The sequence below is a fragment of the Anabas testudineus genome, chromosome 21 (genome assembly GCF_900324465.2).
Source record: "Anabas testudineus chromosome 21, fAnaTes1.2, whole genome shotgun sequence".
NCBI classification, from domain to species: Eukaryota; Metazoa; Chordata; class Actinopteri; order Anabantiformes; family Anabantidae; genus Anabas; species Anabas testudineus.
This window is the reverse complement of record NC_046629.1, coordinates 3,050,994-3,158,279: the sequence shown is the minus strand read 5'-3', so window position 1 is coordinate 3,158,279 and position 107,286 is coordinate 3,050,994. Positions and strand designations below refer to the sequence as shown.

The window sequence follows — 107,286 nt, the reverse complement described above, 5'->3', positions numbered from 1 at the left end:
TTTGAGTAGCACAATCTAATCAGTCCGTCCATGAGTCCAAGTGGACGTTACCTGTCACAGACATCACCTCATGGTGAACCTGAGATATCACATTCACAAGAATGGGACAGATGGACAGGTGAAAAACAAAATGCCTCAGACCATAGCTGTTTAATACTGTTCTTCCATTTTATCAAAGGAGCAAGAACATGTCATTTTCAGCTACCTCAGTCATTTTGTCTATAAAATGAGTGTAAAGAGTAAAAAATGCCTGTTAATAATATCTGAGTGTGTTTCTACATACAGAAGGCAAGTGACTGTCAGTCGACTGATTGTTGGAGGAACTATTCTGTTCACCGCTGTAAAAGTATCATCAGAGTACGGTCAGTGTTGATGATTCCTACGTCTGTAGCTCCAATATAATGCTGCTACATTACAAACTGGGGCTGATGGTTCCCAAGGGCAGCACAGGAGTCTGAGGTCGTACAAAACAACACTTCTTTATTGTTGTACAGTATGTAATCCTGGTTTTTATGTAACAGCAGAGTCTTTAATAAAATACATCTGAAACCCAACAGCCTCCACTAGGGCAGGCGGTTAGTCTACTGCCTCGGCCCTCGAGAGCTGAAAAGCAGGCACATTCCTCATGCAGTAAAAAGCTTTGACATGCATTTGATTTAAACCCTGCAGCCCCACCCAGCCCCACCCCACCCCAGAGTAACCAGCAGTTTCAGAGCTCCACAGACACTGATGGTAGTTCTAGTCTGTGAGTCCGTATATTTCAGTGTGTAGAGTCCTGACAGTGTCCCCAGGTTATAAAATAGAAACCAGAAATCTGACTGCCTATATTACAAGTAATACGGTGCACAAAGCACCACACCAAAACAAATCAAACGTAGAAGTCCTGAGACTTCCACAGTAACGCAGCCTGGGTTTTGTAGTTTCAGGATTAGCCTGTACCAGCATTCGGTGGCAGAGGGGCTGTAGATGATGAAATCTGTGTGTGCTACATAAGAAGTAGGAAGGTCTGGAGTGAATCCACTCATGTATTTAAACAGTTCACCTTCCTCCCCAGTAGGGCTGGATGCTAAAAAACACTCTTCAGATCAGTTGTAATTTTTATTTGAGTGATCCAGTATCGATTCTCAAAGTCCTGAGATCCTCTTTATGCACTGGTTTCTTGTTTAAAGTGGATTCTACTTGATTCATTCTGCCTCTGCCGGGGATATTAATGCTATCTAACAGCTGTCTGCAGATTATCAGGCTGTAGTCAACACAAACCGTGCAGATGAAGCGGTTTCTGATCATTAAGGTTGAGCATTTATTTTCTGAAATATGGATATTGATTAGGTCCTTTAATTGAACATTTAGACCTAAAATATGTAGATGAATCATGTTTTAGTCATTTTGCGTTTGCCCTGTTTTAACACAGGCTGATGTGTTTGCACTTTACGTACATTGCCCTTTATAATGTTTGAGACAAAGACCCATGTATGGAAATTAAATAGTCATGTTTAGTATTTTGGACACTGATTTTATAACGAATTAAAGAATTGTGAAAATGAGGTTCCCAGGATGAATTCTGTGAAGCAACACTGGTGTTTGAGTCCATTCTGGACTTCGGGAATCGATACTGAATTGAATCAGTGCTGATATCCAGCCCTACTCCTCAGCCTGTTTCTGTTACGCCTCCCGAACGTGCAATAAATCTCCCCAGTGCTTTCATCAACAAAAATAAATCCATACACAGCCTATAGAAAATAAATTAGTTACATTTCAGATAAAGGTGCAAGCATTCGCTGTAGGTGACATTAATGGCTTTCTATGTAAATTCGCATCCACGTTTGCCTGTAATAAACAGGTGAGGGACTTTAGGGAAGCCTATGTCTTACAATGGAGAAGGCACGCATGGCTGGATGGCTAAAGCTCAGGAGTGACGGTGGACTCTGCTATACAATCTGAAAGGCTGGTTGTAAACAGTGATACATGGGTTCTGTTTATGATATCAGTGTTTCCTGCACCTTCTCCCACAATTCTCGCTTTTCTCTTTGGCACACAACCCCCTCCAGCCCAGTGCAGTTTAGGACGTTTCTGTCAGAAGGTAAAACCAATACGAATGCGTGATGGCTGTGTGTATGACTGACGAGATTGTCGGCTGAGTGTTTTCCCTCCACTCGCCTAAAGGCAGATGAACACATGCCTTAAAAAAAGAATCCATAGATGAAGCGAACGGGTCCGAGTGGCCTGATGAGAGACTGGATGTTTACATTCCCGGTCCCACTGCAGTGGCTCAGATGATCTGGCTTGGGTTAAGACATATTTCCTGCTGAGATGTGTGTTTGTACCTGCCCTTAGAGAAGGAGGCGACATCCATACTGGGTTTAAAAAGCAGTGATTATACGTTCAGCTGCAAAGAGCTGAATTGAATTCCAGACATCAGTAGAGCTGGTTAAAAAGCTGAACTCTGTGTTCCAGCAGCTGTGGCGATCACTGATGCTACTGGACTGTTGATACTGTAAAACAGTTTGTGCCGTTGTAGTTCTGTGTTCTGTGTCAGTGGACAGTACTCCTTCACACTGATTCACTGACAGCTGGTGTCTTGGCCTCCCAGGTGTGTTTCTGTACCTGTCTGTCCGTTCAGCATGTCCCGGGATCAAACAGACCAGTTGTCTGTTTCCTGTTTCTGTCATTCTCTGCTACTCTGGTTTGCTAATTGTGTCGTGTTCATAATGCTGGCTCCTCTTCATCAATGAAGCTGATGTGCTCTGTGGAGGACTTCCCCTCCTCCACCTGTCGCCCCCGTTCCTGCATCTCCAGCTCCAGGGGGTGAACGACAGGCCGGGCCTCCCCGTGGTGCAGCTGTGACTTACACCAAGGTGGAGTCTGGGCGTCTCCCGGTCTTCTCATTGTGCTAACGAAGTCCAGAGACACAGGCAGGGAGACGGTGGAGGGATGGAGGGAGACGGTGGGGGAGATGAGATGGACGGGAGGCGAAGGCCTCAACCGATGGTTTCCAGGGGAGGATGAGAGCGATGGGGGAGCTGAGCAGTGTGAGGATGGGGAGGGAAGGGTGTCCTGGGAGGATGGCGGGGGGAGCAGACCTCTGGTGGTACAGCTGCCAGGTCGAGACGGGTGGGGGCCTTGACACGGGGAAAGGGATGGCGATGAGGAGAGAGACATGGAAAAGGAGAGGGAGGGTGAAGGTGTGTGAGAAACAAGGGGGGGGTGGTTCTGCTGAGAGGGGAAAAACATGCCGTTACTAGCGGAAGCATGGAGGCCGTGAGGAATTCCCTCCTCAGGGGAGAGGTGGTGGGAGTTGTCCTGGAGTTTGGGCGGGGGCTGTGGTGATGCTGACGGAGATGAATCAGGCCTTTTTGGTGAGTGAGGTGTCGGGAGAAGGCATCCAGGCAAATCTACGCCCTCGATGTCTCCCCCATCCAACAGGGACTGAGTGTCAGGTCTCTGGAGGGGGCACAGCGCGGCAGGGGGCGGCAGCACCAGGTAATTGCTGGCACTGCTAGGAGACAGGGTTAAATTTGGCATCATGGCGGCGAGGACCGGCTGCGGCAGCGGCGCTTGGAGGAGCGGCCTGAGCAGGTTTGTCATTTCCTGCAGCTCTTGACTGAGCTTGGACACTTGTTTGGAGAGACTGTTCATCTGTGTGGAGAAGAAAGACACAGAAGACAAATCAAGGTCAGTCCGGGAAATGTGGTGTCGAGTTTCTTATTGCTGAGGAGGACGATGGAGCTTAGAAAAATACCTGACTAAGTTAATCCTTATTTAAATGAAACATAATCTGATACACACGCTGCATACGTAGTGTTCAGTCAGATACAGTGATGTGATTTGTGGCCTGGTGGCTCCATGGATCGAGCATCGGCCCGGGCTGCAGAACGTTCCTGGTTCAAACCCTGTCAATGCTGTACAGTATGCCCTTGTTCATGTGATATATGACAAATAAAGGCTGCCTCCTCTTCTTCCTAAATCTTGTAAAGAGCTCTCTAACGCAGCACAACCCCTCTAAATTAGTTTGAATTTCCATGCTGAACCTTATGTGCAACAACACATACAAAGTGTTGACAGGCAGTCACGCTGGTTGGCTAAAGCTGCCCAGGATTTTGAATGGCTGCTGTAAATCCTGTGCAGGAGTATCAGAGTCTGTACCGGGATGCAAACGTCAGTCAGATTTATTATCATCAAATTATTGCTAATTAAGCCATCGTGGTTTCACTTCCAGTAGTGGAAGAAGTACTCTGATCTTTTCAAAGTAACTCTAATGGTGAAACGATGTAAAAATACAGCTGTGGCCAAACGTTTTAAGAACGACACAAATATTAATTTTCCTTTAAGTTTCCTTTAAATTTGCTGCCTCATTGTTTGGATCTTTTTGTCAGATGTTATACTGAAGTATAAGACTTTAATTGGATTTTTAAATATGCATATTCATGTCATTCTCAACACTTTTGTTCACGGCTGTACTCAGTCTTGTACTATTATTATTAGATTGTTAATAGTGTTGCACCATCATGCCAGTAGCATTTTGCTGTTGGGGCTGCTTGAGGTAGAAGCCCTATTTTAAAGACGGTCTATAAGTGTAGCACAGTGGTTCCTAACCTAGAGTTGAGGCAGATAAGTGTAAATGTGGCATCATCAAGTCAGCGCTCACCTCTTCAGTCAGTTTAGAGACACTCTGCTTGATCTCAGTCTGCTCCCTGATCCCTGCAAACAACCACACATGAACACAAATCCTCAGCAGAAAACACAATATTCTGTTTCATAAGCGAACCACTACTCTGTGTGCCATTGTATGTAGGTGTGCTACCTGGGTATGGGGAGGGCGGAGCTGCAGGTGACAGTCCGGGGCTGAACTCGAACTTCTGTGATGAGGTGGAATTGCTCTCAGTTTCAATGCCGTCGACGAATCTGTGCAGAGAAGAGGGATTAAAAGTAAGAGTGCACAGAAGAGGAATGTAAATGAGCAGAGGAGGAGTGAACTGAAAGCGCAGTAATTACAGTATGTAAGTGTGTTCGCACTGCAGACATTAAAAAGCCCCCTATCAGCGGCTTTTGTTCACACTCCACTGCACAGTGGATAGGGTGTTATTAGTCCCTGTGCACACATGGACGTGTCCATCCACACACATCATCCTCCAGTGTGAAAACCTATACAACATCCAGCAGCAGCCCCATGTGACCACCACCGGCACTATAATCTGCTGGTTGCCATGGCAGCCAGACACTTATGCTGCAGCGGTGTACTGTGCAGTGATTTCTCCAGTCTCTCTAATCTTTCTGATTGTTGGACAAGCTCACTGCTCCTTCTCTTTCTGTGTGTGTGTGTGTGTGTGTGTGTGTGTGTGTGTGTGTGTGTGTGTGTGTGTGTGTGTGTTACCTGGGGCTGAGCTCAGGTGGAGCGCTGCTGAAGCTGACCACTGGTATCTGCAGGGTTGTAGGGCGCGAGTGCTCAGAAGGAGCGCGAAAGGGTCTGGGTGGCAGGAGAGGGGAGCGCAGGGGCGAGCTGAGCCCCCTGCTGAGACGCAGCGGGGAGCGGGGGGCGCGGGACACTGAGTTCTGCTCCTCGTCGCCCTCCTCATCCTCACGGATGGATGGCAGCTTCTTCACCAAGCCGCCGTTGCTTTCCCAGTCCACCTGAGAGGAAGAGTGCACGTGCAAACCTTGAATACAGCCACATGCTGAGGCCTCACAGCAACAGAGAAGATAGAAACTGCTTTGTAATGTGTTAAGAACGAAGCACACACACACACACACACACTCTGGCACTGATACTGCTCGTAAATAGAGCGCAGGGGCATGGGGAACCAGTAGGTGGCGCATAGACACAAGTGTTTACTACCAGTGAACTACTAGATGTTTGATGCACTATAATCAAATCACTTCAGAAAACAACAGAAAGCGGTTAACGACACAATATCTTCCACCAGGCGAAGAATATTCCCTGATCAATATTCCTATTTCTTCTTTGTAGATCACCTTTAGTGGCTATATGCTAAATGTTTCAGTTCAAATCCTAACAGGACAATTGTTATTTTAATGCTATTCCTGCTAGTTTATAGACATTTGCATGGAAGATATGTGCTGTAGGTGTTGCTGTATGTCAGATGAACAAATGCTATGTCCCTGAAACGTCCAGAAACACCTCAGTGAACCAAACAGTCTGTGGTTGAACAAAGGTAAAAGTTCTGAGACCAACAAACAAACAACAGGAAAGTGTTTATGTTGCTGTGACTTCAGGGAACGGCCCATAAAAGTCTTGTTCTGCATGCAGCACTGAGTAATGAATGCATTTCTTATCTCATCATGCAGACAAGCCAACACCCCTCTGTTTCGCTCTTCTCCCTGCCCTCTCCCACTCTCTCTCATCTCCCTTTAATCAAGACTCTGCTCTTCACATCCCTGCCTGCTCAGCGCTCTCGCTTTTTCTTTCTTCCCCCTCCTCGTGCTCTACTCCTCTCAGCCTTCACCCTCCCCTTCATCCCCAGCCCCTCCCATGCCACCGTAAGGTATTTTTAGCTCTCTTGTTCTAAACTTAGCTCACAGTGCCGAAAGAAACCAAGGAGCGCTCTGCGATGCGGGGGTGTGATGAGTGTGCACTTGCAGTGTGTTGGCGTGTGCTTGGCTGTGTGTGAGCGTGTGGGAGGATGTGAAGTTCACATCATGTATGTGTGATCAAGTCAGGTTGTATGTAGAAGTCCGCAAGCAGGCACACGTCTCAGTGGTGGTGTGTACTCTGTGTGTACTCTGTGTGTGCTTGTACGTGTAAGTGCACATAGGTGTGTGTGTGTGTGTGTGTGTGTAGCACACACAACACATTCGTCTGCTGAACGTGATTCTGGTGCAGAGATTTAACAGCACAAGAACACAGGGTACGAAACACTAACGTCTCCCTCTCTCAGTGCTCTCAGTTCACTGGTTGCTCTTGCACGCGGCAGTTTTTCCTCACAAGACTCTGGGGTCATGACAGCCAGCCTGCAGTCTGTGAATCATCGGGGGGGACATGGAAAATACAGCCATCTCATCTCTTAGATCATGGATCTTTTGCTTTCATCTTCTTTCCTGATAAAAGCATCCTTACTTAGTAACTATTTCCACATTTTATACCACAGGCTTCAATTCTTACTTCTCCTCTAAATCATTATTTCTTTTAGTCTCCACCTGCTAACATCCCTTCTATGTTGTTGCTATGGACATTATCATTTATCAGTCATCCTTTCTATTTCCTCTTGTATTGAACAAGGAGGTGCTAGACATCTGCAGGTGTAATTGTTCTTTCTCACTACACACAGATATGCTAAAATAATCTCCCGGGCTGCAGGTACCACAAGAGCTTTGTATACATAACCAGGGTGGACATCTACAACCCAGACCTAACATATGGGCAGAAGCTTGTGCATCTGGAATCATACATCCTCTAGATACTGACATGAGCACACATCTGCACCCCCTCACATTATGCACTAAGTGTGCTGTGCCCTGGAGAAACAAACAGCACTGCAGTGGGAAAGCAGGGACATGAGGAAGAGCTGAACAGAAAACGAGACAGCCGAAGTTCCCCCTCCCCTTCCTCTCCTCCTCTCCTCCTCCTCCCCATCTCTCTTCTCCTCGGCTGGCTGAGTTATTTATATCGAGCAGGATCCAATCTTAGCAGCAGCTGCGGGGGACACAGCCAGTCAGGGAGAGCCCGTGCTTCCCCCTGCTTTATTTTTAGCAACAGGGCAGCTTCAAACAGCAGCACTAAGCTATTCTTATCCCTCTGCTGCTGCTGCACCAGCCAAAGACGCAGGATGTGTGTTTGATGGCAGTTGTTAAGAAAAAGCACTTCAAAGCTAACCTCCCAGCCACATTAGCCTCTCAATGCTTCTCCAAACAGCAGGAGCTTTCATAAAGGGACAGTCATTCATGAGACTACACTTATCAGTGTAGAAGATCATTCAGTGTCTGAATGGCAAATAGCAAACCCGGTCACAAGATGGCGTTGCCGTCTGTTACAAGTGGATTTCAAAACGCTTTGTCCATCCCCTGAAGGGTTATTAGGGGGACACAACAGTACCACAACTCCTGCATCTGTGACATGTTTCCTACATTACTGTGTGTATGTGTGTGTGTGTGTGTGTGTGCGTGTGTGTATGTGTGTACTCACATCAGCCCCGTGACCCTCCCGCAGGTTGTACGTGAGGTCGTGTTGTATCTCGCTGACAAACTTCTGGGCATACTCGGGGTAGAGTCGGAGGACCTCGCGGAGGCCTTTGAGACTGATATACTGCAGGTCGCAGTAGGTCAGGGCCTTGACGTTGGCGTTGGTCTTGATCACCTGCTCTTTCGTCAGGGAGTCGGAGCCAATCAGATCTCCTTTACCTGGGGAGGTTTAAGATAATATGAGGGTTAAAGTTCGCTTGCTGCATGTTCCAATCTTAAGCAGTGACTCTGTGCTAAAATCAAAAATCTAAATACAACTCATAAAAGTGCTGTAAAAACAGCAGATAAGGAGATCTAAATGTTATTTGGCTAAGATTGTCGATAGATGGTAGGAATTTGAACTAAGTGTGATGACAAAATGCACTTTCCGACACTTGTCTCCCTGCTTGTGCTAAAAGCTTCCACTGTGTGATAATTCATCTGGAAATGTCAACTGAAGTTTAGAACAAGCCGAAAAATTCCCTGTTACAGTAACAGAGTAGAAATCAGAGGAAGTGGAAGTTGTTCTGTCTGAATAATCAAACTTCAGCGAGTGTTTGTGCAGGAAATAAATCATGTTTCAAGCATGTAGGTGAAAATGCAGGTTCAGTTGTTACGTCTGAGCAAATCATACAGAAGATGTGTGATGTCATTAGTAAGAGTTTTTCATCAAGTTTCTCTATGATCACTATAATGTCAGATGCTTTTCTCTAACTTTTGACTTTCACACCCTCTTTACGCCACGATTTCCTTGTGAACGACCTAATGCAACACAAAAAATGTCCTCCAGGAGAGACAAGATCACCCCCCACCTCCCTACCACCACCTCAATGACAGCCAGCTTTTCACTCCTGCTCCCAGTGTGACTGTAGCTACTATACACACTTGAGATTTCCAGTATCGTCAGATGAAACATGTTATGAACTCGTTAATCTCGAGTCTGACGTTGCTCTTAAAGTCACAGCTCCTCAGCATCTTGATACTTGTTCATTAAATGAACGATCTGATTACTTTTACTTCATCCTTTTGGTAAGTGCAACACCAGGATTGCAGGATTGTTCCTTTAACACAGAGGGAAACTGGAAACGAGCAACAAGTCTCTTTTTTAAATTCACCATCACAGCGAGACACAGTTTTTCCTCCTGGCTTCTCCTCAGCTGGATCAGTGCACATTATTATTTTTTCAGGACACACTGTGGCCATCAAACACTGTTTCTTTTGAGGTGAACACACTAGAGTGGATTAGTGCTCTGACTAGCAGCACTGTTTTTCCTGCACATCCAGTGCAGTGAAGACGTCACTGCACAACTAAATGAGAGGGAGAAACCAAGTTAGCTGTGCTACTGAACAGTGCTGCAGGTTTGTCTCCAGCAGTATTTCAATGCAGTATTACCAGATTATTAACTGAGAATGCACTATGGTGAATTGTGTTACAGTCTATATTGAGCAACATTCATTTGGGAGGTTTTTGACAGACAAAGCCCCCCTGCAGTATTAGCATGAAAGGGAAAAAAAGTCAAACAATGACTGCTTCAGGGCTGCAGAGCCACAGCTGAGAACAGAGCAGAGAGAAAAAAAGAAAGGCAGGGGCACCGAGAAGAAATGAGCAGAGAGGGAACAGAGGCAAGATGGAGGAGGCGAGGCAGGGCAGGGCAGGGCAGAGGCGAGCTGGGACCTAAAATGGGTGATGGAGTGTGGAGGAAGATGGCAGGGAGGGAGTGTGAGGAGGAGACGGAGGAAAGTGAAAAGAAAAGTGAGGCAGAGGGACAGCGAGTGGGAGAGGCTGCAGGCTGGCACGGGTTGATTGAGGAGAAAAGGATGGGTGGATGGATGGGTGGGGGTGAGAGAGGGAGCGGTAGTGTGAGCAGAAGCTTGGATCATGCAGAGAGGAAAAGCTATTGGACACGGCCCTCCACCCCTCCTCCGAACCTCCAACCATCACCACATCCTGCTGTCGCTGCACTCAACCATCCAACGCTCCTCTGCACCCTCACACCCGCTGCCCCTCCCATCTGTGCCTCTACTTCATTTGGCTCGATGGGCTTTTCACATGCTCCGTCTGTCTCCCTATCTCTATCAGTCACATCGCTGCTCCTCCGCTGCCTCCCCATCCCGCCACAGTTCAACTCGAGCCGTCTTTGTCACAGAGATGATGGGTGGCAGCGGTGCGGCATCGGGGGGAGCGTTAAACGTTAAAACCAAGCAGATGAATACTTGATGGTGACATTTAAGAGAGTGTGTCTGTCTAATATTCAGTGTGTTTGTGCCTTTGATGGTGACAGAACAAAAGAAGCTCATCTAATGTGATTTCTAATCACTTTCTTTGTCATGGGTTTATATTTGGTCTGAACTCGGACAGTCAGTGAATATTTCATACACCTCTAATAGCTTTTTTTGCTCAACCAGCCACGCTAACAAATTAGGCAGCTTGACTTGGCAGCGGGTGTAATGAAAGAAAAGATCTTCTTTTACTGTGTCACACACCATTAAATTAGGTTTAAGTAATACATTCCTCCATATTTTACACTGATTTGATGTGATCGTCCAAGTAAAGGTCAATGTAACATTAAATTTATGAGCTGATGTAAGTGTTGTGTCACTGGTGCTGGTTCCTGCTTCAACATGTTTCCTGCGTGGAGCCAAATGGTTTATAGCTGTTACAAACGTGTCTTTGTGCGGAGACCTATTGTACAGCGAGTGTAGATGCTGCAAGTCCTTTTACTGTGAAGCACTTATGCAATACTAAGTCATCGTCTCGCAGGATGCTCCGATGCCTTCACCAGTAAATAAAGCAAAGATGAAGTACAGTGTACAAACCATGTTTGAAAGAAGAAACAAGGTAAAACAAGCAAGAAGCATAAAGGTGATGAATGCATTAGGCAAACAAGAGTTAAACTTATTAAGACATGAGAGGCTAAAAACAGTTGTGTTGATCGTAATAGGGCTGAACAATTAATTTAAATATCAACACACAGTTTTCAAGCTGCATGCGTTCTGCTTTTGAACGCTACAGATTCTGAACAACTGTGTTTCGACGGGCTCCACACGGAGCGGGAGTCAGTGAAAGTCACAGGAAAGGAAGCCAAGGACGTTCAAGAATCAAACAAGATGACATGAAGTACGTGACTATCACCACATGAGAAACCAGGAAATCGCTGTTTGACCCCAGCACAGCAAAGAAAGTCAGATTAAAGGTGACAATACACAGACTGCAGATTATTTACCTGTTAATCCAAATAGTCAACAATATAAGGTACAAGTAGTATCTTCCCCTCTCAATTATCCAGATCACATTTAATTAAATTAACGTTATGTACAAGCACCAACTTGACAACTCTGCACAGATCTAACTGCAACACAGCGATGAGTTACCACTGTCCATAAACCCAAATCTGCTCGTGTGCTGCAGCCATTTTAAATTTTGATGTGGAGGAGCACTGGAGCAGATGGCTCCAGCTACAGCCTGGACTGTATTAAAAGTCCTCTGCTGCTCGTGGATAGAATGAGTTACTCCACTGCTGAATTCACCAGTTTCTAATGACTGTAAATAATAATTCTCAGTTATTAAAATGTGACATTGCTATTCCTTGGTTACTGCATGTGGAAAAGTTCAGCTTTGATAAAATGAACTGTTTCAAACAATATTGGTCATAACTGGTGTGTGTGTGTGTGTGTGTGTGTGTGTGTGTGTGTGTGTGTGTGTGTGTGTGTGTGTGTGTGTGTGTGTGTGTGTGATTCTGTATACAGAAACATTACATGATGTGCAGTGCAGAGTTAAACATGTCTAATAATCTCATTGTTTGGTTGCACTTTGTGTTGGTTCAGGTGCAGGTGAGACTACAATAGCAGCCTGGTCACTGTGTAATTCCTGGCGGAGCCCTGTAGGCTACACTCAGGGTGTTGGTAAAAGCCATGAATGGCTGAACCATGTGCTGAGCTTCCTGGATGCTGCAGGGCTCTGCACGATCCACACTTCAGCATTAATAACCTTCAATAATGTAAAACATTCATTATTAACACAGTGCTGCACCACATTCCATCTACTGGTGTGTGTGATGATCAAGATCAAATATGGACTAGTGGATCGACATTTGGAGATGAACTGCATCAGAGCAGACACACAGACTATAAATTCAATACATTTGACCTTTTAAGAAGCTGACCCCCCACCCCCACACACATTCTACATCCTCTCTGCGTCTCGTCTCCCTCGTCTCTCTGTGTAATAGACAAAATGACAAACACACCTCAGAAAAACTTGCCCTGTTTGCAAAAGCAACAAAGCACATCCAAAGGAAATGAGGTTTCAGCCTGAGAGACGACAAACTGGGGAAATGATTCTGAAGTGTTATGACAAGTGAGACGATCGGACCACACAAGATCCAACTTGATGTTTTCCACTTTGCTGTGATTCAGCTTCTTCTTAAACTGGAGTGTTTGTGTCTAACTGGTCTCTGAGGCAGCACGGGGATTAGCTTCTGAAGTTAGCAGATGGAGTGATGTGTGAAGTAAATGACATTAAGAGCGAGTGGCAGCTGAGCTGCAGATGATGTTAGCGAAGCAGCGACGTCACACACCTTACATGCTAAATGTATCAGAAAGAAAACAGTAATTATCTTAAATTGGCATGTTTGTGATTACACATGTAGTCACCTGACAGAAGTCAGTCAGACTCTTTGAAGAGGATAGTGTGGTGGTAAGATCCATGTTGTACCTTCTAAGGTTCTCTGGATAAAAGCAAGTGGCCAATGATTAAATGTAAATGTAAAAGAGACAGGGATTAACCAGAGGGTGTGAGAGAGGGAGTGATGTGTAAACTCCCCTCACTAACCCTCCAACACCTGCAACACCTGCAACACCTGACTAACTTCTCCTGAAGAAATATCACCAGGGAAAACTGTTGACAGTGTGTTCTGAAAATAATCTCACACATCCTCTAAAGTCAGAGCGTCACCACAGAACAGATGCAGATTTAATTCACTGTTCATACAAGCTGATGCAGCTCAAATCTACTCTACAGATTGAACATTAAAAACATTTTTAAATGATGTTTTTACTGTTCATGCAGCAGACTGGACTGTTACAACGCTCTCCTACCTGGTCCACCCTAAAATATTACACATCAACTTCAGTCGATCAGGACTCTGCAGCAGGAGCTGCACACGGGGACAGAGAGAGGGGAGAGAACACATTACTCCTGTTGAAAGTTTTCACTTTGGCTTCCTGTCAGTTTCTGTATTGATTTTAAAATTCTTTAACTTGTTGTTAAAACACTTCATGATCCTGACACGTTTCCAGTGAATCCACCAGCACGGCCTCAGGTCCTCTGGTGCTCTGAGTCTTTGGATTGTTGCAAAGTGCAGAATGAAAACTTAAATGAAAACAGTGTGGAGGTGATCTGACACAGCTCACAGTGTTTTTAAATGTAGAACAGTCCTCCACATCATTCTTCTTTAATTTACTCCACCATCCTCCATAAACACGTGCTGCCTGCCAAACTGAAATGAATCAAGAGTCTACAAGTGCTGCTGTCACGTCGAGCAAGATGGAGAATAACAAGAAGAAGTAAAGAAAAGACCCACGTGCCGTATTACTTAATGAATATAATGGAATGAATGACGTGGGAACTGTATTAAGGTAGTGACATGATATTTGTGGTAAGAGCGTTATGACTCACCCGCCCAGTTACATCACGGAGCTATGGACTTAATTTACAAATCAGACCAGTTTTAAATGAAGCTTCACTAAAACACCTTCACATCCCCACAGACTGATAAGAGATCAACTAGTGGTCACACCGCTGGTCTTAAAGTCATTATCTTTCTGTGTGATTTCTCCTTTTAAAGACTGAATGACTACTAGATTACAGACGAGTGAGGTGCTACTGTAATTACTGTTACTACACTTTGAAATATCTTTATAATCCAATTATTTATAATTCTACAATTTTATCTGTTGTATTATTTTAAATATTCTACTGAAGTCAGATTTTTGTTGTATTTCAGTTTTTCCTTTTATTACTTTTGACAGTTTCAAGTTATTTTAAAGGAAGTTGTTCTTTTTGTCAAATTAGTCTCTGTGCTCACAACATTTCACAAATGAACACACACGAAGGATGTCCTCTTACAAATTCACTCTCTCCCTGTTTTTGGATCCTCACACTTGCTCATGACAGAAATCCAAACTCAGTCTCATAAAACGCTGCCAGAATCTCCCCATCTGTGAATATTAGGAGACGCGTCTCTCCTTCCAGCAGCTTGGACTGGAGCTTTATTGATGTTTTAAGGATTTTTTTTTATCCATCACTTCACCAGTCTGCCAAATCCTGTTTTTACCCAGTAGTTAAAATTACTAATCAACATGACCTCATTTGAATCTCTACTTGCAAAGTCTAATAATAACCAAGTCATTATTTTTAGTTTGTAAAGTGTAAATCTACTCAGCTGCTCTGTTTCCTGTCCATCTGTCCTGAAGGAGGCCTCTTTGCTCTGTTCAGTTGCACCTTCGCACCTTTTCCAAGACATGTTATCTGGGTAAAACATTTTGCTTTTAACAATTCTTTATGTGCTCCCCAAACCAGAGAAGGTAAATGCCTGTGTTTCTGTTATGTTAAGGTCTTTTTATGGACTCAGGAATGAGGCACAAATATACCATGATATTTTATTATGTTGGTTTCATATACCTTTACGTTCTGCCCTGTGCTGCCACAACACTTGGAAATGTCCTCTCCTCAAAAAATGAAAATGTATTTTAATCCAGTCAGACGTATTGATATTATCTAGCATCAGATTAATATCTCTACTGTTGACCGCTCTGCTCTGCAGCAACAGGAGAAACAATAAAAGTGTAGATTCGTGAATAGGAGCCGTCGTGCAGCACAAAGACCAAACTGCCTGCAAACATCCTAATTCGTCCATTCATCCTTTCTTCAGTGTTTATTCTCTGCAATATGTGACATCTGATAGGAAGGCGTGCTACATCTCTATTCACACTGAAATGAAGGATTACTCCGTATAGCTCGGAGGATCAACGCCGTGGGAAGCCTTGACTCTGTGTGTGTGTGTCAAGCATGGCGATAACTCCTTAAAGCAGCACACAGCAGCTCTTTATCAGCTCCCTCTCAGCCCCGTGTTCCCTGTTGTTTGACTCATACACACACATTTGTCTTTCTTTCCTTTCTTTTTGCTTAATTTCCACTCAAACCCTCTGATTGGATGAAACCAGCACTCCACTGATCTGGGAGATTATCTCTTTCTTGCTCATACTTTATTAACAGCATTTGATATCAAGCAGTCACAAATCCACCAGGCTCTTATCAGAGTGTTCTTCAAATGAAAGATTCCCACCTTCATTAACTATGCAACACGGTGCCCCGCAGATCACGATCATCTCACATCCTCTCATTAAGTCTCCGTTTGACAGGTAATTGTCTACCAAAACCATGGGGGTACTGTGGCGTTTTCATCCAATTCTCTCTCCCAAATTTATGCATAATTTCCTCCAAATAACAGACCACCCTTGTTGCATTTTAGTTTCATTAGGTAAGCAGCATGTAATTTTGCAATCCGACAGTCAACAAATCAAATCTCACACTTCACATTTTCTCCTAAAGCCATTTCATTAACGGATGATTTTCTTTCCAATTCTTCATTAATTTGAAAAAACTATGAAAAAATGATGTTGTCTCTTGAGGTAATTTGGAGAAACATTAATATAAAGGATGTTAGTAGTTATATTTGAGAATGTCTTTCAGCTTAAATGAACCCACCTCATAATCAATCCATAATGAACGGGTGTCCATATGGTTTTTCATGCACTCTGTATCCCAGTCTAATATAAGGATTATGTCTAACGGATGCCTGTGTCTCTATCAAAGAAGCAAGTTGCCCTTTTGGAGATGGACAAACTTTGACTTACCCAGAATGGCGAGCACTGTGTTGTCCTTCAGCACCTCCATGGACCCCGAGCAGACGAAGTAGATGGCCTGTAGGGCGTCTCCCTGCCGGATGAGGAACTCGCCCGGAGCGCAGAAGGAGGTCTTGATGATGAGGGAGAGGGATCGCAGGCAGCCCCTGCTGGCCGACTCAAACAGGGGCAGCTGGAGGAGCTCCTTGTTCAGGTGCATGGCGATATCAGCCCTCAGTTCATCTGGGAAGTCCTTCAGGAGCTGCAAAGGGAGAGTCGCGTCTTTGTTTAATCACCTGAAAGCAGTAATTCTCAAATATGTAGACTACAGGGAAAATGTCAAGCAGAGAAAATCTGAATGAACATGTTTTGCAGTAGATATTTTGTTCCGTTAAATATACATGTAAGTGCTTTAGTTTCACTGTATAAATAAAAATATTAACATGTTTGTGCCTCAGTATTTGGAAAAAAAAAGTTCCTTCCTGTAAAATGCTCAGTTGTTCCCCACAGTCTTCTTGTTTTCTTTCCCTGTACTTACATTCAAGCATCAGTTAGGACTAATAACTTTACTAATCACTGTGTGGCACTGTCTTCATTGATGGAACAAGCTATAATTAACGTTAATAGAAACACCTGTGCTTTTATTGAACAAAATGTCTGCCTTGAAAAACGAATGTGAATGTCATTCAACGACAGAAAAACACTCTGATGCTAGTTAGTTATAATAATAAAGGTTATTAAGATTTAGTCTAAAAGTGAAGTGAAGCTGCACTGAGAAGAAAAACAGCAGATCAACACGGTGGGCGTCAGTTCACCCAATGTGAAACTAAACCACAACTCACATGTTAAAACAATACGATCTGTGAAAAGTCCCTGGGTAATTAGCAACATCTTGTTTTCAATGCATAGACCATGACCACAATATCACATCTATTGTTTAGTGTTACAGCAGAAGTCTCTGATGCGACATCTCAAAGTCCACTCTCTCCTCACCTCACTAACGTCTATCCCGTTGTTGACCGACCAGGTGGTCTGGAAACACTCCAGCATGCGCTGCTCCAAGGTCTTGGGCAGTCGATGGACCCTGATGAAGTCCTTCAGGTCCTTGGTGCGGGTGTGGTAGAGCGAGCGGCGTGAGTACATCCTCTGGATGATGGCCGTCACGTTACCGAACACCACTGCGTGCATCAGAGCTGGAGACAGATTTTATTACAGAATGATGTGAATGACTTATTTAGAAGTTTTCGCCAAATCACAACAGAAGTCATCTCAAGGCACTTTACAGTGTTTAAGGTTTAAGACCTTACAAAGAAACTACAAAGAAAATTACAAAGAAAACCCAACAATCCCATTTAAGCTTTAGGCGACAGTGGAAAAACTCCCTTTAGAGGAAGAAACCTCTAGCAGAACCAGGCTCAGGGTGGGCGGCCATCTGCCACGACCGGTTGGGGTGAGTGGAAAGAGAAGAGAGAAAAGAACAGCAGGCAACAAAAACAACAACAAGCAGCAAAAACATTAAGAAGAATAAGAAGTATAAAAGCACGGGGCTTGAACTGAATTAGATTTTCTAAAACCACCGCGGAGCGCTGCCTCAGGTGGATTACTGCTTTCACAAACAGACACAACTAAAGAAATAGTTCCAGTGTTCAGTAAGTCCTTTATTCCCAGTGAACAGAATGTGTACAACAACAAGTAAGTCATTCTTCAGAACCTGAAAGAGCTCAGAGCCCAGGATGAACCATGATTCTGGGTGTGGCTGTGGTACAACGAGAACTGGAACTCTCTGTTTATGATGTACTTTCCTGAGTGCAGCACCGTTTCTGTCCCTACATTTCATTACTGCCCTAAGTAGAAAAGCCGCTGAAGCAGCGCTCAAACCACAGGACGCTTCCACGGTCCACTGACACCCAGACTAATGACATTATTTTAGGATGACTGCTCCTTCAGGCAGAGTGAGCCACCTCACCTTCAGGAAACCTCTGGTGTAGAAATGTATAAATATCTTTCAGTTACAGCTGAAGGGCGACACAGCTCGAGGGCAGCTCTCCACGAGTGAGCTCTCAACTCAGTGGGAGGAGGAAATTCAGAGAGATGAATGAAGCTGTGCTCTCCTCTCTTTCCATTTTGCTCAGAGGAACATCCACACATCAGTGCAGGTTCAAAGTTATCAGATACCAACACAAAAAAAACTGAACGGACTTTATTCTGTTTCCTTTTGATTATCAACAAACCCCATGAAAAGACCAAAAGCATCGAGGTGCCACTCGACCCCAAATCCAACCAAAAACAAATACACTTCGCTGCCTGTTTACAGGCTACAGAAGCAGCTGGGGACTGTGATATTTCACAAATATTACTGAAACAGTAGAAACTATTTCCAGATAAGTTTTCAAAATGCAACAAAATCTAATATTTTCATTTATCTACATCACCTTTCCTTCTAATTACTCTAAATTAACAACTAACTGAGCAAACTAATTGTTGCAGACTGGGCCATGATGCACCCCCCAGTCTTTGACACAGAGAACTCAACATCCATGTTTTCCAAAAACAAGCTAAATGTGGACTCGTCTGATGACAGAACACGTTTCCACTGTCTCCAGAACTCTGCTCAGATGATGTTTGGCTTCCTCCTGATGTAGTTAGACTTTCAGATTAAGACTGTGTTGAGTAACCTTTTCTCCCAAGTTCCCCTGAGAGTTTCCAGTAAATCACTGACAAATCACAGACTTTACTTTTTATTTTTGACATTTTAGAGACAAGTCCTTTTGGACAATAGGATTAGTAAATTTGATTTTAACTAAACTTCTGTCTGTGGAGTTAAATCAGTGCATGTAGATTAAAGGCTACTACATAATATCAGCACAGCCATCGTTAATGTTATAAGATTAAAATGTACAAATCTACTAAAATGTAATTAAAGAACAGGATTAATTCATCTTCAGTTCAGAAAATCAGGGGAATCGTAACAGACTGTGTTCAAACGTTCACTGAGGTCAAAGGCATCTCTGCACATGGTTGTGTCCTCCGTCTATAAACGCCTGCACTCAATAACCTTTGCAGTTCCTCCCTTTCTTCCTCATTTCTCATTAATTGCTTTGACTGAACTGAACATTCAGTTCTCTTCATTATTGCTGCGCTCCAGCGAGAGAAAACATCAGAATGTGCGTGTGCAATAAGCAATAATAGATTCTGTATCTGTCCAAGTTATTAGGTTCCATTTTAGGTTCAACCTACTGAAAAACACAACGTCTCTTTTCATTGTTACGCTGATGACACTTCATTATTCCTCCGTTCCAATCTGGGGGATGCTAATTCAATTAAGTTCATCCTTGATGAGGCCAGAGGACAGGGCAGCTTGTGTTTTTGCAGTAGCATTAATGTGTTTATCATGGTATTCTGCTCTCTTGTATATTTTACAGTTGTATAATGATATTACCATGGATTTGATCACTTTCCCTTCTGTCTTCATTTGTGCCTTATTTCCACCACTGTGCCTTTTATTGGGGAGGTTTGGTCAACTGTTGTTGTTGTTGTTTTTAACTGTGCTCTGTAAATAAGCTCGACTATTATTCCAGCAGTTGACAAAATATTACTTCAGTTCATTAAAAGTAAAACAAAAACAACCCTTTATAATAACCACCGAGTCATGGACATTTCAGGAGATGAATCTTAAACACATTTATTTAAGAAGAGTTTGCAGTGTTTTAAACACACGCTGTTATTATTCTATGTCTGTCGGTAATTTTTGGCTGTTCATAATCACAACGAGAGCTTAGAACAACAAGTCACCACCTGTGTTTGAACGTCCGTCGTGTTTTATTGTTATTTGAGAGTTTAGATAACAGACTTAGTGTATTGATTCTGTTGTTGTCCTTCATTATTCTAACTTTTACATTTTAATCATCAGTTGAAATCAGTGAACAGTGCTTATTAATTTGCCCCATTAGAAAGTTTATAGAGTGAAATATCTTTATACATTATTTTTTTTTTGATCTGTACTAATCTAATAGAAGAAATGTGTTTGTCTGATCCTGGGCTGATACAGAAAATAACAGATGTACATAAGTTATCAAATATTGGCTTCAAATGAAAAACATGGTTATTTCAAGAAGTGATTTTGTTTGTTTGTTTTCACTTTTATCAAACATTAGTCGAACTTTCTTGTTTTTCACTTTTTATATGTTTTAATGTAAGTTTTAAGGCCATTGTACCTATAAATGCATCAGAACGTACTTTAAGTTTAATAAATTACTGTCTTCGAATGGACTTATTGACTAGGATGAAGGTCTTAGTGAAGAGAAGGTATTAATTCAATTCTTCATTCAGTATTTTTCAAAATCAGAGCAACACACCACTTGTAAATTATAAAACAAGGCTGCATCATGTTCAAAGTAAAATTTTTCTATAATAAACAACATCTGAACTCACCTTAAATAAACCTGAAATAAATTCAGTTTTTATCAAAAACTCAGGATTTGTATATTGACTCGTGGACACAAAGCGAGAGACAAAGAACTAAATGTGCTGGGCTGTGTGCTGCGTTTTCTCTGGCACCAGATAAAGAGCTGATTACTTAAAACGGAGAAAAGAAGACGTGCTTCCCACCCTGAGAGGAAACACTAACATGCACATGACGAGGAGGAAACTTCACAAACAAGGAGCATTAACTGAAACACACACACACGTCTTACCGCCTATGAGCATGGTGCAGATGGAGAAGATCTTTTCTGAGTCGGTGTTTGCTGACACATTTCCAAACCCCACACTGGTCAGACTGCTCAGCGCAAAGTACAGTGACGTCACGTAGCTGCTACGCATCGACGGGCCGCCCCCCAGCACCCCGGACCCGGTGCCTGTTCCTGACGCAGCCTCGCCCCCCGACACATTTCTGTAATACTGGCTGGAGTTCCAAGAGGCCTGCCCTGCGACCTCTGACCCTGATGTGGTCCACTGGCTGCTGTTGGCCGGGTCACTGCTGACTGTGGAGGGGACCAATGTTGTCAGGGGGGACAGGAAGTAGGGGGTACCCAGACGCTTGGCCAGCTCATGGAGCCAACCTGAGAGAGAGGCAGAAAGACAGGACATTATTTACATTTATAACATTTTGACGTCTTAAAATTAAGGACATTGTACTAAAAGCAGCATGAACATAAAATTAAATTAACATTTACTAATTACTGAGCAGTTCTATAGTAAAATGCAAATTATATTGTGCATGATGTGAAATTTCTGTCTGTGAAGTTCAAACTTTTGATTCCCAGGCCACAAAAAATAAAGTGTTGTAGCTGTAGTTATTAGTTAATCTTAATTTACATTGAATTCAATCATAAATATGGTTTTATCACTATGCACAGAATCTACAACAGCTACAGTATATGTGCTTGACATTTCCTGATTTTTTAAAATTTCTACATTGTGATATTTTTACTTTTACTTATTAAATACCTCTTCCATCCCCCATGTGTCTATAACTCTAGGCCCCTGCAGGATCTGCACTGGACTGAAAAACTTACACCACAGACTTTTCTTGTTCTACATATCTGTATTTGGCTCTGGGACATCTGCATCCTTCTGTGTAACAGGGTATGTTAGACTCAAATCAAATGAAAGTATTCCCATCGACCCAGAGACCGTTACTCCAAAAGTACAAAGAGGTCGCTGAATCTGAACTGCAAGACAAAATGAATATGCCAGAGCTTCATTTTGTGACAGATAGATGGACACCCCAAAAAATAATTCTGTAAATAAGAAGTGCAGGAGAAAGGATGAATTATTGAGAAACAGTGCAGCAGAGACGCTGGCAGCAGAATCAGAAAGACTGCAAGAGAGAGAATATGAATAAAACAATATGGATGCATCCATTCATTGATCTCCAGCATCAGACGCTTCAGGCAGCGCTGACCTTGTGTTTGTTCGAGTTCTCAGACAGTGAGACCAGCCTTCCAGCTTAAATGAGCAGAAGTGTAACGTAGCTGTGAGCAGAGTCCCAGTCAAGCAGATAAATCAACAACATTAGATGATTTAACACCTGAGTAGTCTGCTAATTACTTTGTCATTAGCACAACTTAACCTCCTGAGATCTGCCAGGAGGAAACGTGGACCTATGACGTTATTTTGCACACACGTCTACTCCTGTAGATCAAAATGTAAAAGTACAAAGGTGTTTTTCTGTCTTGCATAATACGCAAAGAGACTTCCTGATGTTACTGTAGCACCACACTAAAGTCTCAGTGGACACACATCAATGAAGTACGGTGCCTGTCCATCTTCTGATTCAGCCTAATGGTATCAATGTAGTTTAGATTTAAATTAGTCGAGTCAGTGACGAGACAAAGGCTAAAAATCTGCGAATCAAATCAACACAACCAATCTGCAAAGTAACAGATTAACTATAAACTATAAACTACTAGGATTAAGAATATTCACATGTGTCTTATTACACCTCTAAGCAAAAGCGGATAAAGCAATTAAAAACATAAAAACAGCAAAAACAAAAAAACAAAAAACAAAAACATGTTATATTTTCCATTAGCAGGAGAATTGTGAATCTATATTTTCACAGTATCTTACTGTGAAGGATGCAGTAACATACTGTACTTTCAAAGTCACAAAAATGTCTTTAGTCATGCAGAAAAAGGCACCAGAGACTATGAACTCATACATCTATTGAAGTAGAACAGTAACTGTTGTCATAGGTGGATGCAAACTACACTGGTTTAACTAATGCAGTGATTCATATACATAAAAACAGCAGTTAGCTGTCATAAAACATGATATTGATGAAAACATTTGGTGTTATCATTGTTTACAGTAATTAGGTGAGATGTTATCTTAATAGTGAACAAATGTTAAAGTAATTCTAAATAATTGTTTTAAATGTAATAAAAAAATTGTGGTTAAATTTTTTAGGTAATTATGTCAAAAATCCTAAAGGATCAGTTTAAGTCTGTCAACAACAACAACAACTACTGTATGAGCACCTGAATGTTGTTTAAAGACAGACTTAAACCTATCCGTGACATCAGTGGTCCCCAATCCCGGTCCTCAAGACACTGTTCTGAACCAGCTTCAGGACCTGGAACCACTTTGGTGGAAGCGTTTCAGTGCCTCTGTCCACGGTGCTGATTTCTCCTCCGTGTATTAGAGCATGTGAGCTGTCTGTGGTGCTGAACGCCTGTTTCCATTGAGACTCAGGGTCCAGTCCCTCATTTACCTTTACAGCAGCCAACATATGGTCCAATGGAAACAGGTGTTAGGTTTATCTTTAGGTATGTCTGACCTGAATTTGTGTAGAATATGTAGTACTCCTGTGTATAGCTGAAATGTTTCTATTGTAATACCATGAGTAATGTGTATAAATATACAGAAGATGCGACAGATGCATGTGGTTTAAACTCTTGAATGTTTAATGGGCTACCTATTTGATTAGGTAATTCAACCTTCAGTTTGTTTCTCAGGACTGAACCTTGTAGGTCTCCAGTATTTACAGAAACACACATTGCTCATCTTATCTTATTTGTTACTCCCTTTTCCACATAATCTTGTTTTTTCCTGTGTGATTAGATTATATTATATATTATATCACGTAGCACCTGATTAATACAACCACACCCCAATTTGGATGAAGGTGTACCCAAAATAAAATTGAAAGGGTATCTCTTCACCCCAAAAAGTCAGAATAAGTCATCTAGAGACTAAAACATGATTTATAAGTTCTTTTATCCATATGTTTTTATTATATTAATGAAATATGAGACTCTTATTATTAACCACTGAGTTAAAAACACTGCTGAAGACTTTCAACATGTCGTGGTTGTGTTTAGATAAAGTCTGACAAACACCGTGCTAGTAAAACTTTCTTGTGCAGTTCAGTGTTATGTTATTATGACGAACAGCTGACCAGCTTCCCGGCCGTCGCTACGAAGCTTCCAGCTGCACCTGTTTGATGAGGATCAGTGTGTGAGCCGGCATGTACACTTACTGCCACACATTTTAGTCTCCCATCGCTTTTTACACAAAGAAAGATGGATGAGGGAAGTCACCACGGACAATCCTTAACAATTCTCCAGCCCGAGCGAGTGAGAGAGGTAAATTGCTTTCAGACGAAAGCATTTTGCCTTATCACAATCTGCTGTGTTCCCACCTGTCTGCTGACAGCTACGACAGAGGAAAGTACACATACTTGATGTTCAAAAAGCCAAGTTGGCTCCGCAGCTGATAACACTTACTGCTATTGTCACTGTGGTTTATCTCTGGAACAACAAAACCACAAGCTGGAGCGAGAGGGGGCTTCTCCTGACTATGAAATATCACAACTAACTGCAGGAGTCAGTGTGAGCTTCAAGTATAAACTGCTGCTATTCTGTATTTTTAAGGTCAACAAATGCCACGACAAACTATTTCTAAAGCCTACAAGAAGAACTGCCTGTATTACTGTGGTGCTCCCCAAACTTTTTGAAGGGTAGATTTTTTTTTCCTCATGTCCCTGTGGTAGGTTTCAAACAGTTAGTGTAATGTGTGGTTCTTTTTAGTTCCAGGTGTCTCGAGCATCACACTCAGCAGTGGACCTGCTCCTCTAAAGACGAGATCCTCCATCAACCCGGAGTGTGTGTGACGTGTTTTCCACCTGCATGTGTGTCCGTTACTTCATTCTGATTTCCAGTCCAGTTCAAGAAACTGTGGCAACGGCTGTGGCTCCACTGCCCCTGAATTATTGATAGTCCTGCAGACAGAAACTTTACTTCTCCCGAATACTAGACGACTGACTTACTGACAGAGTAGTTGAACCTGTGTGCATGCTGATTTGAGACCTGACCACTGTGAATCACAGTTGGTGTCACTGTAAGGTCAGACTGCAGAATGCTCTTTGTTGTCCTCTGTCCCCCGTCTAAACTGAGGGACCGCTGACGTGAATTAGCTGCAGTCTAACTGTCATGATGTGGTTTGTGGGAAGGATAATGACAGCGAGGTCTGAGTGAGGCAGAGGACGGATGAGGCAGCGAGTGGAGGAAAATGAGAAGGAGGAAAGTGAAAACAGAAAAGGCAGAGAGGTAACAGGAGGACACAGCTCAGTATGTGTGTCTGAACTGAGTCTGTAGAGTAGAAAACAGCCTCATTTTGAGTTGATTGTATGACTCAACAACATGCATGTGTGCGTGTTGTGTGATCTGAAGGTAGAATACAGTGACAGACAAAGACTGATGTCGATCCTCGCCCCAGTTCACAGTCAGAGCAGTTTGCTCCCTGGGAAGTCGCCTGTCTGTTTGTATGTCTGTACAAGTTGATCAGATAGCATGCCAGGGTTTTATGTCGCCCGCAGGATTTCAGATTGTCCTCTGAGAGATGCTTGTGCAATATCAACAAAGCTGTGTCTTATTAAAAGCATCAGTTGTGTTGCAAATTGGGACAAGTGTCGGCTGTCTTTCTGCATAACTGCTCCTGTGCTTTGAATGTGGATTCAAAATTACTCACATCACTCTGCTGAGGCTAAATGTGTGTGTGTGTATGTGTGTGTGTGTGTGTCTTACAGTAGGTCTTGTCTTTCTAGCAGGGAGGTGAATGTACAAATGGTTCCAGCTGAACAAGGCAAGATTTTGATGTAATAATCTACCACAGTAATCACACTAAACAACAAAGTGGGGCTGCAGTAAGATAATATCTCATTTCTTTTGCACTTGGGAGCCATAAAACGATTTCCTGAGGACAAAGCTTAAAGTACAACTGAGACGAGACAAATCTTTTCTAACCTTGATCCTGTAGAATTGTTCATTTAGGCCCAAATCAAATTCTACTTTCTGGTGCCGGCAGGATATTTACAGTCCGTTCATGGTGACAGCTAAAAGCTCTTCACACAGAGAAAATAGACCATAAAGTTGCTTCACCAATGATTTTCCCATCACGTCCAACCCACAGACACTAAATTTAGATCCGAGTTAATGCAGTTCACAGACTACTGTAAATACCTGACAGGAACATTTAATTTGGCCTTGATAACATGGCAACAAGTTTTTTTAAGCAGCTTCATCTACTGACGTCTCTGCAGAACGTCTGTGTTCAAATTATTTACTTAAAGGAACAGTTTGACATTTTGGGAAATCTATTTTCTCTCCTGAGAAGAGTTACATAAAGTGATTAATAGCATGTTATGTTAAATATGAAGTTACAGTCGGTTAGCTGTAAGGTGAGTTTATTTAAATATAATGTAACATAATATATTATATTATATTTACAAGTAAAAGTCTGGATAAAAATACACTAGGATTGAGCTGTCACAAACAAAACACACACTGCATGTTATTGAGTCATAACAATCAACTGCAAATGAGGCTGTTTTCTACGCTGCAGACCCAGTTCAGACACATACTGAGCTGTGTCCTCCTGTTACCTCTCTAAAATGGAAAGTATCATTTCAGTTTCGACACCGTATGTGGGCGAAAAGAAAAGAAAAAACCTGAACTAACCAATATCCCAGGAACCGGGACTTTCGATTTCTCTGCGACCGATGAAGTACCAGACACAGGCCATCCAGTGGGCGAGCAGGGCGAACATGGACATGAGCAGAGTCAGGACCACGGCGCTGTACTGGGAGTAGCGCTCGAGCTTCTGCAGCAGCCGCAGTAACCGGAGCAGCCGAACAGTCTTCAACAGATGGACCCCGAAGTACTGCACACACAGATACACAAACAAACAAACAAACAAACAAACAAACAAACAAACAAACAAACACACAAAGCATTTCAAGATCGATCCTTGACTTGTTCTCTATATGAAATCAAACTCCAAACTCTAAGACACAAACACTGAACTCTTTTAGCAGACGTGTAAAGTCATTTACTCCACAGTTCGTCCTCTTTCAGTGTTCTGACACCTGCAGTTTGTGCACTAACTCCAGATTGGATCTGCACCATTTGTTTCTACGATGATCAGGAGTTAAGATGAAATGTTGATGCACTAAATTCACACAGGAGCCTGTGACACTATACATTAACATTCTACACGTTTGGCTCGTTGCCATCAGTGTGTTCATGTAGGAAATGAGTACAGGAGACAGAGTGTGTGTCCACGTTTAAGTTTTCTATCTGGAAAATAAGAGGTGAGCTCCGTGGGCTGGTCGGTGACACACAAACAAACAAACGTCAACACACACACACACACAAAGAGGAGACTCACCACGCTGACGTTGAAAGCATAGAGCAGGTCAAAGGGCAGGGCGGCAATGAGATCGACAAAGAGCCAGGTGGTGACGTAGTGAACGCAGATGGAGCGGGCGTCGTACACGACCTGACCCGACGTGCTCACAAAAGTAGTTCGAAAGTTCAGCAAAATGTCTGCAGAGGACGACAACAACAGCAGAAGCTGACAGCAGGAAGTGGCAGGACAGAGCAGGTGTCACTGGTAGGTTACATGATCACGGCACAGCTATGGAAACAGGTAGAGTGATGGGAACTAGAAAAAAAACATTTGATTTTTAACCTGAATATTTGTTCTTTGGACAAAAAGCTCACATCAATACCCTGAATCATCAGATTCATTCATATTTATGAACAGTTTCTTTCTGTGTTACTGTTCAAGTATCTGACACTTTACAGTGAAACTGATTTTCTGACCACAGAGCTACAGAATTCATTTTTGTTCATTTCCGTTTCACAAACAAACGTTCTGGCTCGTGTTTATTTATTTATTTATTTTTAACAGAAAAATGAGGTGTCAGATCTTTTCATTGTGATCATCACAAACAGGTTTCAGGTCTAATATATTACTGTCCTGTCAATAAGAGAGTATGTGCACTGTTCAATGACTGAAAACACCTTTCAGATCTTAACAGGAGTCATTAGGATGTTTTTAATTCATCAAACAAGCTTATTAACACAATTAAACCAATAATCAGAGGCCTGATTCAGAGGCTTTTTAATTCACTACCATTCACTGAGTGAACGTATTGATACCCAGTCTGGCCCCATTAGTTCTAACAGATAGGATATCGACTGACAGGAATCAGCCTTTTAACTGAAAGTGGCTCGTACAATTTCATTGGACGAGTTTATTGATGTAGGTCGTGTGCTCACTCTTTTCCATCAAATCAAATCGTCCACTGAAGAACACTCGTACAAGTCAGAGGACAAAAGCCTGTTGTTTATTAGGAAATGAGTTGAGATGAGACGTAATGATCTATTGTGGACGGCTCGTATCCGTCCACCACGGATCATGAATCATTAAAACCTCAACTAAACTTTTATTATGACTGATGAGCCTCAAGATCCAGGCTGTGTTTCTGATTGGTTAATTCAACGAAAAGAGACGATGCTCACAGTCATCAGCTGTGAAATGTAACCGAGTACAATTACTTAAACTTGTACTTCACTACACTTGAGGAAATATTGAACTTTATCTTTCTCATCTTTTACTATTTAAGATGTTCTCCTCAGCTTGATGAACGTGTTCTCAGGTGTGTTTGTCACTGAAGTTAGTCCTAGCACTGAACATCTCTCACCTAAAATAAACAGGATCTCTACGAGGATGTCGCTGACGCTGGGCGGACTTCGAGGGGCACTGCTGCTGCCTTCGTCCCGGCCTCCCACCACCGTGAAGCACACGTTATAGGGCACGGTGACGGCCACGTAGAAGGTCGCCAGCAGAATCAGCCAGTCCCAGCCGGCCTTGAAGGTGCCATAGTGGAGGAGGATGAAGCGAGATTTCTGAATGGCTGCTACCTTGTACTCCGGGATCGGAGGCTTCTCCCCGAACATGTTCTGGATCAGACGACAGCGACAGAGATACTGTGTCAACAAAACTCTTCTATGTGCACTCAATGATTTATTTAATTTATTTATTTAACCAAGGTTTCTTCCACTTTTAATATAAAAAATTTCAGATAAATTCTTGGTTTTGCAAATTAAAAACAAAAATATTGATTAGTTAATCACAATACTTGAGACTGGACATGTCATAAATGTGCAGGTTTGTTCAGCAACATTTACAGTAGAAAGTCCTGATGACCTTCAGACCATCTGTCTGTACTGCAGCAGACCCACACGGTGCTGAACATGCAGATATGAGGCAGTGCTGCTGCAGTTACCTGATTACGACCACTGACGTCCTTGTGGTGTTGTAGCTTCTGATCATTTCATACAAGCCAGATTTTGAAAGATCCAACAGATATTTGATATCCCATATGTTTTTCTTTGTTCTTGCAACTTGGGAAACAATTAAACAAACTTCTTCTTATCATGATGCAGGAAATACTTTAAATTCCATCTGGATAAAAAGAGTCTTTGAAGAATCTGTTGTCAAACAACCTGTGGGGTTTTTAAAGTTTGTGCTATTTTTATCCTTCACAAACTCAGTTCCTTATTCTGTGACTTGTACATAATCATCAGTGCAAAATAAATTAGTTCTCAATGAGGCACAAATTGGAGCTAGTCTGCAAAACAACAGATCACCTGTCAAAAAAAACCTCTTGTCATTCCAGAAGTGAAGGTTTAAACACTGTCTAATGAACCTGTCCACTGACCACATCAGCTTCTGTCATTTAGAGGCAGAGGGAACTCACGTTGTTGATCTTGAGCTTGCTCTTGTCTTGTTTCTGCAGGTGTCCTGACAGGTGATAGAGAACGGCTCGGCTGCGGCGCCGGTTGGCGTTGAATCCCGGAGGGCGAGTTACCCGGTGCACCTCCAGACCCGTCTCCTCATCTGCGGAAGACACGGAAAGATGCTGAGCTGAAGTCTGATCCAGAACACCGGGTTCTTTCTCACCCTCACAGCTCAGGTGATGTTTTTTAGAGGTGATGGATGTGTTCGTGAATTCTCTACACTTTAGATCACAACTCATTCGTGTTTTTGTGTAAATATTTGACAGGATCTTCCGTGTTTTGTGGCTCTTTATTGATTTTCTCCCATCACTCTATTTATTTAACTGTTTTTGTCATTTATTGAATCTTGATAAGAAAGTTAAGTTGAGGCTCATGAAGGGAGTTATTACACCCTCGCCGAGGCAGAAAACCTTTCCTCTCTCTCTCCATTTCCACTTCACATTTCCTATTATGATTGTTCCTCTGTCTGTCCATAATATGATGTCATGCCTGGTGAATCCCCACCCCTGTAACCAAATCATTTTCATTTTCAGCCAGTAAATTTGATTTGTTCATAATATCTAGGAATAGAGTTCAAACCTTTTATGTATGTGTGGCTGCCTGAATCTCTGTGCAGGATTATTCCCAGAACATGAATTTACTTGCAGTTATGTTTAAAGTTGTTTTAACATGTTGTCAGTATCTTTGGTCCAGTCAGAGACCTTCACCAGTAGAGATGCTGTGGATTGAACCCCTCAGAGAACCATCTACACCACACATCCTAAGATTATCTCAGCGCTAAAGCAGCCAATGCAGCATGTTGAATGTGAGGGGGACCAGCTGGTGAGAGAGTGATTCACTGCAGAAAATAAGACCCCAGCACCTTTTACAGCTTCTTATCAGACATACTCTTGATTATAAGTAGCTATAAACTGTGAAAATAGTAAATAGCTAACACTGCTGTTTACAGTTTGTGTGTGTGCAGTGTTTGGTCTTGTCCCCTTTCAAGTGATGAATACAGACCACCACCACCTGCTAGTATAGAGAGTTATTTCTTAGTGGGACCAGACGAAAGCGAAGCAACAGCTGGTCGACGTAGGTCAGCTCCAGTTCTTAGATTTTATCCTGGTGACTTCAACCAAATGTGTATCTACTCACACTTCTCTCTTCCATTGCTCAACATGCATTTTTTACAATACATTGTAAGAAACTGCTAAGTGAATTTAAAAGTAAAAGTTCTATTGAGAACAATAGATCAGTCAAATCTCCACGTTCCCCGTCGCTCTGACTCTCCTTCCATCTCACTGTGTTTTTGAAAAGCAGCCAGCAGAGTGGAAGCAGGTAAATCTGATCCTTTGTTTCAACTGATGTTCCCTTTCCTTTATTTCCACTTTCCCTTCCTTCATTCATCCAAGTTGTGCTTCATTAACAGAAATCTGCATGTTCCATGAACGGTTACAGTCATGTCGCAGTGATGGATCAGAAAATAGAAACCATTTAAATCTTGTTTGTCGCTCTCGCCTTTGCTTTCTGCCTATTTTGTTGTTTGTCCTCTGTCCCCTGTGGTGTGCACTGCACTCTAGATTTGATAGGTTGAATTTAAAATCTAATAACTCATGCCGTGTGTAAAACACAGCCAGAGTGTATGAAAGCAGGCTTCAATCACTGCAGCGGCGAGGCTATGAGATATTCAGCCAAACGAGAGAGCCTGGGCAAGTGGGGGAAAATTGGGTAAGTGATTTCAAGCAGGTGCTCTGTCCCACCAGGAAGCACTAGAGACAGCAGCTCTAAAAGCTAATCTACAAAAACTAAAAATTTAAACACTCCACTTCATCTTAGGAGTCGTGATTACTCGTTCTCTCTTTAAAGCAAACTCGCAGCACGCGGTGGTGTGGACCTTCACGATGAGATGTGAACATCAGTAATACCTGTTTCTGCAGGACTAGTAAATATTCAGCAGAGATTTTGAACGCACCACACGGACATTTGAGACATTTCCTTCAGAGACAGATGTAACCCACAAAGATGTGCACACTGCAGCTGCAGCGTCTTTGCAAAGTGTTATTTGAAGGTTCAGCAAGTTAAAATCTGAAGAGTTTTTTTATTTCAGTGTTTTATTTTGAGGGCGTATGTCTTCAGGTACACACAGTTCACAGTTTTATGTTTTTAGACCACCAAAGATAAAACTCTTTCCTTAACTCTAATTGTCTGCAGTGTACTGATCAGTGTTCTATAGGCTCCTGCTATTTAATCTACGTGCTGTAGTTTGGTGGTGTCAGCAGGTGATATTTAATGTGAACCCACCTGTGTCAGGTCCTTGCTCTGGATCCTGGTCCTTCTTCTTGTCTGTGATGTCTTTGTGGGACACGAGGAACAGAACCACTTCACCCTTTTCATTTTTAATGGGAACAATGTCCAGAAGACACCAGAACTTTGTGCCTGGGGAGAGCACAAAGGCAAACAGTCAGTCCAGCTCATCGACCCACATGTAAAATATAATGTTGTAATATCATCAAGATAACTTGCTTAGGACAAACTCTTTGTTTCCTGTTCATCCAAAGATAAAGTGCAGTGTGTAGTGGTTCGTTAATAAAATATTTAGTCCCCTATCATCATCGATCCGACTCTGAACTTCTGCACGAGACCAAACATTCATGAGGTTCGGAGGCATCGTGTGCCTGCAGCCATAATGAGACTGTTTACCTAGTGCTCCTTCAGCCTGCATACAAACGCTGCTTTTGTTCCATCTATACCCTCATATTTCATACATTCCCAAGTGAGCAAGTGCAGTGTGGGAGACTGGAAGAAGTAGAGATTCATTTAAAAGCTGCACAAAGCCATTCTTCAACTGAGAACGAGAATACCACAGAAAACACACACGCAGCTTCGCTATATGAGAATCTTCGGATCAATTTGCCAAAGAAGCTTTTGGGCTCTGATCACGTGTGAACATACATGATTTAAACCATCTGTGTTTGTTGTGTTATCACTCTGAAGTGTCTAGAAGACGCTGAAGATGAACAGGATGAAGATTCAAACTGTAACTGCAGGATTCAGCAGAGATGTCACGTTGTCCTGGCAGCTCACCGCAGACGATCGACAGCTTCATCACTGAAGGTTAATGTTTGCATTTCTTGGAGGCTATTTTCAGCCACACATACATTTGATGCACTAGTGAATGTGGACAACGTAAGTGAGATGGATTCAACATAAACTGCAGTGTGTGTGTTTGATGAAACAGGAGCTGTCCCGTCCTCTGGCTGCTTCATAAATGGATGAAATCAGGCTAAAACAAGCTGTTGTGGTTTCTCGTTACTCACCTGTGATCTCAGATGAGCTGCACTCGGTACACTACATACTGTTTACTGTAACTAATTCCCAACATGGGATCATGCATGTAAATAATGCATTTAAACAAGTGGATGGATTGCCTCAATAAAAACATTAGACATATTGAGGCTGGATTTGTCCTTGTGTGACTAGAACACGACGGTAAACAAAAGCAGCTGAAACAGCTTGTTCCGTCTTCTGTTCTGCGGCTCCGAGCATGAGGATAAAGGTTGATTTATGATTTCTGTACTGCATTATCTCTGATGGTTATAACAGGTGTTTACTCTGGTGAAGTATCATTTATAGTACTTACACAGTTATTAAAGGAGTCTTCTGTAGAAAAGTTATTTCTAAATGTGATTTCTAAACAGATAAATTGATGTTTATTCTCAACAGACATTAGACAGAATGATATCAACCGATGTTCATGTCTGTGTGTTCAGATTTCACTGAGTTATGACTCTAAGATGGATTTTTACTCTTCTTCACCTCACACAGTATCTTTACCTCACGTCTCTGCCTGCGTCTCTGCCGTGTGTAAAACACAGCCAGAGTGTATGAAAGCAGGCTTCAATCACTGCAGCGGCGAGGCTATGAGATATTCAGCCAAACGAGAGAGCCTGGGCAAGTGCCTGCGTCTCTCTGGTGAGGCTTTAGAGTTTTACAGATCATCTACACCTCTGTTAGAGACAGATCTTGTATTTCTCCATGGTTAAAGTGTTATAATGAGGTACATTACCAAGGAGCACAGTGAACATTTCTTTTTAAGGAAGGAGATCCATACCTTTTTATTGAAATATGCTAAAGTGCTCTTTCTTTTAAATAATTACAAATGAAAACGTTTGATAACTAAGTATTTATTCTAATTATCTGAACATATTTATATCATAGTTATTTTTCCACTAGTTTTAGTTTTTCTTTGTTTCTTTCAACAACATCTTTAGTTTGTTAGCATTTGTACATGAGTTACTGCCAAATGTATTGTAAATTCTGTATCTATGAATACATTAAGAGTTTTTTCTCCGTGGATAAAATTTAATTTTAAAATTGTGCCCCAGGCTTGATCCGAGTGAGGTAACTGGATATAAATGTGTTTATTCTTTTTCTTGCTCCCCTGGAGAACTACTAAATTGCTAATGTGAGCTCATGGAGAGCAGATAAAAGCATGAAACACTTCTAATTTGTGATTTGTGTTTGCTTTATAACCCACTGTTGCTCTTTATTACAGGCTTATATCTCAGCAGAGCAGCTGTGTCCACGTCTGAGTCTCTCCTCCACCTATACGTGACTCTCACTCCTCTTATTTTTAATTTGTGGACGAAGCCTTCTCCTCTTTACCTCCTCACTCATCTCTCTCCCTTTTATCACACAGCTTTGGTTAATTAATAATTTACCAAACAGATGAATGGCAGGAGGATTTTCTCACATCTTTTCCTTCAGTTCACTATAAATCTCTCTCTTTTCTTTAAATACCTGCTCTGCTCACAGACTGCTGAAGCATTCAAGTGGACTGTGTTGTGGTAAATGTGAGGCGGCTCTCGTGAGATAAAAGATCGTTTGACATTGCACATAAAAGGTCGTGGTATCCTTTAAGATATGCACGACTAATTGAAGTATTTCATATATTTGATGGCTCACTCCACAGAGAGAGAGTACATATGGAAAACAGCCACTGTTTGAAATGTTGGACACAGAGCTGGTCGACCTGAACTGATGAGGGCAGAAAAACATAGAATAGAAAAACAAATTAAACAGCAGCAAAGCACAGACTCTTTATTTGAACTCTGTCTGTAACTAAACATCATGACATGCAAATCCTGTGCAGATAACATAACTTTTAGAGAGTTCCTTTCCATTTAAGACGTAGCCAGCTGGATGTTTTAACCAACACAAGGTCACCCTGAATGTCCCATAGTCAGGGTTGTTGTTGTTCAGAGACACTATGCCGACTATGTCTGATATCTAAGCATCCAGGCAAAAGAACACAGACGAGACTGAGCACTGAGACAGTTGTTGTTGTTCAGACTGTGACCTTCAACACATTCAGTCTGAAATTAAAAAAGGATACCACGAGGCCTTATCAAGTCTAAACTTGATTAGAGAAGCTTTAGGGCTGGTCAATAAGTCCCACTGGTCTCTGGTTTTATGTTTCGGTGAACTGAACACAATTTCCCACTCTGGTGGACAGTAACACATTTTATTCTATTACATTCTACAGTAAATTTGTTCCCCATTTTAAAATAATACAAAATACAGTGATTACTTATTAGAGTATCTGTACTTTATATTAGAGCACGTACAGTACTTCTACACGTGACTACTGAACACTGAATCTACTGTATCGTAATGATACACTTGCTTACAGCTGCTGTTTAACTTTTTAAATATGGTTTTTTTAACAAAACCTTTTTATAATGTTGTTTCATTTGTGATTAAAGGCTTCTGTGAGAACTGCAGAAATAATCCTAAAAGGTTTTTATGCCTCTGCTGGTGACAGCTGTGGTTTGGTTGGACTGTATGTGTGCGAGTTCTAGTTGAGCGAGGTTCACCTTTCTTGACCAACAGAAGGCCAATTATTTCTGCCTGACTGATGTTTTGTTTTGTAGCTTTAATATATTTTGAATGTACCTTAATGTGTTGTGAAACTTTAAACGTATTTCTCTGCAGTCTCACCTTCCTTCTTGTAGAAGACCAACTCGGTCTTGAACTCCCTCCTCTCATCCAGGGCTCCTTGTATTTGGGCCGTCAGCCGGTCGCTTGTTTCCGGGCCGTACAGGAAGTGACACGCGCAGCTCTTCTGCATGAGCTCGGCTCGGGCGTAACCTGTGAGTTCACAAAAACCGTCGGAGCAGTAGACGATGGGGTAGAGCGACTGCACCTGGGCGTTTCCCAGAACGAAGTTACTGTCTAAAAAGAGAAAAGCAAGACAGGAAAGAATGCATCAATACAACTGTGAAAGGAAAACAGGAATAATGAATGATTTCAGTTGATTAAACTCATTTAACCTGAATTACATGTTGGATTTTAATTCATTTTTATTCCGTTTTACTTTGGTCTAAATGTATTTTTATAATCTTGTCAAGAGTAAAACTAAAAACTTCAAAGATTGTTTTGGTTTTTTCCCCCAGTGTCTGGAAACTGGATCCTAAAACTATCCAATATCAATCTTTAAACACTCGAAGTAAAACTCACAGCATGTTTGAGGGCATTCTACTTTTCTCAAAGAAACCACCGAGTTCATTTCTGTCAAAATATTCACAGTGATGCACATAAAAGCAGAATCATTGTGAGAGAGGAGACAAGACTGCTGCTGATTTCCAGGGTGAGGAAAATCGATCGGCTGAAGTAAACACTGTCAGGAGTCATCACAAAACCTTATGAGGCTTCATTAATTGATGCAGCCAATAGCGCATCTGCCCTCCCTCAAGTAACAATCTTGTGCACAGGCAGAAACATGCCCGGTAAGATCCTCTGTTTACTCGCTTACAAACACATCTACGCAGGTTGTTCATCGGTAACTGGCAGATCATAGGTGTGTGTGTGTGTGTGTGTGTGTGTGTAAAGTAAGTGGAAAATCTGACGGTGCATATTTAATTAATGGCCTCGGGCACGTAGATGGGTGAACTCTCTAAAATGGACTATTTATTACTTTGTGCTCAGGCGTTCTCGTTGATCCATCAATACTCGGAGCCCTTGAGATGCCTGTATTTAATATTTTACGCTCTAATAATGATGTGTGAGCTGTGTGTGTTGTGCTGTTTCATTGCATGTGTTGCTGTTAGCTCATCTCAGAAACAGCTTGAAATGAAGTGTTGAGACAAGGAACTTCAGTGAGAAAGGAACATGAAGAAGGTGGCACAGGCTCAAAGTGTGTGTTGTATTAGTTGTCAGACTTGCAGCAGTAAGAACAATCTGCCTGATTAGGAGTTATTCTCCTGTCTGACACATGAAGAGCTTCTCTTCTGAGGAGCAGATGATGCCAACAGGAGTAAAGACCACCTTTCCTAGAATCCCTGCTGGCTGTCATGCTTCCTGTCTCTTTTCATCCTGTGGGAATCAACCCTGATGTCATCTAGTGCACAGTGCCTGGAAATGCTACCAGGCATGAGACACAAGGCTCAGAGGGCACGGGCTTCATGAGACGAGCAGTGTGAGCAGCACTGACACAACAACAACAAAGACAAAAAGCAACACTTCACCTCATGTACCGCCCTCCAATTTAGGTTTTATTCTAAGCAGAAACATTCATCCAAACATCTGGCTGTTCTCAAACACTTGACGCGTATGATGAGAGATCTCACAGAGTGCCACCAGGAACTTCATATTTTAGGATGAGTCAGGAACAGTTTGATAATCTGCTGCCAATGGTTAGACCTCACAGTTCACCTGATTGGCATATAAAACAATTTGCTAATGTCACTGGACTTTTCTGCTCTGAGACGTTTTTTTTCTACTGCCGGAGTTCAGGATGCTTCTGCCATAAGAAGAAACAACAACAAAAACAAACAAATGCAAGGCACTCAGCAACAAAAAGCAGCGGGCGAAATGCTTCACTCATTAAAAACAATTACACAGATCCTCTCCAGGCTGCTGAAAAGCTTTCTGCCTGATCAGAGTCTCAAGCAGCTCTGATTGTGACAACCCTGTCTCCCCAGAATCAAGCTGCTGTGTAACTAAACTGCAATGGCAAAGACATTTTGAATGGACAACATTTCTTTTTACATGAATGGAAATAAAAATTACTATGAACTGATAAATAGTTTGTTTTGATTAGGGTTAGTCAGTAATAATGTAGAAGGGGTCAAAGGAGGATTATCCACTACCTGGCAACCCAACATTGTTCTTATTACCGACCTATAAAGCATTTCTTAAGCCGTATTAACATTAATAAGACAATTAATAAACCTTCTATAAAAGACAATTGAAAGATTTTTGCTTGAGCTTTTTCAAATCAGCATTCCATATTTATTTGTATTTCACAGCAAAGTCTTTTTTTAAATGGTAAATAGACCTAAACACAGATACTGAAAATATTTCTTCCACAGCAACAAACACTTAATCCATTATTCACACGGAAAAGCCTCCACCAGCGTTTCTACTGCAGCCTTGGTTTGGCTGCTGGTTTGTGAGATTTTCACTTCAAGGTTTTGGACTTTTGATTAAGCGAGTCAGAACTTTAGCAGCGTTGGTTTGGACAAAACTGGAAATACAGATGCTGACATTAAAATAAAGGATGAGTTTGCAGAAAAACCATGAAATACAGCCAGAGCAGGAGCAACAGGACTGCTGGACACTGGTAACGATGTCCTGTGTCTGATAATCTCTATGCACATAGTCATGTCAGTAAAGCTTGGACTGTTACACAGATAACAGATAATTAATCAGTGACAATAAAGAATTTTCTATTCAGTGATTTTATGGTGAAATGTGACATTTTGGACGTAGATTAGTTATTTAAATGAAACCTCAGTGCTGGAGTAAATGCACTTCGAGGCACATTCCACCATTTGATTTATCTTTATCTCGCGGTCTACAGTCAGATTGACTTTTAATTCAGCGTGTCGCACCAACGTGAGTGGACACAGTCAAGTGAGGTCTGAGAGGACATTCCAGCATCTGAAACACAAAAAAAAGCTGAGAACATTTCCTGTAATGTGCTTTTGTCTCCTTAGCAACTACCGGAGTCCATGAGATCAAAAGTGGTGAGTGACTCACTTGTACCACCTTCCTGCACATGTCAGACAAATCTGAACTTACTTTAGAAAGAAAAGTTGGAGGTAAAGGCACCGAGGGCACTCGGTGGGTGGGGTTACTTTGTCTGGAGCACATTAGCATCATGTACACCCAGTATATTCAAAGGAAAAGATGTGTTGTGTGCTGCACGGCACTATTATATGTAAAATCTATGGTCAAGTGTGATGTATTATGTTGGTGGGAATCTGGTAATTATACAAAAATACAAAGGTTTGTATGTGTATAAAAGCTTTACGATAAATTAGATATTACAACATTGTTCTGCTCCTTCGTTCCGTTTGCAGTATAACTACACAGCACTATGTTTTGCCATTTGAACAGTTCATTGTGTTCTTCCACACGGCACAGAATCTACATATGGAGCAGAGTAAATGTGACACTGAACAGAGCATTTCCAAAAACAGGAGAAGGACTTTGACGAGCCAAGACCAAAGGGTTGCACCTGAAAGAGGCTTCGTCTGGATCGCATGGATGTGGTTTGGGTATGAAAAGTGTGAGACTTACAGACTGGTCGCCGCAGCAGACACCACTGACCACTACAGTCAAGTCACATGTGGCACATTTGGTTACATGTTTAATTGAAAATTTGCACAAGACATGTAAATAAAAGGAGTCAAATCAATGTTTGCACGTTTCATTAGTCTACACACGTACAGTACGTCTTTGGCAATAAATGCAAATAAAGTCAGTTCCCCGATTTCTTAGAAATGCAAATTCCTTCCTGTTATCCTAAAATTCTTGTAGTCATGACAGAGTGTTTCAGACACTGCTAAAAAATAATGTGATAATAGGAAAATAATGATGTATTTTACTCTAAACCACGTGTTTCGATCTATCTACTCCGTGCTGGAGGATACAACCTGAAACTGTGAAAACACAGTTTGATTCTTTCTTCCCCACTGACAACTTGAGCCCTAATATGTATTCACAGAGTTATAATCAACATGTCAGTGCTGGAAGATCTGAAAACACCTGAGCTTACAGGTGATAATGATGTTAATAATGGATTCACTTTGAAACTTAAAACGATAAAAGATAAACTCATATTTCTCGCACTGTACAGCCATGATGAAAATGTGATGTCTTCTTTAAAATGAAAAAACACCACTGTAGCTATACTATTTAAATTTTATCTTTAAAAGATGAGAGGACGGTGGTTCCTCTACATTATGTGACATCAGTCTGTTCATGCTCACACGCTTTTATCTGTATAAACTATGTGTCCTGTGTGTGTGTGACAGGATTAGAAGTTCCCCCTACAACAAGTCTCTAACGATGCAGCTCTTCCCGGCTGCATGCACTCTCTCACCACCACAGCCGCCCTTTGAGAAACTGGTTCTCTTGCACATCAAAGACGATGTCCCAGCCAGTCTGGACCCCCCACCAGTTTGCAATCTCCGCCAACAGATCCACACAGGATGCCATCTCTATCGCCCACCACTCAGCAGTCACACACACCTTGAAAATAACCAAACCTACACCACGAAGTGTTTTGATTTCAGCTCAGAATTCAACACTATTACACTTTGGAGCCGCTCGACAAGCTCAGCACTCTGGACTTGAGTACAAGTGTCTGCACCAACAGACCTCAGGCAGTTTGGACTAGAAGATACACCTCTGTCCACATGACTCCCCGAACACAAATGCAGCCCAAGGCTGTGTTTAACACGTTCTTACTCACACACACACACACACACACACACACACACACACACACACACACACACACACACACACACACACAAATCCTGGATTACAGCAAGATTATTAAAATCCTCACTTCCTGTGATATGTGCACTTGGTAACTGCAGTATTTTTACTTTGTTGGGGGAAACAAAGCTGCAGGAACGGCCTCAAACCTGGGAGTACAGATGTTTACATGCAGATGCATGCATGTTTACATTACATCCATGGTTCAGAAACACAGCAACACTGATGCACGGCAGCCACATGTTGAAGCTCTGTATCTGGTAAGATGTTACAACAGCCCGGTTTAGGTTGAGACATTTTGTTAAGAAATCCATATTGCATTTATGTCCATTTTCCACATTTGGCCATTCAGGTAATGTAAACAACAGTCTAAGGTTAATAGCTATGTGACTAAGAAAGGCTATAATGTGGTAGAGAGGCTGTAGTGCCAGAGTAGCAGTACTACCTCCCCTGGCTGTGTAAGAAACCTGTAGGCCTATAACTGTATCTGTTTATGAATCCTGTGATGGACTGCCAACCTGTCCAGGGTGTAGCCCGCCTTTCCCCCAGTCACAGCTGACCCTCAAGAGGTAAAGCAGTTGAGATAAAGGATGGTTGGATAATTGGTAACCATTATAAGACACAGAGGTTGTGGAGAGTTTCCCTGAGTAAACAGAGAGTGAAGAAGAAACAGACATGCCGCGCTCATGTCTAAGTCCTTGTACTTAACAAAACAATCTGTCAGGCTGCAGTCTCACTGGAAATGTTTACTGTTTAAAGGGCACTTCACAGATTCTTCAGCACTTCTTTAACTCTGTGGCATCATGAGAGACAAGACCTGTAAACAAAGAGTCCCTCTTTAATAGAAAACACCAATAGGATGTTTACTTTACTTTACTTTACTTTGCATTGGACATAAACTGTAGAGTGCAGAACTGACCAATATCAATGGGTGGTTCTGAATATAGCACCATAAGACGGAGCTAGACAACAGCCAGGTCTTCGTACAGTCATGACATCTTGACTGGTCACATCACAAGCTCCGTGGCAGAGAATTAAAAGCTGCTGTGAACATCAGAGGTAACCTGCTACCAGGCATCAGTGACTCTGGTGAGATGAGCTGTATGTGCAGGATAATGAAGAAAGTAGTGGCCCGGGCCACAACCTGTTCACCCTGCTGCTGTATCAGCCACATTACAAGCAGACTACAAATGAGCTTCTGCTCTCAGCTGGGCCGTATCTTCCTCACACCGCTATAAACGAATGACAGATACAGTCGTCTCATCTCACCTCTGCACAGTCGGCTCCTTTCACTCGCTCTCCGTCTTTCATCCACATAAAACTTCAGCATTTCACAGAAATCCAGTTCCTGGAAGCGGGTTCAGTGGACAGTATATATAGCCCGAATTATGTCTGGCCCATTAGCTATGACAATTCAGTCTGAGTAGGCAGCTTCTGTTCGAGTCATAACTGTTATTACCTGTATGTTTTGCAGCTTTCCTCTCCTCCTTGGCAACATGTGGCCATTACTGTACTCCTCATATTGTCAATAAGTGCTCTTACTGCTCTTTCCTTTCCTTCACCTTCCTCTCAGTGCAGCATCTATTTTAGTCTTTAATGGACAAAATAAGAACACTTACTGTGTAAGAAACAACAAAAACAGGACCAAGTCATATTTTTTTGAATAGTTTGTGCAAACAACTGTTGCTGCACATTTACAGTTGATGACGAACATCCCTCACAAGTCAAGTAGACCGTCTCAAGTTGTGACAGCTTAATCTTTCTCTGAGATAACATCACACGGGAGCTGTCTCTGCTTGTTGCTTAGATAGTTCCTAGACGGTGTGAACTGTCAGAGGAAATTATTGGGAAAATACTTCTCAGCTCTTTTCATCTGCCTCTCTCATTCTTTTATTCCTCTGCTTTCTAAATGTGGTGCACCCGCAGAGCTCAGCAAACAACAAGAAAACATCCTCAAGCTGCTGTTTTTATGCTGCTACACATTCTGCTGTATTACTGCTAAATGTTTTCTACTCTCTCAAATTCAGGACTTATTAGATGCATGCTGAGTTTTCTCCAAATACAGCACTTCCTAAGCTTCAGCAGATTTTGGCTTCTTAGGATTTGACCATCACTCCCGATGTGTTTTTGCCTCAGGTCTAGTCTCACTTTAAGTCCATGAACTGTAATAAAATCCAGCTCAGCACTACAGTAAACTGCAACATAAATTCAGCAGAGAACGAGTGGTAGACTTCTCCTGGCCCATCACACGGTGCTAAAAGCTACTGCAGAGAATATTTACTCCATATACACTGACTGGCCGCTTTATTAGGGCCTGTGCCATAAGAGCTGCAGCAGATCTGGGACCAGCTCTCCACCTGTATCTTCAAGTAAAAAGCTTCACCTTGCTATAAAATCTACTGCGTGGAATCTGGAAGCACTCTCGCAACACTTTCAGTCATTTTGGAGAATATTTAATATGTGATACATTGATGGGCCAAAGATTTATCCAGCAAACATGTTTGAAGCTGCGGCAGCTGTGCAGCCTCGATGAATAATCTAATCCAGTGGGCTGAGATGATTGGACTGTGCATGTGAATGACAAAGAGAGATTTGAGCAGCTTCTGTTGCTTGTGTTGATTGTTGAGCTGCTGTTTAAATTGTGACTCAATATCTCTTCCATTCCAACCTGAGATTGGATCACACAACATCTGGAAGACCTGATGTGACTCTGAAAAGGCAAATTTTTTTTTAAGTAGGGATCAGTTCAAGTTGATCCACTTCTCTATAATTCATTTCAAGCTGTTTTATGTCATTACTCTGTGTACTCTGGGCACACGATGTTAAAACACTCAGTGTCTTCTAATGTGTTGTGAGAAAATGAACTGTGTCGCACAAACAGTCAGCGTGCGATCGGTTAATATGACAGCGTGTGTCAAGAGTGGTTTTAGTTTAAAGTGCAGGTCCTCGGCTCTTCTGAGGACACCTTGGAGGATCTTTATGGACCAGCAAATAAAACAATTAGCTAGAAGTAACTGAAAGATGAAAGAATGTAGAGGTGGGACAATGACCTCAGGGAGGTAACAAACTTTTCACTTCAGAGACTCGTTTGACTCGGTGTTTATGTGAAAACACAGAGCTTCACTCATAAATTCTTCTCTTTGATTACTATGGAAAAAAAAAACACACCCACTGTGTTTTTAAAAATATAAAAAGTCAAAAGTTGTGAGTATCTGTGTGTGGAATAGCAAAATTAGTGTTGTGTGCAGGAAACACAGTGGGAGATAGACGTCCTGCTGCGGCAGCACAAGAAAAGAAACAACCAGACAAGAGCAGAGAAAACTAATAACCCCAACTAACACCACAAGAGACACGAAGCAGCGTGAAATAAAGACGGTGTTTAAGACCTGTTACGTACGGGAGCTTCCTATTGTTCTACCTGCAGTACATCTGAAATTTACAGGGACAGAGTGGCAGATTTACTACCCAGTCATTTTAAAAACAATAGGAGACTAAGGGATGGTTGGAAACTCAATAAAAAAAGAAACGCTTGTCCCATGAAGTTCAGACAGTAATTGAAAAGCTCTTTGACCTTGAGTTACTAGAGATGAAAATGGTAGCTGCAGTTTAGAGCAGATAAATGCATGGTTCAATCTTCTCCTTCTGTCCTCATGTGCCTTTTCTGAGAGACTTGTGAATTCAAACCTTACAAACCTTTCTCTTTACTTCTCTAAGAATCTAAAAAGGTACCTCCACCAACTGCACGGCTGCTGAGATCGCTGCAGACACCCAAACATCCCCGTTCATACTTCATATAAACCCTCTCACCAGCTTCAGTTAAACACATCCTCCCTTACAGCAAGATGAAGAATCCCTTAAAGAATGTGTTCATTTCTGACACTGATCTGTCAGGAAGACAAAAAGTGCACGTGTCTTTTTGGGGATCGATAATGTATCTGGTTGTTTGATTCAAATATTTTGTGCTCCACATGAATCAGGCACAAACAGGCCGACTGCTGATCTAAGTTCACTTTAAATGCACCTGTACTGCTCATGCTGACTGCTACTGCACATTAAAACCACGGTCTGATGCAGACCTTGCCAGCGGCGCTGCTGTACGAGCTATCCATTACTAACATGAGGCAGTTTCATCCTGCTCGTGTTCTGTAAGCACAGACACATTTCCTCCCCTTTCTTGTTTTTTTAAACTTTAACGCTTTCAGCATCTGCTTTTGTTCTCCTGTCACCTTTGTCATTCCTCGTATTTCTTCTCGCTTTCCCTTTTTGCTTTTATCCGTCTCATTCATACTCATCAGGATCAGTATGTGAATGGAACATAACGTTAAGGTCTGAAAGGCTCCGTGCTGACAACGTCCCAGTGCAGATTAGACCTGTGTTAATGTACAGTCCAACAAGTGTGTCCGCTCATGCATTATAATCCTTCACACTGATATTTACATGCATCAAACATAAGAAACACATGTAGAAACATTCACATCCAGACCTGCATAGAAAAACATATCTGTGAATCTGCAGTGAATTAGTTTAACAGCATGCTGGATGGACTGTGGCTGGATGCTAGTTACAGGCTGTCTGGTAATCAGGGAGCCTTCAAAGTGCCTTTGAAGAGACCCAGTTCAGCAGCTCTGGAAGGTGGAAATGGCGGGGGTTGTTTGTGTGTGCACATTTTCTCTGATGCCCTTTAGGAAGTGGAACATCGTACAACTCCTGGGCACCTTGGTTTACCGTGGAAGCAAATGAAGAAGACGCACTGATGAGTGTCTGTAAACAGTCTCCAGTATTCACAGCTTAAACAGAGGGGGATTAATGAGAGGGTGCTCGCACTTCAGCTAGCAAACATGGCACCTGAATCAACAGACTCGAAGAGCAACAGAGAGAATATCAATCCTCGTGTGGCATCAGTACGAAATGAAAACTACTGGAAAGAAACACTAAAGTAAAAAAATGACTGTGGAGGGCGATGCAGCGCGGAAAAAAACAAAACAAAGGCCACTCTATTCCAGAGAGACACGAATCACTGCACTGGACCTCTCTGGTTCGTTTCTCCTCTGCAGTGACACAATAAACCTTCAGCCACTCTGTCACGTTTTCAGATAAAAGGGAACAGAAGTGTGGGACAGAACAACCTGGATTTGGCATCGAGGGTACTTGACGTTTCTGCAGGAGACGTTTTTCATTGTTGTCTCTCTTTTGTCTTCAACTCTCCTGGTGTCAGACTTCGTGATACTACTGCTCGTGACTCTGTGACTCTTCAGTTCGTAAGAACAACAAAGAAGAATCTGCTTCATCTAGAAAGAACTGGAAGTTATAGAACTGAACCATGAGTCGAGAGATTACAGGTGCTGCAAGACCTCTGGACTGTGCATCTGACTTTCACAATACAAGTCGTGAATTTCAATTATGTTTAAAAAAATGCATTAGTCCAATTTTTCATGGCATCAAACAGTGTGAAAGCACAAAAACAAGTATTTGTTAGTCAATCTCTCTGCACCGCCTCGAATTTCAAAGCCGTCTCCTAAAATTATGTTTCCTTACAACTAAACTGCAATCACAGATCTGCTGCATCGCAACACAATCATAATATAATTAGACATAATCACATCTGCAGTATAGTTGCACATAATCTTCTACACTCAGTTAGAATCCTGTTCATTCCTACTGAAGATAAACAAACACGTGTCACAAACAGTGACCAGTTTCTTTCTTTCTCACTCGACAGTTAGGATCTCTAAATAATACACATCAGGCTTTACTGGACCAATGTACTGCTGCTTTTTCATTTGTAAGACAACTGCAGTGTATCACCAGCCTTATGTTTAAATAGTCATACAAGTGTCATTAAGTCAGAGATCTGGTGTCAGAAAAGAGAAATATCATTCACAGCGTGCTGCACATAATAGATGATAAATAATTTAAGCCGAGTTGCTCTTTGATTTGTGAAGCACATTTACTGTATGACGTCTCTCTTAGCCGCACTAGAATTTAAAACCTCAATAACACTTCAAGATGCAACGCTGCAGGGTTTTATTTGTGGTTAGCACAGCGGACAGAATTTATGCTTTCTTTGCCAGGGTTGTGTTCAAATCAACAGGTCCTGCAACTTTAACACTCATTTGCCACCAATATAACCCCAACCAACTCCTGGCAAACTTTAGGGATATACTGTGAAGAGTTGGGGGCTGGGTACATGTTCTAGATGTTGTCAAACTGTAAGACGTACAGTACGGAGCTGTTACAATCGACCTATAACGTGTTTATAATAGCAATGTTTAATGTACAGTTGCACTTTCTGACAGTTTAATACCAATATAAGCAGCTGGAGTCGTAGATGAACTGGGAGAAACGTCTTTAACAGGCTGGGTTTCAGTTTTTATCACTTATAGGGTCGATGTGTCAAAAATAAAAACGGAATATGAAAGTGGAATATACGACACAAAGCTATAAAAACAAGTGCTATGAAACTAAATTAGAAAATACTAGACCTGTGTGTGCATGTAGACACACAGACACCTATTGATTTAGCATCAAAAGATGGAGCTGCAGCGAATGATGGAGATGTTTAACATTCCTCTGGCTACGGTTGTTCCACTGGTTTCCCTTTATCCGACTCCCTCAATGAATAAACAGCAGGTCTGTAAGCTGTTATGGAAATGTGCATTTGAAATTTGAGCTATTATTGTTCAGATGGCTGCTGGGAACCTGCAACTTTTATTTGAAGACCAGCTTTTATTAGGAACTTTAGGCTGTTTCAAAGTCCTTTTATTAAAGAGTTTTTAAAGAGTCAGATGGTAAAAACAGAAGACGTGGATAAAAGTAACCACAAGTCAATCCATCATGTGCTCGGCTGGTGATTCACCCAGCGATGTGACAGGGGTCCGTATCGCCTCGCTGCATCTGTTGGTGTGTGTGATTGTATACTGGGGGAGATTTGAGGCTGGTGGTGATGGGACAGATGCAGTGTCAGATACACAGACTGTTTGACCTCGACTGATTAATACTGACTCAATGTGCTACAGTGTGATCTCAACAGAACTCCTTCCTGAGCAGACTGTAAATAAAATCAATCTTATTGATATTTTGATTATTCTTTTTACATTCAACAGTCCTAATGGGGTTTGTTATAGAATTTTAAATAAATAACTCATTTATCCTTAAATGATCATTATAATTAACCAGGATTAATCACATTTATACAACAGAACAGACAAACGCTGCTTTTCTCTGGTAAAGATAGGTCTAAAGCATCACTCCTTTAACTTTAGATGCTGTGTCACATCAATAATCAGTGGTTATTAATAAAGGTTGGTTATGGTTATATAAAGTATGGACAACGAGGTCCTACTAAAGAAAAAAGGATACTTCAAATGAAAAGTGTATTTTCCTTTTTCTGGTGCTTCTTCTTCTTAAGATGCTCTTAAGCTCCTGCAGGTGGGTATATGTAGGAGGTGCATCCTTTATTCTTTGATCATTTCTGAGGGCATCTTATATTATGTTACAGAGCTTTTGTTGTTATCTTGGAGGTCCTGTACTTCCCAGCTAAATTACTGGAATATTTCCTCATAAGTCCCAAACATTAGCTGCGTTTAGCTGTAAGATTCAAGGACAGTGTTTGCTACTGTTCTTAAATCACTACGTTAAAAGTAAGTTAAAAATAAAAGAAAACTTGAAAATATGTAGTAGGTTAAAGTAAAATAAACCAAAGATAGACATGAAATTCTATAATTCATCATTGTTTTTACAGTAATTGCACTATTTGAAAACATTCATGCATTTTAATATCACAGTAAAGCACCTCAGTCAACACCTGATGTTTTAAAATCATCCATTGATTTTCACCTCTACATTGCACACACACACACACACACACACACACACACACACACACACACACACACACACACACACACACACACACACACACACACACACTCCCATTTCCTCTCTAACTAGTATTCCTGAACTCCTTGAGAAATACTAACTTACAGCTAATTACGAGCTGATTATTAGGAGATTATGTTGAGAACGTCCTGTATAATAAAGCTTTACCACCAAAGATTTCTGTGGGTCTTGGCCTTTTTCCTCCTCCTGGATACAGAACCACATATAAATACCATCCATACAAAGAACCACACATGACGACATGGTGCAATCAGACTCTGAGGCTAAAGCCCGTCACCCTCCTCCTCCACAGAGTGTGAGACAAGGGCAAAAATAGAAACCTAAATATGCTGCTGTCATAGCCGTCTCCCTGTAGTACAGTACGGTGTGTGAATGTGCGCTGGCATTACAGAGACACTGTCCAGAGGCAGATATCAACTCACAGCTAATCAGGCTGCCTGTAACCTACACTACACAAGCACCGTGGGTTCAGTTTGCAGGTAGCTGTATGTAAAACGCACCGAGCATGACGTCAACCTTTAGACTTTATGCTCAGTCAAGACCTGCTCGGCTGCGGACATGAGTTATTTAGCAGTGACATTTGCTCTTTCAGGAACACAGCGGTTTCAAGAATAATTATCCGTTCACCTAGAGTCCAACCTTCAGGGCTTAATTGGAGGAGTCACTTCAGCTCAGCGGGAAAGAAAAAGTCGAGTTTACATGATGTCATTTGTCGTAGTCTTCACCTCTATCGTGTAACTTTCTCTAAACTACAAGAAAATAAAGAATTGAATCCACATACACATTCCTCCAGCACACGGTTTAAAGACGTGGTTCTGAAGGAGACTCGTAGCTGCAGTTGTGGGGTTAAGGGCCTTGCTTTAGGGCATCTCAGCATTTGTAATGAAGGAGGCCAAAGTGCTGCCTCTTCATTATTCTGATCCGGATTTACCCAGCGGGTCCAGAGATTCAGCCAGCAACTTTCTCCTCTAACTGACAAACAGAAAGAGAAAACACCTTACGCACGTATTTACGGACATAAAGTTTATAGTTTTAAAACTTCTCTGTATCTTTGCTATAAAATCTAAAACATGTCATACACAGCATTCAAAGGTGAATCTTTATTTTAACACTGTAAGAATAAAATGACTGAAGTAAACATTTGTTTTGCTTTTATTTATTTTTAGCTTTATTGTCATGTTCAAGCTCCACAAAGCACATATCTTGTTACGGGACACGTTACGCTGTGATAAACTGTAGTGCTGCACTCGTGGTACACGGATCTGTAATGAAGACAAATCTAGTCATAACATCCTTTCTGACTTTCTAACATCTGTTTTACTGTATAAAATGTGTTACAGCTGGTCAAGTGAGGCTCATGTTAACTAAAGGAGTTCCTCTCCTTTCTTATTCTTGTGTGTTTCAACTCAAATGTAATGTTCCAGTTACGTAAACGACCTCCATCAAGACATCGCACCACAGACCAGAGTCCGACTCCACAGAGTAGTTGGTTGAAGCAAGAAAAGCACTTTGGTTAAAGTTAGAGGAGGTTTTGGTCACAGGTTAGTACATGTGTCTATAAAAGATCCAACCTTCTAACGTAAAGCTTGACGATGTTCAGCCAGTGTTAATATTTAGCGTCAGTGGAACACAAATTCACAACATGTCCTCTAAGGTCATTAGAAAACATCACATTCCTTTCACAACATTGTTGTTGCACTTTAGATTTTCAGTTTTGCTGTTTTACTTGAAACTCCTTGTTTTTCCTCTCAGTGCTTCTATAGATGGACTGAAAACAAACACGAGCTATGTCAAGCTCGAGGTGTGTTTGTACTTAAATAGCAGACTGAAGGTTGGAGAGGTCTGTGGTTTAAAAGGAGGAGCAAAGAAATGTGTGTGTGTGTGTGTGTGTGTGTGTGTGTGTGTGTGTGTGTGTGTGTGTGTGTGTGCGCGCTCTGCCAACAGCTCTGTGTCCCAAAGATACCGTGCAATGTTGCCAGGCGACAGGTACCAATTGTGTCGCATTTCCGTGGAGACAGTTGAGAGGGTGGGACTTTGATGAGAAGAACACAGTGTTTCTGACTCCCTCACATGTCCACACACACACACACACACACACACACACACACACACACACAGCTGTGAAGACACTGAGATAAGGGTTCCCCTGGGATCTTACCTTAATCTTAACCACCGTAACTAAACACTTAGCCTCACATTTAAGATCTAACCATGACCCTAAAACCAAGTCTAAACATCCAATGGGCCCTTTGAAGTTGTAAATGGTCAAAGCCATGTCCCCACACTGATGTATGAAGTGGTGTGTTACTGCAACGACCCACACACCAGCACAGAGATGACTGTTTAAATAAAATCCAGATCCAGTCCGGATAAACACCTCTTTGGGTCTGGATCCGGACCAGAGTCTGCCTGATATAGAGCAGCAAAGGCTTGGCTGGGCAGAGATCTGGGCCTGTGGTTGGCGGCAGGACTTTAACCTTGATCATTAAACAATGTCACGATGTCCCACCATCTTTTTCCTTTAACCACAACCGTGTTGTTTAGTGCATCAACACAACCAGAACAACCAGACAAAACTAGTTCTTCTCAAACCAACAGGATGATTTAAATCCCAACTCTTTTAAGAAAGTACATCATTTAATCCAGCAGACAAATGTTTAAGTGCATGAGCTGTGACCTATGATTAAGCATGTCTCCTTTAAGAGATAATGTAAATCAATGACAGTCTGGGTATTCAGACAACATAATAGAGATTGTCTTTTTATAGATCATCAACCCCCAGACATGATGATTGCACCGACTCTTTTCCCACATTCAATTCTGCCATTCTTCCATTCAATGTGGGTAAGTTTAGCTTAGTGCTCAGTCATTGTCTCTGTAGATGAAAATAAATATGATTTGCTGAAGCCCCATGAATCCATCAAAGTCAAAACAATTTGTTTATAGATTTGAAATGCAGATATTTAACAACTGGTACAGAAAAAGTATTGGAAGTTGGAATTCTTAAAGCAGCTATATCTATTAATTATTAATTATTCTATTCATTTTTTTCCCCATTTAATAAATATTTTAATAATTGTTGCTTGGCACCAGTTTCCAGAAACAAATTCACATCTTTTACTTTGTTGAACCAAGAGAGAAGTTGTGTAAACAGATAAAATCAGCAGATCTGCACATTTGAGAAGCCAGAACCAGCAAATATTTGGCAGTCGAATGCCTTGAATGATTAATCAATTCATTTTCCATCAATAAATCAGCTCCACGTTTGTTTGCACTATAAACCACCACCGATGTAAGTGCACGTTAACAAGGACTGAAATGTTAAGGATAACAACAAAATATACATAAAAATTAATTTTGGCTCATTCGTTTTAATGGTCCTACTATATAGTGATAAACAGAGGTGCCACTAATGATGTACACCCTTAATTTGATGTAGAGCATGAAGCTATTGCACGAATAAGGCGGAAGGTAATTGCCACACACTCACAAGCAGCAGAGGAGGAGTCTAATGTGGAAGATTTAATTGCACTGGCTGACTGTTAAATTGTCATGTTGTGCCTTTTCTCTTAGAGTTCATTACAGCTGCAATTGTCTCGGCCATTTAAATGATAAGGAAGCAATAATGACGATATTTGACTGTGACTTTTTTCAATTATAGAATCAGTAAACAGAGATAAGGAGGCAAAAACCTCAAGCCGGTCATGAGTAGAGGAAGCGGTACAGGGATTAGAGGTGATTTGGCTCAGGTCTTGTAGTTCTGTCTGAGGTCTGTGGACTACGGACTTACAGCCATGCTTGGAGGGACACATTGGTAATCACATATTGTAGCACTTTGTCCATCTGCTTTGTGTCTCCCTCCTTCCTTTCCAGAGCTGATGAGCTCAATAAAACTGCGTGCATTCAGCCTTTACGTCTTTTCTGTCTTTATTCTTTTCCCCCTATGCAGCCACAACTAGACTAATGGGGCTCGGCTCCTGATACAGATCCTAACCCTCACTATGATGCAGTTTAGCTGAGCATCATTAGGAATCCTGCATCCCACATATACATGTATGAATGTTGAGGTGCACTGAGGTGAGCATGGTAACAAAGGCCATTTCCCTACCATTTGGTGTTTTATATGCATTTTAGTTTTATTTCAGCACCTCGTGTTTACAAGTGCTCTCCAGGTCACCACCACATGTGCACCACTGTACACGATCTGTGTCTGCAAGTGAAATCGGTGCTGGAGACCAGTAGTTTTGTTGCCGCACAGGACAGTGTTCATGTACAACAAGGAAATAAACAGCAGTCAGTAACGCTGCCTCACTGTCAGAACGCGTGTCGTCGTGCTGTTCATAAAAATCATGTGACCACCTCTCTGGTGGTCACTAGAATAGGCACTCTGACCTACCACCAAGCTGCAAACAGCGACTTCACCACGATGTTGAGTACAGTTCACTGCCTGGCTGAAAAATAGTCACTGCCTGGATTTCACTAAGCAAATCAGTTCGAGTCTTCGACTGGATAATTACTGCAGTGATTAATACATTTTAGCTGCAAGACAATGAGGTTCTACCTGAACGTACTGAATGACCAGGTTTTTCCATCAATGTATTTTTTTTTTCCTTCCCAAGATGACAAAACCAGGAGTCACTGGTTCAAACTGTGAAAGAGAGGTTCAGGGAGAACCAGACATCATTTTTACACATGGACTGACCGTCAGTCCAGACCTTGACACCAGTGAGACTCTCTGGGATGTAGTGGAGAACAAATCAGTAAAAGATCTTTGCAGTGTATTTGCAGCTGCAGTTCAGTCGCACAGATGCACACATTTCAGAAGGGTGGGATAAGACCACACATTTTAAACGTGGTGCAGGACTAGTCTTGTCAGTGACGTGGAGAAATATCAAGCTGTAACTTTAAAACCTCATTCTCTTGTTTTAACCTTTTGGCTTTAAATGGGCCCATTTAGTGCCAGATACTGAAGGACTGGATCCAGATGGTTAAACAACAGGGTAGCGAATGATTGCTATGAAATGAAAAAAGCCTGGAGAGCTCTCTCACTCAGCCTTTCTAAAGACTGAGCGAGTTCGGAAAAGTTGCTGCATATAAAATAAAAACTAAACCAAACTTTTGTATTACTTTAATGAATGCATAAGAAACACTTGAAGTTGGAAGCTCACTGTAATAGAAAACATCCACATATATTTCCTCTAAGGATTGGATGTTTTTTATTTAATAAAAAAACAGTATTTTCTTTGACCTCTCTTATTTCTGTGTTTGAGCGAGGTGGAAATAGGTGATTCAGTCTGGAAATAGGCTGCATCTTTACATCACCAGCCAAAAGTTTGGAGTCGCATAAAAAGGAGCAAAGTAGAATTTATAACATCAAATTGATTAGAAATAAAGAGACATTTGGAATATTGTAAATGGTCATTGTAGCTGGAAACCTGTATTTTTTAAGATTATGTACAAAATGTCCAGAGACTTTTCATCAGCAAACATAAGTACTGTCTTTCACAAAAGCATGTTTGTTAATGCAAGTTTATTAAAAAGCTGCCAACATGTCATTCATGACATCTAACACCTGATGAGTCAAGTATTTTCCTACAGTATAATGAGCCATACAACAGTTAGAAGGAGACAACAACCTGCACTGGAGTTGGAATATTACTCTGTGGATGAGTTCCATCTGGAACTGAAACGTGGCAAATACCAGATTTTAGTTTGGGAAGTTTGCCTTAAAAGATAATGCAGATGAACACACACTTTGTCTTTAGCGCACACACACAGGAAGTCTAGCCGACCTATTTAATCATGAATCTTGAAATAGACTTAATACCCAAGCTCTTTCCTTTAGAGGCCTGAGACACTGGCTATTAGCGACTGTGGGTTTACTGCGTGTATCTGTGAGTGAACAGTGTGTGAGAGTGTGTTGGAGTGTGTGTGTGAGAGTCCATTCGAGCAGGAGCATGACAAAAATGAGAACATGAGTCAGTGGCAGCGCAAACATCTAGCATCGCCTGTGCATACCTTGACCCTGACCCAATCACAGCATTAATGGCTCATTAGGAAGTAGTCGAGCTGTAAAAGGAAGTTGATCATTAACAACTCCCCTCGTGGTCTGCATGTTGCCGTAACCATAGTGACCTGTCTGCAGAGGCTGAGTGGTGGCGAAGGTCAAACTCCCGTCTGAAATAATCCCAACAGTGGATCTAAATGTTCTTAATTAAACGAGTTTAGAGCTACATTTATTTTAAGAGATGTTTCAGCCATAACTCAAACTTTGTCATACATGTGAACCCACATCTCCCTTTATATAGTTGTTATATTATTATCACACACACATTATCACCTGGGTCATAAATCCTAATTACTTATATATGATAACACATCTTCACGTCTTCTCTTTAAGGCACTGTCACACTTTCAGAAATCCACCACAAAGAACCTGAGGGGAAACTGAAGCCTGTGGATTATACCTATAGAGCAAAGAGACATCTCAAATAACCTTTATTAGTGTGAGGAGGTTCTATCAAAGATGCCCGTGACACAGACTCACAGAACAGCACTGGCTTGAGCACAGACTCACATTTGGTGCATACATAGTTAGCATACTGCAACTGACATATGTACAGTGACAGTTTGTTTGACTGACGGCCAATAAAGCTGAAGTAGAATTACTGCATCATGGTTGTAGACCTCCTCCAATCTGTCTTAATACTCATCTGTACAGACTTGAAGTCCAGAAGGTTTATGTATGAGTTCAGGTGGATGTTTGTGTCAGAAATAATGACATCCATCCAGATTTGAGGTCAAAGTGACCTTTAAGAAAAATGTAATCAGTTCATTCTTGAGTCCAAGTGGACATTTGTGCCAAATTAGAAGACGTTTGTTAAGATGTTGCTCAATAGCAGTGATGTACATTCACATGTATACAATTAAATGTAATGCAGCCTCGAAAATACTTTAGCAATTAAGGATGTCATCTGTTGCGCACGTTAAAGTCTTCTGAGACAGATTTATGGTCTTCAGAAATAAATGAAACCCTAACACATTATAGTAGTAGTACATGCAAGAGAGGAATAATTTCTAGCAGTGAAAGTTCAGTATATGTAAAAATTAGTTATAGACTGAGAGAAAATGTACAATTGTGAGAATGAATGTTTGTCAGAAGGAATGACAGGATGTGAGGGAGTAAATCAAAGTAGCATGATTGAACAGGAAGGCAGTTTAAACTGTCAGTGTTGTCTCTGATTAGTTAAATGTGACACTGTCACACAGACAGCTGGAAAGTGTTTAAGCCAAATGATTCACTAGCTCAACATTTGTTCAAATATCTTCACAGTGAGGCTGTTTCCATCTCCATCTTTCTTCCATTTCAATTAAACTCTCAGCTAAACAACTACTTACTTTGAATCATTATATGCTCTTATAGTGGAAGTCAGATTTCTAATGCAATGAAAGCACTCTGTGAGGCTATGACAGAAGAGAGAAACGTAGTGTCTGAAGGGTTTTATGATGCAAGAATAAGAAAGGATTGTGCATCTACTGTAAGAGGATGTAGCGGTGTTCATTTAATGTGAATGAATATTTGCGATTTCTACTCAAACAGCCTCTCATCAGTCTTAGATCTCATACCAAAGGAGTCAACCAGTCTTATTCTCTTCCCACATCATCAGCCCTGCATAAATAATAGATTAAATAGATTTTCTTCAGCTTGATTTTTCAGTTTTCTGTGGTTCCAACCTTTTTAGAAACACTGCATGGTGGCACCTTCTGATCCCTACAGACCAACTGTCCTTCACTTACTGAGATAAAAAAACTCCTCAAACACCTGTAAGGAGCAAAACAAAACTCCAATAACATCTCTGCAAGACCAACAGGATGTGAAAGTGAAAGGAAAGAAAGACAGAAAGCGAGACAGGGAGCAATGTAACAACATCTTTAGCGAAGCATGAGACGCACTTCAGAATGAAAGACATCAAAGAAATTGTGGCAATTCCCTACTAAAATATTAATGCTGTTCACTGCTCGTGCATCTAGCAGTGCTTACTGATAGGACCATCAGATACATCATATTATACAGCACGCCTCAACCTTATCAGTCAGTCCCCTGCAGCAAAACACAACAGCCGAAGCAATAAGCAGCACAGCACTGTGGGCTAGTTTGGGGACACGAAGCTGTGACAGATTCATTGAGCGTGGCATGGCGTGGTGTTTTCCTGCTGTAATTCTCTGATGAAAAACACAATTAGGCAAATCGCTCGTGGGAGAGGAACTTATAGGAGGCAATAAAACAGACAGAGGGAATAAAAAAGGAGCTTCTGAGAGAGACATGGAAATGAAATTGTGCAGCAGCACTAAAAGAGCATCTGAACCTGATGTCCCAAGTATCATGAGCATGCAGCATCAGTGTTCATGGAAAGATGCTCACATCCAGCACAATGTGAAGTTTCATGATTTATTATTTTACTGTGGTCAATAACCCATTACTATGACTGAAAGTGGAATCACAGATTAGAAACGATATCTTGTTTTCATGTTTGACTGAGGTGGAGTTCATTATGACGTAAATGAATATTGTGACTCAGCAGCAGATGAAAACAGACGTGTGTGAAGTCATAAGGAGACTGTAACTCATTTTTGGAACAAACACATGCTAAACCATGGAAAAATGTCATTTCACTGGTGCTCTTTTAACAACACCAGCTTGTTGCACCCTCTTCTCCTACTATGGCTTCTATCTACAAAATAAATCACATCATTCCAAAGGTTTCACATACTTTTTCTTGACACTGTTAATAAATTGCTGCACAGCACATGAGCCTCCATCTCCATCCATCCAGCAGTAGAAAGATAAACAGAGGGTCAGCCAACAGGGAGAACTGCTCATTGGCACCTGCTCATGAATCTATCTGGGAGAGGAGATACGAGGAATGTGTTAAATACTCCCACTGTTACCTTTTAGTTGGCGTCGAGAACACATTCACACACCATTACACAAACCCATAAGCAACAGCAAAGCCTGGCCCAAGTGTGTCTAGCCTCGATCTGGCAGGACAGACGATACTCAGCACAAACATGGCTCGGCACAAAAAGGAAATGGCAACGCTGCCGCAATAAAAACGTGCTGTGAAATCAGCCGTGCAGTAACTAAACGAACGTGAACTAAACGCGGTCAGACGCTATTAGAGACCTGCTGCTGAACGATGAGTCGCTGTCCGAGGGATTTGGCTGAATCTGTGTATCAACCTGCGTCGACCTTGTTGCTTCTGTGAGCGGTGAAATCATCAATAGAGTGTGAGATCCACTGAACCAAGTCATAACAGAGCCACGACCAGATATCACAGATAAAGTGTTCGGTCATGAGAGCATCTTTTTCTCCTCCACATTTTCCTCTTTTGACACAGGCTGATTTCTGTTCAGTCCAGATATCTACCAGTTTTCTTTTTACATGTTTCTGTGCTCTGCAACCTGACCTGTCTGCTTTTGATGCTTACTGGAGCTTTAGTGAATCCTCTGAGGTTGTGCTCATCTTGGTGGTTGATAAGAAAACATGTACGCCTACGTCCTGGAGAAGATTCTTGACTTGTTGTACAGTTAAAAGAGTTTCTCTTTTTCTTCATAGCTCATCCACAAGATTTATGCTCCTCTGTCCACCAGGTCATTTGTCATTTTCTAGTTTTCCTCTGTGCACTTGCCTTTTGGAAACAGATGATATAAGTAAATTAACTATTTATATATAAACATACTGCACAACCTCAACCCAACAAATCTGGGGGAGAACACAGGCTGAAGAACAAAGAATGTGAAACTAAATCCTAAAACAACAGATTACTGACGTGAAGAAAAACTTTCATGTTTTGTTGTATCTCAGGCTGACTTCAACATGACTACATGACAAAAACACTAAATTATAACACTAAAGATTTGAACATTGGAGCCTTAAGGAGGTTTTTTCTTTTCTAATTATTATTATTCTCCTTCTGACATGTGCCTTACGGTTCAGTCTCGCATGTAAAAATAACAGCCGGATGAAACCTGCAAAGCATTTGACTAATAAGATAAAGCACAGTTTGCTCTTCTTACGTGTGTCCTGCTGATAAAGTAAAACAAGTAAGACGATTTCTCCCAACGGTTTCATTTAAAAATAGAAACATCACAGAGCGACTGTCTGACTTTTCCACAGTCCATAGGGTCAAACACTGATCCACCTCCGTGATAAATGTCTTTCTGAAATCTTGAGGTGAGCACACATACAATCCTCACACTGACTGGAGTGAGGTGTCACGATGAAGCACCTTAAAACATTTAACTGTGTGGGTGAATGTTCAAAGAAAGGTCACACTATGGCGACGGGGAAAGAAAAAAAAGCTCTGACCTTTGCCTCGGAGTCTGTGGATGATCGTGGTCCAGGGAGGATGTGATGGATAAAATAACACTGTAGTACTGCAGACACACACAGCCTGTTAATGCAGTGACAATGATGGCATAATGATAAAATCTGAAGTGAAGTAGACAATCAAACGATGCCGTGAGATGAGTAGTGGAAGAAAATAATTAGAGAATGAGTTGACGATGATCTGTTATCAGATGACATCCAGTGTTTCAAAGAGAACTCAAAGACAGGACGAGCAGAACGACTGATATTACTACTGTTGGTCCACAAATCCTGCTTCTGTGCTAAAACCTGAGGCCGACATTAACCACCCGTAATGAAATCACAGCAGCACATTCACAGATTCAAGTGAGTTATGCTAGTGACAGCTAATGTGCCATTAGCCTCAAGCAGAGGTCTGGTAACTGTTTACTTCTCATACTCTCTCCATACGTTTTCATGGTCTCCAGCAACTCTGGAAACACAAAATGGATTATTTAATTTGACATTTGCAGTAAGTAGGAAGTAGACAGGTGTGTGTGTGTAGAGCTGGTGGAGGTTCCCTTCTTTTCTGAGTGACATGAGAGGAGGTAGAGGTCCAGGATTTTCCATGATGCCGAGCAGCTTAAGCAGCATCCTTCTCTTTGACACCTCCATCAGAGAGTCCAGGTCCACTCCAGGACAGTGCCAGCCTTCCTGTGGGTTTTTTATAATCCTGTTGGTGCCAGCTGCTCTCAGCTTGTGCCTCCACTGGCCCCCACTGAATGACACCGAATGACCTGAGTCAGCTTTTGGAACATGGTCTCTGTAGTTCTAATTCAGCCCGTCAGTCTTCAATCACAGGGTTCTTCTTTACCCGTATGTTCTCCACCAACTCCTTTGTCTTTGTCTTTACATTAGAGTCCCACAAAGATATGAACTTGGACCCAGGTGAATCTTTCAGGCAGCTGGACCTTACGAGCTGGATAGAACCCATTTATTCAGCTATTAAAGGTGAACAGACCAGAACCCAGCCTAAACTATATAATCAGCCTGATGTATGCACAGAAAAAACTGCTTATGTCATCTCCCACACACAAACTGGTGTCGAACAAGAAGACTGAGCTGTGAGGATGTGTCACCTCAAACAAAATTCAGACCTGGACACAGCTGTGGGAGACGCAGTGGGTGAAGTGGGAGACGACACTGTTTGAGGTGAGAGATGTAATCTTAGAGTACAACAACCCTTCTTTCCCTGATTCTGTATTATTGTTGCTGTCTACACAGCAATTTGTCATATTTCACTTAAGGGCTGATTTAAAAGTGTAATTTTGTTAGTAATTATCATTTTATTTACACGTGTACCATTATTTCCTTAAGTTATTCTCCCATAAAAATGACTCATTGACCACCTAGATGACAATATTAATGTTGACTGAGAAATCAGTGGTGATGATGGTTTAGAGGTGCATCTGATTACCTAGTGCTATGACCATTATAAATAGCCACACCGTGCATAATGATCGTGCATAATGACAGCAGCTCGGGTGCGGTTGGAGACCCTGACCTGACACAGTCATTAAAACTGCACTTATTTGCTGTTCCGCACATTGACAGGTCTGATTAGTGTTGGGAGCAGCTTTGGTAGAATCACTGAATGTGGAAATGAATGTTTAAAGGTGTGTCTGGATTCATTTAGAGCAGACTGTGCATGTTGTGCCCATTTCCACAATGATTAAATTATAAATGAGATTTCTAATTTCATGAAAAGGCCAGTTTTAATTACTATTATTGCACCTGAAAGTTTTTTCCCCTCCAGTCTTTTTCATTCGCTTATTCACACATGAAAAAAACCTAAACTGTCACTGGACAGGTCTGTGCTGGCTTCTTTTGAGTTTAGGTAACATTTTTAGACTCTTAATCAACACAGTTTCATTTATGGACTGTCATTATATCCACAAAATAAAAGTTTTACAGTTTAACTATGTATTATCCAACTTTAGTATATTGACAGAGCAAAACAGACAGTTCTCCATCCTTATCTACAATATATCACTTACGCTGTTAAGGGTGAGCTCATGTCTCCGAGCTGCACAGAGGCATGGCATGCCCTGCATGGTTGATACAGAGAAACAACTATTCACACATTCACACCTATGGGAACTTTATAGCCACTTAACTGCATGTCTTTGCTTCCAATTTCCTCCAACAGTCCAAACTCCTCATGGAAAAGTTGGCTGACTGGTTCATGATGTTGTGGAGATAGGAGTGCTAACCACTCTTTCCTATCTTTTGTTACCAGAAGAGTCCCTGTGCACACAGAAGGCATTTCAGCTGTGTTTTCAGAACCTTTTCACTCCTATTTTAATTTGAATCCAGCCGTCTACACAGCCCACATATCGGCTTGTGTGTCACTCATGCTTTGCGTGCGTCACTGCAGCCTGAAGCATATTTTTGCACTTTATTTAAAGCCTATTTTCCCGCGTTTTACCCACATAACAACACGGATCATCCACTGGGCTTTGAGCACTTTCAAAACGTGGGTTAACCACACTTTGTAATGCACCTGAATGCTTCCTCCTAGATATAAACTACACAGGAAGACGATCTGTGTGGACTGATCTTTACAAATGGTAAACAATAAACCAGGTCTTATTGTGTACCATTCTAACACAGACACATAGAAATAACAATAACACATAACCTGAGCCTCAGAATCAAGGTTATAAAATAAGAAGAACTAAAATGTACACCAGTGATAATGGAACATGTACATTAATTAGGAAAATATCCTCCTCTTTGGCTGATGAAAAGAAAAAGACAGGTAAAAGAGAGGTCTGAAAGGCCTGAGCGTTTCTAAATAGTACATAGGCTGCAGTTATGTAGCACTTTTCTACCCGAGTAGGACAAAGTGGTTCACAAAGCCTCTCATTCACCCACACACACACTCTCACTGCAGTCGTGCAGGGCATCAGCCTGTTCAGTAGAAACAATAGAAACTACCTTTGCTCAAGGTCACTCTGACATGTGGACAGAAGGAGCCAGGGATCGAACCATCAAACGTATCATCAATGGAACAGGTGCCCGCCCCCCGATCAGTGTTTGCGGGGAAGGGAGTGAATTTGTGACCTGCCAGCTCAGAGGTTGATAATCCTTAGGGCAAAATGATCACCACTTAGTTTAAATCAGCTCATTCAACACACTGTGATGATCTCATAATGATATCGTTCTATTATCTATTTCTGCAGCCATACGTTTTAACGTGTATGCTGCTTATTTAATTACACTGTAATGTATGAAACTACACATGAAGGAAAGTTCACTATTAAAAATAGACTAAGTTAGTTGATAAATTCTTTTTCCCCAAAATATAAATATACTGGTCTTACTCTGTGTTGAAAAACACACCTACACACATTTTAAATGAGCTATAATCAATATTGTGCAATTATTTACACAAGTAACAATGTGACAACGTTAAAATGGTCGATCATACTAAACCTACAGGGAACTACCAGCTGAATCTGCAGCTCCCTCAACTTTAAAGGTAATTTTCAGCTCATTCCTCATCTGTCTCTTCTTATTCTGGTTCACTGTCACCAGTCTCACAGCAGCCAGCTGCTTTCAGTAGCCGCTACCTGCTCAGCAGCAAACAGCAGACAGACACAGATAGAAACTAGATGTTGATCATAACGGAGCATTTTGTGTCAGCAGCTGGTAAAAACGAATCTACAGTACAGTAAGTATGAAGCATGACTGAAAGCTAAGAGCAGATCAGCAGATAAAAGGATGCATGCAGGAACAGTTTTATTGGAATCAGAAAGACACAACAAAGCAGAAAAACTGGACTATAACAGCAAATATAACTCTGCAAAACTCCAACAATTTCTTTGTGCCGCTTCAGTTGGCAAAAGAAAAAAAACCCACAATCCAAATTAAATCCAAATCTGATGAGGAGTTGATCGACCGTGTAGTTTTAATGCAGCCAAATTCAGTTTACTTGCTCTCATTTAGATGTTTTTCAGTTTTTTACAATCAGACAAAGGAGCCAAGGTTTTCAGGTGCAAAGACAAAAATACTGTCTGCGTTTGGTGGAATAACTTGAGCTTAGCATCGATCTGACGTGTGGACATACTCTCACTTACTAGCACAATGACACGCTGAAAAGAAAGAGCACAAGGAAATAGAGCAACAAGAATCAAAGGAAAGAAGAGAAAGTATGAAGACTGCACCGAGCAGATGAGGTGAGGAGGTGGAGAAACAGTGACGTGTTCATGCTACTGTGCACGGATCAGCACGATCCATGCATGATGGTAATTCAATTACTGAGTAAAGAGGATGGTGGATTGGAAGAGGGAGAATTCAGGAGAGAAAGAAATGATACGAAAGGACAGGACAGGATGAAAGAAGGAGAGACAAGGGGAGAAAAGGGAAAGATTCAAAAGGAGGAGCACCAAGTGATTAAGAGAGAAAGAGGAAGTGAGGTGAAAACCCACTGTACATTAAAACTATAAGACTGAAAAGGAGAGAGAGAGAGAGAGAGAGAGAGAGAGAGAGAGAGAGAGAGAGAGAGAGAGAGAGAGAGAGAGAGAGGGAGGATGGGCTTTGTATAAATGAACAAATTGGTTTAAAAAACAGAATCAAGTAGAAACCCTTTGAAAATAGAACCCTTTGAAACATCCACACACCGAACAGAGTGAGCTCCAGTCTTTGCCAGAAAACGACCATTTTCCTCTATTGTTGCTCTCTCGCTCCTATTTTCACTCCGTCTCTCACCCTCTCTGGCTCAATCTCTGCCTGTGCCACTGTTAATTTGCTTGGCCATTGTGTAGCTCAGCATCTACCTCCGGGGAAAAGCTGCTCTGAACCGGCACTCGCCGCTCAGTCGCAGTGGACTCCCACCCTACGAGAAACATTTAATGTACCTGACCACTCCTTACGCCACTGACTTCCTGTATCAAACTGCACAGGGTCAGTGACTCAACAGTTATTAGTATGAATGTTAATAATTTCATTAAGGTTTGTTTGTAAGCATGAGTGAAGTATAAAGACTGAAGGTGTTTGAAAAAAAGCTCAGTTAAAAGATGCAAAGTAACTACAAACTATTTAAAGACAACAACAACAACAAGTTTCTCTCCACTGTTATCTGCATTTCAACTTTGCAACAGATCTATGAGCGACTTTCTAGACGCGGCTCTCTCCTACAGACTTGACCACACATTTCCAGTTGCTCTCTTTTCAGACCTGCAAGCAAATAGGAACCGATGAGCCACAAAACACCATCTGGAAATGAAATGCCTCCCATCCAGCCTGTCAACCTATGTGTGTCCAGGTGATAAAGCACTCTGCACGACATCATGGAAATCGCCCTCCTCATTATTCATCGAGGATTCATTACGGCGTTGTCTGGTGGAGTTCGGGCCTGTTTAAAATATGACTATTATTTCACAGTAAGTGCATGAATCAAGCTTTTCGTATTCTTTGCTTAGACTGCATAAAATCCTGTGAACTGGCTCCATGCAACTTATTTATTCATCTATTTTCTCGTGCTGTTGTTTATAAACTCTGCCTCTCAGTAATTGCAGGGATGAAATGGCTCGGTAACAGCGCACTGTACTGTCAACCATGTGGGAAACGGAGCATTTAGTTTTTATCTCTAATCCACATTTAGCCTTTTTTCCCTCCCAGGCGATGATTTAATTCAAGTTGACACTATTTAAAAGTAAAGTTTCACGTGAACAGTAGGAGATAAGTCAAATCTAGAGGTCAGTGTTTCTCTTTTACCGTCAGCATGCTGTGACAAGGCAACAGCTGTGACTGATGTTTTACTGTAAATAGCTGTGGTAAACCCAGGTGTAGCTGTATGCACATGGATGCACTATACAGTAGAAAGTAAGGGGTTGAAGTCAAATCAACCACTGCTGCATGAGCACAGTTCATCTCCTGCAGCCAATAGTGAAGTTTTTCCACATAAGCTGTTGAAAAACCTTTGTAGTGACACAAAGTGATAACATGAGATGCTACTGCCTGGAAAATAACATGAAACTAATATAATCCATGTCCAGTTCAGGTCAACTTTAATAATTATTCTGAGCACACAATATTCCTATAAAGAGGAAAACTCAACTAGAAATAAAGTATTAATATATTACTCATAATTCATGTGGTGCAGCCGAGCTAACTGATCACTGTGCAGCCTGGACTACATGTTACACATGAAGGTTGTAGAACATCAGTGAGACAGAAACCCAGGTTAAAAACAGAATTCGTTCTTAAATCTTCCCACTGGCTAACAGATACCTGGAACTGTCCAGGAAGTGGTGCTTGATACCAATAGTATTCAAATGGACCTTGTGGCTGCAGAGATATACTCATTTATGATATAAGCATATAATTTGGGGGTCCTTAGGGCTCAGGAGGTTAAACCTATAGTTCATTTGCTCTGACCTGAATCCATTGATGCGTTTGTGAACTGTCTGTTTTTCCATTGGCTTGGTTTCCTTTCACAAACAGAAAGGCCTAAGCAAACCAAAAATGCATCACTAGGGTCCAAGTCTTGTCCGTCCACTGGTGAAATACATGTGAGGTGGAAACAAGAAAGTAAACAGGGGAAGAAGATCCCATTCTGTAATGGTGAATATTCATGGGAGAAGACTTTAACTGAACATGATGTGACTTCATCAGACTCAGGGAAAAGGGGGAAGTTTCCCAGTACAGAGCAGCATTTCATGTTCTGTGAACTCCAGGTGGGATGACGTGATCGTGAAGGAAACCTGGGGAGTTGAAGATGGTGAATCCACACAGGTGGTTGTAGGCAGGTGGGACAAGGAGTCTCTCCTCCCAGCCCTGATTTCTCTTGTGTTTTAAACTCTCCTTGGACAGTGGCTAGGGAGACTCTCCCTCAAGGTTTCTGATGTGTTCAAGTCTTCTTGTTAAGCTTGTTTCTTCCTCCCTGTCGTACAGCCTGTGCTTTTTCCTGATCTTCATGGTGGGGACGTCGTGTAGAGCAGGTCCCATCTGCTGGGAGTTCATGCTTTTCATGTTTATTTTTTTATATGCGTGTAGCGGCTGGTCCTGCTGTTCCAACCCGCCCAGTGTTTCCTCTGTTCTTATTCTCACCTAGTTGTTGATCAAGAAGGTTTTTCTGGGTGTTTCTTCTATATTAATTTATTAAGGTCTTGACTTTTCTATGTTAAGTGACTTAAGATCTTTTTTTATTGTTGCTATATAAATAAGACTTTTATTCCATACACTTCATCACTGCCTCTACATAAGTGAGAATCCCTTTAGTAGGTTGTTATCAAACATAAATCTTCTGTCCATTTAACTGAAACTGAAAAATGATCAATGCATGAGGGTCCTTCAAGCTCTCAGTCTCTGGAACCTGAAGACAGGAATCAACTAATATGATGGAGGCACTTGGCTGTGAAATAAACCCCTAAACTAGAAAAGGACGCCTCCTATTCCCTTTAATTATCAACTGGAGTCCATCTGTGACACACAGCAAATCCAAGGTCGCACAATTCACATAACACAATGTCAATAAAAACCAGACAAAATTAGAACAGATCTGCCAATAAGACCCATTTATACTGTTCAAAAATAATTTCTAAAGAATGTTTACAGTGGCCTTAATAATCAAAATAGAATAAAGAACTGGAGCTACCAACACTTCCTAGATTTGTCCATCTGGCCAAACTGATTAACATGGATGAAGGACCTTGGTCAGAGAGGTCACTAAGAACCCAAAGGTTAATCTAACAGTCCTCTACAGATGAGAACCTGCCTGAAGGACAATCATCTTAGCGGCACTCCATCAAATCAGGCCTTAGTGATTAAATGTCAGCCACACTGCGATTGGAGTTTGCGCTTTTTAAAGGAATCGCAGGAAGACGAAAATGATTATCTGGTCTGATTTAACTAAATTTTCTCTTTTTTAATGTGCCATTTATTCATTTACACAGTTCACTGGTACGTATAACGTGATAAAATGTTGGCAAAAGAAAGTGTAATTCACAGGTCACTTCACTATGTTTCAACTTTAAATCATTGTCCCGACATGAAAAATCTCAATGTGACAAATAAAACCTCAATTCAGCCGATGGTGAAACGACATATCTGAGTGATCATGTGAACAGCCTCTACTACAGCAACATTCAAAATCTGTTGCAGTGGAAGTTATCTGATTACCCAGAGATGGTTCACCTGATTCTGGCAGAAAGCAGAACACAGCCCAGAAAGTGAAACACGGCTGGGGATGAATGATAGTGGCTTCCCCATTCTGAAAATAGCTGCTTCACATTAGAATGGGGGGAGTGAGTGAAGTTCTTCTTCTTTTTTTGGGTCAGTGACGTAGTTTGTGTCTCAAGTGAAGAAAACAGAGAGAGAGAGCATGTCATTCTCCAGAGCTGGAGAAGGCAGCTTGGAAAATGTTTAAATGCAGTGTGTCTTCCCTCCACAGGGGAATCAGGAAAGATGGCAAGAGAGGAGAACACAGCCAGGACTCAAGAGAATAGTGTTATATACCGGGAAACACATCAATCCAAGTTGTTGCATTAGATGAACACGCTGACTTTAATGCTTGATAACAGATCAGTTTTTCTGTGGACTGCAGCTCAGAGTCTGGAACAGAGGGCTCTACAGCTGACACAGTTTTCCTTTTGCTCATGTTCCCAGACTCAACTGGGAATCTACAACTACAAGATCGACAGAGCTCCAGTAGCTGGCTGACCAGAGCTGGTCCCTCCCTAGACGCAAATGCAATTAGAGCACATTTGTGTGTCACTGTGACATATTGCACCATATGCAAGGTGCAATATGTCAAGTCCAAGTTTAATAAAAATATCTGAGCATCAGGTAAATCCAGGTGCTTCCCAATCCCCCAAAACTCTCTGCTCCAACATCTGTCTGCTTTTCACTCCTCTTTGTCCAACTGAAAATGTTATGTTCTGGTCCAGTTTCAAATTACCACCAGCTCAACATAATCTGAGAAAGAGGTGCATAGTCTTGAGAGACAAAAGCACTGCTCATGGTGATGAATACTGATGAGTAGCCCCTGATACATATGGAACTGCAGACAGCTAATATAAATTTAACAAAAGAAGTTGGCATCAGCATCTCTGCCTTCAAAGAAGCAAGTGAGATAGCGAGGGAAAGGCAAAAAACAGCGGTGATAGAGGAAAACACTGACAGATGAAGAAAGCCAGTTCATTTACTGAGGTAAATCACTGTGTTGGAGGGCAGGGGGAAGAAATACAGCCAGTGGAGGATGTGAAAACATAAAGAGGAAGAACAGGATGTAAGAGGGGACAACAGAGGAGAAAAAGAAAATGTAAGAAAATTGGACAAGAAAAGAAAAAGGAATGGAAATAAGGGTTCGATTTAGACCAAATTTGAAACATTAGCGAGCCGTCAGAGACACTGACAGAGAGCAGAGTGAAATCTGTCTGGTGATAAAGACGGACACAGACACAGGAGTTTTTAAAGAGCTTCATAATACACAGGAACTGAGTCGAGTGGCAGCTTCTAGACAGAAACTGTTCGGGTCTCCATAAAAATAAATGCTGTGCAGTGCAGTGGTGCAGGTTGACAGTATGAAATCAGTATGAAAGAAGAAGATAAAAAGGTCACTGGGAGCAACTGCACTAAAAGCAGAATATCAAGACGTTGGGAGGACACGTTCAATTCTGCTGAGAGGGCAGAAGTTTATCCCCAAGGGAGGCTTAGGAGGTCACAATGCAAACCACGGCTTATTAGAAAGATGGATGAGTGGGCTGAGTGATAGAGGAAGTGGGCAGTGAAGAGGGCAGGGCGAGAAGGAGGAGCTGACCACATCCACTGTGGAAATAAAATTCTGCAATTTAATTTAGCTGAATGTTTTCTCATGGCGGTAAGTATAAAGCTTCAATTAGCATCATATTCTGGGAGTCTCCAGTTCATCAAGCATGCACGTCTGAACCCAACTGTATCATAATCCACCTTATGGTTGTTGAGACATTTCTCTAAAATCCTCAAATGTAATGGCACTAGAGGTAAAATGAAGGGTAATAATTATAGAGTCACCACATCACATCCCAGTCACAGCTGTGAGTGTGTTAGGGAGCAATTTCCCCACCATAATCTAAATAACAAATGAGGGCATACAGACATACAATATGTTGGGGAAGTGGTGTGAAATGCTGTTCAGTTCGTCCAGTACCCCTGAGTAAACTGAAGCTCGTCTCTAATGTCAGAGTAGGTGAGAATTATCATTAAAACCTAAAGTCTACAGCGAACTGCAAACTCAGCAACATTGTTCAAACCATCCGTCCAACATGTCACCTGCACTGTTGACCTCACCTGACCAGTGCCATCTAAATTATCAGCTTATCAGATGAGTCAGCATGATGATGATGTGGTGGAGCTGTTGGTGAGACTTCAGACCGATAAGCATAAGAAGAGAAATTGATCCCAGTTCTTTCTTCAGACATATTCTTACAGAGAGTTGTGTGAAAATAGTGAGCAGACGCTGCCAACTTCTGCTTTGTTTAGAGTTTCTACTGTAAATCTGGAGTCCTAGTTCTTCTTCTGTTCTCCCTTTTAAATGAAGATACAACCTACTGCCCCCCGCTGGTATAGGAACCTATTTCCTACTAAGACAAAGGCGTAAGGTGACGTAGCATAAGTCATGGTCGCTTTTAGTTCTTTGATTGTGGCCTGATGTGTCACGGCCCTTAAAGGGACAAGTGGCATTCAGCCACACAAGACTGAGCAATAACTGTGATGCCATTTGATTCCCATGACTGCTCATACGGGTGTGGATGAGCTTTTCAAACCTTTTCCAAGAGGCGTGGGGAACCTGCTGAGCCCGACTTGTGAAAACCATAACATACTAAAAACAGAACATCATCATGTTGTCGAAATTAGAATTGAATGCAGGACCGCTGTATTAGTCTTCATTGGTTTTAGGGAGGTGTTTCAAATAAACTGCGTACAGCATACTTATTTACAGAAACACTATTTCAAACAGCCCTATAGTTAGATAACCTATAGTTTATCTAATGTGCCAACAGCTGTAATATGAGCTGGGGAGAAACCAGAAAAATGGTGATGCTCGCTCTTTGCTAACAGGAACTGGAGAATTGTCTACAATTCGATAGTGACAAAGCTAAGTACCATGAAGTGCAGCAAATTGTCCAGTTTGTGTGTTGTCACAACACAGTTTTGCACACACAGCATTCTGCAGCATACCTTTTCAATCATATGCAACAACATGAGACTGTGTCTTACTCATTGAGAAGAAATTAAAGTCCAGAGATAAGTATGGGCTTTAATTGCTTTATCAAGCGGGATGAAAGAACCTGCTTCCTTCTGTGGCTGCTGCTTTCATGCCCTTAATAAAGGGCCGGCATCTTCTTTGGACACATGCATGCATCTGTTCAGAAGCAGGTTAATCTCTGAGACACTGGATTGATTCCACGTTAAACGCTGCAGAGTAACCCTTTGAACGTTAGCACAGATCTCTCACTCCTCTTGATTAGTCTGGTAAAGTTGAAATCCATACAGGGCTGAAAGTAAAGATGCCAGTATAAATAGCATGATAACTCTGTGTTGACATTTTTCCTTCATATAGGTTAGTCACTGTAACCATAAATATATACAGTATATTACAGTAGTAAAACTACTGAAGAACTGTAATTACGAATACACAGTAATAGAAAGTTAAACATTTTGCTTTAAGGCTGTCGATCCTTCAGAGCATAATCCCTCCTGTTGCACTGTGGGAGCAATGGGAGGAGAGTAATATTCACTGGGGCAGCTTCAGTTCAGTTGAGCAGTCATCCATGATCCCCAGGATTGGTGGTTTGATTCCCTAAGGTGGCCACATGCTTAAGTGTCCTTGGACAAGACATTGAAAAGCTATAGTAGTGCCATCATCTATGTGGAGCTATTCTACAACAAATGGGGACCAGTAAAACAAAATAAAATAGACCTTAAAGGTTTTATAGCTAAATCAAAGCTTTCAACATGTTGTCTTGAATGTTTTTTTTTTCCTCAAATAGACATATATTTGGAATAATTCATTTGTTGTGTTGGCCGGACAGAGTTGTGGCAGTGGAGGTGAAAAAGAAGACGAGCGGGGGCACACGGCTGCGAAGCACATTTTCTTGCCCTTTGATCTCCTCGTGGTTATGACAGCAATCACAGAAGCCTGCAAATCAATGAGAAACCCTGCTGGCTTCATTGGATGCACACAGCCGAACACAATAAACCAGACGCTGCATGTTGGGCTCACAGGTATGCATTGACAACTATACAAGAGATCGCATGCCATTTTGTGTAGCCTGTACTTGCCTGCACCAGCACCTCCAGAAAGCTATAGTAGATCAATAGTAATTTTTTTTTACCACCAACCTTTTCTAGCATGACCCACAGCTCCCCGAATGGCTTTAAGGAAATGCATGTTGCATGGACAGCCACCCTTTAATACTGTTAACAGAGTCTAGCAAGTACAAATAATATATAATGAACATATAATTGTTTTTTTCTGTGTTATGCTGTATTAGTTATTATATATGTAGGTTAACAAAGCAGTTACAACACACACACAAAAAATCATGTTGTAATTAGTCAATATTTCAAAGCACACAATAACTAATAAATGTATGTAAGCACACTCAGTTACAGATGTCAGATCAGTTACCATGCTTTAGAAACGCCTGTAGTTTGTTTTGTTCATATCTATTTTACAGTAATGGCTGTGGACTATTGAGAAATAATAAAAAAGAGCCACACTGGGAAGTAGCCAGATGTTCAAGAGTCATGGCCAAATCTGCCCAGCAACAAAGGAAGCAACTATTTGCTCAAATCAGATGATCCATCTCATACTAAGGGTTTAACACCTCTGTTACATTCACAAATCTCCAAAATACACTCATGAATTCGTTCTCTCCTCTGTATTCCTCATTCCTGTTTTATTCACTTGTTGCTGTGGAAACGCGCCTTTTGGGTTGAGATCCTCACAGTAAAAGGTGTCGACCACCAATTCAGCTGTCATAGCAAGACACAAAGGCCACGGGCTGAATAAGCACTCTCACACAAGGGGAAAGATGCACCAAAGGCAGTGGTACAAATAATTCTGGGGGGTAACAGGGCAGAACAAGACGGGGAGTGATGGGAGTAAAAGAGCAACGATCCCAAACAAAATTGACTCGTGGTTCTGACTTCTGAGCAGTGCCTCTAGGCAAAAGGTACGACCGGCAGGAAAACTTTCTTCACATCTCTGGGACAAGACGTGCCTTCTGGCTCAAACCCAAACTAATAACTCTGCTCTAGGTGCAGACTGCTGCAGTATAAATGACTGCTCAAGACATTTTTAAAGGTGTGATAATAATTGTGGGCGTATAATGTGCAGGACTGACAAACTGCAGAGCCAAGCTTGACTCCAGGGTCCTGTTTGTGGCTAGGTATTAGCAAGAAAAGCACTTTGGTTAAGGTTAGATAAAGATCATGGTTAAATTTAAGGTTTAATAAACATGTAATGTGTGAAATCACTGTTATTAATCTTACTTTAAATACTGTGAGAGTCTAAACCCAACCATAAAATCCCCAAACCACTGGATAACCACTGCGAATGTTGGACCACTAGTGAGCGTTTGTAAGGTTAGTTTTTGAGGCCATGTTGCTGCTTTTCAGCAGCATGTTGAAACAGCAGCAGTGCCCATTGGTGAGCGAGACCACTAACAGGCTGTTCAGCTTAGTGAATCACTGCATGAGAGGAGAAACGTGATGAAAGCAAGAAAACTAAGTAGTCGATAGTGCACAAACAAAACGCTGTTCTGATTTTTCCATCTTCATGTCATTTGAACGTGAACACAATATGTTAATATTTACACAATGTCACAGTTGTGAAATGAAAAAACTGGAGAATTTCAGCTCAATCCCAACGCTGGTGCAAGATTTTTCTAACAAGAGCAGAAGAACTGAGCACCTCTCTCCTGTTCTTGGGTCTTACCGCTGGCTACCAGTTAACTACAGCATAGATTTGGAAGTGGTACTGTTAGTTTATGTAGCACTCAATGATATGGGGCAAAATACATCTCTGATCTCCTCAGAGAAAATAAACAGCAGAGGCCCAAGATCTTTAAGGTACATTCGAACCAAACAGGATGAAGCTTTGGAGCTACGATGCTGCACACAGATGGAACCTCCTGATTAAATGTTAAATGTGCCTCAACTTCAGCCACTTTCAAAGCTAAATTGAAAACTGCTGTTTTAATGTGCATATTAATTGTTTTCTCTGCTGCACTTTTATCTCTTCACTTGATTTTGAGACCATTTACTACACTATAGCTGGGTTTCTTACCTACATTCATCTTTGTCTAGCTGTATTTCATTTCCACCAATAGGAAGTGTGTGTTATTGATCACCTTATATCATCAATCCACTCCCAGATTGTCTTCTTACCAATCTATAATAACCCTACAGAAGCTTTGGAAACACATGCACACACACAAAGCTTTGCTCTCACACCATGCAACACCATCCTCCCACATTAGTCTGTAACACATTATAGCAGAACACAGAGAGAAGGAGCAGGATAAAGACAGAGAATCCAGCCCAGGAGCTCCATATGTCTCATTACATTCAAATCTTCTTCCAAACCCAAAACACAAGCAATCCAGATCAGGAACATATTGTCACCAATACTGATAAGTTCTCGAGAATGGGTGATTTACAAATGAACAAATCCGACTTCTAAATATAAACAAACACACTGAAAACGATCAGAATGTCTCGACACACAATGACATCAGACCAATAAACAGTGATCCTGTTCTGAGTCAGCCCAGTCGTCAAGAGCTTTTCTTTTTGTGTCCAATAATGTCACTAAAGAGGTGAAAACCTTGTTTAGTGGTAAATCCATTATGTGTTAGCATCAACCTAACAGACTAGTCAATAGTAAACCGCCACATTTCTAATAGCAATACTGATTCTATCTGGAGTTACGTTAGCTGCACTGTAGCTGTCATTGATTTTCTGTCTTTTTGGTGTGTGTTTAAGTTACAATACTTTAATTTGGCAAAAAGTAAACAGCCTAAAAACCTTTGTCTCTGTTGACATATCTGCTAAACCAAACACCACGAGTGCAGCGTGAGTTTAATTTGCTAAGCGATACCATTATAAACTATGGAAGCTCATTTCTGCCAGGAAAAAAACAAACAAACAAAAAAAAAGACAAGATACATTTGCCGTTATAATAAAATTAATTAAGGCTCTAGTAGAGATTTAGAGATATTATGAGAATTCGACTGTGACTTGGTATTTTACAACTTGCTTCTGTTGTCTTTGGGTAAGAACATGGAAACTACAATCAACGAAAATGTGAGATAAAAGAGAAAGATTTAAAAAAAAGGAACACAGAGGAACTAAACAGGCAAAACAATCGCTGGACTACAACTAAAGTAGGTGAGAGAACTTCTGCTGTGTCAGGTTTACAAGCTGTGACGCCTGTGGAGTTGTTTATGTGCAAAATGAGTGATCAGCAAAGTGATCAGCGTGACTCACACACTGACACATCACTTTGTGAGGTGCTGCTGCCCAGAGGGACATGCTCTATACCATGCTACATAACCTGACACTGAGAGGCAATAACACAAAAAAAGAAAGGATGGATATTAGTTTGCATCATTTTCAGAAACTTGAAATATATCAAAAGTAGCTTTTGGTAGTTTAAGGTGACACGCCTCAGTTCGACATGCCTACTTCCAAGGCTAAAGTTGGACGATGTCCATGTTTTTCGATCATTAAAATGGCCAAAGATTTATAATATATTTCTACAATCATTTCTCAACATTTATAAACTGTTATTTAATTTAATTTTATACTTCTATACAATTTCTAAATGATTCACCTAAAAAACAAAAATCATCACAAAAAGAATCTGATCTGATCCCACTTCTAGTTTAATGTATAATGTCTTGTGACTTGTGCCTTCAAGAAGAATCCTACTATCTACAGCAGCAGGAGAAAGATATTCAGGGTCTTTCTAATTCTTTTAAAGTCCCTTTAATTGGCTACTTACCCCTTGAAGCCTGGTCAGCACTAACTATTACCAATATACCAATTTATGGATTTACAGTCACTAAATGGCCACAACTAAGGGACTACTTACAGATAATGACATGAGAGCGTTTTGAGAATAAAAGACGCTTTTCAACATTGTTTGGTCTCAGTCTCTGTTCAACGGCACTGTGTCAGTGCTGGTTGCTATAGCAACAGCAGGTTGAACTGAAAATAACAACCAGCGACGGAAAATCAGTTTAAACTTTGGTCTGTTTATGGTCGTTTCTACCACTCATCTCACAAATATACAGATTAACATCATGTTCCCTTTAATCATCCTTCATTTTCTGTGCTTATCCAGGAACCAAGCCAGCGACCAGCCTGCAACCCTGATACCTCCACATGCCGATGTACGGCCTCTCAGTGCAGTACTGCTGGCTAGTCATAAGCCTTTGAAAAACTCTGCTCCTGCCACATCCACACATCTCCAGCATTTCTGAAATATACAGTAAGACATGGTGGTTTGAAGAGGCTTCTTACTGCGGTGGGGTGATTTCATGATAAAGCTAAGAGGAAGATAAATACATACTGTTCAACTAACTGTAAAGGATAAACCCCCTTGATTCTTATCACTAAACTAACACATCTCAGCTATGACCCAACTATCCACTCATCTACAAATAAAAGCTAAAACACTTGGTTTGATGCTGCACAGGTGGTCTGCAGAGGGGCAAAGTTGGAGAGTAGCTCATCAACACAGTGTAACATTTACAATAGAACGTGGGAGTTGTGAAGACAGAGCTGAAACAAAGTGAACGACTGGAGGTGTAGTTAACCATTCAGCTGTCAGCAAAACACAAGTTTGTTATTTACATCCCAACGCCAATTTAAATCAAACTCCACTTTATTTATTTGGCTTTTATCCAGTGTTTTAGTGCTCGGAATTAATTCAGACATCATGTAATTGGCAAACTCTAAAACTTAATCCTACAAAATAAATACAATGCAATAAATATCACATTAAGCTTCACGCCACCTGCTGTTACCACATACTGTTCATGTAGGCGACGAGCTCCAGAAGTTGATCTCTGTTCCGCTTTGGGCCTCGAGTCGTGACTCAGTTTCTCTCCTAAAGACCTCTGAGTGTCCACATTAGCTCGTCAGCGTCACACACAACCTGGGACCATTTTAAGATCCTGTCCTCGTTACATCACATGAGGAACAAATAGCCCCAATTGCTATCATTACTACTGGTTGATCTGTGGTTACACACACACACACACACACACACACACACACCATCTCTTTGGTGGTTTGTTCCCATGGATACATTATTGTTGCTCTCCTCCCTCCTGCGCTGACTGATCATACACTGGCCTCCAGTCTGTAGTACAGTGGTCCACTGTGCTTTTATTTAGATCAGCTGAAAGTTATCAGCCTCCAGACAAATATACCAGACAAAGACTCTCAAATGTAATTAGCAATTAAAAGATTGGAAAACATTTTTACGTATTCTTTATGGTGGCATTTTATTGTAGGGCCCTTACAGTGTGTGCAGAATTTTTCATACTGTGATTTTGTTAGCTTCCCTTTGCACTGTTTTTAATCTTGAGGGTACAGTAGAGGTGTATAATGCTGCTTACGCTGCCATTTCAAAATGTCTGACACTTCAATTGATGTGCAAATTTAAAATGCCGATCAAAACAGGTTGGAAGGACACACACAACCACACCGTGAACCCAAGAGTCTTGGGTGTGTTTGTCTCTTGGGAGCTCAGAGAAACACCACTGCTGTTACATCACCACCATCCACCTCCAAACAAAGGAGCAGAGGACAGAGTGGGGAGCAGAAGGCTAATGAGCGTTAATAATGGAGAGGGTGGAGGTAGAGGAGGCAAGGAGGAAAAAGGAAATGCGGGTGCACAATAGTGGGATGAAGGAAAAGAGGGAAATAAGGAAAAGGCAGCCCCATCTGTTAAATTCCCATTAAATGTGGGCGGCACACAGCACAGCAGTGTAGGAGCCTTCTGGTTACCGGGTGGTGGGAATGTCATCTCTGTTCTACAATACACACACACACACACACACACACACACACACACACACACACACACACACCCCTGTTCACTTTGGATTTGCTTCAAAGCTCTCCCACCCCCGACTGTCTTCCTCCTCCTGTTGCTTCAAGGTATATACATCACATTGAACATTTCTGCCTCTCTTGTCCTTACATCATCCCTTCTTCTCCATATTATCCCATTAACAGTGACACTCACTCTTCTCTGCGTGTGTACACTGGATGTTTTATTGGCTGTCATTTATTTTATTGTATTATCTCCACTTTGAAATGAGGGTGAAAACTATCCGAAGACACTGTACTTTAAACGCTCTCAGAGAGCGCATCACCTCAGCCAAGGTTGCACAGGTTTTTATAGAATTTCATGAGTCTGAACTTCTCGTCACGCTTCAGCATACACAGTAATAATTAGAAAGTAGCTCGTATGAACACAGATAAAATGTTCATAAAAACTCCAAGATCCACTGCAAAGAACACACATTCACACCTTTACACAAAATCTCATTAAAGTCTGTCAAAATGCATTTAACAGACGACCCTGAGGAATAATCTACAGTTTTACAGCCATGTGATCATTTCTCACACACACACACACACACACACACACACACACACACACACACACACACACACACACACACACACACACACACACACACACACACACACACCTTCTGAAACGTCAATGTAATGTTCATTTGGTTTCGTTTTGAGCTCTACGGAAAACATACTACTTGTGTTTAATTATTTAAACGGCTTTAAGGCTGAAGACTGAATAGAAAAAGTCAATTGACCCTGCAAATGGTCCAAATGTCTTAATGACTCTGCTGAACACACAAATGTTGTTAATGAATCCCTTTAAGGGTAAAGAAACACAAAACCTGTCCCGATAAAACCACAAATATATAAACACCTGGAGTGAGGTTCTCACCCTGAAGTCAGCTGCAGGGTCATAAGCCTACATAGAGGAACTAGAGGAGACTGTAGACTCACTTCACCTTCATCAAATTAAAAAAGCACTTATATAAACTGTAAACAAAGAAACAACAAACAAACAAACAATCAAACACACAAACAAAGTAAAAATCTCATCTGCTTATTTTCTGCTGAAAGTCACAAACTCATCAGTATTCAGACAAAACCTCTTTTAATGTGAGTCTCATCTTTTATGAATTTATTTATTTTATGCACAGTGGAACAGGTCGTCTTTATCTCTAACGGGGAATAATATAATATATAAGTCAGGATAACTAGTGCAGATAGCCTTTTAGTTCCTAAAGTCACTCACTCCACCACCTACATACGTGCAGCCCTGATAAAATTAGACTGTGTGTGTGTGTGTGTGTGTGTGTGTGTGTGTGTATACATACATACAAGGTCAAATTGATCAATGCCCCAGGAAGGCTTCTTTCTACTTATGAAGGGAGGAGGGGTCGGGGGGGTCAGGGTCACTCGCTCCCCTCTCCTCCTAGCTCCTTTAGGCTTATTTCTTTCCACTTCCACCCTCCGCTCACGCTGCGTCTCCTGGCACTGGTACCCAGGAAGCTTCCAGACTCATTAATATCACAGTGACTATTGACACTGGGTCTGTAATTAGCCAGGCCTGGCATCTCCTGTAGGAATTACTCCTACATTTGTTCTTTAGTCTACTAAGACGACAAGGTTTAATGACTGGATAAACAACTCTTCCCACAACAGCTACTTTAGCAGGTGTTTTAACAACAAGTGTGGCTCAGTGGTTAAAGCTGTTGCCTCACAGCTACAACATCTGGGGAGACATCACGGCCAGCACGTTAGAGCCTCGAGTTTCATTTCACATTTCATTATCAATGCACTAAATCACAGATTGAATACTTGCCAACTGGCCTTTGGTGCGTCTCAGTCATTCATAATCCTTCACCACTAAGATCTGTGTTTTTCAAAATAAACCCATTTGCTAAATATCATCCTAATATAACAGCATAGAGGATTGATGCTGTACTGTAACTAGACCAGTTAACACACTCTGTAAGAAAATAAAAGCTATATTATTGCTGCACGACAACACAGTTGCTCCTTGCTTGTGGTTCTTGTGTAACCTGCAGAGAAAGTGGAGCACCTGGCAAGTGCCTGAAGCGCTTTAATAACCTGCTCTGCCCCCACTTTGTCTCTGTCACTGTATCTGTTGACACAAGGCAGCGCTTGGGCTGCCTCAATGAACAAATCCCAAATCTTATAATGTTGGGGCTAAATTAAGCGTCCTGCCATCACCAGCCTCCAGCCTCCACGTATAAAAGCAGAAGGTGAAAATGAAATGCAGGATCAATGTCACCAGGATTTCCCTCATTACAGGGTAAAGCTTGTGTGAAACAGAACATGAACAACACCTCTGCAGCCTCAGCACTCATTTAATTTTCTCTCACTATTATCTTCTATTCTTTACCTAACAATGTCTGCTCCATTTGCCGTCTTTACCACCAGCTTTTTTAAATTATTTTATTTTGATGCCTCTCAGTTCACATATGCTGAAGCAGCAGTGCTGAGGTGTCTGCATCCGCTGTCTCGGGTAATAGAAAGGTGTTCCTAATGTGTGCCTTTTATCAAACTGAGCCTACATCAGGAGTTTGTCATTCTGTAAAAATGGGTTGTTGCATACAGAGGGCGTAAGGAGGACATTCACATTGTCCTGTTCCTTTCACATCACTGCAACATGTGTGACAAAACATGAGTTAATACTTCACATTTCCTGACTGAGGGAGTTTAACATCACTGCATACCGCCTGCTGTCTGCTTGAACATGACCAATCTCTGGGGAGCATACAGTTGATGTCATCATATGTGAGCAGACTTTAAACACCATTTATGAATCTGCACCCTGCTGTTGTTTCTGCTAACAGGGCCGTTTGACATATCCGGTTAACATACTACACGGCTGTAGTCTCTGCATGTTTCTGCTGTTTGTATTTGTCTCTGCAGTAAAATTAAATACTAACTGACTGAAGTTTGTAAAATACAGTGAAACATGCAGAACTCTTCAGGAAACATCAGGTTTCAGATCATTCAGTTCCTGGAGCAGGTGAAAGTGGTTAAGAGGGTTGGTACCGTGGTCTATAGATAGATTTAACAATGAAGACGTCACCAAAATTTAATGGCTGGACAGTTTTTAACCACCTTGTTTCTCACTGAAGTCCATTCTTTAGTCCAAGTCGCCTCCCTACCGTCGGACAGATGCGATTTCACACTACACACTGCTACAACTGAAGATACAGACAGAGACACGTTCCACTCGTGCACTACAGAACATAACAGAATTACTTTTACAATATGTATTAGTTTTTGTACATGTACACCTTTTATTGACAAAGATCGTTTTATTACTGTGACCTGTGGCTCATGCCTGTCTGCAAACAGTTCAGTGAGTTGGTGACTTTCTGGTTTGTGACTCATTTCGGACAAGATGGAGCTGTTAAAAATCTCTCCTCCTTCTCTACGGTCCAAGTCAATGGAGAGAAATCCATTTTTCCCCATGTTCTTAATAATTCATGTCTGAGTTAGATTTTGATGGATGATGGTCTACCCCATATTGAGAAGCAAGAACATTTGTCTCCTTTCCTGTGAGTTTTTATGGATTTGAAAGACTGTGTGTGTGTGTGCTTGTGTTAAAAATAGACATCAATTGTGCATTGCCACATCAACCCCTAGATGCGTATTGACCAAGTGAATCATTAGGTGTCCATAAGGCTTGTTCATTACTCTGGCCATTGATCCAGAAAATTCCTATAACCAAGGAGAGGTCGACAGGCAACAGCTTCACAATAGTGCTCCTTTCCTAGCTTGACTAAATCATGACGCTTAATGTGTGTGTGTGTGTGTGTGTGTGTGTGTGTGTGTGTGTGTGTGTGTGTGTGTGTGTGTGTGTGTGTGTGTGTGTGTGTGTGTCACAGCCAACATTTAGTGTGTGACATTTAGATGTGCTAACACTGTGCCTCTGTTGACTTTAATAGAATCAGGTGGCAGCAACATGTTTGATTGTCCTGTTCTAACCTATTGTCAGTTACAAAACAACTAAAATAAACTTCAGTCGCAAAAATGTTCACAGACAAATGATTTGTTTCTACAAAAGTCATCTTGTACCACACACAGGACTCTGGACAGTTGTGTTCATTATACACTTTTAGTCTTTTATTTAGTTTTCTATTGAAGACTGGCAGTTTATTTGGTGCATGTAGCTAATACACACACACACACACACACACACACACACACACACACACACACACACACACACACACACACACACACACACACACACACACACACACGCGCTGCAGAGTACATTTAGTTGGGCTTTCTGTGCATATGAGTAAAGATTTAATGCCTCATAGAGATCAAGAACTCACAGTAAAGGCCACAGCGAGGAGAAAATGTAGTCTGAGTCTTTAGTTAAGTTCAGAGTTTGGTTTGAAGTCATGATTGACTGATCCTAAAGGGAACAAACACACTTGACAGACAGTAAAATGGATAGAAAATAAGTTTAGTGTGGTCCAATTTGTAGAAAGAAGCACATCAATTCTAGAAATGCTTCAAAAACAACATGAATTACATTTAATGAAAGACTATGATGTTTAAATTAATACATGCCATTGAGCCAGGGACAGACACTGAAAGTTACAGGACAACACTGAGGCTGTGGTGAAAATTTGTGGAAAACAGGTTGAGAAACATGAAGAAAAAGGAAAAACAACAACAGGCTGGTAACACTGTGACAGAGCAAGCTGTTGCGTTGTTGTTCAGAATCTAGAAGCAGGAGCAAAGCATGAATTCAAAACAGCTCACGCAGCCAAATTCCAGTTAACGTCTGATTATTTCTCTTTGCTCGTTTTCTCCCACTAATCTTACTTAGAGGTGTAATCACTGTGCTCTCCAATGATTTCAGCTGTGAACGGGCAGTTTACTCTCCAAAAAACACACAGTGTACAATCATCAATACCTTAAACAACACTACACAGGAACAAGTGAGATCCTTGAATGTAGTATTACTTAAAAATATATGTCACAGGGGGGCTGGAGCCAATCTGAGCTGTCACTGGGCGAGCGGCGGGGTAGACTCTTGACACACAGAGACAAAGTGGGGAATTTAGAGTCAGAAAAGGGACATGACGTAGACAGAATAGGCTTTATATTTAAAAAAAATAACCACTCAGATATTAGATGGATGATTTCAGGTGAGTTGCCTTCTGATTGGCTCCAACCAAGAAAGCAGGGATGGTGAGTGTGAGCCACAGGTGCAGCACAGAGACAGACTGTAGACTAAGTGGAGAATAAGTGTATGATAATATAAACGTTAATGAGTCAATGGATACACAAGGTGCTTGTAAATGTACTGAATCCCACGGTGCAGCCACACTGATTACTGCTGTACCATCAAAGCAATGCAACTGTATGACTGACAGCCAGATATAATAATTAGACAGAGAGACAGATGGAAAGACAGGTGGATAAACAGAGCGACAGTTTGGATGGATGGACCACATATGAATAGATAAACAGATTGACAGACAGAACGGCAGACGGGACTTTAATACTTCTCATAAAGGCAGAAAGAAGTGGACAGACAGACTTATAAATAGAGCAGAGGAGAGACAAAGAGACGGATAGGCTGGTTTGGATGTTGCTCCTGTAGAGTGTGTGTGGTGTGTGTGTGTCTGTCAGTGCCATTCAGCACTTGAGAGATTGCTATTCGATGCTCATTTCAGGCCTGATAAATCATTTGCAAGAGCTTCAGCAGCTCCAAGCTACAGTACCACACACACACACACACACGCACGATAAGCCAGGCTAAGTGTGTAAAGTCTCATCTACCCTCTAAGACTAAAGGTGCTGCTGCTGAGACTTTGTTCTGGACACTCTGGTCATTTGAAAAACATTTTCTCAGATTCAGTTCTGGGTTCAAGTAGTTCAAATACTCGCAGCTCCAGCTGTGAGCAGCTCTGTAGTGACTGTAGCTGCTACTGTACGTGTTGCAGCTGCGTTTCCCTCGGGACAATTTCAAGTGATATATCAGCGCGAGGGAAGCGTCTGCATCCAGATCTATAGCAAGTGGAAACAAGGTATATTGAACTGAATAAGTACGTTTAGTGGTGAGTCAGAGTAATAATCTCAGTGAGTGAGTAGAGGTCTGCTTGCTCTTAATTTCCGTGTCATCAAATCAGACATTTTAGGCTGCAAGGATTCATAAAAAGTCTGTGAACAAATGCATCTCGGGTTTTATTAAAAGAAAATATCAGATGATGTAAAAAGCCCAGTGAAGTTTGTTGGACAGTCTCCTGTTGTTTCAAACTGCTGCTCATTAGCTGCAGCATTAAAAGCACCTGTTGCTTTTACTGTTTGATGAGAATGTGAACTGTTCACAGGCAGTTTCCTGATTTTAAAAAGATTTTCCTATTAACTAAGAATACAGTAGCCTCCCAAGCCAAGTTCAAGCGTGAGTATCCACAGAGAACATCAACCGTGCATCACTGTACTTCTGAGACCATCGTATAGAATGTGTCGCTCACATTAATCAAAGCCTGACGGCCATTGATTTGACAGATGGCCTACAAGGTCACGATGCAGGAGAAACAGGAGAAGAACAAAAAGACTGGTAGCATTGTTAATATTAATAAATGCAAATTAAAACAGTCGAGACCATCCTGCTTTGACGATGAATGCTACCTACTGCCTCCTCCTCCTTTTACTGCAGTTAAATATTTCATGTTCCCATCCAGACCTATCTGTCAGCTCTGCATACACTGGTTTGTCTGGGCCATCTGTCTGCTCTGTAAAGACCAACAATGCCTGGTCCATCCATCTCTTCCTCCATCCCTGTTTCCACTTTTTATTTTCATCACGTTTTACTGGGTACAGAAAACAGGAAGTAGCTGAAATGTGCAGGAAAAGTTGCCAAAAGCTGATGTGATGTTCTGTGCCACAGGGATCTAAAAGGGTCAAATGTAGGAAGAACATCACGGCGATTACCTTCTTCATGAGAAAGTAATTACCATCTTATCATTCTCTCTTTGCTCTTCTCATTTCTCCTCCATGCTCTGAGTCACGTCTTCATTTACTGGAGTTTCTTTGAAATAAGTTTTTCTCCAGAGCCTCTGCTGCTTCATTGTTGTTTCGAGTCCTGAAATATGTTTAATCAATGAAGCTATTTGTGTAAAGTGCAGCTCTTCGAATTTCAAATTTCAAACCGCAGCTTGTCTACAAACAATCATGGCACAGAGAATTAAGAAATGACACCAATTTTAAAAAGTCCGCTTCCAAATCCATGTTTGTAGAGGTTATATAGACTTTAGTTTGCTGCTGACAAGCTCTGAAGGTGAACTACATTTTAATGCTGTTAAAATATAAATAGAATGCAGTTACATTAAAACATCAAATATGTAGGAGAGTAGTGGTTGTGAATCTGAGACGAAAACCACAACATACATCTGTGCATCTTCCAGAACGCACTGTGTTCAGGGACAGTACATTCATCTGTGCTGTGAGGTGTTTGGGGACAATACAGAGTGTAGGTTATTTGTCTTTTTAGAGGTCTGAGAATTGTTCCTCATGCGATAATATTAGAAAATAAACTCTTTGTTATTGTCATTATTGTTTTTGTCATATTGACAGATTAATAATATTTTAAAATTTCACATGTGCAGTTTTTTATTTTTGTTTTATGCAAATAAATCATCAAACATCTATAGAGGTGGGGATATTAGATAGATCCAACATTCACTGTGGCTGTGTGAAGGTTTATTTGTGTGCACACTCACACACAATCATGCACTCGAGACACACTAAAACACACAAAGGTGAAACCCACGACTGGACGTGTGATGCATGTAGTGGGGAAAGTGGAATGACAATGTGTAACCTGAATATTTTCTTTATTGCAATGTCGCTATGCTCCGCGTACAAATGTGTGCGGTCTGATGAGACATAAGGACATAGGAAACACTCTGGAGGACAGAAGACTGAAAGATTGGCTGGAGATTACAACTGATGCATTAGGAGAGAAGCAGGAGAAGATTTGGGAGCAGGTCAATAAACCACAGCCAATTAAGTTTAAACTGTCCAGAAAGCACATTCTGGACTAGTTTCAATAAACTGCCTCGGTTGACACAAGCAGCAACAAAAAGCAAACGAAGGTTCATGGTTAAAGCAGGCCGGTCGTTTTACACTGAAGTTCTTGAACCTGATTGGTTTTCCTGCCCTTGAAGTCCGTACAGATTTCCCTTGATACACTGAGCTTCTGTCCATTCCTCTTTATTCTTTTCCCCTCTCCTCTTTCCCTTTACCCCAACCAGTCGAGGCAGATGGCCAGCATTACATATAAAGGCCTCTCACTAATATAAATGTCTGATAGAGAATAATAATGGTCTGAGCTAGTGTTTAAGAATTTCAATTAAAAGTCCAACGTTCACACTGTGTGCCACAACACTGGGGTCAAACAGTGTCAGGTGTCCCGGACAAGATGTCAAGGTGACATAGGCACAGTCGGAGGTAACTTCAGTGAAGGGTCGACGCCGTGGGATCAGCTGGATGTTCTGATGCAACAGTTCTCATATGGGTCAAGATGTCCTTTTCAGCAGAGAAGTTTCCTGATTTCCACTGACCTCCCTCAGGGCCCTGATTGATTTCAAATCTCACATCTTCCAATCATATTTAAAATATGGAAACCATCCTTTAACTTTGTCCTTGCTGTTGGTAATGATAGTGAGAGTAAATGGAGACTGCCATGAACAACTATATGATTAAATTTGAAGCATGCTGGAAAAAAAAGCAAGAAATCTAACGAGCTCTTCACATTATTTATGTCAAAGCTGAAAACATCCTGCACATTTCACTACAGATTGTGATAATGCAGGTGACACTTGGCAGTGTCACAACAGCTTCGGATGTTGCTTATCGCTGCAAAGAACATGACTCCTTATTGATTGTGGTTTGAGATAGCACCTATTTCCTCTTGCAAATACTGTGAGGTGTGAGCTGACAGTTAATACATTCTGTTACAGTTCTTCTACACTTTAAATAATCAGGAGTTTTTGTTCCCGTTTGCTCCCCCTACTGTTGGGTGTGTCGTCTCCGGGCTGCAGTAATCACAGCCTGCTTAGTGTAAGTGATTAAATAAGATATTGATCAGCAACAACCTTGATCATTTGGATTAAGAGGCATATTTGTAGTATATACAGTGTACTTCTAAAAGAAAAACTCCAATAACTGCTTTGCAAAGAGGCTCGTGTATCAAACTCATTATCTCCCATTTTCTCTACATGCCAGATGTAATTCTCCGCAGAGGGTTTGTACAGAGGCTAAATGTTACTAGATCTCGTGCCACTCAGGGAAAAAACTACACCTATCTATGGTGATTAAGTGGAAAAGATCCAGAGCACCAATTTCATACTCAGAACTCAAACTACAAAACCTGTAAGAAATGATTATAACCCATTTGTAAAATAGTGACACTTCGCCAACCCCGGTTTGCATCTTGCTAAAGTTACCATCTGGTGTATGTTACTAACACCATAATTGACCTCTGCTGTTGTTTTTGCATTAACAGCATCACAATACTATCCTATCTTCTCTTCTCTTTGTTGTGCAGTTTTATACACACTCAAAGTTCAAGCGACTCTTTCACTCCTCATTTCCCCAACAAAGAAACCACATTCTTCAAACACCATCATGTTTGGCATTTTAATAATTATCAAGCTGTAATCAAATTGACTGAAGCTGCACAGTGCCTGAGGCTCTCGAACAATTTGGTTGAAGGAGAATCATGCGTAAAATTCTCCCTCATCAATTTGACACACTGCCATAATTGCATAATCTGATGACTCTTGCAGGCTATATTAAGAAAGGTGGTAATAATGCAAACTGCTCGCAGCCACAGATGCAATGCATGAAACACACACATACACACACACACACACACGAGGCTGGATTCACACGTACAGCCAATTAGTTTGACAGAGGAGAGCTGTGGAGTTACGAGTACCCGTCAGTGACTGCTGCATCCCTTTGGAGCTGACGGGCCACAATGAGATGTGAATGAGGAGGAATGAAATAGATTCCTGGTGAGATTAAGATTCCTATTTCACCATGAATACAAAAATGCATCTGCTTGAATTAAGGCACAAATTTTAATTGTACAAACACTCTTGAATGAAATGCATCCTTTTCAGTACCATCTCCTAAAAATGACGATGCAACTAAACAGCAAACTTGTCATTTCTACGCGACTATTCCTTCAGTTAAATACAACTACACAGAAACAACAAGATGACTTTCCAACAGGAGATAAAAGGTGCATATTTAGCTTCAGCCAAGTGCTGTGAGTGTCTAAAATCATTACGTTAAATGGCCTTTCTGTGGTTCCTCCACTAAATATTGCTTCCTAATTGAACAGTGAGCTACTAATTCACAGATATTTGGTGAAAGATAAAAGAACCAAATCAAATAAAATGAAGACAACAGTATTGTTTTTCTTTATTGGAACATTGCCTCTCGGTGTGTAGTTGCATCTTCTCCCTGTCTCTGTGTCGGTCCTCTCTGGTTGCATGTTGGGTTAATTGGTGACTCTAAATTGCCCATAGATGTGAATGTTTGTCTGTCTCTGTATGTCGGCCCTGTGATGGACTGAGGACCTGTCCATGGTGAACCATGCCTCTCACCCAGTGATAGCTGGGATTGACTCCAGTACTCCCGTGACTCTTGAGAGGACAAGCGGTTAGGATAATGGATGCCAAGTCATTGGCCTGTTGATGATGGAGAAGAGACAGGCCTGTCGCCCTCTCCAAAGTCAATATTTGCTACAATTACACAAAAGCAGAAAGAGATGGCAAACTGGAGAGTAGTAGCGGGCTAATGATGCAATATAATGGTCATCTACCAATCTGAAAACAAATAAATGGATATGAACACAAGCTAAATAAAATCTGTGCGTGACCATTTATGCACAGCCACAGAAGAATGAACGCATGCTTGGACTGAAAGGTGCTTTTGAGGTTGAAGTGTCACCTGTAGCAGCAGCCTCTAAAAAAGGCTGTTCCCTCAGCGAGCAGGCTGGGGCTAGAAAGTGACAGCCCCCAGGCACTCGCTGCCAAGTCCTGTTTGGGTCACTTGGCTCTGACTTAGTGTCTGTCTGGCTTGCTGACTGACTGACTGAAGAGATTCCAACTCCCCTGCACCACCTTTAACTCTCCTCCCAGCCATATGCCACAAGCTATTTTCTCCCTAAGCAAGACCTTTTCAACTCAATGAAAACCAAATCCATGTTCTAAGTTCTAGACATATAATATCTTTGATGCACAGTCTGAGAAGGACTAGTGTTAGGGTTGCAACCAGGAGAAAACCTCAACTCCCTGTGCATCGTCGACTGAGAATAATATCCTATGGCTATAGGAGGGCAGTAGAACCATATGTGTACTGTAATATAAGTTTGGCCTGATGGCAGACAGGAGGATGCCCTTGAGGACATCATGTTCCATCTGGTGCTGAACATCCCACATCAGTCCAGTATGTTGCTCTTTAGTTCACATCTATATTCAGACATGAACTTTTGCACGTCGACGCTCATGTGAAAAACCAACAAACCAGAAGCTAAACAAGAGTTGACACTGGATTCATAAGATGATATCCACTGTTTCCAAAGCCAAAAGTGGTCTATGTCTCAAGGATTGATGTCTAAATGAGAGAGAATGAATTCTGTTTCATCACAGGTTACATTAACTGTATGCCAGGTTTCTGCCCTATTCAAATCAAATATGAAATCGCCCTCTGATCTGTTCAGGTTGTGGTGCAGTGACTCACTCATCATACAGCGTTTGGCATCTAGTTCAAAGCAGTCAAATGCATCTTCTCCATTTCTAGTACTGCCACTTTATCTTTGAGGTTCACCGCATGTGAGTGTAGCAGGCTGAAAGATGAAGTAATTACAGTAATTACAGTATGGATGGGAGCCAGAGTTTAAGGCTGCGTGGACTGTATGTGTGTTAAAAACATGATAATGGTAGAAAGAGGGATTCGTCTCTGAAGCTCAAAAGTAGATGTTGCTGTTTACCATCAGGTTTAGAATTCTGCAAAACAGGAGGTAGAAACCAAACTGGAATGGTTTATTTTATAGTGTCTATATGAAGTTTTGAGACACTGTATCACTAAAAGCTTTATAGATGTTGGAACATGCTTCCATTCAGCCTAAAGTGGGCGTTCAGGCTTGTGCCAAAGATGCTAAATAGGTCGAGATTCTCTGAGCAAACAAATACACTTATTCCATATTGAACTGAGAAAAGCATGATCTTCATGAGCTGTAACGCAAACTTTGTTAAATTTATGAGGTGTTTCCTAAAATCATCATAGAGAAAACAAACAGCTTTAATAGACTGTTTATTTAGTTATTGTTCATTTTCCAGTCCCATTGTTTTACAGGCACTGATGTAAATTAAGTGACATTTGTAGTAAAACTACAAAGTAAAACTATTCAGTCAATTAAACCCTTGATTTGTACAATTGAGTACAGTCATTGTCATCTGTCCCTCTCTTGGCTGATATCTTCATCTCTTCTGGTTTAACTCTCTACTATAATGTCCCGTAGCCTTTTTCTTTTTATTGGTGATTCATTTTTTAACAGATGTTTGAACACAGTAGGTCTGATTCAGAAACGATGACAGTTCTTGCAGAGTGAAGTTTACAGAGACTGATGCTCTTTAATAACTGACTGTTCAATACTACACTACCTGTTTGCACATTTAGAGAAATATAACATTCATGTATCTAGAAATGATGTTATGTGATGTTATCTATTCAGTGGATCTCTCATGGTGCTGTAATGTATCATCATCTTATAACTTAGATATGTTCTTATCTATGTACTCAGCTGATGCTTTAATTCAACAAAATATAAATGTGTGTTTAAAATTACTGCAGGTTTGCAAATATTTAGCTTCTTATCATGACAACAGGCCGAGTGACCACAGATAATATTGTTTTGTGCATGTATTTCTGTTTAATTGTTGTTTTAGGGAGAGACGCTTCAGGACTAGTTCACATAATTGTGCCGTCACTGAAATTTGTAATAGAACAAAAAGGCTCCAGCAGATTTGCTAGAAAACCTTTAGAAAACAGCCTAATAGTTGTTCTGTCTGCCCTTTTCATGAGGCTGTGGAAAGTTCTGAGTCTAATAAAGCCGGAGCTCGGCTGCATCTGCTTCCTATTTGGACATATTACTCCAGTGCAGACTAATGTACCCCCTGTCGCTACGGCTTCATCACTTTCATTTACTGCTATTAGAGTCCCAGGCTCAGTCCTTCTCATGCTGCACACTCATGTCTTTTGCTTTTCTCATTTCTTACGCACATGGTGACATTGAACACCTGGTTCTGAGTCTATTTCTAGCCCTGTCTGCTTTCTACCTGTCTCTCTCTTCTTCCCTTTAGCCAATCTGCCACTCAGTTCACCTGGACACGGTGCGTTCTCCACTTCACTCAGCTCAACTGAAAAATTGTTCCAATTATTCTTTTGACAAGGCTCAAGTAAAGAGCATGGAGGGCCGGTGGAAAAGAAGCAACTGTGAAGAAAATTAAATGATTCCACGTGGAGAAAAGAAGACAGTATTCACCTCATCACTTTGACACCTGTGTCCTTTGGTTGGTTTTTCTTCTGATAGATTACCTAAATGACATCATAACAGGTGCTATCATTGAATATCCATTTACTTTGTGAACTCTATTAGCAGCAACAGGCACTGAAAGGTAGCGCAGCAAAGCGTTGATAAGAGAAGGAAAGGTGCTATTTATAGATGCAAAACAGACAGAATAAAGTTAATGAGAAAAAGACAAAACAGTCATGGTCATCAGCGTCTGTCTGGATTCTGACTCACATAAAAACTTACATAACCTCCAGAGAGCTCACATGTACGCATGATTTTAATTTAAATACAGGAGCTGAAAACTATCAAATTAAAAGAATTGGCTGCTTTTCTGTGTCATCTTTTAAATTAAACTTAACATCTTCGGGCTTTGAACTGCTGATTGGTCAAAATAATCATTTTGACAACATCTAATTATGAGAAGCTGTTTTTCTCCCCTGTCACCATCTTGTGCATTTTTTAGACCAAATGAATCAGTTAATTGAGAAAATAATCAGACAAAAGGAAGATTCGTGTTAACAGAAGCCGAATTAAACAAACTCAAAACTGTTATTATATCATCAGGCAGCATAAAATTGCATAATTGAGTTAATGTCATTAGCTTAATGTTGGTTTGTGGTGTTTAGTCAGTTACTTTAAAATCAAATAATGAAAAATAAAACAAGCTGATTCAGTCGAGGAAACAACAATATGCTGCAAGTCTGAATAATTTATAGTTTAACATTTTTAAGCTCGTTACCGAGTGTAAACTAATGTCCCAATTTCAAATTGAATGTTCCAGCAGCCACCTCACATCAGTTTATTTCACAAATGTTTCTAGATTTTGTAGATATGAAGGAAATCTTCACAGTAATCGTCACTCACATACTTGTATCTGTACCGTATAGCTGGTTTTTCCTATACGTCCAGCATGCAGGACCACCGTCAGACGGACTGTCCATTTACTTCTACACACATCTTAGACTGGAGCCAAAGACAAGACACATGTAGAAGAAGAGAAACTACCCCCGCCCCCCTTCCAGCCCATTTGTCCTGTTTAACCTCAACATGTTTTGTCTTCAGATATTATTATGTCATGGTTTTACCTGCAGCTTCAGTAAACTGAGTCAAGCAGGTGGGTGGTGAAAGCTTCCATATTGATTATTAACAGACAGCCATTGTAAATAATACATGACTGTTTGGGTAGCTATTGATTGCAGCTCACCCACTGCTTTCAGAAATGTAATCTACTGCTGCCAGAAAGCATGTACGACAGAGTGTGTGTGTGTGTGTGTTAAGAGAGGGAGTAGACACGTGTATTTTAGCGTGTGCTTGTGTTTCTAAGCAAAAGAAAACAACCCTTGCCGGTCTTCTGATTCCTTTCAGGGCTTTTTATGGACAGTTTCACACCGTCCAACCGTTAAAAACCTAATTGTGAAGCAGGTAGCGTTTTCTCATCACCGATTATCTGCTTCATAATTTGACTGCGGGTGCAGCATAAGTGCTAAAAGGAGACTGTTAAATTCAGAAATAATGAAGTGAGCTCTCAGTAAAGCTGTGCTCATTTCACTGAGGGCTCTCGATTATAAATGTGCTGAAGAGATGGGCCTAATTGACGGCTTCATTGATTCTCCAGTCCGATCTCAGTTCACATACAGTAACTAATAGACCAGGGCTCAGAACTTGGAGCTCTATTATACATGCAGCAAGTCAAGTTCAATCCTGAAAGTGTGTCGGAGAGACTGTTGCAGAAAGGAGACGGAGTACCTGCAACCACGTCAGATCACTCACTGCATGGCTGGTGATGGACGGGGGGTGGAGGGCACATCCAGTGTTACGCTTAATAATTAACACATTTTCCTGCATCTGCGATATCAATCACTACAGATGACCCGCTCCCACTTTACCTGCTTGACATTCTCAGGCACAGAGTTTCTATGTCCTCCCTCCCAGAACAGTTTCATGTTGTGAAGGTGTCACAGCAGATCAGATTTACTCTTAATTCAGATTCTAACTGAAAAATACAGAATATCATCAAATCTACAATAGTTTCAGTATCACAGAGAGCAAAAAATCTGATTTACTGCTAATTTGCATGTGTTGGCATATTAACATACTGTCCATTATGGAGAAGCATCACGTCAGTCATAGATCTATCAGGTAATTATCATTTAAAATATTGTGTTTATACTCCATCGATCACTGCTTCCTTTAACGTGTCCTGTCAAAGTCGTCTAATTTAAAACGACAGCTGCAAAGATGTGAGTGGTCATTTGGCTCAAGGGCGTTTCTCGTCTCCTTTCTCTGTCCGTGCTTCTCTATGCTCGATATAAACAAGTCCATCAGAAAGAACACGGTGTGATTCTGAAGTCGTTTGCAGCTAATCTCAGCACAGGCATGAAATAGAAGTATCTGTATCTCTACTAACCAATGATGAGCATTATACCAGCTTAACATCAGCATATTTACACTGTGAGCATGTTGCCATGCTGACATAATTTAGAGCAAGCCAACATGAGTGCAGTCTCTTTATCTAGTGTCACATTTGACAGGTGTATCTTGCCAATACCATAAAGTGACTCGAGCCAGTATTAGCCCTATCATTATCTGTCCCTGCCTGAAAGAAGGCCAACAGGGAGTTTAAGCAAGAAGTGCTGCAGGGGAAACATCCAACAGCGCTTCATTGCTAATCTGTGCTGTCTAACATACACAGGCGCAGATGCACAGAGATACACAAACAGTCCTCCTCCCTGCAGCCTGGAGCCATGTACACTCATTTTCTCACTTACACGTATAAACAGAGACACACGTGTACAAAATGATGGAAACAGCATGAGGTGAGGGCAGGAAGCAACTGAGGGAGGGGGGAGGGAAATCTTTTTATTGGCTCTTCATGCATTTAAACTTCCTTTTGGATTAGAAATTAAGCATGGAAGAAGGTGGTGGATGCTAGAAAGCGGGTGGCAGCTTATGCAAAGTGCTGGTTCACACACATCCACGTGATGACCAGGGCTCAGACCTTCAGACCATAACCTGATTAGGACCAAGCCAGGGCCCACTCGATTAACAGGACCAATTGACTTGTGGAGTCGCACACAGCTGCTGCACAGCACAGCAGGTGCGCACCGAGTTTTACAGTGACACTTCCCCAAGTTTCCTCCACACTGTCATTTTCAGATAACACTGTCAAAATAATGCTTTTAATGAGAAGTCAGCATGAATCCACTGAAATTCACAGGATGATTATTCATTTGACAAACGTCATTACATTTACAAAGTCTGTGTGTGCACGTACATGTATGTGTGTTCTTGCTTTATCCCTGTTGTTCTCAGAGGTGTTGGTGACAACACTTGTCACAGTGGGGGGGTCTAGAAATAATCTTTCTTCCTCCAAATGTGATTCAGAAGCTGGGGTGTGTAACGAGTGACGCCACACTATAGGTGTGTGTCTCTGTCAACAATCACACATCCAAAACAAATCTTTATCAATCTTAATAAGCAAATCTACATGAAGCCAGTGCTGAGCAGTTTCTTTGTCGGTGTACTTAATATGTACTAATCACAGAGTCACAGTACAGTTTGTTGAACTCTTTATAACCACATATCTTCTATATCTTCCTTTACATTCAGCTGTTCCCTTTCAGAAGTATCCCCCAGTGAATCCCCTGCACCCATTTAACCCTGTCCTCTTCATCCTCTTCTCTCACTAACTACCTTCATGTCTCTCTCTACATCCATAAAGCTCCTCTCTGGTCTCCTCTACACTTCCTGCCTGGCAGCTCCAACCTCAGCATCAGTTTACTGATATGTTCAATCTCTCCTCTGATCATGTCCAAACCACCTCAGTCTGGCCTCTGACTTTATCTGGAACATCTGCCATGGTCTGTCCCTCTGATGGACTCTCATTCCTGATCCTATCTATCCTCGTCACTCCTAATAGAACCTCAACATCTTCAGCTCTGCCTCTCGTCTTTTCTTCAGTGCTACTGTCTCTATGTCGTACATCATGGCTGATCTCTCCACCATCTTGAACACCTTTACTTTCATTCTCGCTGATCCTCTTTTATCACGCTCCTGACACTTTTCTCCACCCGTTCCATCCTTCTTGCACATGTCTCTTCTCCACACTCTCCGTTGCTCTGAGCCGTTGACCCGAAGTACTCAAAGTCCTGCAGCTTCTTTACCTCTGCTCCCTGTAACCCCACTGTTCCTCTTGGTTCCCTCTCATTGACACATGTATTCTGTTTTGCTGTGTCTAACATTCATTCCTCAGCTTTTCAGAGCACACCTCCACCTCTAGATTTTCCTCCACCTGCTCCCTGCTCTCACCACAGATCACAGTGTGATCTGTGAACATCGTAGTCTATGGAGACTCCTGTCTGACCTCATCTGTCACCCTGTCCATCACCAGAGCAAACAAGAAGTGGCTCAGAGCTGATCCTTGATGCAGACCCACCTCCACCTCATCACTGTCTTACAGCTCTCATACATGTCCTGCACTACTCTCACATACTTCTCTGCTACTCGGGACATCTTCATACAAACCACAGCTCCTCTCTCTGCTTCCAGTCAGATGCTTTAAATCTACGAAGACACAGAACAACTCCCTTTGCCCATCTCTGTACTTCTCCATCAGCATCCTCAGAGCAAATACTGCATCTATTGTAATATTTGTAGACATGAAACCATGTTGCTGCTCAAAAATGTTGACCTCTGCCCTTAGCCGGGCTTCCATTACCCTTTCCTACAACTTCATTGTACGGCTCATCAGCTTTATTCCTCTGTAGCTGCTGCAGCTCTGCACATCTCCCTTGTTCTTAAAAATTGGCACCAGTACACTTACTCCTCCTCTCACTCTCCAAGATATTGTTAAACAAGTCAGAAACTCTACTGCAAGCTCTCCTAGACACTTCCATACCTGCACAGGTATGACATCAGGACCAACTCCCTTTCCTCTCTTCATCCTCTTCAATGCCTAATGTCACTCTTACTCATTTTTATGCATATTTAAATAACGTATTGGTTTGGTCGTCTGCATCAGCAGTAAACAAAACGTTTGGTCTCCACTCTGCTTTCAGGTTTGAAAGGAGCAGAGCATGCTAGCATTGAAAGCACACTGGACCCTAAATGTATCAGCAAAGCCTCCATCAGGCAATCAAAGAGTTCACTTGGTGTGATCTCTTTCAGTTTTCCCTGTATGATGCTGATTTTGGCCGGTACCTGCAGCCAGCTGTAGTAGCACTGAATATGTGCACTTTCTCCTCTACTTTCTCCATTTGCAGGTCACATAGAGTCAGTAGAAGTGCTGAAAGCAGGAAAGCTGCACAGAAAGTGCTGTCAGAGCCGGTGGATGCGAGTCACAGATGCATATGCAACTGTGAGTGTGAGTCTCACATCACGGTGAGATGTACTCAGACCAACTTTTTCTGCTTTAAACTTGGATATTAAACCTGACATTGCTGGATTCCACATTCAGACACATGTAAAACAATGGAGCAACCACATGAAGCAGCTATTAGTCTTCAACAAGAGAAAATGAAGTGCTTTCAGGTACGGTTGAGGCAGACATGAGTGGCTTTTTAAAATAATTATGATTGCCTTTTAATTCACGTCACAACAAAAAGCCTTTTCACAGATATGCACGCACAAAGCAACATTCACTGAGACACAAAGCTTCCATTGAATCCACAGACACACAACCGGTCTTCACCATTGTCACTAAGGTGTCATTTAATGAAGAACTAATGTCACAGCATTTAAAAACCCATTTCTGTTTGTCACTGCCAGCTCTGTAATGGATTTACTGTACATTTAGGATTCCAAAATTTCCCCCTCCTCCCACCAGGGTAGCTGCACTCATCCCACCACCCAGCTCACAGTCCCCACCCCCACAACTTCTCACTTCACCCTCCTCCTCTGACAAGCAGAAAGGCCACAATGAAATCCTGACATCCATGCGAGTTAATTACAATAAGTGCACATGCACTGCTGAAGATGTGTAATTACCAGCACCTCAGTAAATGGAAGGCCTGTGTTTTAGCCACTCACAGAGAAATAGCGAGGCTTAGACCATGTCTTTACATGACGAGGGACGATCTGCAGAACATGAAAATGAGCTGGATCATTTCCATTCTACTGTCTGACTTCTGTGTGTGTGTGAGTGTGTTTCCTCAGGCTACATGATCACAGTGTTTGAGACCTTATGTACTGCATTTGAACACTGTCATATGACATAAACAGACAGATTGTGTAGATACAGGGTGATACAGCAACATGTACTGTGGATCTTTACTGACAGACAACGCTAACCACTCACTTTGCCTTTCAAAGTTGGAGCATTTAAATGTCCTGCAGACCAAATCATGACTGGGAAAAGCCTTGAGTGAGCTGCCTTTGAGCTGACTTCAGAGCTGCACTGTCAAATAATCTTCTGCCACACATAACGTGTCCGGCTTGAAGACTCACGCAGGCTCCCATCACCCTGAATGATCAACGCAGACGGAGAGACCAACGGCTCAAACGTGATATAAGCATCTCTCACACGCCCACCTACCCAGCAGGAGCCCAAACACTCACGGGCTGCTCTTCGCAGATGTTCACAAGACACCCTCGCTACAGAAAACCAAAAGCAAACTGTGTGCACGTCCTACCTCCCTCCTAAAACGAGGTGAGCTCGTGTTGGCTTGTCTGGATAGTTAAGTACTAAAGTGCATCTCAAACAGTGATCTGCAACACACAATACAGACTAAACATGTGTGTGGAGTGGCCACAGTGGAAGTGAAGCCAGTTTGAGTTGGAATAATACAACAGTATTCCAGCTGGCTTTAAAAAACTGCATGGATGCATCAGATGCTGCCATCACTGCACAACCAGAACGATGTAGGAACACTACTCAGTCCAACAGTGTTTAAACTGAGGTTCATCATGTCAAAGTGTGGCTTGGTCCTAAGGTAGCTGCAGACTGTAAGAAGCTTCTCTGTTACACATCCACACATTCAGAGACGAGTCCTTGAATTAGGCAAAAATTTAAAGTTGCATCTTTAAGACCATTAAGACCGAACAGGAATAAACAGAGGTCATGATTCATTCAGTGTTGGATGTTTAACTGTTTATATCAGATTTACTAGTTCAGCTGTGAACAGAAGCGCTTGTTTGTTACTCACGGGTGCCATCGAAGCGAGTGGCGATGGTATCCAGGAAGGTGTTTTGTGGGGCCAGCAGCCCTCTCATAACCGGCATCCTGCTCCGGGTGGACTGGGTCCTCCTGCCTCGGCGCCCTGGAGCAGCGCTTGACTCCTGCTCAGATCCGAAACTAGGCAGGAAACGCGAGGTGCCCGGTGCGCATCCCAGCCCCTGGAGAAGCGCACCGATCCGAGATACGCGCGGTGGCTCCACCTTGACACCGCGGGGGTTGTGATCATAATCAACTCAGCAGAGAGCGAGTAGTAACCGTGGGGATGCACCTGTGCACCATCCAACGGGGAGAAGCCAAATTAAAACCGGTGGGTGTTCGTAAAAGCGAGTGCGCCGCAGAGAGATGAGGATGGACGGATAGACTGCAAGTTTTGGTGCTGATGGTGCGTGGAGTCAATCTTATAGGTGCAAGCTCTTCCTCAGCTCCCTCTCTCTCCCTCTCTCTCTCTCTCCCACTCTCTCTCTCTCCCTCTCGTTGGCCACAATTGAGAGCAGATGCAGAGTCACATGACGCCTTTCAGGTCTGGCCAAGCTGGGGTCCTATTTCAAAGTGGAGGTGGGAGACAACAAAAGGATGTCGTGTTGTAAGCCACTGGCCTTTCCCCTGATCAATGATCGGATCCATAGACCATTCTTTAGAGAACAAACGTAGACCACCAGAGGTCGAGTCTTCAATTATACAAAACCTCTGAAAGATAAATGACAGACAGTTCCATCTTTTCCATCAAGTTTTAGCTTTGCCTTAGTACCAGTTTCTATAATACTACATGAACCATGAGGTATTTTAATGTTTATTTCAGGTTTTATTAGAGGATCATATCATTCAGCAGCACAGTGATGGACTCATTAGCTTCTCGTCAGGACCACACGGCTCAGGCGCAGTTGGAGATCAGAAAGTCCTCAGTGCGCAGGGGGATGCTCCCATCTTGTGGTGACACAGAGGAAGTTCACATGTAATTTAAATTACTGACAAACGTGTTTCACAAAGCTCATGAATATTTATGAATAGCTTCTTAAATATACTATTTGCCTACAGCAGTTCAGACAGAGGGAGCTGCTGTGTCTGGTTTACAGGCTTTTCATATCATTTACTTTTTTCTTAAGGTTAAATTAACACAAATTTTAATATTCAGTTCAAGGTTTCATGTATTTATCTTAGTGTTGGTGTTTTAATGTGTTTTTGTTTGTTGTTAATGTGCTTCTGAGCTTATGTTTACGCACATTAAATATCCATTTTAATCTCATTTACTGGATTGTTTTGTATGCTCCTCTCCACCCAGTTAGAAATAAACTGTTGGTGTCAGGTAAGTCTTCAGCTGATGTTTTATACTGCATTCTACATTTCTACCATTTTAAATTAACTTAATCTAACTCAGCTCACAAACAAACTAAGAACAGATCAGAAGACAAACCACAAAACCTACTGACAGTGTAGTAAAACCTATGATCTGCAATCAACATGAAAGCAGCACCACAGGTACTGTTACTGCACTGTGCACCTTTAAATCAACATGTCACCCACAGATAAAGGGATTAAATGTTCAACTGAAGACATCTAAATTCATTTTTGTATATAGACAGCAGCTGATCAGGCAGGTTAAAGTTTACAAGCAGTGTAAAGACAATCAGCTGCAGACGAAGTAGAGGAGATCATTGTGGTCCACTGTCCTCTGGTGGCATCATGTTACATCTCATCGGACTCAATCTTGTGCAGGTACACAGTTGCTATTCTAGGATACTACCTTCACCTGGTCTCCTGCTGACATTATTCCCTCTACTACACAACATCAACCACACAGCTGTCTGTATATCACACACTGCACCGTAAGAGGGCACTAGTTTACTGGGATCATTTGATTTTGGAGGGTGAAAGCAGGCAGACATGTGGACAACCACAATTTAGGTAAACACCATAGTACTTATGGAACTTAAAGACATGCATCAGTAACAATACACAGCTTAATGTGCCAAAACCTGGGCCGAGCGTTCCTATGGAAGATCACTACTGTTTGATCACTCTGTACCACAGTGAGGTGTCAGGCCAAGCCACCAAAAATCCCCTGTAGCCCTAAATTATCGAACACGTCACACAGCATCCCAGAACCATGGACCATCCTATGAGGGGCAGTCTACCAAACAGACAGGCGGACATCTGCTTCCTCGTGTCCACTCCGTCTTCACGATCCTTCAAACTAAACGGCCATTTCTTTGATGCTACCTCATGTTAGCGATGAGGCTAAACCCCAACAGTCAACATGCAGTGTTATTCAGGCCACATCAACACTTTTCCATCTTGTAACGACCCAGTTCTGCTGCGTCCCTCACATTAACACACATGATTGACCAACACGTATCTAACACTTACCTTTCTTCCAATCCACAGCCACTCACTGGAACTGGCCCCAATGTCAGCCATATTTTTCACTTCCTGCTTTAGGCCCCGCCCTTTTACAGCCAACTAGTTAACAGGACATAAATGATTTAATTAAATTAAATTAAACCCCCAACAAGAAAGTAAAACTCATTACAACTATACTTCAGTGCTCTGTTCAGAGGTAAACTGGACTAACTGATCAACAGATGATCGTACTGTGTGTCCGACATAGTGTTTAGAACCACATTTATTGCTGTTAAACCTTCGTTCACGCTGCTCTAACTCTGGACACTTTGATCCACAAACGTTGACTCAGCTGCATCATTGACGGACAGCAGGATGAATGAAGGACTATGATTCAGGACTTCGTTCAGTCGCCTCCAGCTCATTATGAATTAGACCAAGGAGGTGGTGCTGGATATCCACAGGAAAGAACATGCCTCAGCTAAACATCCAGGGAGAGGACATCGACATGTTAATGCAACTTCTCACTATCAAAACAGGCTGATTCAGACACCACCGCCCTATAGAAAAGGACAAAATGATCGGGCTCTACCTGCTAAAGACACTCAGATCCTTTGGAGGGATCAGGATAAACTGTCCACACCATCAGCAGAGAGGAAGTAACCGGACAAGTCTCTCATGTCCCACCAGTGTCTGTACTTTACACATGACACACACTGTAAAATCTAATTTACTTTATTATACCATATTGTACATTGAGCTGGAACAACGTACCATGGTAGAATGGACTAACATCCCAAGATCATCTCAAGAGATGTGCCAACTTAGTTAGGAAGGACCAGAAGAGGTCGTTGTGAGTTGTGGGTTTGAAATATTGCACAACTTTCAAGTTACAAGTACCCATTCATATTATTTTTTCTTCCTGGAGTCCTCTACAGTAACATCCCCTTTGTGCAATATGGCCGCACAAGCGGCGCCATACTCCAACTGTTTCCATACTGTCCTTTATCTCTCTACACACTGTTGCTCTCAGCCTGAGAGCAGAGTTTTGTTAAACTTGCCTTTGCCTGCTGTACATTATGAAGAAAGACCTACTTTACCCAAATATGGTTGGATTTAAATTCTGTGGTCGTCTCTGTTAAATACATGATCTGCATCTGTGGGAAGATTTAGCTAAAATCAGTCAAAAATAAATTGCACTGGCACAAGTAAATAAAAACAGCTGATTGTAGATTTCTCCAGTATTCATGAACAGGCTTCAGTGCCCAATGTGTGCTTTGAATTTCTCTTTAATCCAGTGATCTGTTGAATTCACTCATCTGATTCGGCCTGATCAGCTGATTCACCAGCAGGTGACGCTGTTGGCTCAGTTTGTACATGGTTGAAATGAAAGTAGAAAAATGAAGTAGACAAAGTGCACAACGTTAAAATAGCAGGAAACACACGAAGCATTAGTCATTAATAATATTTGTTTCATAGTTGAGCTCAGATTTAGACACTAATAGTAGGGATGAGTATTTTCTAGTTACTGGAAATGGTGCTTGGAGCTGCTGTGATTCAGCTCATATCACTTCTGCAGCCCTCTCTGCCTGTAGAGGTCTTCTCTCAGTCCACATGTACACCTCACTTAACCAACTCACCGCTTTTTGTTTACTTGACAGCCTGTTTTTATTCGTCATCTCTGGGGCAGGCTGTCTCCTGTGTGAGTGTGTGTCCTCTGGACTTTGCTGCACACACCCCGCTCTGCCGTTCATTTACCTCAAGTCTGAACAAGTTTGACGGCAGCAGCAGCTCCATGTTTTCCAGTTTGCAGGATTTTACTGTGTAGACACATTTCATCCAGTTCTTAGACAAACAGAGGTTCATACACACACGTACAATGATAGTGTGATAGTTACAATATAAAAAAATGATAAAGGACAATTAGAATAAATTAGAATAAAGGAAAGTATGACAGGAAATATGAAATGAACCCAAATTAGTATGCTTTTAGAGGGACTGGCTTAGTCATATAAAATATATATATGATTCATCTATAATAAATTATGGGTTCATTTTAAAAGGTTAACATGAAATACTGTGCACACCCCACCTTGTGAGGTGGTAAACAACTTGATACTTGTGACAGTCAACTCACATTAGTGCACGTGCTAATGTGTTGTTGCAGGAATTACTCTTGATGTAATTGTGATTAAATCTGAGACCTAATAAAAACACACCTTCAGCATGTGTAGCACACGACCACACAAGCCAGAGAGGTGTGTGTTAACTCGACAACTCCTTTCCAGGAGTTCCCGATGCACATTCCTCCGTGTGCCTACGTGATGCTTGATGTCAACCCGAGTGTCTTGATGTTTAATAAGCAGGAGGTGCAGCAGGCAGAGGACAGATTTTCACAACCAGTATCGTTGTTTTGTATTTGTTTGCTGTGCTCAGTGTGTCGCGGTTTAGCAGCAGATTATTGGAGTTAAATTAAAAGAATGATTGTGCAAGCACCTTATCATGACCCACAATTTTTATTTTCTTTTTTATCTGAGTGACAAGACATAGAAAATTAAAGTGACCACAGAAATTATGACAAGGAGGAAGTGACAGGATGTTATACAAAATCTTCTGTGTCTGTCTGTGCAAAAATGGTCCAAACCATATACATAAGACGATTGTAAGACTCTGCACATTAACAGTCATGAGGTTACCAGTGTAGTAACCAGCTGTAGAGTTTGATTCTCCACTGCCTGTGTAGAAATACGATCATGTTGATGCCATGATTCAGAGACTTCACCACCATGTGCTGGAAATCATGCTCCCACTAATTAGTTACCATAAAACCCACAGGATTACAAATCTATTTATTATGAACTCCTTCCAGGTCGATGTGTCACTCTGGTGCTGTGTTGTTCACTGTGTGGATTATTTATATATCTAGGTTAAATATGTTTTTAAAAATAACACAGTATATGATGAGCACAGGAAGTTGCAGGGTAAATAAAGGACATTTTCACAACGTGTGTCTCACATTTCTTATGAGTGAACATCCCAGCCTAATTAACATCAGAGCAAGTCACATGTCTACTATGGAATCTGTTTTCTTTTTTTATATATAGGATGAATTGAGAGTAATTGTGAGAGGGAATCATTAAATCGAGACGTATCTCTGAAACACATGGTGAGTGAGGGATTGCAGTGGTTCCAGTGCTTTTGTCAAAGAGGAATTATCTCAGGTGGAACCAGCTGATGGCTCCAAAGTGATTTAGCCGTTCCTTTCTAATTACAATGGTTCATTTCAGTCACGTGACCACTGGCCATCGACAGCGGCATCATCAGAGGAGTGGAGATGACGGATGCATTTTGAAGAACCTTTCACCTTTTCAGCATCGGCGTGGAATGAACAGCAAACCTGTTCTGGAGGTGCTTTGAAGAGTCGAATCTCAAGAGGACTTTTGAGAGAAAGCAGCGATGAGCAATTAATCAAAATTAGTGGGAATCACAGTAAACAGAAGAACTGAAAGGAGGAAGGAGGAGGTCAGCAAAACACAGGCAATGCATTAAAATAATGTAGAATAATTAATGCAGTGTTCATTAAACATTGACTTTTCCCAGAAGCTGTAGGGGAGGAAACTGACATATTTGTGTCCTGACGTTGACGCAGTGACGTCTACTGCAGAACAGTTTGACTGTTCTTCCTCCACTTGGCGAGATCCTCCTCCTGCTGAGGAAATGATGCTCACTTGTTTTCACTAATACTGAATGAGATGTGTTTATGCTACACGACCAAAACTATGTGGACTCGCTTGTCTTATTTTTGGTCTGCAGAGTGTTTTTCTTGGTTTTCAATTAGTTCAAATGTCAATGTTGCAGCATACAACAATGTTTTAGACACAACTCATCACAATTATTGAGATTTTATTCTCACTTTTACATCTTATTAACTTTTTGTTTTACTTTTTAGTGTAAATTCTTTCTTTCTTTCTTTCTTTCTTTCTGTGTTTTTATGTTTGGATAAGTGACATATAAAGAAATGATTAATACACAGTCACCAGAAAGAAAAACATTTCTCAACACCAAGTGTGTGTGTTTAACACTAGACAATTAAAAGAGGCTTCATGTGAAGAGACACTGGTTGAGTACAAATACTAAACAATAGAAAAGGAATTCAATCAAATCACCTAATAAAAACAGTCATTTCCACCTCGTGCCAGATAACCTTAGTCATTACTCCACCCCGCTCCGTCCTCGCCACTCCTCCCTGTCTGTAACGACGAACACACACACGTGAAGTCGTGGAGTTAATTTTCAGGAGGAGAGAGGAGGGAGGGGCCACAGAGTGTCAGACTGATGGTGTGTTGGCTGTGTTTTATTCATGCCAGGGGGGTGCCACAAACACACACACACACACACACGCCTGCTCTGCTGCCTCACCCTCAGATGAGAAGTGACATTCCTCTGAGGGGAAACCGTCTCCGACCTTGTCTCCTTCTGCAATGACAGAGTCCATTTTGAAATGAAGTACTACTTGTGATGTTCTTGTTTTGATGTTGATTTCACTGATATGTTTTATATTTGCTTGTTTCCAATTTTGACACAGTTACAAAGAAACAAACATTTGCATTTACACAACCTGGGTAACCCGTGTTCTGCAGAGATCGTGTCATCGTCCAATCCAGAGAGGGGAAATATGATATATATAATATATAATACACTGTAGTTTGCCAGGCACGAGCCAATAACATTCAACCTCTCTGATGTGTCTAACTTAATTTAATGGAATTTAACCTACTTAATGTGGATTCAATTCCGTCCACTTGGCAGTTTTTGCTGATTTTCTTCTCTTTAATACCATCAGCTTCTGCCATTTCTCAGTTATTTGATACCTTCCTGTTGGTTTATTCCTCTGAACTGTCAACAGATGACAATCACAGACGCAGCCGCCCTGATGAAACCTTGTACATCCCACATTGAGACAAGCAGTTGGAATGTAAGACTTTAAGGCACTGAAGGGCACAGCTCTCTGAGAGTTGGAATAAAACATGCCGAGACGTGTCTCGGGCAACGACAATAACACGGTTTATCTAACACACACGCAACTAACAAGTGAGCAAGAAGCTGAGTGTTGGAGCCTGCAGGAGGCCGTCACCTGTCAAACTGATGAATGAGTTAAAGGTCAAAGGTGTGAAGAAACAAACCAACACTCAGGATGCACCCACCTGGTTGTACTAACATACAAGTTGTTTATGACGAGTCAATAAGTTCGTGTGAGTTTGATTCACAGGTACAGAACCATTTGAAGGTATTTAACCTGATCACTGCAGACTGGAGTCTCAGCTCAGTGTTAACTCATCTTAGACTATGACATAGGTAGAAAACATTTAAACAGAAGTGTAAAGCAATTGTAAAGCACTGGCACAGGTGATGATAATTTAATTCTACAGCCCCATCTAGAAAATATTAGCACCTACATTCACAGTATGTTTGAAATAATAGAGGAGGATTTGCTGACATGCTAAATGTTTTAATGTAATGTTAGATAAAACGCTAAAGCTACGGTAGCATTCATAAAGGTGACTACTGAGTGTTTCACTGCTGCCGTTCTTCAGTCTGTTCCCTTTTCCTTTAATAAATCATCTTTGTGTTTGTGTTTAATCACAGTCAGATCCTCGTTTTCCTCTTTTCCTCCTGCACTGTGAAGTCCTGTTAAGGCTTTGAAGTGTGAATTATAGTCAGAGCAGTAAAATCAGCTGGATACTCCAATTATGAACTTCCCCTGCTGCGTTACAGGAACTTCAGGATTCCTCCATCTTCCCCGACTGACCCTGGGTCAGACAAAACCCAAATCCTCCTCCCTCTCATTGGAGGCAGCTCCTGAACCCTCGTTAGTGCTGCAGTGTACGAATACAGTGAACTCTGCTTTAGAGATACATGATTACAAGTGTATTTATATTTAACGGGATTTGTTGCAAAGTTTGATCCAACATAATTATGAGGTTCCTAATCAACAGTAACGTGTATTTACTGTGTGCAGTTCTCCAGGCAGAGCTCGGTTTGTGTCCAGAAATTTGAGCAGGTGATACTTTGGGTGGAGATTTGTACCAGTGGAAACTGTCTTATTTAAGTTTAAGTTAAAAGATTCTACACGTACAAGCTTTAGCCTAAAGATCCTTGATCATTTATCTTCAGGTATTACTCACTGTTACTCACTGTTGCTCACTTCAAATTACACAAGACCTCAGGTGATCGTAAAATAGTATAAACTACTCAGTAGTACAGTATATGACAGTTCCACTTCTGCTCCACACTGTGTATTAAAGTGATTAAATGAATTAACTAATGTCATGTATAACATGTGGAGCCAGTGGTGAGTTCATAGCGAGTTCACTTTTTTAAAACTACAGATTCCCTCTTGCACCCGTCCTCCTCCTTCTTCTCTAGTGCTGTTCCCACTCTCTTCTTCTCTACCTGCTGGTTCTTTAGCTTCTCATTATCCCTCCACAACAAACCAGGTGTCTGTGTGACGTTCGTTCTCACAGACACCTACATCTCCAGCCCATCTATTCTTCGCTGACATTTTCTGCTCTACTTCCACCTCTCCCCCCTGCAGGGCACCAACAACCCTGGCAACAAGCATCTGTATTGAAAGAGGACTGGATGGTTGCATGAGTGACTCCACAGCGAGCGGCTCGTCTGATTGGCCGGCCCAGCAACAACCGATAAAACGCCAAGTGAGTCAAGTTCCCAAATGAAAGTGTTCTGCAAAGCTTTGGCGGCTTTTCTTCACCAGCACATTGTCTCTGCAGGAAATTGTTGCGGTGCTCGTGTTATTACGTTAACAGGATAACTGTCAACAGAGTCTGTTGACAGATTTACCAACCTCACACACTTTTCCATTCTTTGTAGTTCAAAGTTGTTCGGTTCTGGCTACTTTCAGTTTTCCTACTTTAAGTCCATGCCTTTGGAGGCCCACCTCCTTCTTTGAACTTTTCCGTCTTCAGAACACTGAAATAATCCAATTAGCTTCAGCGATTGTGATGCCTGAATACGAGCCCCCCCAAGACTCCCAGTGTGCCTTGGTTGCGAGCTCCCAGCCTCTTGGATTGTTCACGTGTTATCCCTTTACTTCCAGTCAGTGGAGCCAGGTAACCTTCAGAAGAGGGGAGATCGAGCACACATCATTCGAAGCGGCACGGAAGAACAAACCACGCAGGTGATGTGATAGTTCACCTGCTTCCAGTCCCTGCACAGTATCACCTGTCGGTCGCTGTCAGGGTTGTTTGTGTGGGGATTGTCTTCACACAGACACTATTCTACACATAATACGTGT

At 41.6% G+C, this 107,286-nt stretch overlaps 1 protein-coding gene across 1 annotated transcript; it reads right to left on the bottom strand.

The window, feature by feature from the left end:
- Positions 1-2,670: 2,670 nt before the first annotated feature.
- kcnh3 (potassium voltage-gated channel, subfamily H (eag-related), member 3) lies at positions 2,671-97,748 on the bottom strand. The gene is made up of 15 exons (XM_026375710.1): positions 97,603-97,748; positions 35,652-35,885; positions 31,953-32,087; positions 29,630-29,769; positions 28,571-28,829; positions 27,250-27,407; positions 26,541-26,742; positions 20,772-21,137; positions 17,071-17,270; positions 16,090-16,339; positions 8,138-8,352; positions 5,372-5,628; positions 4,802-4,902; positions 4,646-4,698; positions 2,671-3,636 (listed from the first exon to the last, which is right to left on the bottom strand). The coding sequence occupies exons 1-15, from the start codon at positions 97,676-97,678 to the stop codon at positions 2,704-2,706; spliced, it is 3,579 nt and encodes a 1,192-aa protein (XP_026231495.1). The 5' UTR covers positions 97,679-97,748; the 3' UTR covers positions 2,671-2,703.
- Positions 97,749-107,286: the final 9,538 nt, after the last annotated feature.

What these genes read in the sequence shown, in the direction of transcription:
- kcnh3 (XM_026375710.1), bottom strand. Translation starts at nt 97,678, where the DNA reads ATGCCGGTTATGAGAGGGCTGCTGGCCCCACAAAACACCTTCCTGGAT. An exon ending in CTGCACCATGCTCATAGGCG is followed by an intron (nt 17,271 to 20,771) that starts GTAAGACGTGTG and finishes ATCTGTCTCCAG; the next exon opens with CTCTGATGCACGCAGTGGTG. An exon ending in TCCGCCCTCCCCATACCCAG is followed by an intron (nt 4,699 to 4,801) that starts GTAGCACACCTA and finishes GGTTGTTTGCAG; the next exon opens with GGATCAGGGAGCAGACTGAG.